This window comes from Gouania willdenowi, chromosome 9 (assembly GCF_900634775.1).
Source record: "Gouania willdenowi chromosome 9, fGouWil2.1, whole genome shotgun sequence".
NCBI lineage: Eukaryota > Metazoa > Chordata > Actinopteri > Blenniiformes > Gobiesocidae > Gouania > Gouania willdenowi.
Window position 1 is genome coordinate 34,132,789 of NC_041052.1, and position 144,179 is coordinate 34,276,967.

At 36.7% G+C, this 144,179-nt stretch overlaps 5 protein-coding genes across 16 annotated transcripts in view; 3 read left to right on the top strand and 2 right to left on the bottom strand.

The window, feature by feature from the left end:
- Nucleotides 1-6,007: 6,007 nt before the first annotated feature.
- LOC114470223 (rab5 GDP/GTP exchange factor-like) lies at nucleotides 6,008-23,386 on the bottom strand. The gene is made up of 9 exons (XM_028458281.1): nucleotides 23,273-23,386; nucleotides 21,754-21,955; nucleotides 21,525-21,652; nucleotides 15,363-15,514; nucleotides 15,195-15,264; nucleotides 11,161-11,296; nucleotides 10,963-11,057; nucleotides 8,075-8,331; nucleotides 6,008-7,004 (listed from the first exon to the last, which is right to left on the bottom strand). The coding sequence occupies exons 2-9, from the start codon at nucleotides 21,909-21,911 to the stop codon at nucleotides 6,588-6,590; spliced, it is 1,413 nt and encodes a 470-aa protein (XP_028314082.1). The 5' UTR covers nucleotides 21,912-21,955; nucleotides 23,273-23,386; the 3' UTR covers nucleotides 6,008-6,587.
- Nucleotides 23,387-26,607: 3,221 nt separating this feature from the next.
- Nucleotides 26,608-40,731, top strand: cfap251 (cilia and flagella associated protein 251). The gene is made up of 20 exons (XM_028457907.1): nucleotides 26,608-26,967; nucleotides 27,099-27,239; nucleotides 31,098-31,207; nucleotides 31,302-31,410; nucleotides 31,567-31,647; nucleotides 31,739-31,816; nucleotides 31,900-31,941; nucleotides 33,257-33,489; nucleotides 33,583-33,759; nucleotides 34,962-35,212; nucleotides 35,306-35,457; nucleotides 36,326-36,502; nucleotides 36,597-36,778; nucleotides 36,874-36,982; nucleotides 37,556-37,719; nucleotides 37,804-37,894; nucleotides 38,747-38,890; nucleotides 39,968-40,196; nucleotides 40,322-40,429; nucleotides 40,520-40,731. Exons 1-20 carry the CDS (start codon nucleotides 26,692-26,694, stop codon nucleotides 40,618-40,620), a joined length of 2,955 nt encoding a protein of 984 aa, XP_028313708.1. The 5' UTR covers nucleotides 26,608-26,691; the 3' UTR covers nucleotides 40,621-40,731.
- An 821-nt stretch (nucleotides 40,732-41,552) lies between these two features.
- On the top strand, nucleotides 41,553-66,129 carry mlxip (MLX interacting protein). Of its 4 annotated transcripts, none has more exons than XM_028457604.1 (17): nucleotides 41,553-42,158; nucleotides 47,158-47,264; nucleotides 47,390-47,475; nucleotides 47,560-47,649; nucleotides 47,730-47,771; nucleotides 50,852-51,092; nucleotides 52,359-52,451; nucleotides 52,640-52,734; nucleotides 59,202-59,736; nucleotides 59,839-59,927; nucleotides 61,355-61,457; nucleotides 62,212-62,324; nucleotides 62,493-62,597; nucleotides 62,672-62,799; nucleotides 63,474-63,597; nucleotides 63,797-63,926; nucleotides 65,771-66,129. In XM_028457604.1, the coding sequence occupies exons 1-17, from the start codon at nucleotides 41,851-41,853 to the stop codon at nucleotides 65,866-65,868; spliced, it is 2,487 nt and encodes an 828-aa protein (XP_028313405.1). In that variant the 5' UTR covers nucleotides 41,553-41,850; the 3' UTR covers nucleotides 65,869-66,129. The 4 variants fall into 4 exon arrangements, with proteins under 4 accessions (XP_028313405.1, XP_028313407.1, XP_028313406.1 ...); XM_028457606.1 differs by having other exon boundaries at nucleotides 62,212-62,303; XM_028457605.1 differs by having other exon boundaries at nucleotides 52,359-52,448.
- Nucleotides 66,130-81,078: 14,949 nt separating this feature from the next.
- Nucleotides 81,079-98,347, top strand: LOC114470291 (leucine-rich repeat-containing protein 43-like). Of its 3 annotated transcripts, none has more exons than XM_028458404.1 (12): nucleotides 81,079-81,378; nucleotides 82,512-82,736; nucleotides 84,182-84,292; nucleotides 85,496-85,635; nucleotides 88,596-88,834; nucleotides 89,915-90,078; nucleotides 92,467-92,578; nucleotides 94,792-94,931; nucleotides 95,467-95,535; nucleotides 96,743-96,949; nucleotides 97,843-97,915; nucleotides 98,075-98,347. In XM_028458404.1, exons 1-12 carry the CDS (start codon nucleotides 81,289-81,291, stop codon nucleotides 98,218-98,220), a joined length of 1,716 nt encoding a protein of 571 aa, XP_028314205.1. In that variant the 5' UTR covers nucleotides 81,079-81,288; the 3' UTR covers nucleotides 98,221-98,347. The 3 variants fall into 3 exon arrangements, with proteins under 3 accessions (XP_028314205.1, XP_028314206.1, XP_028314207.1); XM_028458405.1 differs by having other exon boundaries at nucleotides 98,080-98,219; XM_028458406.1 differs by lacking the exons at nucleotides 89,915-90,078; nucleotides 92,467-92,578.
- Nucleotides 98,348-99,364: 1,017 nt separating this feature from the next.
- clip1a (CAP-GLY domain containing linker protein 1a) overlaps nucleotides 99,365-144,179 on the bottom strand; it is a 52,082-nt gene continuing 7,267 nt past the window's right edge. For 3 of the 7 annotated variants that reach the window (XM_028458398.1, XM_028458399.1, XM_028458397.1), the window contains exons 2-27: nucleotides 139,070-139,350; nucleotides 136,933-137,453; nucleotides 134,157-134,281; nucleotides 132,574-132,790; nucleotides 132,281-132,478; nucleotides 132,103-132,194; nucleotides 131,507-131,567; nucleotides 128,161-128,265; nucleotides 124,458-125,360; nucleotides 121,689-121,805; nucleotides 120,803-120,860; nucleotides 120,637-120,720; nucleotides 120,384-120,540; nucleotides 118,915-119,080; nucleotides 118,627-118,842; nucleotides 114,143-115,450; nucleotides 112,871-112,978; nucleotides 111,533-111,639; nucleotides 111,321-111,441; nucleotides 111,188-111,240; nucleotides 109,558-109,675; nucleotides 109,262-109,406; nucleotides 107,507-107,556; nucleotides 105,755-105,760; nucleotides 104,465-104,592; nucleotides 99,365-100,321 (exon numbers count right to left, since the gene is read on the bottom strand). In XM_028458398.1, the coding sequence (XP_028314199.1) occupies nucleotides 100,099-100,321; nucleotides 104,465-104,592; nucleotides 105,755-105,760; nucleotides 107,507-107,556; nucleotides 109,262-109,406; nucleotides 109,558-109,675; nucleotides 111,188-111,240; nucleotides 111,321-111,441; nucleotides 111,533-111,639; nucleotides 112,871-112,978; nucleotides 114,143-115,450; nucleotides 118,627-118,842; nucleotides 118,915-119,080; nucleotides 120,384-120,540; nucleotides 120,637-120,720; nucleotides 120,803-120,860; nucleotides 121,689-121,805; nucleotides 124,458-125,360; nucleotides 128,161-128,265; nucleotides 131,507-131,567; nucleotides 132,103-132,194; nucleotides 132,281-132,478; nucleotides 132,574-132,790; nucleotides 134,157-134,281; nucleotides 136,933-137,453; nucleotides 139,070-139,157 (5,475 nt within the window). In that variant the 5' untranslated portion in view covers nucleotides 139,158-139,350 and the 3' untranslated portion in view covers nucleotides 99,365-100,098. Of the gene's footprint in view, nucleotides 100,322-104,464; nucleotides 104,593-105,754; nucleotides 105,761-107,506; nucleotides 107,557-109,261; nucleotides 109,407-109,557; nucleotides 109,676-111,187; nucleotides 111,241-111,320; nucleotides 111,442-111,532; nucleotides 111,640-112,870; nucleotides 112,979-114,142; nucleotides 115,451-118,626; nucleotides 118,843-118,914; nucleotides 119,081-120,383; nucleotides 120,541-120,636; nucleotides 120,721-120,802; nucleotides 120,861-121,688; nucleotides 121,806-124,457; nucleotides 125,361-128,160; nucleotides 128,266-130,956; nucleotides 131,005-131,506; nucleotides 131,568-132,102; nucleotides 132,195-132,280; nucleotides 132,479-132,573; nucleotides 132,791-134,156; nucleotides 134,282-136,932; nucleotides 137,454-139,069; nucleotides 139,351-144,179 lie in introns of all 7 variants that reach the window. The other 4 variants (XM_028458401.1, XM_028458402.1, XM_028458403.1 and 1 more) reach the window with 4 other exon arrangements.

The window sequence follows — 144,179 nt, forward strand, 5'->3', positions numbered from 1 at the left end:
GGGCGTGCGGGTTATCTTACGGACAGACGCTGTCTCTGTACGATGATGATGTGATAAAGAATGATCTTACGGTGTACGAATATGTCAGAAAATATCAGCGATGTGTTAAAAATGAATTCAATCGCAATCCAAAACAGGGGAATTGTTCTTTACAAATGCTTAAAGATTGTCATAAATAAAAAAAATTACTTTTTTTATGCTTTGCCATTACCCACGTGTATTTTGCTTTAAAAATGTACACTCACAAAATATGCTCAATAAACATTTTTATTGATGAAAGACAATAAAATGTGTCATGCCTCACAGTTATTTAAGATGAAATGTTAATCCAAGGCGATGATAAAGTATTTTGTTTTCCAACAGTCCGTTCGGCAGCTAATTCTCTCTCGGGAGTAATCCATTTTGGGGATAGTACACGGAACGCCTTTTTTCTTCTTTTTCCTTCAGGCGTTTCAAATTCTTTATCACGGAAACCACCGGCCTCCCTCTTGAGCAGACGGTATTGATCGCGAGCATGCGGGTTATTTATTGTGGATAAGGGGATGTTTAGTTCTGACAGAGTATTTAAAAACTCTGTCCACCCCGCAGGCGACGGCTCCCTGGTTTTTTTCTTAAAAGGGTGGGTGAGATACTTTAACAAATCAATCACGTGAGAACCTTGCACAGCGTCGCCCCTGAAAATGAATTCCCCCTTGGAATTCCAGCCTTCGTGATTCTCCGATATTTTTTTTAAGACGTACTCTGCGCTCTTGCGATCTCGCTGGGGGAGGTTTTTCAAAAGATCTTGGTCCGTACGGTCATCGCCGGATGTTTGTGGTTTGTGAGAAGACGTTTGAGCTTTGGCGTCATACGGAACATCCAACTGCTCCGGGTGCTGGGTCGTTGCCACTCTACGATCCTCTCTCTGACCCTGCTTCATAAAGGTAAGATATCTTTGCAGTAGCGCGCTATACTTTTTAATTTTCTCATGAGGACTCACACCCTGCTCGTTCAAGATTGTTCTCATACGGTCGTCCAAATCCAGCTCAGCGTTCTCTCTCATGGATGGCGAAGGCTGAGTTAGACTCTTTAACTGGTGAGGTGAAATAAGAAACATTTTTTGGGCCTTCTTTAAAGTCATTATCTCTGGATCAGTCCTCCGATGAGATTGCCGAGCAAAGGCACGACGGTCGAGAGCAGAGGTAGAATAAAACCACCAGTTTGCTTCTTTAGAGCCCGCTGCTTGTGTTTTATACTGGTTTTTTTATCGGCCAACAGCTTGATAATTTTTTTCTGCCTCTTCAGTTTTTTAAACTGAGAAGGATTCAACGGGATGTTTCCTTTCAGAAGATTTAAGGCGATCTCACACAATGCTTGGATAAAATCGGGGGAACTGTGAATAAGAATGTCCTTTCGTTTCTTGGGTGAAGCGTGATACAGAGCCGCCAACAAGGGGGCGTTTCTTTTTATACGTGCCGACATGACGTTTTGAGGGTGTAAACGACCAGACGTGCGTGAGACTCTACACGGGTCCTTAGTCTGTATAGCTCTGGGCATACGGGTGTGAGGTCTACTATTAAATACCCCGTGAACATCTTTGGCGTCGTCGTCAAAGCTCTCTAAAAAAAAGGCCTTTTGTGAAGGATAAATCTGATGATTTGGAGTTTATCCCTGGGATTTTATTTATCTTTCTGGTGGTAAGTAATTATCCTAATAAAAATGAATAACTGGACGTAGGGAAATCCTAAAGTTAACTACAGCAAAATGATTTGAACAACATAAACACCGTTTAGAAAAAGGAGGGTAACTTTTTATTGAATATGTAACTTACTCCTAATATTGATTGATTTGCTTTTGGCTGTCTTCCAACACAGACGATTCAATACAAAGAATAAACATTCATTTAAACAGCAAAAATGGAATGAGCTGAATCTGTATCGGAGCCCACCCCCAAACAGCACGATATAAAAACAATAACAGCACCATTCATCAACTTATAAACTTGTGATTCAAAGCCTTTTGTTTTTTAAAGACTTTTTTTAAACATTGACCACATAGAAACATACCTTTATCATTTGTTCTAATTTTACTTTAACCGATTGCTTTTGAATTTCTTCAAATTAAACATGCAAATAAAGACAAGTTACATGTAGCCAATACATTTTCAGGTTAACAGTTACGCTACATTAAAGGAAATGTTTTTAGTATATGACATAGACCACCAACCTTTCTAAAACAGGAGCTACTTCAAAGTGCTAATACACGCTGCTTCAATTTTCCAGTTTTACTTTAATTAGAGGGAAGACTTTGTTTTATTTTTGAAAATAAACAGGGAGTCATCGCGTTCCCACTATACCTGCCATCAACTGCTCTTTACCGTGTTTTTGGATTGTAACAATTATGTAAACTCCACCTTCTTATTTAATTTTATTGCCTTAAACACCAAATCTGCAACATCTTTAATGAAACACTGCTGGGACAGATGTCTCAGTGAAAATAAACCTGTATTGAATACACTTTAACTCTAACTTAAATGTAGATCAAATGCAATTATTGTGCATCATCTGGCTGAAATATTTATAATTTCACTAAACCATGATTTGTTTTTATCTAAGCGAGTTTTTACCAGAACAAGTGGATGTGTGCCGCTATTTCTGTTCAGGCAGTGTTGCGGGCGGCTAAAGGGTCTTGACGTTGGAGCAAAAGGGTAACGGAACATTTCGGTACACCCTGTAGTGTTTGGTGACTGATGTAAAGTTTAATAGGTAACGCGTTGATGAAGAAGAAGTGAGTTTGTCTCAATGTGAACGTGTTTAACTAATTGTTTGTCTGTAATAAACATCACGCTAGAGCATCATTCATCTGTTTAATAGATGTTGCGCGATTTGCCGGCTACGTCACACAGGTCCTGGTTTAGTAGCAGAATGATTTATTGAATAAATGGACGGAAATCTAAACACACGGACCTCTGCGCGGACACACGGCAATTATAAACAGAACAGACTTAACCGAAAGGCCATCATCAAACGGAGTAAATGTGTCCATACTGTTTGTGTAGAGTTTAATATCACCAAGTTTACCAAAGAGCAACTATTTATTCCTAGTTATTGTTTCTAGAGTTTTATTGCCTTTATTTGCCGGTTATTAGTTCCTATCTCCTCAACGCTCCGCTAATCAGACAGAAACAGAATAATTCAAACAACCCGTCGTTATAAAAATACAATCCAGTGCTCCATCATTTCAGAAACTATTTCTATTCAAACGGAGCAAAACTCTTGAACCAAAAAAAAAAAAAATCATGCAACCACACACACACACACACACGCACTGCCCCCTCCCTTTGGAACCACGGCTGCTGCAGAGGATCCAAGGGGGAAAAAAACAGCGGCTGCAGGCGGTAAAACTGTGGTCGGCGGTGCAAAACCGGGTCCGTCTTAAAAACATTGTTATTCGTGAATAAATCATGATATTATAATCAAAACATTTTTATCATCATATTAGGTACGTATTCTGCGTAAAAGTATATTCTAAAAAGCTCACAAAACCCTTGAATTTTGCTTTATTTGTATGAGGGTTTTGGAGATATCTTTATTTACTTTTTCAACTCCGTCAAAGTCCCATAGAGACTCATTTTCTTTATATCAGTAACCAGCAAATGCTCAGCGTCAATCACCCTTAAAGAGACAAACGTTGTCTCTCTCTCTCATTCAACTGTTTAAACAAATTAAAAACAAATTAAACAAAGTTACGTTGCCTTCAAGGCAATAAAAATGATGAATATAAGAAATAATATTATAGTAATTTTTTGTATTATGAATATATTAAAGAAAAATAATAAAGTTGAAATAAGAATAAATACAAATAACTAGTAATATAAGTACAAAACAAATAATTAACCCGCCGGTGTTATAAGTTTTATGACATTTACCTTCTTTGAATATGTCCCATTCAAAACAGATAATTAAACTTTAAAAACAAGTCATAGCTGGCGCACCAAGACTGCTTTTTTTTTTTTTTTTTTTGTTTTTTTTTTTGTTGGTGGGATGGTTGAAATTGTGTGTGTGTGTGTGTGTGTGTGTGTGTGTGTGTGTGTGTGTGTGTGTGTGTGTGTGTGTGTGTGGGTGTGGGTGTGGGTGTGGGTGTGGGTGTGGGTGTGGGTGTGGGTGTGGGTGGGTGTGGGTGGGTGTGTGTGTGGGTGGGTGTGTGTGTCGAGTTTAAAGTTCAGAGGTAAGTCTGATGTTCAAAGCATTCTTATGCATAGTGATGGTCAGACATGGTCATATTGCTGCTATGAATGGTAAGATTTGGAAAGCTTTTTGTAAGATATGCTTCAGCTTGTGCAGTCACTTGTTTTAACTAACTGTCACGTTATTATCTGTTAGATGCACACTAGAAGAATGTGTGTTTGCAAAACATGTCTGTTTCACCCCACCCAGGGTGCGGCTCAGTTTCTGCCCTTGACTCTTATCTCTTCAGAGCTTACAAACTTTCTTCGGTCATTGTGAACATCTAAGGTCATTCAAAAGATCACACACATTACACGACAGGAAAAAGAAAGAAAGAAAAAAAATATGTATACATTAAGAATGTCAACCTCTAAATGATGCCTGACCGAAAGGGGTTTAAGCTGAAGTCTAGACTTATTTTGCCTTTTACAACTGAAACACTACTGTCTGTCCAAAGATGACACAATTTCTCTCATACCAACGATGTAAGCACAAAACTTAAACAATCAAAATTATATTAAGCATCCTCGATCAACTTCTTTTCTAATGTTTCATTCAAGTGTTCTATAATATTTAACTTGTACATTTTCTTAAATGCATGAATAGTTTTGGAGCAGAAAGGTGATTGAAACCCTCTCTCTCTGTGTGCGTGCGTGTGTGTGTGTGTGTGTGCGTGTGGTTTTCTTTTATTTGGTGAGAAACATTGTGCATTTATACCTTTCTTTTTCTTTAAAACAGTTCAGTGAGGGGCTGGTGAATTATGTGTGTGTGTGTGTGTGTGTGTGCGTGCGTGTGCGTGCGTGTGTGTGTGTGTGCGTGTGGTTTTCTTTTATTTGGTGAGAAACATTGTGCATTTATACCTTTCTTTTTCTTTAAAACAGTTCAGTGAGGGGCTGGTGAATTATGTGTGTGTGTGTGTGTGCGTGCGTGTGCGTGCGTGTGTGTGTGTGTGTGCAAGATTTTTTTTTTTTTTTTTTTTTTTTTTTTTTGACTCTAAGGCGGAACTTCCGGTTTGGGAAGGCGGGACTTCCGGTTGGGGGCGGGACAAAGGTCGTGACGTCACACCTGTCAAAAGTTTGATTGAAAGTGGGTACTATCTCTCTCTCAGGTGATTCAGTGCTATTCAAGGAATATGTGGATATGAAGGTTTTAAATTTGCAACAAACGGTGTGGGAGTTATTGACCAAAACGCGTTGACCTTTGTTATAGCACCACCTGCTGGCGGATATTTGTGAATTTTTGCTTCCATGGTCCCCTGGGGGTTTTGGACCTAACCACCAAAGGGCATCGCCCTACCTTGCACGGTTTACTCTGCAGCACCACTTTTACCAACGGAACTATAAAAGGTAACAATAATAATAATAATCCTTACGATTACAATAGGGTTCCTAGCGCCGCTGGTCCTAGGAACCCCTGGCCCCACGGGCTTGGCCCCTAATGATAAATTACCATATAGGCTAAATATTTATTTTCACCCATGACATTTAGATTTAACATTTAAAATTTAGATTTACATTCAACATTGAGATGTAAAAAAAAAACAATAGAGATATAAAAAAAAAAAAGTATTCACACCCTTTTTTTTTTTTTTTAGAATAATGGTGTCTAATTACTTCCTCAATGCGTGAGTAGAATTCAAAAACCACAATTGGGCGAGGCTCTACTGCACATTTGAAACTTCTTAAATGGCCTTCATTTTCAATGTAATCAAAGTTCAATCATCATAACCAATTTTCACAAATGTCCTACAACCTCAAAGTGGAGAAGATAAAAAAAAATAAAATAAAAAAAAACACACAAAATACTCAGAACTTTTAATTTATTATAAACAATCATTAATCACAGAAAAATGCAATTTACTTCTGGAATTAACTGTAAACAACAGACATTAACAAAAGCATTTCTACCAAACTGTTTCACAGCTCTTAGGACATCATGGCTTCCATAAATATACACCCTGGTTTATATTGCTTCATGTCAGTAAATATATTTTCTATTTCCTTATAAATCTTTACAGCAGTCTTAATAAAGGCACGGTGGTATAGACTTCTGTTTTAAAATAAAAATAAAAATCAAAAATCAAAATTATCCTTCAAGTGCAGCTTCTTTTCACTGGATAGTAAATGTCTAAAGGTTTCTGTTATAATATATAAGTGGAATGTGAGTTTTATGTGCAAAACACAGAATTAGATATTAAACATTTGGAATAATACACATCGTAAAGTTTTCAGTATCTTTAGCTGGCCTGGATCATCAAGAAAATTATTTTTCTTTAAAAAAAAGGGGTAAACTTGTGCAAAACAGGCATCAGATGCGTTTGATCTGTTCCTAGATGATGATTACAAAGATTCAAGTATCAGATTTGGGGTTAGGCTCCTCCTCCTAACAGTCTGTATAAGTTGGACCTTCATGTTGACCTGTGAGCAGCAGCACAGATGGTTGTTCTTCTTCATTTTCTCTCAGAGATCCATCATGAGCAGATGAAGCTAATGAGGAGAGCTCAGTCTGAGTATTTATCTCCTCCTTTACGTGACCAAACTGAGCCGCAGCATCGTCCAACTGCGTGTTCACAGCTTGGATCCACTGGTGTAGCTGCACATTGAGAGCATCCACCCCCTGGTCCAGTCTCTCCTGTCTATCCTGGAGCTCAGTGAGTTGCTGCTGGGTGTCAGTGGAGACCTGGTGCCTTTTGGTTGAAGCAGAAGTAGTTCTCTGACCCAGCATGTAGCATTCAAATTCATCTGGACTGAGGTTGAGCTTTGGTCCGTCCAGCTTTTCAATGAATGCCACTGCACAAGACTGAAGGACATGGTCATAATTTACCAAAGGAAGGGCCTGTTAGAGCCTGATTAATAACGACGACTTGAATTGTTATTAAAAAAAAAAAAAGTAATAAAACCCAAAAGGTAATAACTGGTCAAAAGTGTAACAAAAGTGCTGAGCCCAAATGCAAAAAAAAAATTTTACAACTGTTCAATAACATAACAAGAAATATTTAAATATTTTTCTACAAATGGTGTAATAATTTTATTACATCATAGAGTGAGTCAATGATTTATGGATGGAAATATATACAGTATATATTTGGACATCCTATTTCTTGTGATGTGGTCAGTGCATTGGTATTATGGGTATACCAGGAACTCGTTCAATGAGAAAGGTTCCACGCTGTTTGGACTGCAAAAAAAGAAAGCTATTAACAGCGTTATTTTTTTAGTGCATTTTTTGGTCATCAATTAATCACAATTAACACGATAAAGTCCCAGCACTAATATACTAAATATATATCTCAGAGGTGAAAGTAATTGATTACAAGTACAAGTGAAAGTAATTGATTACAAGTACTTACATTACCGTAATTGAGTTGATTTTATGAATACTACGACTGTGTATATTTCTAAATCAGTAATTATACTTGTACTTAAAGATATTGTGGACAATGTTATTTTGGCTTCAACTTGCGGGTGGATCACCTTAACCCCAAAAATGTCAAGATTATGTATATGTAAGAATTCTCCAAAAGGCTTTAATTATATGTACACATATTTACACATATGCATTTGTGTTTAATACTACTCTACATTTAAGCAATAAGCCCTTTAATCCATAAATCACTCTATGATGCAATAAAATTATTACACTATTAGCGAAAAAATGATTTGCCTGCCCAAAAAACACAAAAAGTTTTTACATTTCAGGCTCAGCACTTTTGTTACATTATTGACCAGTTAATACATTTTGTGTTTTATCACTTTCTTTTTCAATAACAATTCGGGTCTTGCTACATTTGGGGTCGTTGTTATATCAGGCTCAAACAGGGCCTCGCAGGATAAAAATCACTATTTGTTGACGGGCAAATATAAACTTACCAGATTAGTAAAGTAGTAGCCACTTTCTCCTGCCATGAGGCTGTGAGGAAGTCCAAAGCGGATGACATACTGCATGTTAGAGTGTAGACGAGGAGGGTTGGCCTTCAGCACCACGTAAACCAGAGCTGATAGGAAGTCATCGGCATTAGCAGGTTCGTTGTTGGAAGTGGAAAGAGCCTCAAACACTTGTTGGCTGCATTTAGACACACAGGCCAGTTTATCCTGAGGAGCACGTTTTGCATCCATTTCAATTATAGCTGTTGGAAAAAAAAAGGACAGAGAGGCTTTTAGTATTTAAAGCTTAACGTTTTGCTTTTATGCTCAACAGTTCCCTTAAATCAGGGTTAGGGTCAATTACATTTTTCAATTATCCATGTTCAACTACAATTACTGGCAGTTTTTCCATTGAAGTGATTATTTTTCCCCTGAAAGTCAATTACAATTACAGTAGTCCCTCGTTTATCGCAGGGGTTACAATCTAAAAATAACCCGCAATAGGCAAAATCCGCAAAGTAGTCAGCTTTAATTTTTTTACAATTATTCACTCATCATTAACACTGACACCGGTCTGTTCACCTATTTAACCATGGAGTAGAAGGTGTGTGTGACCACCTGGAGCTGTAAGACACGGCCTTTATAACCAGGACCGGACTAGGAAGGATTAGGTGTGGAGGAGAATCAGCGAGGAGGTGATAGTAGCAGGTAAACGTTCTCTCTGTAGCACTGAACTAACATAGCATTAGCCGCTAATCACACCGGCTTTATTCACTGGTGTTTTATGTTTATGAGAGGAGAAAAAGGAGTGCAGCTCCTCGTTTCAGCAGGCAGTGAAACTCACCGTGTTGGATGTGTTGCTGGTGGGTGAACGCAGCATTAGCCAATCAGGACGCAAAACACAAAGCGCGTTCATACGCTGTAAAAAAAATGCATCCAAAATTGTACTGTAAAAAAATTCTGCGAAACACTGAGGCCGCGAAAGGTGAACCGCGATACAGCAAGGGACTACTGTACATTCTTAATGACTAAAGTTCCATTACAATTAATCACAATGAGCCTTTAATAAATAAGCCCTTAAAACGTACCCGTTCTCTTGTGTTAGCATCTCTTATAATAATGTGTGAGTTTAAATCAGCTGTAAAAATAATTAAAAAAATGTATCATCCAATTAGTTTTTCATCTCTTGATTACCTTAATAGGCTTGCTTTCCATGAAAATACTATTACTGTAATTTCCGGGCTATAAAGCACACTGTTTTATTGGCTGCATTACAATAATTTAGCAATTTTCTAAGAAAAATCCACACAAATGCCGCAGCCTAACATAGGCCACACCCTATTGGCTGATGAGGGTGCCCTTCAGACAATTCGGCCAATCAGAATGGGCAGGTAGGCGGGCTGCTGTGCTCCTGTTAGGTTGCAGCGCTTTGTCTGCTCTTCTTACTGTGAACTACTGCGGAGCAATCACAGCGAGTCGGACTTTGACTCAAAATACAGCTTCTGAACAAATCCAACGTGGTGATTTGGCAACTTCCTGCTGTTATGTTACTATTACAAACTGGCTGACTTTTACTGTAGACAGAGCAGAGATCAGAACAGCCTGGATACAGCCTGTATACAGGCTGTTCTGATCTCCGCTCCGTCTGTTCGTCCTCCTTACAGAAGCGTCTCCATCAGCCTCAGAATCTAGAGCACCAATCAATCCTGAACAAACCTAACGTGGTGATTTAACAACTTTTAGCTGTTTATTCTTCAATTACAAACTGGCTGACTTTTAATTCATCCATGTTGTTGTTGCTGCGGGCACTCGCTCGCTCTCTCTCTCGGACATTTCTCCGTGTTGTTGCTATGACAAGGCAGTGTGCATCATGACAAAATGAGTGATCAGAATGATTCAGTGCGAGCAAGAACAATTTAATGTTAACAAGTTCATTGTTCCACCTGGTCTAATGTGACGGAGCTAAATTTTGTGGCAGCATGAAGCTTATAAAACCTGGAAAAATCCACAATTTAGCTGCGTCATTGTTTAAGCCGCAGGGTTCAAAGCATGAGAAAAAAATAGCGGCTTATAGTCCGAAAATTAAGGTAATATATATGGTGTAGGCGTCAGTATACCCCTCGATTTACGGGGGCTTTCACATCTGCACCATCTGGTCCACTTGAAGTGGACTGGAGTTCAGCACATCTGCAAATTTGGTTCGTTTGGGCTGGTGTGAAAGTGGACCAATTTGATTTGGTCTAGACTAAAGAACCATACCAGAACCACCTCCAAAGGTTGGCTCCCTTAAGCCTACGTGATAAGTAAAATAGAAGCTTACTGGAGAGATTTCCGAAATACAAGTTGGTTCAGATTTAGGAGCTTAGCCCGTTTTCTGCGAAAGTGTCTTGCAATTCGTCGTCTTTGCGCCAAGAACAACCACAGAGTTTTCTTATGCCAAATGAGAGTTTCATGTTGGAACAACAGCAGTATTTGGGTTTGCTGCACAAAGTGACTTTAATAATATATTGCCACAAAAACGAGCAGAAGAGCACAGTTCATTGTGTAGGAATAAATTGGGGGCATATACTGTGTAACATTCATAGTGGTTGGTTTCTTTGCAAAAACAGTGGTCTGAATGCAAACCAAATTAGTTGAGAATTGAAACTATGCAACAACTTTTGGGCCCAATTTAGTAACTGTTAACTACGTATGTGTAAGCCATAAAACTGTAACATGGTTCCCCAGTTTTGCATTTTTTTATAGAATTTCCAGGCCAGTTACAATGTCAATTACAATTAAATTATGATTATAACAGATACAGATTCTTTCAATTAGATTTGCATCACAATTGTAATTCAATATAAATTGCACAATTACAAGTAAAATTGACCCCAACCCTGACTTAAACCCACCTGTTATAGCAGGTAGATATGGATCTCCAAGGACTGATGTCTCTGGATCAGGGAACGGAACACACAACATCTGTGGAGTGACCCAGTTTAAAGATCTGTAAAGAACAGAAACATTTAACAGATGAAACCTTGATGGATGCTTTATTTATCATATATTTTATCAGCAAGAAGAAAAGCTGTCTTGTTAAAAGGCTTTACCGGATTCTCCTTTGGAGAGACAAGTCTGTCTGTTCATCATCACAGCTGTCATGGCAGAAAACCCATTTGTGCAGCCGCGTCATTATCAATTTCTCTACGTGCTCCATGATCTGAGTCACCTGATTCTCAGGAAAACCTGAAAACAAAGCCAAACAACTAAGAAATCCCAGGTATTAAAGGGATCATCCACTGTTTTTACAATGTGGTCCTTATTAGATGATTTATGCCTAGCTAAACACATTATTTTGCACCTTATTTGTTTTAATAACTTTTAAAAATGGGACTATTTTACCATTTTAGAGCCTGTGTTCCTCCATCTTGAAATCAAATGATTGAATAAGTCACACAGCCCTATTTGCCTGTAAACTTCCCGTTGTTTTCTATTAGAATGAAGCATTCAGCCTGCTTTGTAGGTCATTTAGCAGGTTTTTTTTTAGATCATTTAGCAGCTTTTTAGGTCATTTAGCAGCTTTTTAGGTCAAAATGACAACTTGTGCTCCTTTTGTTGCTCTAAATCAGCAATTCTCAACTGGTGGGTCAGGACCCAAAAGTGGGTCGCGGACCTGTACTGGGTGGGTCTCAGACAGCTGGTCAAAAATAAATAAATACTTAATGTTGCATGTTGGACTTGTCTTATTTTGAGAGAAACTTTTCTTTTGACAGGCATGCTGTAAAATGCATGTTGCACAGTGTCACGGCAAATTTGCGGTTGACCTCATTTGGAGACATGATTTATTGCTCTGGTTGAATGATGGAGTCCAGGCGAGGCATTGATGATTTTATAAAAAAGATTTATTATTAAATTAAAGAAAAAAGAAGTAAAAAAGAAGCTTCCATCCTGAAAGAATGAAAGGCAAAAGGCTCGTGGCAGAGCAAAAAGGCAAGACCCACTCTAACTAACAGTTTCACAGCTTAAGCTTTTATACAGATAACAGAAAAAGTTCCACCCTTTTAATGAGTGTGGGTCCCAGGGTGAGACCAGTTGAGAACCCCTGCTCTAAATAATCAGGAAAAGTTAAAGATGCCGATGTAAACCTCTTTTGTTTATGGAAAGAGAATAAAAACAGTTGTGACAAAAAAAAATATATGAACGCAGGTTCCAACTCTGTGATTTGGTAGTAGATAATGAAGCAGAGATGAAGAGCTCTCCTAAGGGTCCTTTCGTCTCCCTCAAACAGTGCACAGTCGACGCTCTGATGGCTGAAGTTAGTGATCAGAGACTGTTGAAGACACACAAACCATGAGAATAGAAGTTCTTTTGGGTGGAAGTCCTTCCAACAGTCCGTGATTTACTCGCTAACTTCAGCCACCAGAGCATGTCAGAACACTGTTTAAGGGAGACTAAAGGTCCCTTTGGAGAGCTCTTTACTGATTCATTGTCTACTACCAAAACTCAGAATTGTAACTGTTGCCCCGTGCATTTATAGATTATTTTTTGGGTCACAACTAGGGCTGGGCAATATAGACCAAAACTCCTATTTTATATTTTTCTCAAAATGGCAATAGACGATTTACATTTTGATAATTTCAATTCAAATACACATAGGCACATTTATTAACAAACAGTTGCACAATATGAGCCACTTTTGGCTTTTTCTCCAATAAGGGACAGCACATGTGAGTGACTTCTTTAGTGCGGCTTGTTCAGATGAAAGTCTGGGTAGCTGCTGTGAAACCTCTGTTAAAAAAGAGAACACTGGATGTCTCTATACTGGCTAACTATAAACCAATCAGCAACCTTCCATTCATGGCCAAGATCATTGAGAAGGTGGTCTTCAACCAACTGAGTCAATTCTTAACAGTCAACAAAATATTTGATAAATTTCAGTCAGGTTTTCGTTCTCATTACAGCACTGAAACTGCTCTTATCAAAGTGATCAATGACATAAGGTTGAACACTGATTCAGGAAAAGTATCTGTTCTCATTCTATTGGATCTAAGTGCTGCATTTGACACTGTAGACCATAACATTTTGTTGCACAGATTGAAAACATGGGTTGGACTAAATGGAAAAGTAATGCAATGGTTTAAGTCATACTTGGAGGAGCGAAGCTATTTTGTAAGCATTGGAAACTTTGAATCTGACAGATTACCAATGTCCTGTGGGGTTCCTCAGGGATCTGTTCTTGGACCCCTTCTGTTTAGCCTTTATATGCTTCCTTTAGGACAAATTTTACAGAACTGTAAGGTCGATTATCAGAGTTACGCAGATGACACACAACTATATCTATCACTGAACCCTGATGACTATGGTCCCATTGAGGTGTTGTGTGACTGCTTAGAAAAAGTAAACTGCTGGATGAGTGAAAACTTCCTTCAACTAAACCATGACAAGATGGAGGTGATTGTCTTTGGTAACAAGGAAAAGAGGACAGCTGTCAGCAATTATCTTGAGTCTCAATCTTTAAAAGCTAAAGACCAAGTCAAAAACCTTGGTGTTCTGATTGACTCAGATCTTACATTCAGCAGTCAGATCAAATATATTACAAAAACAGCTTCTACCACCTAAAGAACATCTCCAGAGTGAAAGGTTTAATGACTCAGAAAGATCAGGAGAAACTGGTCCATGCTTTTATATCCAGTAGACTGGACTATTGTAATGGTCTTCTGACATTAATCCCCCAAAAGAGCATCAAACATATACAGCTGGTTCAGAACGCTACAGCTCAGGTCTTAATCAGAACAAAGATGTCAGAACACATTACTCTAGTTTTAAAGTCTTTACACTGGCTCCCAGTCAGCCTCAGAAAATACTTTAAAGTTCTGCTGCTGGTGTATAAATCTGTGAATGGGTTTGGTCCAGAATACATCAGTGACATGTTAGTCAGGTATGAACCCAGCAGGTCTCTCAGATCTATGAACACAGGTCATATAGTGGAGCCCAGAGCTCACAGTAGACATGGTGATGCTGCTTTTAGTTGTTATGCTGCAAAGAAGTGGAACAAACTGCCAGCAGAGCTGAAGTCAGGGCGACCGTGGCTCAGTTGGTGGGGGCGACCGTGGCTCAGGTGGTAGAGGGTCGTCTTTTGATCGAGAGGTTGGGGGTTCGATCCCAGTACCTGACTATGTGTCGAAGTGTCTTTGGGCAAGACACTGAACCCTAAGTTGCTCCCAGTGGTTGACTAGCGCCTTGCATGGCAGTCCTGTCCCACTGGTGTGTGAATGTGAGAGTGATTGGGTGTATGAGCTGATATGTAAAGCGCTTTGAGACTGCTTCAGTGTGGGGATAAAGCGCTATATAAATCAAGTCCATTTACCATCCAATGTGAACATTTTTAAATCAAAGTTAAAGGCACTTTTTTTCTCTACTGCATATGATTGAGAGAGAGATTTTTAGTCATGTTGATGTCATGATGATTTTACTGATGATTTTAATTGATTTTACTGATGATTTTAATTGATTTTACTGATGATTTTAAATTTTCTTATTGATTTTAAACAATTGAATGTTTTATCATGTAAAGCACATTGAGTTGCCTTGAGTATGAAATGCGCTATACAAATAAATTTGCCTTGCCTTGGGTTAGGATGCACTCAGAAATCCATCACACGGAGCTTTTTGTGCTGTTCTGAGAAGTAGCGAATGCAGTGACTCCTAAAACGAGTATTTTAATACAAGATAAGCTATAAAATATATAGCTACAGCATATATATATATATATATATATATATTTCTATAAAAGCAATAATTGTCATTTTCTATATCGCCAAAAAAGAAAACTCAATATATCTTAATTCCCTGGTCACAACTGTTTTGTTTTCCCCTTTCGGTAAACAAAAGGATGACCTCAGCATCTTGAACTTTTCCTGATTATTTAGAATAAGCAAAAGCAGACCACAAGCTCTAGAACAGTAAAGCAGTTCCATTTTTTAAAAGTGAATAAAACAAATTAGGTGCAAAATAATGTGTTTTGTTAGCCATAGATCTTCTAGTACATTTCAAAGATTTTCGGCCTAGTTTGTAAAAAAAACAAAAAAAAATTTAATTTAAAATGAGCCGTTTACAAAAGAACAGTGCGAGGATTTGCACTCACTGCTAAAATATCCAGCGAACGACTGGTAGAAATCCTGCACAAGGTCTGACTGTTTCCGTACCGGCAGATCCTGAAAGAAGGACTAACAGTAACTGCTTGATCTGAGCAACTAAAACACAGCTAAAGTGAATATGCAGTGTAATATTGTGCTTTCAAAGGCAACAATACATGGTACGCCTCCACTGTGTTGAGGAACGCTGTACAGCGGGACTGCAAACGCTGGGAGGGGGGGCTCCGAAGTATCTTCAGGAAACCAGTGAAGTCCCCGGGCTCGAGGCTCTGGTAGGCTTTCAGCATCTGTGAATGGCTTTCACTGGACTCTAGAGAAACAATGATGTCACGTTACATGATAAAATGCACAATGACTTCATCTGTAAAACAAAGCAAACTCCATCACTGAGTTAAGTAATATATTGGGGCAAATTTTGATGGAGAAAATAATTTTGACCTCTTTTAGAAACGTGCTGATCTATTAAAAATAGACGGTGTCCACCCTAAATTACATGGAGCACAAATGCTAAAATTAAATCTACAGTCTGTGATTCACAACTCCACAAGCGCATGACTAGCTGAGAATAAAACGGCAGTTACAACAAACACTTCCATAGATAAGTCCCTTACTCAAAACATTGAGAAATTATACCCCATGAACACTGTGCTGAGCAGTACAGAATAACATGCAATACAAATTAAAGCCCACAAAAGAGGAGTTAACCATAAAAATCTCATCAAAATTAAAACTACAAACAGAATACAAAACAATGAAAAAACCATTATTATTATTATAAATACCATTACTATTAAATATCAGATCACTTTCGTCTAAATCCCTCTTAGTGAGTGATCTTATAACTGACCATCAATTAGGTGTATTATGCCTCACAGAGACTTGGCTCAAAAATGAAGATTTTATTGCTCTTAATAAAGCCAGCCCTCCCAATTATGGTTATCACCATATTCCCCGTGAGAGTAGTCGGGAGAAGTGGCAGCAGTTTTTCACTAAAGCTTATCAAGTACCCCAAAAACCGAACTTAACCAAAATTAATTCGAAAGCCTCTCCCTTGAAATTTGTAATCCCAAAAACAAGATAGAAAAACCCACTTTATTGGTTATAGTTTACCGTCCGCCTGGTCCATATTTGGAGTTTCTCTCCAAATTCTCTGACTTTCTCACTGATCTGGTGCTGAGCACTGATAAAGCTATCATAGTAGGTGACTTTAACATTCATGCCGATGATGAAAACAGCCTAAATAAATTATTTATCTCACAATTAGATTAAATTGGCTTTACACAACATGTAAACAAACCAACTCATTATCTTAATCATGCCCTGGACCTCGAATAGAGTTTAAAATCCGCCTGTTAGCATACAAAGCTCTACACGATCAAGCTCCTTTGTATCTTAAAGACCTGTCAGTGCCCGATCGTCCAGGCAGAACAATCCGCTCTCAGTATGCTGGTCTCCTGGAAGTTCCTAAAGTATCTAGAAGTAGAACAGGAGGCAGAGCATTCAGCTACCAAGCGCCTCGCCTTTGGACCCAGCTCCCAGTTTTAGTACGGGAGGCTGCTACTCTCGCCACCTTTAAAAGGAAACTCAAAACCTACTTATTTGCTAAAGCTTACACCGTATAATAGCGTTAACCTAAACACTAGGAAAAAAGCTCTAAACCTAAAAATAGGAACTAAGATTATATAGTAGAACACCAACATTATATTCAAACGCAAACCACCATCTACACATAGCTCTAATGGACTACAATGGGATGATTGTCCAGGGACACAGTTGTGCTGGGTTGTAGACAACCCCCACTTCTGTCCCTCGTTGCATACCCATCATACTGCTCACACCATTTACACTAATATCCACCCCATATATATATATATTTTTATTATTTTATTTCTTGCAGTCTGTGCCTTCTCCTCGCCCTCCGCTCTCTTTTCTGTTTCAGGTGTCTTCATGCTGGAGCTGGCGGTTCCTGATCGATGGCTCACGGCTCAACTAGTCTGGGACACTTGGATGGCCCATCCTTCTATCCTATTCTGTTTGCCCTTCTGTTCACTAACCCCAGTCGAAGCGGATGGCTGCCACCTCTGAACCTTCTTCCTATAAAAAAGAGGGAGTTTTTTCTTCCCACTGTCGCTAAATGCTTGTTCATGTGGATCTTGTTGGGTTCTTTCTTCTTTTTTACTATGTACTTTATATTTTGTTCAGTGCTTTAAGATGACTTTGTTGTATTTTGTGCTATATAAATACAGTTGAATTGAATTGAAATGAAGAATAAAGTAAAATGTCGAGATTAAAGTTGAAATTTCAAAAATAAACTCAAAATACAATATCGTGATAAAAGTCGTGCTAATAAAGTTAAATCTACAGAAGCGCACCAGGGCCAACTCACCATATAAGACAACAGTCTCCATCAAAACTGGCCTCATTAAAGAAATGCCGTATTTATGAGCTAAAAGAGAAAGAATTTATTAAACCCAACTTTGAAGTAAAGTTTAACTCATTCACCGATACACAGTATTTTATAGACAACACGATCTGCTATTTGTTGTATAATGGTGACTTTCATCACGATACTGTATTTTGAGATTCGAAAGCCTGCTACCAACGTACTGAAATATTAGCCAGACAAAGTTTTTGTTTTTACATTATTCCAGTGCATTCCGTTGGGTAGATACCAACTTCCTGACTGACTGGTACAGCTATGGTCAACTGGCAACCCTTCGTCAAATTTTGGGCGGCTCCCAAGGTAGATGCAAAACACACAAAATTACAGAAAAATAAACAAAAAGGACAACAGAATTACTTAGTTGAAATGACTCCAAAACCATATAAATCAACTTATAACACACAGAACAACAAAAATACACAGAATGACAGAAAAAAAATCACAAAGTACAACAAAAATACACAAAATGACTCCAAAAATGAAACAAAAAGGATGCACAAAAATACAGAAAACGAAAACAAATCAATCTATAAATCAAACATCTGTGTGTGTGTTTGTTTGTGGAGCGAATTTCTCCCCGACGCGGTGTCTGTTCAAACTGAAAATTTTTAAACAGTTTCCTCATACACCAAGTGTGTGCATTATTTTGGAGTTAAATGGAGAGAGAGAGAGAGCGAGCGAGAGAGAGAGCGAGCGAGCGAGAGCGGCGCTACCGTCTTGCTGTTTTACTTCTGTTGTGGATGGACAGGGATATGAGGGCTGGGGGTGAGTATTGGCAAGTATACGTGGGTCACGTTATGATATTATCGTGATATATCACAATATTCTACCTAATTAATATCAAAATTAAACTTAGAGATGAAAAATCAAGTTGCTGTATATATTCATCAGAAGATATTGATCATTCAGAGGACAAATTGAGTCAAAACTCTTTGCTTCAAAACATCCTATTTATTATTAGTGTTTTTGTACATTTTCACTGAAAAAAAAGTGTTACACACTGCTATCATAAAATAAGTTCTTTTACTGAAACCACTGTGTAGAAGTGTCAAAGTAACCATTACAACATAATGACGACATTGTAACAACTGTAAGTGAGAACATTAAGGATAAAGCACCCCGAGTTACTGACAATGCACAAAAATAAGAAAAAATAATTTATCCTATTGTATCAGTTTAAGCACTGATCTGTACACATTGAAAGCATTGTAAACACCACTGAAATATTGCACAAATACACAAAAATATTGATTACATTTCAAAAAATAAATAAATAAATAAATAATAATAAAAAAAATCGGCATCCAAAAAATTGCGATATATCGTGAAATCAATTTTTTTCCCACACCCCTAATGAAGGCGGGTGGACAGTGGTCTTCTACTGACCATGATAACACCGCCACAATCCTCAGACCACTTTTATAACAGCCGCGAGCGGCGCACCTATATGCGCCCGTCACACGAACCGGGGGCCCCCCGCTACAGAGAGCCAGGCTTTCAGCCACAATTTCTTCTTTGTAGCCCCAAAATATCGCTCTATTGAGCGCACTGCCATTGCGCGAGCACGCCCAGCCACGGCACTGCTCTACAAGGCTCCAGAAGGCACCAGGCACCAAGCACCACACACACCCACCCCCACAACACCAGGGACTTTAGGGGAAAAGTGCATGTTATTTATAAAATAATAAAACTGGCCCGCCATCTAAAACACACACGAGTAACAAGGAGACAAATGCACGTGTGTGACACTACAGACAGACAGACACACACACAATCTATTTATAATAAAAATGTACTAAATGAGTAAAATAAAACTAAAAACTAAACAATATTTATACAAAAAGTACACAAAACAACTACAGAAACGCACACAAATATACAAAATGACTCCAGAAACACACAAAATTACAACAAAAACCAACAAAATAACTGTAAATATACACAAAAAGGCTCCAAAAACACACAAAATGACTCCAAAAAACATACATTACAGAAAAATACACCAAACAATAAAAACATGAAAATTTGTCAAAAAAACTAAACTAAATATTTATACAAAAAATACACAAAATGACTCCAGAATCACACCAAAATGGCAACAAAAAATGCACAAAATGACAAGATACAAAAAAAACATACAGTGGTTACAGAAAGTATTCAGGCCCCTTTAAATTTTTCACTCTGTTTCATTGCAACCATTTGCTAAAATAAAAAAAGTTCATTTTATTTCTCATTAATGTACACTCAGAACCCCATCATGACAGAAAAAAAAACAAAAATGTAGAAATTTTTGCAAATTTATTAAAAAAGAAAAACTGAAATATCAAATGATCATAAGTATTCAGACCCTTTGCTCAGTATTGAGTAGAAACAGCTAGTACAGCCATGAGTCTTCTTGGGAATGATGCAACAAGTTTTTCACACCTGATTGTGACGATATCGTGATACGATATCAATAATACAATCATTATCGATATCGATAAATATCAATTTTTTATATATTTTTTCAAAATCTTTTCTGCTTTTTCACTAAAATGTGCAGGTACGTCTTCACAGAACTGTTGTCACTGTTTGTTGAAGGAACCAATATATTGTTTACTGGAATATTGCACTATAATGGTGTCATTGGTAAGAAAGACCCTATTTTTTGTTTACAGTAAGCACTATTGGAGATACTTATTCATTTACATTGGTATGTCGACACTTATTTACAGAAATGTTGCACTAAAATAGTGTCACTGTTCATAGGACACTTTTTCAATTTATTGTCTTTCAGAGATCAAATAAAATTTGTATTTTTTCACATAATCTTTTTTTTTCTTGTTATGTCAGATTATCATAGATTGATTTCTGACCAATATAGTACTGTTTGGCTGGACGGCCAGGTCTAGGAAGAATTCTGGTCGTCTTAAACTTCTTCCATTTAAGGATTATGGAGGCCACTGTGCTCTTAGGAACCTTGAGTCCTGCAGAAATTATTTTGTAACCTTGTTTCTTAGCTCCTTGGGCAGTTCCTTCAACCTCATGATTCTCATTTGCTCTGAAATGCATTGTGAGCTGTAAGGTCTTATATAGACAGGTGTGTGCCTTTCCTAATCAGGTCAAATCAGTTTCATTAAACAGAGCTGGACTCCAATGAAAGAGCAGAACCAAAGAGGATCAGAAGAAATAAACAGCATGTGATTTAATGATGAGTGTCACAGCAGGGTCTGAATACTTATGACCATGTGATATTTCAGTTTTTCTTTTTAAATAAATTTGCAAAACTTTCAACATTTCTGTTTTTTTTCTGTCAAGATAGGGTGCTGAGTGTACATTAATGAGAAATAAAATGAACTTTTTTGATTTTAGCAAATGGCTGCAATGAAAAAGTAAACAATTCAAAGGGGTCTGAATACTTTCCGTACATTACAGAAAAATACACCAAACGACATAAAGCTTAAAGTCCAAATTACTTTCCTGAAAATAAAAACATCTCTTCTTGTCTTCGATTATTTTATTTTTTGTAACTATTTTGTTAATAGGGCTCTTTTTTGAAGTTAACAGGAAGTTTTGTCAGTAGCACAATGGATTGTCTCCCAAAATCTGAGAAATGTCAGCATGAAATGTGTTTCCATGAGTTTTATGGATCAAATGAGCACATGTTGATATTCTACTTGGTCACTTTCTCACTTAAAATGTTTCCAGAACTTTCAAAGGTGGAGAATCAACAGATATATTTAGCCTCAGAGTGCTTCAGGTTTTGTCGTAGGTTCCAAATGCAACATGGGAAACTTGGAAGTATACTTCAGTTGGAATGCTCACCATCCTAATCATACTAATTGTTGATACTCATTGAGTTTGTAGTGTATAGTTTCAAACAAAGCCATAGTCTAACCTTGAGGTTTAGGGGGTGACGCGGTGCCCCAGAATAGTCGCCTCATGGTGTTGATACGCCGACCTTTCTCCAGGTTCTTTTTCTCCTCAAATTTAGAAAAGGTCGGGGGCGTTCCATCAGTGCTCGGTCTACAATGAAAGAAAGTAAACGACTCACTAGGTTTCTGTCATGTGTTATGAACTGAAAATAAATTGATATGTAACTTCTATACACTTTAATTAAAATTCACCTTGTGTCATGTTTAGGGGCTCCGCCTTGATTCGCCTTTTCTCTCCAACACTTGGAGCAGAAGCCTTGCCACACCGGGTTTCCATAATAACCACATGCATTCTTGCAAAGCAGCTCCTCCCGAGTAACTCTGATCCCTCGTTGCTTTCCAGTCCACATCTTAGCGCTTTGTCTCACTTTTATACGTCCTGCTTGGTCTAAAGCTAAGGCAGAAAAAGGGGCAAATGTTTCAGGCAATTGTTACAGCTCGCCAAACTAAAAACGTTTCATGAATCTCGTCAAAAAAGCATCTGTAGCACAGCTTATGAGCTCCAAATAAACATAAAACTCAGGTTCCTTCCCATTTTGTTTTAATTTATATCTATAGACATTTGGTGAGCATACTATAAGCAGAAAATTGCCCCACAACAATAAGTACAACATTTACTTTACTTGGAATGCAACCTTAATGGACTAAACAAACTTCTTCTTTTAGGTCTTCTTTAAGGTTACATTTTTTTAAGTGGATTAAAATGTTCTAACATTGATCCTCACTTGATAATTTAAAAAAAAAAAAAAAGAATTCCTGTGTAGGTTCAACAAAATAAATCACACCCTGATTAAAACAAAATATGTAAGTCAATAATTATCCTGAACAGGAATAATAATGTGCAGTTGTGATTCATTAAATCTAAAAACAGGGCTTATTCTCTTTCCGAACACGTAATTTATTTTCCAGTTAAAATAAATGTTGTATAACTCAATCTATTTAATATGGATAGATTGATCTTTTGAATTGGCAACAACACAAAAGTAAATGCAAATATCTCGTGGGGGGAAAAAACAACACAAAGTGACAACAAAAAAAAGACAAAATTACTCCAAATAAACACAATCTAAAAATAAAAATACACAAATGTACTTCAAATAAACACACTGTAACTACAGAAACACACAAAATTATAGTAAAATAAACAAAACAAACACAAAATACATGACTCACAGCAATAAAATATTTTATCTAGATTCTGGCTTTATTTATTTATTTTTTAGAAGAAAAATAAAATGTAACGTGACATTTCCATAATTTATTTTTCAGAAATTCAAAAAGTTATTTTCCTTCTTTAAAAAAAAATAATGTAAACTAATTTAAATTAATTATATGAATGAAACTTTGTTTAATTTACTTTTCTTGGCGTAGGTCTCAAAGTAACCCAATGTGGGTTTACTATTACAGTAGAGTATAGACCAGAAATTTGAGAATTTTTTTTTTTTCACATTTTTGAAAACAATAAAAGTACACGGTAACGCGGTTTATGGTTGAATTTCGTCGTAGGCTATCGTGTAAAGACTGTCTTTAGCTTAGTTGTTAGCCTCGAAACACAGAGCTGCTGACTGTCAGCTGACGGGAATGAGCTAATGCTAGTTAGCCTATTAGGATCGACCGTTTTGCCTCATTCGTCAAATTATAGATAGTAGCACCATCCCAAACAATCATCGTAAATATGACACCCTGAATAATATAGAGACATAATCAATACCAAGGCTCCGAGGCTGAAGTCCAGTCCAAACTATCGCAGTAGTTCAAAACTCAACCAGAACAACAAACTTCTGGCTACGCGTGTCACGTGACCGGGATACGGAAGGAAGTATCTCCTTGATGATTTTTATTTAAAAAAAATAAAATATACAAAATATATTATTTTTTCTGAGGTTTTGATAAAGTAGAAAGTAAGTCGGGTCGAAATAACCTTTTTATTTTGCAATTATATTATATCACTTATTTGCTGATAGAAATCTTAAAAGAGTGAGTGAAAAGTGACGTGGAAAAATTTAATTGGAGGCTGGGTTCATTTGTATGGGGAGGCCGTTTAGGAGAAAACATTGAAAATGTAAAAAAAAAAAAAAAATTGAATTAAAAAAAAAACAAAAAAAAAACTATGAGACCATAGTAGGTAGTGCTTTAAAAAAAATCTTTCTTTTTTGTCATCTCACTCATTCATTCTTTCTACTTTCACTTTATCTTTCTTTCTTTCTCTGTTTCTTTCTTTCTTTTCCTCATGTTTAAACATCTGTCAGTTGTTAGATAAAAAACATTACAAATGCATTGTATTTATGCAAACCAGAAACACACCTCTATTCAATACTAGGTATTTACATTGATGAAAATTAACGCAGCGATGTAAACTTCAGGTTGAATATCTAATAGTAATTAGCATTGCTTCCACACCCTGTTTTACTCACACATTAATTTGCTTCTTATGTTAAAGAACAAAGTGAGTCCTCACAGCCACAAATATCATTGTTCAAAATCACATTTTAAAAATCACTTTAAGAAAACAACTTGACATGCTATTTTGTATATAAACATAAACACAAAAGATGGACACATCACTCCCCCCTCTTGGACGTCTCCTGTCACCTCAGAGGAGGTCGGCCTATGAAAATTTAGCCCATGGTTACGTCATGACGGGCTTTGAATCTGAACAGCCTGTTTCTGTGCCGTTTTACCAATAAGTGGGCTGCAGAGACCATCCAGAAATCACTTGTTTTCCTCCTTCTGGGAGTTGCAGGCTCAGGGAGGACCAGTTTATAGATGAAGAGACCAGAAAAGACTGGTTTTTCATAACATGGGACTATTAAATTATTTTTCTTTTTAAAGTAACCATCTGTAAAGTGTCCAGAATGTTTTATGAAATAAAGTGCAATCAACTTCCAAGCTAAAATGCATTGAGGAGTGTTAAAAACAATCAATTTGGACATTTTTTGGATCGATACAATAATCCCTCGGTGAAATATTGTGATATATTATATATATATAATATATCGCCAAATTGATTTTTTATTACACCCTTAATTTGTTGTCATTTCACTAAAATGAACAAAAATACAAACAAAATCCTGCAGGCTGAAGTGGAGGTCTGGTGAGCCAATTTTGGCCCACATCCTTGAGTTTTATATGCCTGCTCTCGAGTTTATACTCAAATAAAAATGTATCCACAGGCACTGATTTTTAAATAAATGCTAAACAAAACACATTGTGCCAATACAACATGAGTCTTTTAAGGCTAGATAAAGCAAACAATCAAATTAATAGATTTAAACCTAATTAAATAAATAAAAACCTTAGGCAGAAGGCATTAAAAACAATATATATCGCAAAAGTTTTTTTAGTAAAGGCTGTGACAGAATGAGATGCTCTGAAATGTCCTTTTCAGGGTGTGGGTCAATCATAATTGTAATTGCATAATTGCTTATACAATCATGATGTTACTGTATTTGGCAATTAAAAATTGCCAAATTGTAGGAGTTATTATTATTGTATTTGGAAATTGAAAAATAATGAAAATTAACTTGTAATTGAACATGGTTTATGAAATACATAATTGTAATTGACCCCAACCCTGGCCCTTGTGCTTTTTCTGTTCATTTTCCCTGGTTTTAGTCACTTCCTGTATCCCAGGATGAACTCCTATCTGTGACCAATAATGTCATCGCTGAAGAGATGAGAAACATCATGTTAAAGAGTGAGTACAGTCCACATGTTTTCATCTTCCACACATGTTGGAGAATACTGCTGCACATGTTGGTTACCCAGAATCCTTTGTGTTTGCAGCTGAAATGAAGGTAAACTCCACTGCTACGTTGTTGGCTGGATCTCTGGCCAAAGCTCTGTGCTGTATCCTTTATGCTTTAACACATACACATACATTGGTCTACGATGCACTGGCATGCCTTGGGCTGTGGGATAAAGCTCATACTGGGTTTAACTTTAGACACGTTGATCCAAATACCTGTTTGAGGGATTACCACTCACTCTCTCCCTCTGTCCACAGCAACCATTATACCTAAGCTTCACAATTGTCACCAGACTGGCTTGATTACATAACACAATAAGCACAACTACAATTTCACATCTTACTTTCGCTTCAAAATAATCAACTCTTCCCCATCCTTTCCATTTCCCACCTTGAGACTCTCCTCCCTTCCCCCTCCCCCCACCCCTTCACCTAGGTTTATCACTGCCCTCTCTTTTTATATCCTCCCTAAAATAAAATGCACAAAATGAAACACAGGACGAAAACGAAAATACACAAAATGACTCCACAAACAATAAAAACACTAAATTTGAGAAAAAATAAATTACAAAATAACTTCAAAAATGGGCAAAATGACAACAAAAATACACAAAATTACTCCAAGATACACAAAATTGCAGAAAAATACCCACATTTTCTCCAAAAACACATATACACTACAAATAAACAAAAAACACACAAAATGACACTAAAACAAAAATATGCAAAATGACTCCACAAACAATAAAAACACATAATTTGAGAACAAGATTGTAAAATATTTTTCAGAAACACGCAAAATGACTCTAAATTACACGAGATGACAACAAAAAACAAAGACACACAGAATTAGAGAAAAACATACAAAACAACAACAGAAACCCTTCTTTCGCCACATTGTTGTGCCATGGCCCCTGCTGTGATAAAAGTTGCTCATAGCGTCAGATCACTCATTCCTATACTATAATGCAAGAAAGGTGAGTGTGTGTGTGTGTGTGTGTGTGTGTGTGTGTGTGTGTGTGTGTGTGTGTGTGCGTGTGTGTGTGTGTGTGTGCGTGCGTCCGTGCGTGCGAGTGTGTGTGTATGTGTGTGTGTGTGTGTGAATAATAAAAATAAAATAAAAAAATAAAAAAGTTTCGTTTGATGCCAGTCTGAATTAGATAAAATCCGGAATAGATAAAACAAGACCAGTGAATTTATTCATCGATGCATTTAGAGGACTTTTACTTTGAAAAGGCTTGACAGGATCGACATTAAGCTCACAGGCTTGTTTCCGGTTCAGTGGTTACTAGGCAACGAAATGCTTTAACCACTTCCACCAGCCTCGAAGACTTCTCTTTTTGATATTTAATGTTTTATGAAGGATTAATTTATGAGACATCATGTCAGAACCAGAGGCAGAGGGGAGCACATTATTACCAGGTTACAAAACTGAAGACCAGTCACATTTAATCCAAGAAGCCGAAGAAAGAAGTGCTGGTGATGATGAAAACCAAGTGGAAAAAAGCTGTGATGATGAAGGACTGATGAAGAATAAGGAGATGAAACCACAGGAAACAATGTCTGACATGTCAAAGAGGGCTGGACAGTCTCAGATCCTCACTGCAACCAGAGACACACTTTCCCCAAAGGAAACACCTTCCAGATCACATGTACTGGTAAGAAACATCTGGTTTGAAATACCCTACAATACTAGGTGTGTGTGTGTGTGTGTGTGTGTGTGTGTGTGGGGGTGTGTGTGTGTGTGTGTGTCAATATTCCACTACTCACTACAGCTAATTTTTCTTAGTCCCTAGAGAGAGTCTATGGGAGGAATCCTCACCTTCCAGTCTTTAGTCTTCAAGACCTCCATCAGCAGGTGATCTTCTACGCTGGAGCTAACGTTGGGATCATTTATAATCACACCTCAAATACTCAACATTTACTCCAGGTAATGGTTTGTGCTCGAGATCTAATAGACACTGTTCTAAAGAAAAAAATTTAAAAAATGTTTTCACCTTGTTTGCACATGCTGCCAAAGGTCAAAACTATATGTTGCGCAATCTTTTTGTAACAGCAATGCTTGTTTTATTATTGCAATTAAAGGGCTGGTGATGATCACAACTATGCAATAAAATAAATATATTTTATTTTATTGCATAGTTGTGACCATCACCAGCCCTCCTCAAGGAAGGGTAAACAAAACTTTTTTAAAGGGAGGATATATAAAGAAAGGACAGTTTTACACCGAGGTGAGGGAGAAGGTAACAGGGAAGAGGGAGTCAGGGTAGGGCAATGTAAAGGGTGGGGAAGAGTTGACTATAGGGTGAGAGTGCAATGTGATGTTATAGTTGTGCATATTGTGCTTATTGTGTTGTGTAATCAGCCAGTCTGGTGACAAGTGTGAAGCTTAAGTATAATGGTGGTGGCCGTGAGCAGAGGGAAGAAGTGAGTGGTTATACCTAAAACTGGTATTTAGGATCAACGTGTCTAAGGTTAAAGCTTATATGCAGAGTTTCTGAAAAATGTATGTTTATTTATCATTCTTTTGAAATGCGAACAAATACCTAACTAATCTTTTACTATGGTTTACTGCCGGTGGTCATTCATATACATCAATGTATATACAGTAAATCCCTCCTTCGAGGGAACATGTGTTATCACTCATATCATGTACATTATCTGTAAATGTGCATAATAATTTACTAACTATACTACGCATGAAATATTTATTAACAGAATATTAAAAAAAAAAAAAAAAGGTATAGAGTTTGCCTCTGTATTACTGTATGAAATCAGTGCATACAAAGTAGTAAATTAAAAAAATATAATTTTTTGTGTAGTTGCATATTGCAATAATTAGGGCCCCATAAAATTCCTTTTATTTTTTTTCCAAATTCCATTTTATTATTTCCCAATTTCTGTTTTCCACATGAATTTTTTTTTATTTAGAAAATATAGAAAATATTCGTTTTTAATTCCTGTGAGGAAACAAAATAAATACTAATACATAAAAAACTCATAATTAAACAAAAACGTATGTCAAAAATAAAGTAAGATACAATTAAAAGGTAGCTATAAGTTGTACTGACATGGATTATTCTAACTGCTCCTTTTTAATTATTTATATGTCATATAAAGATGTATTACAGCATTAATGTCACCCAGTTGCAAATTCATCTCAAGGATCAATGGTTTACTGAATCTGATCAGGTGTATTGATTACATTTTAATCAACTTAATTTAAATTAACCTAATATAAATGATCTCGATGACATCATTCCAGACCGTAATGATTAAACAAGAATAAATGGACACAAAGATGGATCAGTTAATTCACCAATAGCGGCCAGAATATTTTACAGTATCAGAACATTAATCTACGATGTTTCAGACTCTACAATCCCTGGCATCGATGGTCTCGTTCACAACAACAGAACAACTTTATCCACAGATCTTCTGTAGCTCTGATGAGATGTTGTTCAAACGCTCTGAGCAGGTGAAGCTGATTAATGCTGATCATGTTTTCAAGAAGTGATGCAGCGCTTGACGAGTAACAGGCGGAGTTTCACAGACACAGTAAAGTTAAGCAGGCACTGGTGGCTCTGTATTTAGGAGTCAGTGATGATTTGCATAGTTTTTTGGCAGTTTAAAAGGTGTTTGGGGTGGTTTTGACGCTGTTTAATGCAGCCAGCACGGGAGGGGGGCGGGTGGTGCACCTAATAAACAGTCCCCGGAACATTTCCCCGCAAAAAAAACTTTCCTTGCGTCATGGTTCAACAGTGGATTCTGTTTTCATTGGTCGATTCCATGATTCCGTTTGTGATTCCGTTAACGTGGATTTTATAGGGCCCTAAATAATAATGTATGGTTTACACAAAATCCCACTGCACATCCGGACTTGCCTCACGGCACAACAGTGTGCCGCGGCACACCGTTTGGGAACCACTGCCCCATACAAATGGAAATGAGCGCCGTGATCACCCAGCCAATAGGCTTCGACTTCCTGTAGCGGAGTCTGTCAATCAAAGTGAATGCAGAACTGTGCATGGAAACAAGGCCCCGCGTCACAAGAGCAAACAGGTAAATATGATTTTGGCTCTTACCTGATCCATAGACCTAAATCAATGCAACCCGATGTGACCTTGTATGTTCTGCGATATGCGTGCAGAAAAGTAGAGGCGTGGCTTCTGGTAGATTGGGAGATGAAGTGGGAGGAAGTGACGCTGTTTAGGGCGGAACATCAAGACGCTTTTCAGAAACTCTGGATGTCAGTTTTAAGCCCAGTATGAGCTTATCCCACAGCCCAAGGCTATTGCATTCATGACCAATGTTTGTTCAAGAACCACTGTGAACCCAGGCACCGCCCCAGGCCCGAAGGTGCAGCCAGGCCGGCAGCAACAATGGGAACTAAAGAGCACTAGGTCAACAACCCATGACCTAATGGCCCCCCCCAGTTGCCCTAGAGATCCCAGGCCGAGAGACAGCCACCGCTCCCACATACACATCCGAGAAAGTTCCAAGGAGCCAAGAACCCAGCACACCTCGCTACTGCCCCAACCTCCCACCCCAAGGCTCCCTCTTTGGATAGCTGCTGTTTAAAGTCCAGGTGGCCTAAACTGAGTGCAGGGCCTATTCTGAGGAGAAATGTAACTGTCTTTTATCTCTACTATTCTTGAATATGAATGTAGGATAAAAGAGTTTTAAAAAAAGCCCTATCATAAACTATGGCTCATGTTTTGAATGCGCAATTATGTCAAAATAGTTGGACTTCAAAAATGATAGTAGTGAGTCCAGTTCTTGAGAAACATTTCTGCTGTACTTTAAAAAAAAGCTTTAAGAGAACTGAACCCTAAAGGCACGTTGACCCTGAATGCGACTACAGTGACTCTGGCGACTAGATTACATTCAAAATCAATGTAAATGACGCATTATCAAGCAAACGCCTTTTAAGCAACACAAATTGTGCAATTCTAGCCACCCAATTGCGCAACCTGAGTGGCTGGAAGTCGCTCAAAGTTAAATATTTTAAACTTTTCATGCCACTTTGAGTAACGCTGTGTCGCAACATCCAATGAGCAATGAGTTTTTTCCCACGTCACTACCATAGATGAAGCGACAAAAAGTGCGACTATGTTAAGCAACTCATCACGGGTGATTTAAGCAACTATAGTCACTGAATTTGTGTTTGGTGTGAACTCATCTTAACACTTAAATCTCCTTTGGTGGAATTACAATAATAATTCAATGTTCAAAAGTTCAAATGCTAAAATGACTTAAAGGCACAGTCCGCAATTTCGGAAAGCTAGTATGATTTGTGCTGGCAACACCTCCTCAGAGCTCCACCCCCTCATTCTATTCCTGTCAGCAATGCCCATACAAGCTAAAACATGCATCTAAAAACAACAAAACCCCCTGAAACAAAACAAATATTTACCTGTCCAACAGAAAGAAGCAACCTCTGCGTTCATTTTCAGGCCCTTCAGATACTCATTTGTGCTCCATATTTTGAAGATGAGGGACAGAGGGGGGCGTGGGCAGGATGAGACATGAAGACATCTGATTGGTTCTTTACATTCGGACCGAATGGCAGGAATTGGTCAGAGTTTTTCCAGGATTCCAGCTGCTTGAGTTGATTTATTTTGTTCTATTTTCTATGCACATAATGGACTTATACTCTCAGGATAGAAGAACCATTTCACCCAGAATAACAAAAAGTGTTTCTGAACAAGATTGCTGCTCCACCTTTAAGTTAAAATTTCAAATAATTCTCTCACAATGATTGAAGTGTCTTTTTTAATGTGTTCAGGGTCACTGCCACCTCATATCTGATATGTGTGTGAGTCAGGACCGACGTTGGATTGCTACAGCAGACCAGGGATCTCAAAGCACAGTTATTATATGGGACTCCTACTCTGGGTATTTATCTATTAATTGTGCAGAACTTTCCGCATGTGTGGTGCGGGCTTTTGCTCGTGAAGATACATTTCTGGTTAATGAACTTTTTTTTTAGTATTCCTGTGAATACCTTGTTTGACTGCCACACTGACGGGGGAGTGACTGCAATTGAGTTTTCAGAAAACAGTAAACTTCTTGTCACTCTCGGGGCTGAACAAATTCAGGTTAGAGTGAATTTCATGAATTTAAAATTTGCTTTTAAAAGGCTGTTTGTAAAATTTATGTTTTGAAAGTTACATTTAATTAATTAAATTAATTCATGAATAAAATGACCTTTTCATTAGTTTTACAGTGTATTAATCCCGTTTCCATTTTTACAGCGTGTGTGCGTCTGGGACTGGACCAATGAAACACAGCACCCTTTGTGGTCCACTGAGCTTAATCCTGCATTTGGAATTCAAGTAGGCTGTCTTTTTCCACCAACCTCTAACTATTTACAATAACACTAAGTTAAAACCCACACAATAATCTAATGTTTGTTTTTCATTTCAGCATTGTATAACTTTTAATCCAAGTGATAGTACTCACATACTCACCTGCGGTAAAAGTCATGGGTTATTCTACAACTGGGTAAGTTATTATCATAACAATACTGATGATGATTATTATTATATTTGTTTTTTTATGTGCTTAATTGCATTTTCTTCCTCAAGGTCAATGAAAATTTTCAACACTTTACCCTAAATCCCAGAAGAGTAAGTATATCAATTTGTAAATAGCCTTTTATTATGTTTTAATGTTTTTATTTTATATTATTTTTCTTTTCCTCTACTGTTCACCTTTAGAGCACATGTGTCAAACTCATTTTGATATCACAATCTTTTAGCGACCCCATAGACTCTTTTTATATATATGTATATTTATTTAATATATGTAATAAGGCCCGTCAGACTTTGCTTGTTTTGAGCAGCACATGAACATGCATCTCTATCTATCGATCAATCTGCCTTTTCGTTTTTCTCTCCCTCCCAAAACCTCAAAAAGATGTCGTCAACAGTAGCTACAACCATGATCTCTACGAATATTTATCGTTCAAGTTTGATGCTTACCATTATGAAAAGTTAATCTCAAGTGTGAGTGAGTATTTTATTTCATTGGACCAAAGCTGTACCACCTACCAGTAAAAAGAATGGTAGGAGTCAAAGTTCATGACGTCACAAAAAGAAAAAGAAAAACACTTTTTTCCCTATAACTTGGCCACTGGTACCATTGAGCAACATTTCCTTTCAATGTGTTACCTTGACCTTCGCTCTGGGTCATATTGAAGGTCAAGAACTCCTCAGAAAAGTGAACAAAGTGAGACCTCAATGCTATCAGATGACGAAGATCAGCCAAAATTGAGATACAGTGCTCAGACTGGTACCATTGAACAACATTTCCTAACCCGAATCCTGACCCTTCTGTCAGTCTTCTGCTTTCCCTGCATTATTACTGTTAATTTATTTAGTAAAAAGAACAAACTTGTCAGCAAATCCAGATACAGGTTGTCATTTTTGCCAATTTTTCCATTTTCATTTGCCAAATATTTATATTTGGCCTCTGTACTAAAATGAGTTTGACACCCCTGCTCTATATTACTTAACTTAAATTGGGGCTTTAAGCCTTTATTGGTCATGTATATGTTGTTACACATATATTGAAATTTGTCCTCTGCAATTCAACCCATCCCTGGGGAGCAGTCGGCAGCCATTTTGTGGCGCCTGGGGAGCAGTTCAGTGATGTGAGAACAAACTTTGAACTAATTCACCTAAAATAAGTTTTACTTCATGGCAAAATTTGAATATGAGAAAATAGCAAATCTATAGGTAAACATATCCAAAAGATGTCAGCCACTGTTACTTCTTTAATATTTTGAATCACGGAAACAAGTTTATTTTGTCAGTGAAAGACAAGAAATATCTCTCTATGGACAAGTAACACCTTCCTTCTTCAGACTACTTCTTCTGATTTATATATTTCTGTTTATTTCATTATTAGTTCTTTGTGAAACTTGATCATTTTTCTTCGCAGTTCAGAAAAAGAAACCCCATGGGATTGTCTCAACCCTCTGAATCTGGTGTTTTGTCCGTCAGTCGTTGCGTATTTCACTGGAGTAAACCTCAGATTCTGGCAACTTCTGGTGGAAACCTTGTACTATGTGACATTATGGATGGTTCCATCCCAAACCAAAGCATATCCAATGAAAATGTCAAAGTTATCCAACTTCAGCAAAACCAAATCACTGCTCTCACCGTAACTGACCGGTAACAAAAGTCTCGAATAATGACAATTTTGCCTCATGAATATCACATTTTTTATTGATGTGTTTTCTTTCTATTTCTATCTTTTCACGACAGATTTCTTGTAATTGGCAATAGTCAAGGCCAAGTCCTGTTTTATGATGAAAACATCCGTCTTCTGACCATCTACGATGAGCTTAATCTTGATGCTATTGTTTCTATTTCCTTCTTTAAAGAAGGTACAGAAGGCTTTGTGGATGACTGCACTTCCAAGGCCAAACCAGTAATTATAAGGTACACAAAATACATTTAATGTCAATAATCTGATTGGAAAATTATTAAGAACAAATCAGAATGCTTTGTGAACTTAAAGAAAAACTAAAACACTTTTTTTCTGCTGAAAACAAATTGATTCTTGTCCAACTCTTGATATTTTGGTCAACTGGACATATTTTGTTGTAAAAATGTATGAGTGACTGCCCTTTATGGGTTGAATCCAGTTTTTCTATTGGGTGAAAATGGTGGTTAATGATGTTTTGGTGGCTTTTACCAAAGTTGGGGTCAATTACAATTTTCAATTACAATTACATCTTCAATTATCCATGTTTATTTATGATTACGGTGACCAGCATTTTTTCCAATTACAATTAAAATTACAATTGTTTCCCCCCTGAAAGTCAATTACAATTTCATTCTTAATTAAAGTTCAATTAAAACTAATCATAATTACTAAACCTTTAATAAATAACCCCATAAAATCTACTCTTCCTCTTGTGTTAGCATCTCTCATGAAAACAGGTCAGTTTTGACCCATGTCTTAAATCAGCTGTAAAATACACTTAGAAAATATGATTTATTATGGAATTTGTTTTTCATCTCTTGGTTTCTTTGTGACGCTTCCTATCCTTGACAAAAAACGGTATCAGTGTTTTTGGTGTGGACATCTGAGCCTTTTCTGGGTTAGTATACCCCTAGATTTATTTAGTTGGTTTTATTTAAATGATCCTGAAGAGAAGTGACAGTTAGTGGGACAAATTGATATGAAACATATTTTAATAATTATTAACTATATATGTGTAAACCATAGATCTGTAACATGGTTCTCCAGGTTTGAGTTTAAATAGAATTTCCATAACAATTACAAAGTCAATTGTGTTTTTTACAATTACTATTACAATTATGATTAAGTTATAATTGTAATTAATTATAAATTGCGTACTTACTATTCACCTCAATCCTGCTTCTTATGCCATGAACCACCATTGTGGTAGCCTGGTGATAAGCCACACCCACTTCCTTAGTTTTTGTAAAACATTGAAAAATACAAGATTAGGATGTAGGCAGCATTGATTGTTCTTTCCAGATTTTTTAGTATAGACTGGGCATGTCTTCTCTGCTCCAAGAGCCCCACCCATATGGAAGACATTTTTTTTTTTTTTTTCTGATCTAAACCTTGTGTTTATTTACTCTTTCAAGTGTTGTTTCTGTTTGTGCAGGAATTTTGTGGTTTCCACCATCAGCTCCACTGTGGTGCATGTAAACGCACAGAAGCGTCTCCCTCAAACCCTGCTTCAAGAAGAATACGAGCCTATCCATGCTGTTGCGTGCCATCCCAATCAGCCACTTGTTGTCATCGGCAATCAAATAGGAATCCTCAAGGTGTGGAACTATGATGAAAAAGTGCTTATTGGCCAGAGAGTTTTTAAGAATAAGAAGCAGATCCAGTGTCTAGCCTTTGACCCTCAAGGTGAGTCAGAGTATGGGCTGGGTTTGGAACCAAACTGAGTTTTTTTTTTCAAATCAACTGATTTCTCTTTGTTTGTTATCTTTCTTGGAGCAGGGCTATACCTGGGACTGGGCTTTGGCAGTGGAGCCGTTGACGTACTGGACCCCAAAACTTTACAAAGCAATCTGGGAGAATGTTTTCAGTGTACTGAGGACAGTATCCATATCATCACCTTCTCCTTAGATTCAAACTATCTCGCAACTGCGGTGAGCAAGTTTATTGTTGATGCAGTATTTGATATGTCTACAATAGACCTTATACAGTATGTCCTGTCCTGGCTTAGCTGGAAAGTGGGTGAACGTACAGTATAACCTGAGGACGTTAGACATACTATGCCAAAGGGAGTTGCTATTGCATCTAGGGCTGGACGATATGGACCAAAACCAATATCTTGGTATTTTTTCTTAAAATTGCGATATACGATATAAATCTCGATATTTTAAACTCAATAAAGTCTTACCAGAAAGACAATTCTGGGGTTAAATTTGCTAATGAAAAATGCCACACAGGAACATTTATTAACAAACAGCTGCACAATATGAGCTACTTTTGGCTTTTTCTCCTATAAAGCACAACACGAGTGAGTTGTGCAGTGTGGCTTGTTTAGGGTAAGGTCTGGATTAAGACGCACTCAGTAATCCATCTAACTAGGTTTTTTTATGCTGTTCTGAGAAGTAGCAAAAGAAGTGACTCCTAAAACAAGTATTTTAGCACAAATTAAGCTATAAAATAAAAATGTATCAATATAGACAATATTTAAATTTTCTATATCGGAAAAATAGAAAACTCGATATATCTTGAATCTCAAAAAAAGTGAATGTAACCATGTCGGAAATAAACTGAATAAATAAATAAAATAAAATATTGCCCTGGCTTAATTGCGTTCAATATAAGCAGGATTTAATAGTGTGTGGATTTGGCCTCCAGGCCTTGAGTTTGACATGTATTCAAGAGCTATAGGTCATTACATGAGGGCAGAAGATGGAAAGTTTTGTTTGCCAATGACATTTTCAATCTATGTTTGCGACATAAAATGTGATATGGTCATGTATATATGTGTTTATTTACTATTAGGATGCTGGAATGGCCGTCACAGTGTTTCGTTTTTGGTCAAATGAAGGTTCTTTACCTCGCTGGACTTGTCTGGGCAGGTACTGCTCTCATTACGAACCAATCAAAGACCTTCTTTTTGGGGTTCACCTCGATAGCACTCAACCACGACTACTCTCTCTGGGAATGGATCGTCGACTGGTTTGTAGAAATTGTGGCTCTGCTTTCTGTTGTTACATTATACACAATATTTGTATACTAACTTCTCTGTGAATATATGGAAACGTAAAAACAGGTGGACTACGACTTGGAAAACAGTGACGTGAACCAGCTGGTCATCAGCTCAGGGCGGATTGAGCAAAGTGCAGTGCCCATGTGCATGGCATGGTACCCCCCACTCACCACAGAGCATTTTCTTCTGACTGTTTCAGATCAATACAAGATGAAGCTGTTCAATAGCACAACAAACATGTGCAGGTTGGTCAAATGGCTGCAACAATCCTAGATTGTGTTTACCTGTTTCCTAGGAAACATTATGGAATTTGTGTTTTATTCTTCACAAAAAAAAACAGAAAGACTCTCCTTGGCCCAACATATGACTCTCCTATTGAACAAATATTGGTCCTGCCCAAGTCCACAGAAACCGACTCATATTATCTGGCATTCCGCACAGAAGACAAGGTGTGTATTGAAATTTGTTTGTGATCCTGTCATTGTATTCTGAGTTAAATCTTAAGGAAATCATTATTTCAGATTTGACCAAACCTTTATTAATAATAATAATAATAATAATAATAATAATAACAATAATAATGCATCAATTTTATATAGCGCTTTACACTTTAAGCATGAAATGCAAGTGCTTATTGTTTGTATTTGCCAGTTCTGCCAAGAGCACTTTTCTTAGTTGCTATTTCCTTTGCTTTGTTATCCATCTGATCATTGTTTTTTGATGACTGTAGATTAAGGTTCTCCATACACAATTTTTTAAATTAAGGATCGTTGCGTTAAATCTGATTGGTCGGCTATGATGTGATGCATTTGATTGTTGTCTGGTCAATTCATTTTTTGTAGTTTCACAATGTCTGTTGATCATTTTAAAATAAAAAATAATAATTTACTCAGTAACGGTTGGGTGTAGAAATGTAACAAATTAGTTCTTTTAAAAGTAATCACAAGTAAAGTACCAATAAAAGCAACTCAATTACAGTAGCGTGAGTAGTTGTAATCTGTTACTTTCACCTCTGCTTGTAGGTTGGCCTCCAGATTTTGCCTGTGGATGGAAACCCTTACAAGTCCAACGCCGTGATCTGCCATCCAACCGGAGCATCAGCTTTCACCTGCTCCCATGATGGGCGATTTATTTTTACAACCGGACGATCTGATTGCACACTCATGTCATGGGAGTTTAACGCAAAGTAAGGTTTATCAGTGCACACTCAGTGTTTGATACATATATGTGGTTCTTTTTTCACCAGTGGTTTATTTTGTGAACAATGCAGTGTGCTGGAGGCAGCTGCTGCTTTAGGTGGTGACAATCTGGAGCCATTTCTTTCTTTAATAGATGGAGGAAAGAATGGAAAATTCTATCAGGTGGGTAAAACTATGTTTATATAGTGTTGTACTCTAGAAAAGCGGTTCTGAACTGGTCTTACTCTGGGACACACATTTTGCTACAATCATTCAATCGCGACACACTTCTTTTTAGAATTCAACCAACCAAATATAGTTTTTCAAAAATAGTTGTTGAAAACACGCACATATATAATTTTTTTTTAAAAAAAACATTAATCTATATATTTTCACAGCATGCCTCTCAAAAGAAAAGTTTCTTTCCAAAAGAAAGACAAGTCCAACATGAGAAACATTAAGTATTTGCTTATTTTTGACCAGCTGTCTGTGACCCACCCAGTACAGGTCCACGACCCACTTTTGGGTCCTGACCCACCAGTTGAGAATCACTGCTCTCGGCCACACTATCTGAGACCAAGACCATAAAAATATATTTAAAAATGAATATTCTCTCTTTAGTTTTAGCTTATTTTCAATGCATTTGACAGAAAAAGAAAAAAACAAGGTGTCTGCAACTACTTCAAAGCAAATCTAAGAATCTCAAATCTTGAGAAATTTGTTCAACTCATTTTTAAAAGCCATCGATAAGTCCGGAATTATATTAAATATCTGATAATAAGTTGTTTATTTGTCCAGTGGATAGGGTCTAAAATAAGTATTCAGAGGAACTTCAAACTAGAAAAAGATGGACTGATGTCTAAGTTTTTGCATGTGTGTATAAGGCACTGGAAAAGATATATACTACTTTGGATAGTAAGTTCTCCAAAACCTGATGGTTTTTTGGTAAAGTTACAGTTCTGTTTTAAATATGAAACATTTTCAATGCAATTTTGAAAGAAAACAGTTTCAATGCTCTGAACATTTTGCCATTAGGAGATGGAGGACTTTTTCTTCTATTGCCAAATTCGACATCAGGGTACGGACTCAATGGAAGAACACAAGCCATCGGACAAAATTCCTTTGTCGGAGGTTCCTGCGTTAATGAGAGCTTTGGCTTTTTTTCCTACAGAACAAGAGGTACTATAACACAGTTTAAAACCTCAAAAAGAATTCCCTCCAAACCAGGGGTTCTCAACCTTGGGGTCACCAGATGCATTCAAGAAACTAATAATATTTTTTGAACAATTTTAACCAATTTTTGCACTTTTTTACCCTTTTTCTGCAACTACATAAATTTTGTCAAATTTTAACCTATTTTTGTTACTTTTTCTTGCCATGTTTTTTGCTCCTTTTAATGCATTTTTGCTACATCACTCCCATTTCTGCCACTTCTCCATCAAATGTCAAAGCCTTTTCTGCATTTGTTTTTCCACTTACAAGACATTTTCAGCATTTTTAAACTGTTTCACCAGTTTTCTGATGAATGTTGCATATGTTGGCCCATTACTGTCACCTTTACCCACTTTTCACCATATTTCATGCTTATTTTTGCTAATTTAACCACATTCATGATTTGTTGTAACCATTATTTGCTAGGTTAAACTAATTGTTTCTAGTTTTTTCTGTCACTTTTAAGCCAATATTGACACTTTGAACCTTTTTTTTAACCACTTTATCTGTCCATTTTAGACCACTCTAATTTGCAACTTTTAACCAATGTTTATGTTTTTTTAAAACCCTATTCCACCACCATTTCCACAATTTTGAGTCACTTTTAACCCATTTTATTTTGGATTAAAACAATGATGATTCACATCTTTAAGATGACTATCTACTGTGACACAAATAATAATAATAAACTTCCTGGATAACAGTGAATATTATTCAGATTAATAAATAAATGTGGTTATCACAGATTCATAGAACAATGGACCATCATTTTGCTGAGTTTATGGATGGGCCCCAAAAAGCTCTCCCCTTTATTCCCCCTTATAGATGGCCCTGTCTCTACATGACTGTTCTTCAATTTTCATGTCTGTGTTCAACCACCTTCAGGTACCGTGGGGGTCCCCGATCTCTGGAACCTTTATTTTGGGGGTCGTGGGCTGAATAGGTTGAGAACCACTGCCCTAAAGGAATTTGTGAAAAATAAATATCAAAAAGTGTGGCAAATAATTGAATGACAACTATTATTTATTTATTTATTTTTACTAGATTGAGGACATGCAAAATGAAGTAAAGTTCAGCAAGTATGCAGAAATGGGGAACTATGTGACCGACATTGACCTGGGGGAGTTCATCAAACTTTATGTCAACCACCGTCCAGCCTTCGGCATCTATAAAAAAGACCTCGCTCGAGCTTTTCAGGTCCTTGGCAGCTGTGACATCATGGGAACTCCTGTGTTAAACAGACAAGAGCTGATGGAACTTCTACAAGTTCGAGGTCTCTGATTGGTTCTTAAATCACAACAATATTTGTCTGCCTATAGATAGGTTTCTTATTAAATTAATGTAATAGTCCTAATCATTATAAGTTGAGGTCAAATGTTATCTTAATTTTTCTTACAGGAGAAGGTATGACAGAGGAAGAGGTTTCTGAGTGTTTTACCACACTCTTAGGTCTCAATGATACCAGTGATGAAGAAGGATGCTCTGAGCATGAAAAATCATCTGGCAGTATGTGAAGCAAATCCTACACTTAATATTAAAGCTCATTTTCACTACTGACTAGAAATTAAACATTTTTTCCTGTATGTTTATGTGCAGGTAGCGTTTCAAAATACTCAATGGCGTGTGCGATTCCAAATGAGATCTCAATGGAAACGTTTGTGGGTCACATCCTAAAGTTACCCTCTCCACCAGAGTGATGAAATCAGTCAAGATGATGCTGATTCAAAGTCCAAGTGATCTTCCCTGCAGTTTATTTTTTTGTTTTTGTTTGCCTGTTCACCAACAACAATCTCTCAGGCACAACAAATGGTGGAAACTTGGCATGCCTTTTGAAAATATGATGTTGCATGGCTATTATACCACAATCTGAAGCTGAGCAAGGAAACACTGAAGATCCATCCGTCAGGGCATCCGACAGGGCGCCAGTCTATTGCAGGGCAAACACTGAAGATGCTAAAGCTAAATAAGCTCTTGTTACAGTTAATCTGAAGAACAGTGTCTCCAAGTTGTTGTTGTTTTTTTGTCTTAATATAATTTCATGATTTTCAAATAGAAATCCAGTTCATAACAGGCATGAAAAACCAAGTATGTACCGTAATTTAAAAAAAAAAAAAAAACACACACACACACTTCCCCCCAAAAAACAGAAAATAGGGTTTTTCAAGAATTAGTGTTTAAATTAAGCTTACTTAAATTGAAGTTTGTGCTTTGTGAACAATGCAATCACAATATTCTTTATTCATCTTGCACATTATGTTAGTGCTCAGTGATGAAAATAAATAAAACATATTTTTGTTGTTTAAGCTCATTTATTGTTTTCATTTATTCACCAAAATCTTTTCAAATTGGTAAAACTTATTTTGCAAAAAAAATGTTGTGGAAACCCTGCTAGACTAAGTATGTAAGCATGTGCAGGGTTAAAGTAAAATGGAGCATGTTTATTTTTCCAACTGAAATTATTGTAATTTTTTCCTTTACAAAAATATTGTTCATTGCCCATTATCGGCTATCATATCGTATTGTGAATTCAGTGTATCGTCTCTTTGATTTTCGTCTTTCGTCAGAGTCCTGGTGCTGGGTGGGTGGGGCTCTGACTCTGACCAATCAGAGCTGCACTTGTACAGGCACTTCCGGCCTCGCACTGAGCAGTAGCAGCAGCTTTTGTCAGCTGGTTGCTGAAGCCAAACCTCTGTTTATCTTTCAACGTCCAGATACACGAACAACCAGCACCGACTCCTTGCGATTTTTAGTCCCGTGGTGCTCCTCATAACATGGGCCAACGGAGGACTACAACTCCTCCACACCGAACTGGACAACTTTAATGCGAACTCAGCTGTTCTGCGTCGACAGCGGGCCCCCCTCATGAAAAGCAAAGAGTTGTTTTGTCCTAGCTTGTAGGCTAATATTAGCCATTTGTTCGGTGAGTTATGGCTTATAGGGAGCTACGGCAGAAACACCGCCGGGCTCCAGCAGCCAGCGTGAAGCAGGAGGCGGATGAAGACTCGGACGTTGAGGAGACGCAGCTGTGTTTACGACCCGGCTCTCAGATCATCCACAGCGGACACTTCATGGTGTCCTCCCCGCACATTGAGCACCCTCCGAAGAAAGGCTACGACTTCGACACTGTCAACAAACAGACCTGTCACACATACCACTTCGGAAAGGCCAGCATGTCTCACCTCTCCATAGACGCTTCCCTCACCAAACTGTTTGAGTGCATGACGCTGGCCTACAGGTGAGCCATAGATTGAAAACCATGGACTCACTGTGTTTCACACCAGGGCTGGGACACACTGTACACTGTTATTCACATTGCTTCCTGCACTACACACATGTTTACATTAAATTATATTAAATTAAAAATCACTGAGAGTTTCCCCCCCCCTAACACTTTGACTTCACGGAATTACCAGTTTAGTTACAAAGCCAAACAGCAAATAAAGCCTTGTTTTTGTTCTTGTAATGCATTAATGATTGCTAGGTAATACAAAGACACAAGTGTTACATTATCCTTAAAACTTGACCTAGTTTTTGGACAGGGCTGTATCGTGTCAACGTAGATGTTTGAATGACCTGGACTTAAGTCAATTTCTTTCTTTCATCACCTCAAACAGATTAGAGCTGGGTGATATATCGATATTCAAGATATAACGAGCTTTATTTTTTGACGATATAGAAAATTATAGGAAGTGTCTTCATGAACGTAATACGTATCCATATACCAGCATTCTATCCGTACGAAAGGTGGCGTTATCGTGCGGTTAGGGTTAGTTAGTTTGTAACGTAGTTTAGGATTAGGGTTACCGTTAGTGTTAGGGTTTCAATACAAACAGAAGTACGTGCATAGGGTTAGGGTTATTGGCCAGTTTAGGTCACGTGATAGGTACATGTGACCTATCACGTGACCTAAACAGGCCAATGATTGCGTACAGATAAAGTGCTGGTATATGGATACGTATTATGTATTGACAGCCACTGCCAAAATTATAATAATGTCTATATTGAGATATATTTTTTTATTGATTATTTTGTATTAATTAAAATACATATTTTAGGAGTTACTGCCTTCATTACTTCCCTGAACAGCATGAAAAGCACAGTTAGATGGATTTCTGAGTACGTCCTACTCACTCACACGTGCTGTCCCTTAAATGAGAAAAAGCCAAAAATGTCACATATTGTACAGCTGTTTGTTAATAAATGTGCCTGTGATTAATTTTTCATCAGAAAATTTAACTCAGAATTGTCTTTTCATGTCACATTTAATTTGAATTAAAATTATCGAGATTTATATCGTATATCGCCATTTTGAGAAAAATTATCGAGATACGAGTTTTGGTCCATATCGCTCAGCTCTAACACTGATGTCTAGATTTATTAACGTAATCAATGACCCTGATACATGTAACGCTATAAGCTCGATCGGGGTTCTCAGTTTCCTTCACAGCCGACTTCAACATCGTCCACTCTGACTCCGTCTTCTTTTATAGTGTTTCACTCCACAGTTTAGAGTCCATGGGGTGGGGTTTATGAGTGATGTATTGTGTTGACACCAAATTGCCCAAGTCACTTTTGAAATGGTAAAATAAATTACCTCAAATGATGAGGACGATTAAGAAAAACAGGAGGAAGATGATATAGCAAATTGGTAAAGAGCTCAACACAAAGTGTATGAAAGAATTGAGAGACAAATGCTTGCAACGTGAAATTCATCCCAGTGATATAAAACAAACCACTTCTTCTACATATCACTCACAGTGTTGTACCACAAAACAATTGCAAAGATTTCCAAAATAATCCATGTGAGGGAGAAAAATAAAATTGTGGCCAAACAACAAAATGGACTACTAAACAGTAAACACGGCACAGACTGCACCCTAAGATAAAGACCAACAACAATAACAGCTGTGTTTTATCATTTGTGTTCCTTCTGTTTGGTGAGTCTCTTACATGTGTGAACCTTTACCTACTTTAATGTTTGTGTGTTTCATTCAACCTCTATTGTTAGTTCTACTGTACAATTAAAACAAACCCAGTTGTGAATCTGATAATACCACAATATAATCAGAGCATCAAGAAATATTTTGTATGTGCTTATTCATCTTAAAAATATAATTAAAGATACCCAAAGAAAATGTTTTTTTAGTAATAATGTCATAACAGTGACAGGACAAGTAATAGACACAAGGATTTATTCATGAATGTTGACTAAAACCAGGCAATTTAAAGTTGTTTTTCTTCCATGGCATAAGCTCTGTTTGGTTGAAATTGTGTATAAATGTTTTAAGTACTTAAGGTGTAATCCTGCTAACAGACAAAGTATTACCTCCATGACAATGATTAAACAGTGTATTTAATAGCTTTAAGTTTCTTTCAGAAAGTTCCTTGAAGTTGTTGAGTCTCTTTCTCATATATGCTCTTAAAACAAAACTTTTTCTAATAAAGAGTATTTTTATTTTCATAGACCGTACACACAAACCATAATAACTGAAACAAAACCAAGCAGTGAGTGCTGCTCGCGTTACTTAAAGTTCTGTGTTTTTTAGGGACAGTGCCAGCTGCCGAGAGGATTCCCTCTCACTTTACAAATGGTATTAATTCTGGACAGACTATTTTTAGAGCCGTTTCTGTTTTGTCGTTGTCATTCATCGTGTAAAAAGAGGTGTGGAGCATTCCTGCTGCACTCCTGAAATGGCCGACACTGATGATTATGTGAGGTTTAGTTGTGTTTCATGAATAGATGCTGAACCTTTTCTTACTAAATAACTTTAAAAGTAGCAATTATCTCACTTAATTTAAGTCAAACCAGTTTTATACATGTGTATCACCATAATGCTCAGTTTTCCACCTGATGGGTTGGAACTTACATTTAACGACATAGATGATCTATGTACGACAGCGTATTAGGGCCACATGAAATAAAAAGAAATCTGAGCACTACGAGATTAAAGTCGTGATTATTTGAGGATAAAGTCAAAATTTTATCATTTGTGTCTCATTTTATGAGAATAAAGCTGTATCTTAAACACATAAGGTATAGTGTAGGACTGGGCGATACGCCTGAAAAATGTATCATGATATATGTGTTTCTTATTAGTCAATATAGATAGTTATAGATTTTTTTTTTTTCTTTCAACTTATTCAAAATAAAAAAAAAAGAGTCCGAATTGTTGAATTCTGACTCAATTTTTTTTCATCTTTCAAATTTGGCTCAGTGGTAAATGACACATGTTTCTGTGGTGTGACAAATTCATAACACAAATGTATTTCTTCTTTACACAGACTTTAAACTCATAATGTTATGATTTTATTAAAATATGACTTTATTCTCATAAAAATACAACCGTATTCTCAAAATATTATGACTTAAATGTTGTAGTGAACACATTTTTGTTTTGTTTTAATGTGGCCCTAATACACTGTTGTAATGTGTCATTAGCTAAATCTTGTAATTCAAGTCAACGCATTTAGAGACTGAACCACATTACCTGCAATTTGATAAGAAATGTGTTATTTATGCAATTGTAAGAAACATTAAAGAGGAACTTTCAACAGTAAAGCTTAAATAAGTGGTGATCATATTCTACCGTAACACCTGTGGATTTTCTCCTGGTATTCTGGTTTTCTCCTATAGTTGAATTTGAAAGCTCTAAATTGCTTGAGGGAATGTGTCTTTTAGTACCTCTGTGATTTATACCCGATTTGTTCATTGTGTACCCCACCTTGTCGTTTAAACTGTGACTACATTTACACAAAGGATTTATTGTACACTGAACAAAAATATAAACGCAACATTTTCTATCAACACAAAATGCCTATTTCTCTCAAATATTGTTCACACATCTGTGTGTTGCCCGTGAACTGAATTTCTCTACCATAAGCCGTCTCCAAAGACATTTCAGAGAATTCGGCAGTACATCGAACCGGCCTCACAACCGCAGACCACGTGCAATCACACCAGCCCAGGACCTTCACATCCAGCATGTTCACCTCCATGATTGTCTGAGACCAGCCACCCGGACAGCTGCTGCAACAATCGGTTTGCATAACCAAAGAACTTTTGCACAAACTGTCAGAAACTGTCTCAGGGAAGCTCATTTGCATGCTCGTCGTCCTCATCAGGGTCTTGACCTGACTGCAGTTTGTCTTCGTAACCGATTTGAGTGGGCAATTGCTCACATTCGATGGCCTCTGGCACGTTGGAGAGGTGTTCTCCTCACGGATGAATCACGGTTTTCACAGTTCATGGCAGATGGCAGACAGCATGTGTGGGTGAGCAGTTTGCTGATGTGAACGTTGTGGATGGAGTGGCACATGATGGCGGTGGAGTTATGGTATGGGCAGGCGTATGTTATGGACAACGAACACAGGTGCATTTTATTGATGGCATTTTGAATACACAGAGATACCTTGACAAGATCCTGAGGCCCATTGTTGTGCCATGCATCCGTGACCATCACCTCATATTGCAGCAGGATAATACACAGTCCCATGTTGCAAGGATCTGTACACATGTTCCTGGAAGCTGAAAAAATCCCGGTTCTTGAATGGCCAGCATACTCACCGGACATGTCACCCAATGAGCGTGTTTGGGATGCTCTGGATCAGCGTATACGACTGTGTTCCACTTCCTGGCAATATTCAGTAACTTGGCACAGCCATCGAAGATGAGTGGACCAACATTCCACGGGCCACAATCAACAACCTGATCAACTCTATGCCAGGAAATGTGTTGCAATGCGTGAGGCAAATGGTGGTCACACCAAATAGTGACTGGTTTTCTGACTCTCCCCCAGACCCCCCCCCTCAATAAAGCAAGACGGCACATTTCAGAGTGGCCTTTTATTGTGGCCAGCCTAAGGCACACCTTTGCAATAATCATGCCGTCTAATCATTATCTTGATATGCCACACCTGCGAGGTCGGATTAATTATCTCTGCAAAGGAGAAGTGCACACTAACACAGATTTAGACAGATTTGTCCAGTTCATGAAAAATTGGAGAAAAAACCAAGTTCTTGCATTTACATTTTTGTTCAGTATAGAAGCTGTGAACCTTTCTCAGAAACACTTAACATATTGCATGTGTATTGCGTAATATAAATACATTGCAGAGGGAGGGTTATCAAAGAGAACCCTGGACTGTGACTGCACTAATTTAGGAACACAAATGTAAAGGACTGAGAAGAAAAGTTACGTTTTTTGCTGAGACTCAATGACACTATTGTCATTTTAGTGGAAAATTGGTGTCTCCCAAATGGAAGAACTTCAAGGGTCTAAAGTTGCTTTGGAGGGACAAGATCCGGCTTAACAACGCCATATGGAGAGCCTGGTACATGCAGTGTAAGTCTAATATTTTGTGTACTGTTCATAATTTAACAACGCTGCAATAAACAGGAAGATATCGGATTAAAATGACAATTTTTCCACAGCTTATTTACAGTACGTTTAAAATTTCTTCCTTCCAGATGTGGAGAGAAGAGAGAATCCAGTTTGTCATTTTGTGACGCCACTGGATGGACATATGGACTTAGATGTACATCGTCCTGCAGAGGTAGGGAAACACAACTTTACTCTTTGTCACACTTCTTCTGCCTTTTACTCATTTCTGTTTTCCTTTGTGTTCTTTTTACTGCAGGCTGTCGCCTCAGATGGGAAAAACTGGAAAAGAAGAATTGAAATAGTCATTAGGGAATACCACAAATGGAGGACGTACTTTAAAAAAAGAGTAATAGATTTAGTTTGTCTAGTGAAAATATAGTTTTGCAATGAGAAAAACAATTCCTAATCTTTTCAAACTTTTTGTAGTTACAGAAGCACAAGGATGACGACTTGTCAAGCTTACTGAAGGTAAACAACCAGCAACTGTTAATGCTCATTACCATATTCATGCTAACCCAGTCATTCTTTCACTATTGATGTTTTCGCTGACTGCTCTACACTCAGCACCGTCACCCAGTACAATATCTATCACTCATACAAACACTGAGCCATGTGGAGAACTTTAAACCTTTAAAGCACTCACTGGCCTCTTTTACATGGGAGCTTTAATTCCCCTTTAATCCAGAATAAAAATTAAATCCTCTTTAAATTTACCTTGTAAACACAATTCTGAATTTAAATTTAATTCCGAATTAAAATGAAATCCGAATTAGGTGGCTGGTTTTTTCCAATTTTAATTCCAAATTAAAAAAAATGCTTGGTTTGTAAATGCTTCTTTAAGTTGAAATAATTTAAAAATTAAATTTTAAAAAGCATTTCAGGTGGCCCCATTTTAATTAAAGGCGACCCCACTTGGGGTCACAACCCCAAGATTGAAAATTAGATGCTCAAGTTCAATAATGTAATGCTGAGTTTTACAAAAACATGTTACAAAAGGGGTTTGTGAAAAAAAGATTGTTGGCAGTTTAAAATTAAATAACACACTTTCCCACCAATGTCTTTATTGCACTATATTTCTTTTCTTGTATGCTGCTGGTCCCGACAAACAATTTTAGTTTTTATGCTAACATGAAAAAAACTTGAACCTTGAACCAAGACACTTAACTCTATAATAAATGCCATGGAGGTTGCTAGGGCTGTAAGACCAAAACATCACACTAGGCGTTATTGAAGGATAAAATTATTTGTGATTCATAGGGATACGAAAACCTTAAAATCAGGGTTGGGGTCAATTACATTTTTCAGTTACAATTACGTTTTCAATTACCCATGTTCACAGTATAATTACAACTATGAACTATAAATTGCTTTTGTCCCCTGAAATTCAATTACCAAAATTCAATTAGAATTAATCTCAATTACTGAGCCTGAAATAAATAACCTAATAAAACTTAACCTTCCTCTTGTGTTAGCTTTCATTTAGCATCTATTATTATAACGAGTGCTAAAACAGTTGTAAAACACACAAAAAAATATTATCTATCATCTCATTTCTTTCCTATCTATTATTTACCTTGCGAGGCTTCCTAATCAATTAAATATATAGTTATTAATATTTTTGGTGTGTGCATTTGAACCTTTTTTGTGTCAGTATACCCCTTAATTTATAATATTTTAAATGGTAAAATATGGGAAAGCTTGATATGGAACATATTTTAATAATTAGCTACTAGAACTGTAACATGGTTACATGCGTTAATTATAATTTTTATGGAATTCTCATGACAATTGCAATTACAAAGATAATTATCTGAACTCAATTACAATTTAATTACGATTACGACAGCAACAGATCTTTTTATTACAATTTCAGTGGGGCAAAAAAGTATTTAGTCAGCCACCAATTGTGCAAGTACTCCCACTTAAAAAGATGAGAGGCCTGTAATTTTCATCATAGGTATACCTCAACAATGAGAGACAAAATGAGAAAAAAACTCCAGAAAATCACAGAGATTTTTAATGAATTTATTTGCAAATTATGTTGGAAAATAAGTATTTGGTCAACAAAAGTTAATCTCATTACTTTTTAACAGAGGTCAAATGTTTTCTGTAAGTCTTTGCAAGGTTTTCACACACTGTTACTGGTATTTTGGCCCATTCTTCCATGCAGATCTCCTCTAGAGCTGTGATATTTTGGGGCTGGGAAAAACTGACTTTCAACTCCTTCCAAAGATTTTCTATGGGGTTGAGATCTGGAGACTGGCTAGGCCACTCCAGGACCTTGAAATGCTTCTTACGAAGCCACACCTTTGTTGCTCCGGGCGGTGTGTTTGGGATCATTGTCGTGCTGAAAGACTCAGAAAGTTTCATCTTCAATGCCCTTGCTGATGGAGGGAGGTTTTCACTCAAAATCTCACGATACATGGCCCCATCCATTCTTTCCTTTACACGAATCAGTCGTCCTGGTCTCTTTGCAGAGAAACATCCCTAAAGCATGATCTTACCACCCCCATGCTTTACAGTAGGTATGGTGTTATTTGGATGCAACTCAGCATTCTTTCTGCTCCAAATATGAGTTGAGTTTTTACCAAAAAGTTCTATTTTGGTTTTATCTGACCATATGACATTCACCCATTCCTCTTCTGGATCATCCAAATGCTCTCTAGCAAACTTCAGATGGGTCCGGACATGTACTGGCTTAAGCAGGGGGACATGTCTGGCACTGCAGGATTTGAGTCCCTGGCAGCGTAGTGTGTTTCCAATGGTAGCCTTTGTTACTTTGGTGTCAGCTCTCTGCAGGTCATTGAGCCCCAGATCGAGGGAGATTATCAGTGGTGTTGTACGTCTTCCATTTTCTAATCATTGCTCCCATAGTTGATTTCTTCACACCAAGCTGCTTACCTATTGCACATTCAGTCTTCCCAGCCTGGTACAGGTCTACAATTTTGTTTCTGGTGTCCTTTGACAGCTCTTTGGTCTTGGCCATAGTGGAGTGTGACTGTTTGAGGTTGTGGACAGGTGTCTTTTATACTGATAATGAGTTCAAAAAGGTACCATTAATACAGGTAACGAGTGGAGGACAGAGGAGCCTCTTAAAGACAAAGTTACAGGTCTGTGAGAGCCAGAAATCTTGCTTGTTTGTAGGTGATCAAATAATTATTTTACCGAGGGATTTACCAATTAATTAATTAAAAATCCTACAATGTGATGTTCTGGGGTTTTTTTTCTCATTTTGTTTCTCATAGTTGAGGTATAACTATGATGGAAATTACAGGCCTCTTTCACCGTTTTAAGTGGGAGTACTTGCACAATTGGCGGCTGACTACTACTGACTACTTTTTTGCCCTATTGTATAGTTATGCCATAGTTGTAATTAATTATCAATTACGCAATTACAATTATAAAATATCTGCCATAAACTGCTCTTCAAAAGCTTTATGTCCAAAAGTAATGCATGCTTTTCTGTCATTCAGGCTGTAACGCAACAATGCATGCTCATGCTTGTGTGTCACTAACTTGCTCGCTGGGTGCATTTTAAACCCTCAAAGGGGCCGGAGGAGCAGTTTTCGCTGTTTGGAGAAGTCTCTCCAGACATCCTTCGTGTCTCCTTTTATCAGGATGAAGAGACGGCGGCACGTCGCGTACCTCGTAAGCTCAACGACCTGCCGGCCCCCATGGAGATGGACCCCCTCTTTGACATGGACGTTCTGATGTCTGAGTTTTCTGACACATTATTCTCCACTTTAGCCTCACACCAGCCCATCAGCTGGCCCAATCCCAGGGAGATAGGTGAGAAACACATGTCTCCATTGAACTCTTCATCAGTTTTTCTGCTTCCAAAATATTGATTTAAATATTCATTGATTTAAATGAATATTCTATAGATGCTGGCAGGGTGGGGTCAATTATAATTGTAATCGCGTAATTGATAATGAATTACAATTATGACATAATTATGATTGTAAATAAAAAACATCTGTTGCTTTTGTAATTGTAATTGAGTTCATATAATTCACTTTGTAATTGTAATTGGCAAGGAATATATATGCAATTTGTCAATTACAATTTAAATGCAAAACTGTGGAACCATGTCAAAGTTCTATGGCTTAAACATACCTAGTTAGTTATGTTTCAGATTGTTTGCCACTTCCTGTCAGTTATTTTGAGGATCATTTTACTATTAAAAAAAAAAATCGAGGCGTATAATTAAACAAAAAAGACTCAGATGCCCACACCAGAGAATGTAAGAACTTAATTTTAATTGATTTTGGAAAATAAAAATTGTAATCGTAGTTGTAGTTAGTGCTTTTCCAATGCCCTTTTTTGTCCCTGATACTGATACACATTTACATAGTATAGGCCGATATCGATAAATGCCGATACCGCAGTGTTTAACAAAAAAGATATGACCTGTTTTTCTCTCAATTCTTAAGAGCTGCATACTCACTTGGATCTAAAAATCATAGCTATCATAGCTTGGTCTGGCACTGCTTAAACCTTTGTGAAAAATGGAAAAAAAATACCAACACAGAGTAAATGCAGGATAACTTTTGTTATTGTCTACCTGGTATGGGTGACAAATGTATAAACTCCTTTCTGAAACCTGAATTTTGGCTCTCAAATGCCAACCGGTAACCATACGTGTTTCTGTAATCAGGATTCAGGGCAGCAGTGAGAGTCGGAGGAGGGTTGGACATCATCTGAATTTGAACCATACCCGATTCTTATAAGAGTCATGGTCAAATAAGCTGAGCTAACTATGAACCTAATTATGAATTTTAATCCTATGAACTATGAGGTTATTTATTAAAGGCTCAGTATTTGTGATTCATTGTAATTGGACTTAAGTTATTGATAATGTAATTGTAATTTACTTTCAGGGGGAAAATAATAATGTAATTTTAGTTGTAATTGTAACAAATGCCTGTTACTGTAATCGTAATTAACATGGATAATTGAAGATGTAATTGACCCCAACCCTTGATGCTGGTTCTCTACATGTCCTGCATCTGTTAAATTGCTGGTTTGGTCTCTTTCTTCCTGTGACCTTCACAGCTCATGCTGGTAATGCAGACATGATCCAACCAGGGCTGATATCCTTACAACCAAACCTGGACTTCATGGACTCCTTTGATCCCCTGCAAGGTAGCAGTAAGAAACCACCTGTCACCTGTCGCTGTAGTGGCACATTAGACCAACTAATAGAGCACACTGTACAGAAATCAAGTGCACATGTTCTGGTATCTCTGCTGCTTCTGCAGTTGGCCTAGCATAACAAACCCAACAAGTAGTGTGATTGTACTAACCTCTAGCTAACATAGAGACTCTTGTTCCAGACTTATTTCACAGCCTCCGTCAGCCCGTCTTCCCCTCTGTTTCCCCCACTGCATCATCTGTTACCCCCCTGCCCAGCAGCAGCTCTCAGTCACAGGTAAACACTCACTCAAGGCTTAGGAGATAATAACACCAAACACCACCATTACCAATTGTTTGTCATTGACTTTTAGATCAAATTAGACCCACCATCCCTCTTTTTCTTTTGCATAACCTCATAATTGTACTACATATAATTTTTGGCACTGGCCTTTAAATATCTCACTGCTGAAACTCATTAACCTGACTGTTTATTGTTCATTGGACTCTTAGGGCTGTATTCTGCCAGGCGCGTAAGTCAGAAAAGCCGCACTGAGGCGCTGTTTTTGGTTGCGTGCTATTCTGCCCCTGTACTTCAGTCAGTTAATGTGTTGCATTTCATTATATTTTATACCTGCTGTCCACTCCTTGTCCTGGGAGGATGGTGCACCTGAGGTGAGCACGTCGGCTGCTGCTCGTTAAATTCAATTAAATTGAACTTTATTTGTATAGCATAAATTCATCATCTCATCTCATCAAAATATAAAATTCATAATGAGAAGGAAAAAACTCAACAAGATCCACATGAACAAGCATTTAGCGACAGTGGGAAGAAACAACTCCATTTTAACAGGAAGAAATCTCCAGCAGAACCAGGTTCAGAGGTGGCAGCCATCTGCTTCGACTGGTTGGGTTAGTGGACAGAAGGACCAACATAACAGGATAGAGAGATAGAACATCAGAGTGTCTCAGACTAGTTGAGCCGTGAACCACAGATCAGGAACTGCCATCATCACCTTCACGACACCTGAAATAGAGCAGAGAGAGAAGGGCGAGGAGAAGGCACTGACTGCAGAAAAACATGATACAGTATTATCAAGTCAGCCTGCCTTGGCCTTGGGCCTCACTTCCAGTGGCCTGGTCAATACTTATTGTAAAGGTGACAAATCTCTTCCCATTTATTGGTAAGCTAACAGCAACTCCAAGGTCTGTAATTGCGACCGTTCACAGACGAGTCCATGTCCGCTCTAGCGGTTAGGTTATGTTATGATTCAGTCCTGTTTATGCGGGCTGTAAATCATATCTAGCTACATCAGAATTTGAATCTCTTCTTGTTTATTGAACCAGCAAATGCAACCGTTCACAGAAGAGCCCATGTCCGCTCTAGCGGTTAGGTTAGGTTAGGTTATGATTCAGTAGAGACTCAGTTAAACTGAGCAGCGTGGACAGAGGTCTGACGTCTGTCAGAGTTTCAGACTGTTGTCTAACTATTTTCACACAATGTACAACTTAAAGCCACAGTTTGATCACAAGACTACAAGACGAAACAACAAGCAAAACAAGCTGTCATATGCAGACGATGGTGAAATGCGCCTGAGGGGATAAATAGCTGTAATGATTCCCACATATATTTAAAAATGATGCTCTGCTTCAAGTCAGGCTCGCTCACATCAGCTCCATAAGGCTTTGAACATTTTAAATGTATAACTTCTTATTATATAGGAAGCCAATGGTTCTGTTTCACTGCAAACATCTGTTTCCTCTGTATTGTAGCAAGATGCTCTGCAGGATCACAGACGATATACTTCACATTATTTCCTCAAACCTCCAGCGCATCGCACACTCAGTCATGCTTTGAAGGGGACATATCATGCTAAATCCACTTTTTTAACCCTTAAATGCATTTTGTTGTATATTTAGAATGTTTAGAAGTACAGAAAAGTTCAAATTAGTCTCTTCAGGTGCTCCGTTGATATCTTTATATTCTGTTTTGGTCATATTTTTCAATCTGTTTCGATTTTTCGATTCTCTATTACGTTTTTTGAACAATAACGTCACAGTATTTGCAGCAGAACTGCCAAATTAGGACATCGACTCCAGGCCCAACTCTTCGAGCAATCCGCCATTTTTATTTCTCACTTTTATTTTGTAGTCCAAGCTCAAGGATGCCGAAGTTACGAGAGGATAAGTCAAAATGTTCGGTTGTTGGATGTAGTAACCCACACGCTTCATTAAACCGTCTCCCAGCATCAGAACCTTTTTGAAGTGCCTGGTTGAGTTGTATTTTTCACGGAAATGTACCCACATCTGTGGGTAAGGTCATTTTTGTGTGCACGAAGCACTGGATGACTGCTTCGCCAGTATAAAGAAGGATTTGCCGAAAGACTTCGTCTAATTGAGGGGTCAATTCCTTCTATCTTTGGAGACGACGAACAGAGCACTTCGGTAAGCTGTAAATAACGCTAAAAAGTGTGATAAGACGTCCCTGTCATTGTTTTTGTTTGCATTAGCATTAGCAGTTGCACCGTCTTCATATGTTAGCGCTGTGTGCTCGTTTTAGATCCTTGATGATATGGCCGGGTCCGACTCTGGCTCGAACATGTAAGGGTGGATGGACAAGTCTTCCGTTGTTGACATTTTGTAAATAACGTGTGAATAAAAAGTTTCTGCGCTGCGAGATAATCGTATCTCTTCTATCAAACTACAAAATGGCCGAACAGGGTCGAGTTGAACCGAGTGACACCTCTGCAACCTGGAGAGGGGGCGGGGTATTAAGTGTCTCATTTGCATTTAAAGAGATCGCACCAAAACGAGTTGCTCTTAGAAGCACATTAGAAAAGGGGTAGAAAAGGGGCCTGTGGAGCGATAATAATGAGGAATTCACACCCAAGCATTGCAGTTCCGCTTTATATAGACCACAACTGTATGATTTATATGTAAAAAAGGAAGGATTTAAAGGCATGATATGTCTCCTTTAATGATTTTCATGTGCGAGAAAGCAGACTCGCACAAATAAGTTGATGTCAGGTTCTAGACACATTTTCTGAGATTAGGATATTTTTCCCCCAACAGCAGTTTCCAAAACACATGTTCTCCAGGTTGAGTGGACGTAGTTCGGCTTGCATGTGAGGGAAGTTGCGGAGGTTACCACTCTGCAGTCTGCTTGACGTTAACTGTAGCTTGCTTTTAAATGCTCCATAAATCTGGCCAAAAATTTTCTTCTGCTTAACCACCTGACATCCGTGTGAAGCAGCAGGTCTGTGCGCTCAGCATCAATCTCCACCAAGTGAGCACAAAAAGCTTTCTCTGCAGGCAATCCGCTGCAGCGAGAAAGGCTTCCTTCATGACTTCACCATCATGAACGGCTTCTTATATTGAGCAAGAACTTGACTGACGCAATAGGCAGTAGTGTTGCAATTGATCATCATTGATCCCTGCACGGATCTCTCTCCACGGTTCGGCACACACATGGTCCGCGGATTGGTTGATGAAAATAATAAACTTTTTATAATGATCCGCGCAACATTAGTAATGCCTCGACGAAGCCTGTTCCGTTTGCGACGTCCGTGTGTATATAACTCCACGTGTGTGTACGTGCGTGCGCGTGACTGAGAGCAAGCGTACCCGCGCACGTGTGGTTCGCTCTCCTTGTTGTGTATCTGTGTGTGTGATTGCGTGAGAGTTGAATAGAGACACACACACACAGGGAAGGACAGAGAGAGAAAGGAACAGCTCTCTGTGCGTGCGTAGAAAAGTCAGTGTGAATGTCGTCTTTTAAAGCTTACTAAATAAATGTCGGCTCTATTTCGGATGGCCATCCTTGACAACAGAATTTGAAATTATAAACTCAGATCTGCTTTAGTTTCTTTCTTTCATTCTTTTTGGATGATGGCATAGGCTAGTTTTTAATTCACTCTCCATGTTTAAAAAAAGGTGTCATGCCTTAATTTTTTTTTCCCATACACTTACCTTTTAAAGGATGAAGGTGTCATGCCTTATAATGCACTTTAATTTGTTTTTATACGATTAAAAATTTTATTAAAGCACTGGATTGACACCTCAAGTTAAATGTTGTTTGTATTTAATGAGCAGAAAAATGTTGCACCAAGTGTTATATATAGTAAAGCTATTTGTCTTGACTTTTTTTTTTTTTTTATGCTGATGCGAAAAATGTTCCAATCCGTGACTGAAAACCGTGATACGATCCGAACCGTGAGTTTTTTTTATCCTTTGGACCACTAATAGGAAGCAATAGTTGCGGCCTTACCCTGGGTCTTCAGTTTAGTCAAAATTGACTGCTGTGCGGCAAGCTGTGCTTTCAGTTCACACACTTTTGTAGTGCGTAAAGGTGTTTTTGCAGGGAAATCCTTCTCGTACCTTCCGTGCAGTTTTAAAATGTCGCTCCAGATTCCCTTTCTTTGCCAACGCCACCGTTGCTCAGATTAAACAAACCAGTTTTAAGTGAGAATACACAATTTTTTTTGTTTTTTTTCTCCCATTCAGGGTGAAATTGTAGGTTTCTGAGTGCGCTCTGATGAGACTGATCGCTAGCTGCATGCTACGGCTAACAGTCAACGATCAACTTCCTGTTGGGTTGAACATGACCTTTTATTTATATATATATATATATATATACTTTATTTTTATTTTTTTTTCCAATACCCCTCACGGTCTACTTGGGATCAGTCCGCGGTCTACCAGTGGATTGCATTCGACTGGTTGGCCACTCCTGCTTTAGAGCAACAGGTACCGTATTGATGACAGATGATGATGACTAATGTGCTGATCATTTCTCAATGTAGGAATGTAAAAAGTTAATAAAATCATGCTTTCCACACAAAATCCGTCATTAGTATTTGAGGGAATAAAAGAGATTTAACTGTGTCTCGGACAGAAAAATGCGGCCTATCCTCACACTGCAATAATCTGATCAGTAATCTGATTAAGTCTTCAACAAAGGCGTTTCAAATTAAAAGTCTGCTTTATCATTTTCATGGATTTCAAAGACATTTACAAGCGTTAGGAAAACTCCATGTTCTGTGATTTCTGAGATGGGGTTTTCTGGTACTGTTCTCCAGTGGTTTACCTCTTACATTAATGGAAGAACCTTTAATGTTGCTATTAACGATGTTATGTCCAATATGTCCAACCTGTCATGTGGAGTAGCCCAGGGCTCTGTTCTGGTGCCTGTTTTGTTTTTATTGTATCTGATGCCTCTTGGTCGGTTGATCCGTGGTTTTAAAAATGTGTCTTATCATTTTTATGCTGACGACATCCAGTTGTACTGCTCCTTTAATGACTCAGAGTTTCACTTTTTATCCGAGATCTTAGATTGTATATCCTGTATCAAAAACTGGCTGTCATCAAATTATCTCCAGATAAATTCAAACAAAACAGAAACTCCGATCATTGCTCCTGATAAAAACATCCCTCTAATTAAAAACTCTCTTGGTGATCTGGGCTCATCTGTTAAAACCAGCCTCAGAAACCTTGGGGTTGTTTTTGATCAGTCCATGTCTTTGGATGGACATTGTCGTCAATTGACTAAAAACTGTTTTTACCACCTGAGAAATATCTCTAAAGTGAGGCATCTTTTATCAAAATCAGATCTGGAACTGGTCATACACGCATTTATATCATCTCGTATTGACTACTGTAATTCTGTTTTTACTTGTTTTAATAAGTCGACCCTAAATAGACTCCAGATCGTTCAGAACGCTGCTGCCAGACTTTTAACTGGTGCTTCTAGAACATCCCACATCACCCCCGTTCTTGCTACTCTGCACTGGCTTCCAGTTAAGTTTCGCATAGAATATAAAATATTAGTTCTCACGTTCCGAGCATTACATGGTCAGGCCCCTAAATATATCTCAGACTTGTTGTGCCCCTACTCATCAGGGCGATGCCTTCGGTCTTCAGGTCAGGGTCTCCTAAAGACCCCAAAAACTAAATTTAAAACCAGAGGAGACCTGGCGTTCCAGGCCGTAGTGCCCAGACTCTGGAATAACCTGCACCAGTCTCTCAGGGAGCTCAACTGTGTGGACACTTTTAAAAAACTGCTGAAGACTACACTTTACAGAAAAGCTTTTAGTTAACTGGATTTTAATTTTTATTTATCCTTTAATGTTGCTGTTCTTATGATATTTATGCACTCTTGTTTTATTATTCTATTGTGTTGCACTTGTACTTTTACCACAACTCTGTACAGCACTTTGTGATTTTATCTGCAAAAAGCGCTTTATAAATAAACTACTTACTTACTTACTAGAGAGCCCCAGAAAAATGACCTCATGGCCCAGTCCGCCTCCTTGACTTCAGACCGCCTTTATTCACATACTACGCGCTTTTGGTTGATTTTACGCGCGGTGGGCGTGCCAGGAGTTTGGACCGGAGAATACGCACAGGAGTTAGGAGCATAAAAAACGTTTAAGTCCTGACCGGAAAATAAATGTAAAATGAAGTTCCAATTGTGCATGATTTGGTCTCTTCCTTTTTAAGTTTATACATGAGATGATTACTATATTGAAGGAAACCGTGGAAAGATTTATTACCAAAAATAAACAAGTTTGTAAAAATAACTTTTAATTTGAGTACTATTTAATTGAGCTCCTTTTTACTTGACTTGATTATTTTATGTATGATTTACTTGTACTTGAGTACAATTTCAGTAGAATATATCAGTACACTATTACTTTCCCGTCCCTCATGTTTAGCGGCTAACAATAGAAACACTGCTGACATTTTTTGTTTGTCATCCTCTGGCAGGTCCAGTTATTGTCCTCCATGCAGCTAACCAATCACATCACCACCTCCCCCCCCATGGTCAGTCAAACCTGTGAGACCAGTGACAGGACTTACGTGCAGAACTACATGCCCCTCTATCCTGACCCAGCAGTGGTCTCTGTTCCTCAGACGCTATCCCATGATCCTCTTGGGCAGTGCCTCACGGGGCAGGAGCTGTCCTCAGCATCATCCATTGCCCCCCCCCCAATAAATGACTCATCAGCTCTGGATGAATCTGGGCCATCTGTAATCACACACACAGCCTCCTCCAGTGTCACACCCAGCGACACAGCCACCACGTATGGCCACTGCTCAGAGTACAGCCCCGTGTCCTCCCAGCCTCCACCCACTCCGTCCCAGCTGCAGCCTCTGGCTCCTGCACCCTCAGCTCTACCTCAGCAGACTCAGAGCTTTGCCATGCCGTGCCTTTTTCAGTCGCCCAGTGCCAACAAAAGCCGTCCTGTGCAAAGAATCGCTCCCGCCAACTCCCACCCCTCCTCCCAGCTCATCCTCACAGGTGTGGTTTTCATTGGATTTAGTGGTTAAAAACTGTGGAAATGGGTCTCTGTGTAATTCACTTTGCAAATGTGTAATTGACAATTATCTTCTCATTCAATAGCCCTGTTTCCTGGTCATACCAATGCTATGATTGTCACACCCACTCCTCTGAAAGCTGACGTGGCCATCACACCCTCTCATCTTGTAGCCGTAAGTTTACATCTGGTTTTCTTTTACTTTGGATTTTTTTTTATTCATTTAACCTTGCTATTATTCTCAAATATTACGAACACATTTTACCTGACTGCTTCTTTATTCTTGTATAAATCTGTATTATATTTGTACATTTGTATATTTGTATTGTTATATTATTATTTTTGTCTTTTTTTTCTACTGAAATGTGTGCACTTGTATTTAATTAACAGTCTTTTACTTGATTATGTATGTTTTCTTTTTCTTTATTTCTTTGTTTAGTGTTAATTTCTTTCATTTGTAATATTTTTCGAGCACCTTTGACATAGGTAATTTCCCCCTGGGATTAATAAAATACTTCGGAGACTGTTTTTGATTACCTTTGGGGTCAATCTGACTTCAGTGATTTTTGCCTCCAGAAAATGATTTTCAGAAAATTGTTGACCAAGTTTTTTGTGTCAGGCACTGTCAGGACAAACTTTTAAATTTGATAGTTTTCATTCAAATCTTCTCAAATTTACTGGCAGCTAGAGATTCAAGATAGATTGAGTTTTTCATTTTAAGAAATCTATATTGATTTTTTTTTTTTTATAGCTTATAAATTAAATGACTTGTTTTAGGAGAACAGCATAAAAAGCACAGTTAGGAAAAAAGACTAAAGTGGCACATATTGTGTAGCTGTTTGTTAATTAATCTTTCTGTGTGGCATTTGGATCATCAAATTTATCCCAGAATTGTCTTCCTGGTCAGACTTCATTTGTAATAAAATTATTGAGATTTATATCATATATTGCTATTTTGAGGAAAAATATTGAGATATGAGTTTTGGTCCATATCGCCCAGCCTTTCTGACAACATTAATGACCATTAGAGTAGGAACCCTATTGGTTGTGGTGATGATTTGACCTTTGACCTTTCATGCAGCACCACCATCAGGTCAAACTTTCGTTTTAGAGTTTGTATCTTGAAAATCTTTCATCTAAATCTTTTCTAATTTAGGGTGAACATTCATTACTCTAACAGCATTAATCATATTGATTTATTTTGGTGAACCCCCCTCCTTTACTTTTATAAACATATTTATTTACTTATTTTTATTTATCAACTCAAAAGTATCAACTCTGCACTTGCAGGTGGTGGGATGTAAGGTCACACACAGACAAGTTTAACTCAGCTAAAACAGCCTTGGGTCTAATTGACCCCGGAGGACCACAAATGAGTGCAATATGTGTTCACCACTCGAAAAAATATATCATTACAATGTTATGCTTAATCAATTGTATTCATCATATTAGGGAAAGTCATAAAAAATGGAGCCAAAAAACACTAGTCAGCTATTTTTTTTGAATATAGACTGAATGAAAAATTGACCCCCAAGGATAATAGGAGGGTTAAAATGAACAGATTACAGTTTGTTTGATCTTTTTTTTTTTTTTACGTTACAGGCTCCAGGATTTCACGTTATGCCTCGAGCTCAGAAGTCCCCTCAGCCCATCGTCCCCAAAGAAAAGTCTCCCCCCAGCAGGAAAAATCAGAAATCATCCCCAGGTACTCGTGGATGATCACTCGCAATCAACTCATCATACACTGCACTTTAACTAAAATACAATAATAATAATAATACATCAATTTTATATAGCGCTTTATAATAGACACTCAAAGTCGCTTTACAGAATTAAGGCATTATTCTTTCACTCCACACTTAGTGGTGGTAAGCTACTATTGTAGCCACAGCTGCCGGGGGAAGTCTGACAGAAGCAAGGCAGCCATAGTGCGCCATCGGGATTTCTGACCACCACCAACACTCACTTACACACTACATTCATACTAGACAATGTGGGTGAAGTGCCTTGCCCAAGGACACAATGACAGATACCACCGGGATGACTGCCACCCCACTGTGGCACCTGGAATTCTCAGTGGTCTCCCAATATCTGTATCATATTTGTATATAACTTGTATTATTAGTATTAGTATTAGTATTATCTATCCTACTTTATTTTCTACTACTGTAATGTGTGTGTATCTGATCCCTATTTTTAACAGTCTTTTACTTAATTATACACTTATTTAACGTTTGTTAAATGTTTTATTCTTTTATTTGTGATTTTTCTTTTTTTCTGTGGCTGTAAGATAAGCAATTTCCCCTTGGGATTAATAAAGGAATTCTGATTCCAACTACTAACTATGCCCAGACCTGCTTAGCTTCCAAGATCTAACGAGATCAGGCAATGACATGCTGGTATGGCCACACGACCTTAAAAATGTGTTTTTTCTTTTGTGTTTTTGTTCCTTATTTCAGGTCACAGTCAGCCAGGGTCCGGTACTGGATCTCCCTGTAGGTTAGACCAGGTTCCAAGCCCTCAGTCACTGATCAGCAGCAGCACATCTCTGGTAAAGCTTGAACAAAATCAGGTTTGTGTTTGTGCGGATGTTGATATTTTTTGTGTATTTAGTGGAAACATTATGCATGAATGAGATGTTTTGGTTGACTTTTTAAATTCCACTTTATAAGTAATTTCACATTTTTCAGTTAAGATTTATGTCTGAATATTTGTCTTTCTTTGTGTTGGGCTTTGACAGAGCCGGAGAACGCACATTTCTGCTGAGCAAAAAAGACGATCAAACATAAACATTGGCTTTAAGACTCTGTGCAACATTGTTCCTGCTCTGAAATCTCAACCAAATGTGAGTCAGTGTTTGTGTGCAATGTAGTTCCCCCTGATATTACTAATATATTGAAAACTACTTTGCACATGTAGATCAGTAACGCAGTCACACTGCAGAAGTCAGTGGACTACATCGGGAAGCTCCAGCTGGAGAGGCAGCAGATGCAGGAGGAGGTCAGGAGACTAAGAGAGGAGATCGAGGAGCTCAATACCTCCATTAGGTATGTCCTACTTCAGACGTGGGCAACATGCGGCCTGCAGTCTAATATTATGTGGCCCTGAAAATGTAGAAAATAATTCTAAAAAACATGAGAAATGCACAAAAAACATGAAAAATACACAATGAATATTTAAAAAAACATACAAAAGGACAAAATACACCAAAACAGCAAAATATATAAGAATATTCCAAAAACACAAGAGGACAGAAAAATCAGCAAAAATATGCAAGAAATATCAAAAGTACACAAAAACAGCAAAAATAAATTAAAAAAAATCTCCAAAAACTTACAAAAGGACAGAAAAAAACTGCAAAAATACACAGAAACATTGAAATAACACAAAGAGCAAAATGAAATAAAAGTATCTCCTAAAACATACAAAAGTACAGGAAAAACGAGCAAAGAAAATGCGAAAGTGCAAAAATACACAAAAGAAATCTCCATAAACACACTAAAGGATAGAAATGTACAAAAACAACAGCAAATATGCACAAAAACGCCATTCCTCACCTATTGTCTCATTGAACTGTGTATGTACTGCATTATCTCGTTATATACTATAAATATTGTTAGAAAGAAAAAAAGAAAAATGATCTGTCTTCTACTTGACTCATCCATCTGTTTCACAGTTGTTACGCAAACACTAATAGTTATGTGTGTTTCGTCCTGTGCAGCTTGTGTCAGGAACAACTTCCTGCGACGGGGGCTCCTGTGAGGCGCCATCGCCTCGACCACATGCAGGAGAAGTTTGACGAGTACGTGAAGAGCCGCACTCTGCAGAACTGGAAGTTCTGGATTGTATCCTCTGATGCTGAACTCTGTAAGTGGCTTCCTTTGGTAGAATTAGAGCTTTGCAGGGCAGCTCTGTCTCATTCATGTGTGAAAGTGAGCGTGAGTGGGTAAAAGAAAATAGTTTGAAAAATGGCAAGTTGTATAATTTAAACTTGTGAAACTTGGATTTGTCTCTGCGTTATGACCTTTGACCTTTAGCATTCAGTTCAGCGTTATCATCAAGCCACTGTTTGAGTCCTTCAACGGCATGGTGTCGACCACCAGCCGAGAGGAGCTGTGTGAATCCACAATGCAATGGCTCGACCGCCACTGCTCACTCCCAGTGCTCAGACCCAGTGAGTGGAAGACAACATTCCTTCTTTTTATCTATATGCATGTTTTAGTATCCACTATAGAGTCCATAAGTGCTTTTGTTATTAAAAAAAATGTTTAACATCTATTTATTTATTTCTAAAACTTTTTTTTTTACAGCAGTCTGATCCATTTTCTACTGATTAGGTTTATATTTATGACATCTTAAAGCTGCTGTAAATAATATTTTTTTGTTTAATAAAGACATATTGTAGGCCTCATAGATACATAACTTAAGGATAATTTGTTTGAAAAAAAGAGTAAAAGGTTGAAAGTGCCACTCATTCCTTTTATTAAAGGAACATAGGGCAGGATTTGTGTAGAAATAAACATTCATTTTTTGATGAAGTGTTCAAAACCAGACAGAATGAGCACGTACACATTTTTACCTATTGCCTTGAACAGAAAGTGTGATGAATTTCCCGCGTAGTTCTGCAGACGTGGCGTTAAATGACGCTGATGCACGTTTTCGACGGCTTAGAGAGCCATCCACTCTGCTGGAAATAAAGAAGAAGAAGGCTTGGAGACTGGAAGAAGACAAGCACAGTGGACCAAACTGTTTGCTTCCGCAGAGGCATTTTTTCGTCCGAGTCCAACCTGAACCCGACAGGCATTCAGATATCGTAATTTCCGGGCTATGAAGCGCATCGTTTTATTGGCCGCATTCTAATAATTTAGTAATTTTCTCAGAAAAATCCAACCAAAGGCCTTAGCAAAACATAAGCCACACCCTATTGGCTGATGAGGGTGTTTTTCAGACGACTCGGCCAATCAGAACGGACATGTTGGCGGACTGCTGTACTCAAGTTAGGTTTAACAGAGATTTCTGTGTTTCAACTGATATGTTTCCTTCTCCACATAAACTGACCGCATCACTGCTTCGTATCTGCATATCAGTCCACTTACAGCTTTTTATGGTCACTTTTTACTGGAACCAGACTGATGCACAGTGTCGTCTCCTGAACTACCGCAGAGCGATCACACGGAGTCCAGACTCTGTGTCAGAATACAGACACTATCGCTTCTAAACAAACTAAACGTGATGATTTAGCAACTTTATTGTTTCCTTTTTTCCTAACAATAAAGAGGCTTTTACTGTAGACGGAGCGGAGATCAGAACAGCCTGGATACAGACTGTATCACTGCTCCGTCTGTCTGTCCGTCTTCCTTACGTAAGCTTCTCTATCAGTCGGACACCGCCCTGCGCACACCAGGTCCCCCGTCCGCCACGCCCACCGGCTCACAACGGCTCTCTCTCTGACAACATTTCTCTGTGTCTTTGCCATGATGGAGTGTACATCATGACAAAATGACTAATCAGAATTATTCAGTGGGAACGCGAACAATTTAATGTAAACAGTTTCATTGCTCCACCTGGTCTAATGTGACCGAGCTCAATTTTTTGGCGGCATGAAGTATGAAAACCGGAAAAATCCACAAATTTGACGCATAATTGTTTAAGTTGCAGGGTTCAAAGCATGGGGAAGAAGTTTGTAAAAACATCAGAAATGTGTTGGGAAGTCACTTTGGCAAAGTTTTTTTGGACAAACACAAGAAATCAGGGAAAGAATGAAGTAAAAACTCTTCTATGCATCTGTCTACACGGCTCCACATCCCACATTGCCGTGCATGAAACTTTACCGACAATAGCAATATGAGTCTTTACAGTTGAGATGAAAACAAACTTTTGAGTGTGAATTTCAACCTTTTACATCTTTTTGCCTTCATCTTATGTCTTTATCTGAAGCTTTTAATTATTAATTGAAACCTGAACAAATTGTATAAAAAGTACTACTATTACTACTAATTATACTTTGTTATTTTTCAGTGGTCCTGAGTTCTCTGCGACAGTTGAGCACGACCACGTCTATTCTCAGCAACCCGTCTGTGCTGCCTGATGAAGCGCTGCAGGCCGTCACTCACTGAGACGTGTCATCTCACATGACTTTAACTTTTACACATCAATGATATGAAACCATTTCACTACATCTCCTTAAATCCATCAGCAAGTTCACAGTCTTCCACATATTCAGGAATCACAAGTAAAATCACGGGATGAGTGTAGACCTTTGCTCTCTAAGTTACGTCACGCTCGGGTCGATCTGCAGCAGTTTTTAACTCTTTGAAGCCGATGCATACGACATGTATTACAGCACGTTTTATAAAGGGACAGTCGCTGTAATTTAAGTTTGTTTTGTTTCCTGTTCTTCATCAGTGTAAATAATATATTTTAAACCCTGACAGAGTATCCTGTCAGAAAAGCTTTTTTGTTTAGAGCAGGGGTTCTCAACCTTGGGGTCGTGAGACACTGGGAAGGGGTCGCCAGATGCCTTCAAGAAATGTAAGAATATTTTTTGAACAATTTGAGCCCATTTTTTTTTTTTGTCATATTTTTGCTCCTTTTAATGCGTTTTTGCTACATTACTCCCGTTTCTGCCACTTTATCAAATTACAATTCCTTTTCTGCACATTTTTCCACTTTCAAGACATTTTCAGCACTATAAAACTCTTTCCACCACTTTTCCCAGCTATTGTCACATATGTTGACACATTATTGTCACTTTTAACCTCTTTTCACCATAATTCATGCTTATTTTGCCAGTTGAACCAAATTCATGATTATTCATGCCCATTATTTAAACCAATTGTTTAAACTAATTGTTTCTATATTTTTAATTACTTTACCCTCCCTTCCACCCTTTTTGCTATTTTTAAGCCAATATTGACACTTTGAACACTTTTTACCCCTTTTTCTGTTCGTTTTTGGCCACTTTCTATTTTGCAATTTTTAACCATTTTTTGTGGTTTTTAAAATCCCATTTCACCACCTTTTCCACAATTTTTTATCACTTTTAACCCATTTTAAAACAAGGATTTACATCTTTAAGATGGCCATATACGATGGACAAATAATAATAATTCTGGATAACGGTGGATATTATTCAGATGAATAAATAAATGTGGTTCTCACAGATACATAGAACAATGGATCATCATTTTTCTGACTTTATGGATGGACCCCAAAAATCTCTCCCCTTTATTCTCCCTTATAGATGGTCCTGTCTCCACATGACTGTTCTTCAATGTTCATGTCTGTGTTCAACCACCTTCAGTGGAGGTCCCCGGTCTCTGGAACCTTTTATTTTGGCGGGTCGTGGTCTGAAAAGGTTAAGAACCACTGCTTTAGAATGAAGGCTTTGTTTTCTATCCAACCTTTACTCAGGTGACTGTTTTGCTCGATCAAATCACTGGTTTCCTGGTGGTTCTCCATCCATGCTAATTGTCTGAGTTGATGCTTTTACTCATTCTGCACATTTGTGCGTAGTTTATTCTCTTTTTTTTTTTTACCTGCAGAGTTTGATGTAAAGCGTAACTGATGATCAATAGAAATGTGCTTTTTTTTTGTTTGTTTTTCAACTTGCTGTCAGTTTCTCCTGTGTTTGTCGGTGGCTCTCAGGGCTGCGCTAATGTGCGTAATCACTCTACAGTCGCTTATGAACAAACAATCAGGATCATCATCAGCAGCAGGAAGATGAAGAGAAACGGGTTTGATCAATAAATGTGTTATTCTTTTTTTTTATGGTGACAATATTTTAATAACGACATCACGCACAGAAACGCCTCAAAGCCATAGAAGCTATCCTCGCTGTTCAGTTATTTCTGATGATTAAGGTCCAAGTGTCCTTATTATCTACGCTGTGTTGCTTTGTTGTTATTTGTCTTGTTTTGAATTGGCTGGACTGACTGAAAATAATGCTTCCCCCACTGGTCAATCAAATTTAAAAGCTTTTTTAACGTTTTTAATGTTTTTGCTGCTTGGTGGACATATTTGTAGGTTCCGCTTACTGTCATCATCTTATTCATCTGTTTTATTGTTGAGCTGAGAAACGGAACCACTGTTCTTCACCTCAGGCTGACGGAGACTTACTCTTAGTCTTTTTTGCTTAATTTTTGTTCCGTTGTTTACGGTAGTTAAGGGCACTGCTTCCATTTATGAATGTATGGATTTATTAGTGAGGGGTATTAGATTGAATCCTATTAGTACAAATTGTGCTTCCTGATAGTAAAATATTCTTCGCTGTGCCCTAAAATAATTTATTATTGTAAAGTGTGCCTCTTGATGCAGCTACGGTGGTCATGATTGTGAATTCTGACATTTGTGCTTTGACACATGCACCGACTATTGCTTTAAATGTTAAGTCTGTCATTTTGTTACATCTTTCACTCGTTATTTTACAAGTTTGTTAAACCAGTTTGGACAAACTGGTAAAATGTTGCTTGCAGTTGTTGGTTTTGGAGTGGGAGAGGAAGGATTCCTGAAGATTTAGAACAGTCATACGTTTGATTCAAGATGGAAATCTATTTTCTTAATGCTGAATAAGTGCGTTTTGTTCCTGTTTATCACTTTGTGTTTTTTTTTTTTTTTTTTTTTTTGAAACACCTAAAAAAGGTTTTGGATCACAGTAAAACAGAAATGTAAACTTTCACTTCTGGTCTCCCTTGTTTTGTTGTTGATATGATTAGAAAACCTTTGCAGAATGTTTCTTCTAATCCCTAGGTTCCCGAAGTTGGGTATGTGTACCCCTAGGGTTCAAGGAGCACATTGCAGGGGGTACACGGAAAATCTTAATTAATTTTAATATCTAAATCAGGAAGCGTTCCTAGTTCCTTTTTAGGCTTTTTTTTAATTTTTATTTTTTTTAGGACAATTTCCCCACAAGCTGACAGTGCTATTGTTCAATAAAATGCTTTATTTTCTTATAATTTATTGAAACAGGATTATTTGATTATGCTGTTGAGGCCATTTTATCACATTTTTGACAATAGGAAACAATTGGGTACATTTTACATAGGAGACCATATTACTATTGAAGTAATCACATAAAAGTTGCATTTTTATATATATATATATATATAAATTATTTCCACTTCAAATGACTCATTTTAAATTTGTAGATTAAGCCTTGGGGTAATCAGGGAACCAATGTTCGAGAGACAGTTTAGGAGAGCCTGCTGTAACTCAAATGAAAAGCATATGAAATTAAAGCTGCAAGCGACGTTCTAGGGTCCGGTAAACCATGTGTATCAAATATGAGACTATTTAAATGTATATGTATATGAGAGTTATCGCGTTTTTTTATTTGGCGTGCACCATCTGAGAATGGATAATTTTCACGTTGATTCTTGTTTAGGGCTGGAGCGTCAGGATCAAATATGAAGCAGTTTGAACTTTGGCTTTGAGAGTTACATCGAAACGCCATCAACTCAAGATGGCCGACTTCCTGTTTGGTTGTGGGCGCGGTCATAATGTAACGTTTTGCTCATCTTAGGGTCAAGAATACATGTGGCAAATTTCATATGAATCCGGCAAACCTGCCGGTCGTGCGGTTCCATCGCATTTTTTGCGTATATAATGCTCGCCATGCGCGCATTTTTTTAGAGAATTATTTTATTTATTTTTTTTCATTGTGCAAAATTATCTTGCTATCTACCAGACCTGAGGTGCGTGCAAATTGTGGTGGGACTTTGGGCATCCTAAGGGGGTAAACAGGTGTGGAATAATAACAAAAGCAAGAACAATAGGTTCCTACGGCCTTTAGGCCTTCAAATCCTAATTATGGCGAGGGTACTTAAGAGGGGTACACATGATTTGACAAAAATGCAAAGAGGGTACATGGGTTAAAAAAATTGGGAACCACTGGAATAGGTCAAATTCAGAGACAAATTTCACTGTAGGGCTACATTGTTTATGACGTTACATTATTATGTTTTTAACTGTGCAGTAGTAGTGGGTACATGGTTCAGGTTAACTGTCTGAAGGTGTACGAGATAGTGAAAAGTTTGGGAACCACTGTTCTAAGGCAATTTGGGAAAAAAAATCCAGAACAACAAAAAAAATCCTTAGTGTTTTTAAAACTTGTAAAAAACGTTTGTAACCAATTTGAATTATTAGATGAATCAATGGGTCTACTAGAAGCTCACAGTTAAGCATGTATAAACTTTTACAAAAAATGGTTCATCCACAAAAGCAACAGTTCTCGAAATAAAAAAAACCTGCCAATATAATTCACTGATAAAATAACAGGGTTTGCTTGCTTTAACCCATACTAGTGCAGTGCCCATAGGAAGTATGTACAGTATATATTTAGCACTATTGATTCTTGTTTTGATCTTTCTTTGTATAGTGACAATTCACGACACGTGTTATCGCAAGGCGCTTCACAGAAAGCAGGTAAAAGACCTTACTGTTTGTTATCTAATTACTTCATGACTTTGATGCTTTAGACCCACATTACATAAAATTAAATTTAATTAAAAGACTGTTATGTGGGGTGGAATTCCTAGCTAAAACGTCCAACCCTCCTCATTTATCTGGCAAAGTGACCCAAAAGAGACACTCTGGCAGAGTTACTGTAGGTTTTTGTTTTTTAAGTTTTTTTTTTTTTTTTTTTGGGGGGGGGGGGTTTGTTGTTGTTTTTGTTTAGTTTTCTTCTTTTGGTTTACCTCTAACCTTGAGTGGGTTTTCCAAGTGGTTCTTCAGGATTGAAGACCAGGAACTAAAGTAGAAACGGGACAGTCAACCATTCAATTCTCAAATTTTCCAAATTGAGATACAAATACGGAGCATTTTTAATGTTTTTGCTGCTTGGTGGACATATTTTTAAATTCCTCTTACTGTCTTCTTCTTAATCTTTATCTGTTTTGTTGTTGAGCTGAGAAAGGGAACCACTTTTTTGCTTCATTTTTGTTCCATTGTTTACAGTAGTTAAGGGCACTGCTTCCATTAATAAATGTATGGATTTATTAGTGAGGGGTATTAGATTGAATCTTATTAGTTCAAATTATGCTTCCTGATAGTAAAAGATTATTTGTTGTGCCCTTAATAATCATTGTAAAATGTGCCTCTTGATGCAGCTGCGGTGGTCATGATTGTGATTTTTGACATTTGTGCTTCGACACATGCACCGACTCTCTTTATCTCGAGTGATTTGGAACGGGGGAGGGGCTCATGGCAACACCCGCTGCTCGTTGAGGACAGTAACTGCAGAGCGATACGTGCTTTCACGTCACGTCATGAGTCTCAAAAACTGTTGCCAGATTTAACAAGAAAGTCGCCAAGTTGGCAAGCTGGGCGTGGGCTCTCCAGTGATATTAGACCCAGTTTTGTTGTTTTTAAAAGCCCTTTGTGCAGTCACTCCTGTAGATTCTATGCAGCTTTCCACTTATCTTGAGTTACCATGACTACCTGTCAACATTGAGCGGTTCTGCAAAGCTCCCGGTGGACAATTTTATCAAATAGATTATGAATGTTATCATTGCAGTCCAATCAAATCCAACGTTGCACACCTCTGAACCAAGCAGCAGCCTTGTTGAAAGTCTCAGGTCAATCTGCGCCTGATTCGTTGAGATATTTGAGGAACAGACACACAGACAAATATATATCTATAGACATATATATATATTTATATAAACGATACATATACAGTACATAATTAATCACAAAATTTACCCATTTCCTGGATTTCCTTTTGTGAGTTTGTCCTCTGACAAGAAAGAAAACAATTTTTCAAGCCTCAAGGAACTATAATCTCTGTTCAGTTCTATTTAAAGCACTCATGATGATGCACACTCATCATTTTTAATACGCACTGGCACAACACACTTCCACAAAAGCGTGATGAGATAAGATGAAATGACGTACAGTATGTGTGAGAGAGAGTTCATGGGAATGTAATTCATCATTCTAGCTTTGATGAACTCAGCTCTGATGCAACATCACAGCCAGGAGATACACAGTACATTCACAGTAAATTCACAGTACGCTTCTAAAATCACTTAAAAACAATGTTTGGATGGAAGTCCTTAAAGCTCAGATTTAACATCAGAGGATGCTCACTGTAGCACAGAGAAGATGGAAAACATCAACATTAGCGTGAAGTAATAAATAAGGAAGAGGATTAGGATCACTGGAGAAAAACAAAAACAAAACACAGATCCAGTTGCGAGTAGTAGAAAAAAAATCACAATTGTTGAACACTTTTTAAAATCATATGTTAGCTTTTTTTCTGTTTTTTTCTTTTTTTCTAAGATTTTTCTTTTAATCCATTTTCATCTGTTACTATTTCGAGACGCCTGCAAGCTCCTCCCACCAGGGTTGGGGTCAATTACATAACATTTTTCAGTTACAATAACAATTACGGTTACCAGCATTTTTTCCAATTACAATTAAATTATAATTATTTTTTGTCCTCAAACGTAATTACAATTATGTTCTCAATTACTAAAGTTCAATTACAATTTATCAGAATTACTGAGCCTGAAATAAATAACCTAATAAGAGTTAAGCTTCCTTTTGTGTTAGCTTTCTGTTAGCATCACTAATGATAACGGGTCCTAAATCAGCTGCAAAATACACTAAAAACAAATATGTATCATCTCATATCTTTCCTATTTATTGGTTACATTATTAAGCTTCCTAATCAATGAAAATGGTAAATGGTGGGAAAGCTTGATATGAAACATATTTTAATAATTGTTACATATGTACCATTATAGTAAATCAATTACGCAATTACAATTAGAATTGACCCCAACCCTGCGTCCCACGCACACAACAGCTGGAGAAAAAGAAAAAAAACAGGACTGGAAAATAAAGTTGAGACCAAAATAAATAAATGAATAAATAAAAAGATTAAAACATAAAAACAAAAACAAAAAAGATAACCATATGATTGTTTTCTACAATTGTGATTATTCCACTACTGGCTCTGATTTTGTTTAGTTTTTTTTTTTTTTTCACTGGCCTTAATCCTCTTCCGTAATAATAACACCTCTAAATGATGATCAAATAAATTAATAAATACATTAATAAATAAAGATGTTCCAGATAAAGTGAGGCTATAACCTTATTTTCCTCCTAAAAGTAACAGTAGCAGCTCCTTCAATCCTGAAGATGAATTCGTCCAACATTAGTGGTAAAATGTTCCTTTTCAAACTATATCAAGGAGCACGTTGAGAAAGTTGATGGTCAGTGAACTCTATCAGCCAACGTTTGGTGAAATAAATAATCTTGAGTCCGTCCTCTTTCATCAGGTACGTGTCTGAGGTGTCTGAGGTGTCTGAGGTGTCTGAGATGTTCTTGTGACATCTGCTGATGGCCATTTTTGAGGCATGTTCAAACTGACCAGTGAACGCTGTTAAGTTACTGAGCAGCCACTCCCTTAGTGGGGACACTGCAATGTTCCTGGTGATGTTTGGTAGCTTTTCCAGGTACTTCCTGATGGCACAGATGGAATCTTGGATCTCTTTTGTAGAGTTTCCCACTGGTAAAGTTATTCCATCCAGAAGCTTCCAGCTCTGTGTGAGGAATTGCTGTGGTGGGTCCGCTTCAAACACGTGTTGGACCTTCAGATGGACAAAGAACAACTTATGTGATCGAGGAGTAAGGAGGAGTCAAGTAATTCAAATTGTAAACCTGTTTCATAGTTGAATTTTAATTGAGTTCAGATTAATTGACTTGGTAATTGTAATTGTCATGGAAATTCTTTAAAAACTGTCAATTACTATTTAATTAAATGCAAACCTGTGGAACATGTAACAGTTCTATTACTTACACATACAGTACGTATACATATATATATATATATATATATATATATATATATATATATATATAAATCTAGGGGTATACTGACAGAAAAACGGCTCAAACGCCCAGATAAAAAATATTAATACCATTATTTTTATTGATTAAGAAGCCTAATAAGTGAACCAAGAGATGAAAAACAAATTAGATGTATTTTGAAGCTGATTTAAGACTTGGATCAAAACTGACTCCTTATGATAAGAGATGCTAACAGAACGCTAACACAACAGGAAGGTTACGTTTAATGGGCTTATTTATTAAAAGCACATTAATTGTGATTAATTGAGTTTAAACTTCAGTAATTGAGGACGTAATTGTAATTGACTTACAGGGGAAAAATAAAAATTGTCATTTTAGTTGTAATTGGAGAAAATGCCGGTCACCGTAATCATAATAGAGTTGTAATTGAACAATGATAATTGAAAAAATGTAATTGACCTCAACCCGGTTCAAAGCAGTTACTAAACCCCCAAAACAAGGCAAGGCAAGGCAAGGCAAATTTATTTATATAGCGCATTTCATACTCAAGGCAACTCAATGTGCTTTACATGATAAAACATTCAATTGTTTAAAATCAATAAGAACATTTAAATCAATAAGAACATTTAAAATCATCAGTAAAATCAATTAAAATCATCAGTAAAATCATCATTACATCAACAACATGACAAAAAATCTCTCTCTCAATCATATGCAGTAGAGAAAAAAAGTGCCTTTAACTTTGATTTAAAAATGTTCACATTGGATGCTGACTTCAGCTCCGCTGGCAGTTTGTTCCACTTCTTTGCAGCATAACAACTAAAAGCAGCATCACCATGTTTACTGTGAACTCTGGGCTCCACTATCTGATCTGTGTCCATAGATCTGAGAGACCTGCTGGGTTCATACCTGACTAACATGTCACTGATGTATTCTGGACCAAACCCATTCACAGATTTATACACCAGCAGCAGAACTTTAAAGTCTATTCTGAGGCTGACTGGGAGCCAGTGTAAAGACTTTAAAACTGGAGTAATGTGCTCTGACCTCTTTGTTCTGGTTAAGACCCGAGCTGCAGCGTTCTGAACCAGCTGTAGCTGTTTGATGCTCTTTTGGGGGATTCCTGTCAGAAGACCATTACAATAGTCCAGTCTGCTGGAGATAAAAGCATGGACCAGTTTCACCTGGTCTTTCTGAGCCATTAAACCTTTCACTCTGGAGATGTTCTTTAGGTGGTAGAAGGCTGTTTTTGTGATTGATTTGATCTGACTGCTGAATGTAAGATCTGAGTCAATCAGAACACCAAGGTTTTTGACTTGGTCTTTAGCTTTTAAAGATCGAGACTCAAGATAATTGCTGACAGCAGTCCTCTTTTCCTTGTTACCAAAGACAATCACCTCCGTCTTGTCATGGTTTAGTTGAAGGAAGTTTTCACTCATCCAGCAGTTTACTTTTTCTAAACAGTCACACAACACCTCAATGGGACCATGGTCATCTGGGTTCAGTGATAGATATAGTTGTGTGTCATCTGCATAGCTCTGATAATCAACCTTACAGTTCTGTAAAATTTGTCCTAAAGGAAGCATGTAAAGGTTAAACAGAAGGGGTCCAAGAACAGAGCCCTGAGGAACCCCACAGGACATTGGTAATCTGTCAGATTCAAAGTTTCCAATGCTTACAAAATAGCTTCGCTCCTCCAAGTATGACTTAAACCATTGCATTACTTTTCCATTTAGTCCAACCCATGTTTGCAATCTGTGCAACAAAATTGTATGATCTACAGTGTCAAATGCAGCACTTAGATCCAACAGAATGAGAACAGATACTTTTCCTGAATCAGTGTTCAACCTTATGTCATTGATCACTTTGATAAGAGCAGTTTCAGTGCTGTGATGAGAACGAAAACCTGACTGAAATTTATCAAATATTTTGTTGAATGTTAAGAATTGACTCAGTTGGTTGAAGACCACCTTCTCAATGATCTTGGCCATGAAAACACTTAATTTCTGATGAAGTTGTTGATTGGTTCTGGACCTAGTCCTGACAATTTAGACTTTTAGTACAAGTATTAAATCAAAATGTATGAGTAACTGCCCTCTATAGGTTAAAACCCAGCTATTGCAATAGAATTTTACTATTGGCTGATAATGGCAATGTTTTGGTGGCTTTTTACATGATGGACCAATACTGTTGGCTCCGCCCCTTGTATAAAAACTAACAACCGTGGACTTTAACATTTAACATTTAGATTTAGATTTAACATTTACATTTACATTTAATGTTTAAATTTAGATTTCGATTTAACATTTAAGATTTACATTTACATTTAGATTTAACTTTTAACATTTTGATTTAGATTTAAAATTCAACATTTAACATTTAGATTAAACATTTAATATTTAGATTTCACATTTAGCATTTAGATTTAACTTTTAACATTTAGAGTTAAATGTAATATTCAACATTTAACATTTAACATTTAGATTTAACATTTAACATTTAGATTTAACATTTAACATTTAGATTTAACATTTAATGCTTAGATTTCACATTTAATGCTTAGATTTCACATTTAGCATTTAGATTTAACTGTTAACATTTAGAGTTAAATGTAATATTCAACATTTACATTTAGATTTAACATTCAGATTTAACATTGACATTACATTTTTATGAGAGATATCACAAATATTGCTGGAAATCTGGTCAAAAGTAACATTTAAAAAATTCACATGTATTTTTAAACGTGGTTTGTTGCAAAATTTTGCAAAAAGTTGCTGTTTATTTTAGCATGCACACCTTTAAAATCGGTTCCCCTTAAATAGAGAGGTATAGTGAATAATGAGTAGGTAGTTTGCATAGCATAGATTGTTATTTGGAGATTTTATAGTATAAACTAGACGTGTCTTAACAGCTCCAGGAGCCCCGCCCATAATCAAGGCCTCTTATAAATGTTCCCTTCTTGCGGCACATCTTATCAGTTACACTTTAAAATCAGTAACCGCTGCAGTCATTTCTTATTGGGTTTATCCCCATACAACTTTTTCCATTTCTGATACAATACTGATATCGCTGCGTTGAGAAATGGCTGATGCTGACATCAAAGTATGTATGAATCATTCATACTTTGATGTGTGTAATGTTAGAAAGGGGTTGATCAAGTAATATTACGCAAACAAAGAGCAACAGTCATCAAGAGTAGGTATGAGGAAAAACTTTCATCATTAATCAATGGGTTACAGAGATTTTAGCCTTAAGCATAAGAATATTCTACAATTGAATGAAATGAATAATAAAAAAAAACCTTAAAGAATAACCTCAATAAATCTAATATTAAAAAAAATCAAATAAATGGATTAAAGAGCTTGACGGGAGTCTGGAATGGACTAAAGTTTTTAGATGCAGGTCGATTTTATCACTTTTATATATATCTTTGGTAACACTTAACTTGAAGTTTTACAAATAAAGCTGACAATACGCTGTCTATATTATGATATGACACCTGTCTTTAGCATGAATGAAGTGTCATGAAGGCTGTCATTAAGTGTCGTTTGTTAAACTAACTCGGAGGTCAATGGTCTTTTCCAACCGAAAAGAAAGCATTCGGAGCCACAAACCCATGTCACATTTAAATTGAAGATAAAACTGCATATTTATGCTGTATATAAACAAACCATAGTGTGTTGCATTTATGAAATCAGTTAACTGCGAGAGAGAAAATATATATATTTAAAAAGATTCTTTAAACTTTATCTTTAAATAAAATACTAAATGTCCACTTCGCTAAAAATTGTGGGTTCGAACCCTGCGAGGGACTTGTTCTTGAAAATGTGATGACACCTACTCAATTTGAGTATAAAAAAGTAGTCATAGCTCCTTCATGGGGTATGGCCAAGGTAATCCTCAAAAGGTGATTCAGTGAGATTTAGGTTAAATAGACAGTGTTCGAGTCCTACCCGATATAGATTCCTCTCCAAGTTAAAGTCTGAATCCCCCTTGATGAATAATTACACACAACTGATTTTTATCCACAAAGCCACAAAGTGATACTTTCTCCAGGTCACATGACCTGGCCAAAGACAGTCCGTCTCTACAAACTTACAATACTTTTGCTTTTCCAGAGTCATTTTTTATTCAAGTATCTTTCTATACTTTTACTTGAGTACTGAAGACTAGTACTTTTGCATCTCTGCCTAACCCTAAGCCTAACCTTAACGTTAACCCTAACCCTAACCCTAACCTTAACCCCACTAGATCCCCCCACCTAACCAAGAAATTGCCAACATAGCTGCAAAGGTGTCATAATTTAGTGAGCAACACTTAATTACAGCCCTCATGAAACCTTATTCATGTTACTGACAGATAATGACAGCGTAACGTCAGCCTTATGTATAATACTTCAAGTAAAGTGTGATCATATATATATTTTTTTTTTCTTCTGATATCGGACCGATAACTAATATCAATATCGGATGGGGATACCTTTACTTCCCGTTTTCAAGTGTTTTTATAAAACAGCAAAGTCTGGACTCACATAATCTTCTTCTGCTTTGTTTAGGTTCTCCATGGGCAGCCACATCAAGCGCTTCATTTTCTCTTGAAGCTGAACTAGATTCACTGGTTTGGAGACGATGGAGGAGCAGTGCATCATCACGATTAGGAACAGTAGAAGCTCTGCAAGCAGTCAAATGTGTAAAGAGTACTGATGTATATCCTACTCAAGTAGAAGTACTGTTAACTTTGTACGTAAGTCATACATAAAATACTCAAGTACAAGTAAAAAGTAGCTCAATTAAATAGTTTCATCTGATCGGTCGACTATGATGTGATGCATTTGACTGTTTTAATTTTTAGTAGTTTCCTAAATGTCCGTTGGTCATTTTAAAACAAAAAAATAATAATTTACTCAGTAATGGTTGGTTGTAGGAATGGAAAAATATACTCGAGTAGAAATAAAATGACTGGTTTTTTAAATATTCTCCAAAAAATACCCATAAAAGCAACTCAATTACAGTAGCATGAGTACTTTAATATGTTAAGCTGTTTTTTTCAGTCAAGGTTTTTCAGGAAATTTTTATCTCGGGAGATCTCAGTCAAATCCATCACATCGTAGTCGACCAATCAGATTAAATGTAATTTTCATCTCGGGAGATAAAAATTTTTCTACATAAACAAAACCTCAACTTTCAATGCTATTCAAAACGAAGACAGAATTAATCTCTCTGGAACTATAATGTGAGTACTTGTAATCCATTACTTTCACCTCTGCAAGCAGTCATGCATAACACGCATACAATGCTGTCATCTGCATAGCAAATCACTTTCGAAAACATGAAATTAAACCAAAACGTTGACTGTCACACACATAACACAGATCTGTCAAATCAAAACAAATACAAAGTCAACTTTCCTTGTCTTACATCACTGATGTAATCCATTGGAAACCAGCTTACCTTTCCCCTGACCCATGCTGCTCCTATTAGCTGTTAAGATTAATGCCTCCAAACAATCTGTGCTTAAATATCCAACAAAGGGAGTTTTTACTGCATTATATTAGTCAGCAGATGACTAGTAAATGTCGGGCACCGTTTACCACAAAAGTGTAGTTTTGATGATGAAACACACACACACACACACACACACACACACACACACACACACACACGCACACACACATACACTGAGGAATTCTAAATTGAATTCACTATATTGTGTAAAACTGAAAACTTCCTGGGATGTTTATTTGTTTAGATGTCGTCACATTAGAGTTACGGGTAATCTAAGAGATCTTCACTTGTTCAGCTTTTCCTTCTTCCTCGTTCAAATACTTCAGAGAAATGCCGATGCGAGAATGTAAATGATAGAGTTGAAGGCAAACAGAACCGGCCTGATTGGTCTCTTACTGGAATGACTGAAGAGAATGAGATGATTCTGAGGAGCAGGGGTGTAATACCACATTTTGGGCCCTGGGTACAAACCACCTTGTTGGGCCTCGACTGTAAGTTATGTACAGTTTTTTTTGTTTGTTTTTTTTTTTTTTTTGCCCGGAAATTATACTAGTATTTTTGCATTATTATATAATCTTTCTTTTTTTTCACAATAACCCAGAGGTTCCGACCTTTTTCGGGTCACGACCCCATTTTGATATAAAAAATGTCCAGTGACCCCAGAGACATTTTTTTTTCTAGAATTAGTTTTTTTGATGATGTTTATTAAAGTGTGTTACAAATTCAGAGTAGCTGGGATTTATGCAAATAAATATATTTTTATACTGCATTTTATTTGAATTACAAATATATTTGAGAAAGTATAGGATACAGTTATTTGATATTTTTTCTGTGTGATATGTATTTGAAAAATAATAATAATTAAAAAAAATTCAAAATAAAAATTTTAATCAGTCTTTACCTCTTTTTTTTTTTTTTTACCAATTACTAGACATTTTAGGTGACCCCATATGGGGTCCTGACCCCAAGGTTGAAAAACACTGCAAAAACCTGATGACACCATATTAATTGCTTGTATTTAAGGAATCTGTTCTACTATATTTTAGTGGTTTATTGAATATTGTGTTTGTGACACTATTTTGCTACAATTTAGGGGCGGCTGGTAATTTTTTTTTTTGGGGGGGGAGTATATATATATATATATATATATATATATATATATATATATATACGTCTAGAGCTCAATTAATTGACGGGCCTGGGTGCCTTACACCATCTTTTCTTTACTAATTAATAGTTTATTATAAAGTAATTAAAAGAGAAAAACCCATCCTGCCACATATATAATATAAAATGTATTACCAATAAACAAAATATGTGCACATGTACCTTTATTTGAAAAGAAAAATTGAAGTATAGTTTAAGAACGCTGAACATCAAGCATTAGAGTTAGAGTTGAGTTTATTTGTCATTGCACATGTTACAGAGCAACAAAATTACATTTCAGTTTCATCCCGTCCAAAAAAACATGAAAATACAATCATAACATGGAAGCACAGGAGCGTGAGAACTGCGGTTCGCCACAAGGGCGGCGCCCCTTATTCAGATGAGAAATGGGATAAGAACAATGGGGAGGAAGAAGAGATAAAAAATGAAAATTAGAGGAAAATGTATTTTATTTTCACTCAAATATTTTCATTCCAAAATATAAAATCCTCTTTATTTTTAAATAGTCACAGTTTTCACCTTTTTCAACAAAGATTACATTTTCTAGATGTTTATTGTTTTGTTTATTGGACCTCTTTATTTATTGTTTTATTAAAATAGGATCATAAGAGATGCTAACAGAAAGTGAACTTTGATGTATTTCAGGCTCAGTAATTGTGATTAATTGTAATTAAACTTTAATAATAGAGAACGTAATTGTAATTGTCTTTCTGAGGGTAAAAAAATAACTGTAAATTAATTGTAATTGGAAAAATTGCTGGTCATTGTAATCGTAATTCAATTGTAATTGAACATGGGTAACTGAAAACGTAATTGTAACAGAAAAATGTAACTGACCCCAACCCTGGCTGCATTGTCCAACTGCTGCTCGTCAGTTCCTGGACAGAAGTCTCAGCTGTTGCCAGGCAACCTGGTTGTAAACAAACTGATTTGACATTTCTGCTGTTGGACAGTTTGAAGAAAAGCTGATGGTTAATTTACTGACATATTAAGTAGTTTCTGTTGATGTATTTAGTGTAAGTCAGTCAGTAGCAGCTGATCATTAACATGAGCTCCATAATAACACTGTCTAATGTTCTGGAGAAACTGATCCACCGCCTTTGTCTGAGAGACTTCCCCTGTGGAGAAGGAACATGGGTGAGTGTGTGTGTGTGTGTTCCTAATGCAGCGTTTTTTCATCCTTGGGGATGTGACCCCATATGGGATTTCCCAGAATTCAAATGGGGTCGCCTAAAATGTCTAGTAAAGGATTCTGATGAAAATTATATTTTTGTATTTTTTTAAAAAATTATTATTCTTTTTCAAACTAAAACACCACATGCTGTATTATATACATTCACTTCCTCAAATATAAATCTATTCAAAGAAAATACAGTCTAAAAATTAAATAGTTAATCAAATAAAAAAAATAAATACAAATTAAAATGATCATTTTGTAATTTTTTGGGATTCTTCTTCTTTTTGAAATTAAAACACCTGCATATACTTTCACTTCCTCTAATATAAATCTAGTTAATAAAAATACAATATATATAAAAAATAAAATAGTCATTAAATATTTAAATAAAGATAAAAATTTAAATTTTTGTAATTTTTTAGATTATTCTTTTTTTTCTTTTAACCAAATTGAAACGAACATCACACAGTCTGAAACAACTGTATTCCATACTTTCACTTCCTCTAATATAAATCTAGTTAATAAAAATACAATATATATAAAAAATAAAATAGTCATTAAATATTTAAATAAAGATAAAAATTGAAATTTTTGTAATTTTTTAGATTATTCTTTTTTTTCTTTTAACCAAATTGAAACGAACATCACACAGTCTGAAACAACTGTATTCCATACTTTCACTTCCTCTAATATAAATCTAGTTAATAAAAATACAATATATATAAAAAATAAAATAGTCATTAAATATTTAAATAAAGATAAAAATTTAAATTTTTGTAATTTTTTAGATTATTCTTTTTTTTTTTTTAACCAAATTGAAACAAACATCACACAGTCTGAAACAACTGTATTCCATACTTTCACTTCCTCTAATATAAATCTAGTTGACAAAAAAAATACAGTATAAAGATATCTGAGCTGGCACATCTTGTCACTATGGTGCTACTTGTAACACTATATCACAAACATGGTCTAAAAGTAAATTAAAAAAAAAAAGTCTCTGGGATCGTCAGAAATGTGTGATATTAAAATGGGGTCACGACCCTAAAAAGGTCGGGAACCACTGCTTTAATGTCTGTCCTTTGTTCCTCAGAGACAGAGCACTGACAGGTGTGACGTGGACACAGAGTCCACTGACGTCCTCCTGGATCTACTGAGCTGTCCTCACTCTCCATGGTGCTGTGATGATGATGATGATGAAGAGTGGAGTCCTCAGGCTTCAGCACTGAGACGACTGGCTGTGCTCACGCCTGAACGTCTTCTTCACTCAGACTTCATCTACAAATATTTCACCAGCCTCTCCATCGTGGGCAGAGACGTGAGAGTGGATTTATTTCCTTCATTGTGCAAATAATCTGGAAATTATAAACCAAAGCACGATAACTAACATTTTTAAACTTGTAACTTAACTTTTGGATGAAACACAGGCTGTATTATTGCCATTTCTTGTTGCATAATAAATTGTCCTAGACTATTATATAAACTCATGGTTAAATTTTGACTAAAACTAATTTGCATTTTTGTCTGAAAGTAAATCCAAATTTGCTGTCTAAACCAGGGGTTCTCAACCTTGGGTTCAGGACCACATTTAGGATCACTAAATACTGGGAGAGAGTCGCCAGATGCCTTCAAGAAACTAAGAATATTTTTTTGAACAATTTGAGCCCATTTTTGCCTATTTTTACCCTTTTTCTGCAACTGCACCAAACTTGCCATATTTTAACCTATTTTCATCACTTTTTCTTGCCATATTTTTGCTTCTTTTAATGCATTTTTGCTACATTACTCCCATTTCTGCCACTTCTCCATCAAATTCCAATGCCTTTTCTGCACATTTTTTCCACTTTCAAGACATTTTTGGCATTTATAAACCCTTTCCACCACTTTTCACAAAATTTCACATATGTTGAATCATTATTGTCACTTTTAACCACTTTTCACCATATTTAATGCTTATTTTTGCCATTATATTTGTCATGCCCATTATTTGCCAGTTTAAACTTACTGTTCCAATATTGACACTTTGAACCCTTTTTTTACCACTTTTTCTGTCCGTTTTTGGCCACTCTAATTTCCAACTTTTAACCTTAATTCTGTGGGTTTTAAAATTCTATTTCACCACCTCTTTCACAATTTTTTGTCAATTTTAACCCATTTTATTTAAGATTAAAACAAAGATTTTTTTTTTTAGTCTTTAAGATGACTATATACTATGGTACAAATAATAATACACTTCCTGTCTAACAGTGGATATCATTCAGATTAATAAATAAATGTGGTTATCACAGATTCATAGAACAATGGACCATCATTTTGCTGACTTTATGGATGGACCCCAAAAATCTCTCCCCTTTATTCCCCCTTATAGATGACCCTGTCTCTACATGACTGTTCTTCAATGTTCATGTTTGTGTTCAACCACCTTCAGGTACAGTGGGGGTCCCCGCTCTCTGTAACCTTTATTTTGGGGGTTACGGACTGAAAAGGTTGAGAACCACTGTTCTAAACTAACACTGGTTAGTTTAGAAAATATCTTAACCTACACATGTATTCTTTCCATAAAGGATAGAATGAATCTTCGTCAAACTGATATTGATTTTCATATATTGGATTTGATAAAAACACTGCTATTTGATTTTTGCCATAGGTTTAAACCATTAGCTCAAACCCAAACATTGATACAGGAAAATACCAAACATCTCACATGAGCATTTGTTTCTGTATTCTTCAGTCGTTAAAGTGTTCTCTGTGTTTCTGGATCAGGTATCAGTTATTGATGATGGCCTGTTGAAGTTCTCTAAGCTGGAAAAACTAGTGCTGAGCGCCAACAATGTCTCTGAAGTCTCTGCAGAGAACCTGCCTGCATCACTGCAGGTCAATCTCACTCTGAATGGTGTTTCCTAATAGAAACCTCATCTTCTGCAACACATCAAAGCTCACAGGGCTACCCGGCAGGATGACATACAACGCACACAAATCAAAGTGTTGCTGATATTTCATTGCATGTTAAGATGAGATTACATCATTTGGGGTTTCCTCTAAAGCACTTGCGTCAAACTCTTGGCCCAATTCAGCCCACAGGAGAAAGTAAAAATTACAGAAAAAACAAGGATCACTGTGTAAATGAAACTCAACAATGTTTGCAGGGGCTTACAGTTTCCCCCATGCTTATATCACATGATGTCACTTATTTTCAGCTCTTCATTTTTTTTATAAAATCCTGCAATTTGTTTAAAATTATCCCAAATTTTGTGACGATACAAATTTGTCACAAAATCACTTCAGTTTAAAAGACAACATCCTGCAGGGACTGATATCTGACACTTATAATTTATTATTGGTTGCCCACATACTTTATTATTTAAATGTCATATGTAGAAGTGCAAACTAGGAATTGCAGTCATTTTTAATGTTAAACTATTGAAAAAAAAAAACTCAAACTACTTAGAATTTTTTTTAAATTTTCCTCAACTTATTACATAATATTTTCCTTATTTAATTAGAAATTGGTCACAAAATCTAGTGGAGACCCTGTTGGGACTGATATACAGTATGTCACTTATTGCTTGGATATGGTCGGTTTCTTACATATTTTGTATTTTATGTATACGTAGAAGTGCAAACTTGGGAACAATAATGTTGAAATTGCTCTTTTTACCACATGAAACATTGTGTAAATGAAACTCAACGATATTTGCAGGGGTGCTCAGTTTCTCCGGTGCTTATATTGCATGATTGCAGTCATCTTTAATGTTAAACTGTTGAAAAAACTCCAAATTCTTACAAAATACTTTAGTTTTCCTCAAATTGAAACATAATATTTTCCTTAATTAAATAGAAATTGGTCAAAAAAATTAGGAAATTTAAAGTAAAGATCCTGTTGAGACTGATATCCATCACCTATTGCTTGGATATTGTCAGTTTCTACATGTTTTGTATTTTAGTTTTTTGTACAAGTGTAAACTAGGGCACAATAATGTTGAAATGACTCGTTTTCTTACATAAAATCTGTGGCCCACTTGAGATCAAACTACTCCGTATTTGAACTAAAATGAGCATGACACCCCTGATCTAAAGGTTTTAGAGTTATGTTCCAACCGTCTGGGGTCTCTGAGCGGTCTCACCAGCAGAGGTTCTCTACAGCTGCAGCACCTCGGCCTCAGCTGCACCAGCCTGAGCTCCATGGAGGACACGACCTGTCTCACAGGAACACACTGGTTAGTACACGCACGCACACACACACACACACACACTGGTGTGCCGTAGGATTTTGTGACAACCATACATATTGCAATATACCGTGAAACTACACAAAAATAAATATTTTTTTTAATTTACTACTTTGTATTGTTATGGCAATTATTATATCAATCATCATATTATCAAATGTGTGTTCATGTGTACAATTTGTCATGTGTTTATGCATTATGACTGCATCATATCGTTGTACTTTTGAACAGAGACGTTGCTCCTTTGCTGAGTCATGTTACCCGCAGTACAGACAGATTGTGCTGTATTCACAGTGCCAGCAACAAACAGTCTCTGCTCAAAGCCTCATAACAAAACTCTGATAAGAAGAGCTCTGTAACAGTGATTTTCCACTCCTTCCTCCCTACATACACCCTCCTTCCCTCGCATCTTAGGGTGGGGCTCTTCCTCTCTGTAAAAGTTGGTGCTCAGAAAACTTTCCGTTAGTTTATGCCACCGTACCCTCCTGCAGGATGGAAGACCTTTTTTTTTTCTCCTTTTCAATTAGTTTCAATCAAATCCTTTTTTATAAAATCATCATGCTTTGACTGGACTTCATCATCATTCAACCAGAGCACAAATCATGTTTCCAAACGAGGACAACCGTAAATTTGCCGTGACAGTATACACTCATTTCATAATAGAGAGGCAAACTCTATACCTAATTTTTTTTTTTAAATATCTCGGTAATAAATATTTCATGAGTAATATAGTTGTCTTTGTCCCATTTTGTTTGGAATTAGTAAATAATTATGCACATTTACAGATATTGCACATGATATGAGTGATAACACGTGTTATGAAGGCTATTTTGCACAATAGGTGTGCCTTCAGATTTGTACTGCATTAGACAGTGTTATTATGGAGCTCATGTTAATGATCAGCTGCTACTGACTGACTTACACTAAATACATCAACAGAAACTACTTAATATGTCAGTAAATTAACCATCAGCTTTGCTTCAAACTGTCGAACAGCAGAAATGTCATATCAGTTTGTTTACAACTAGGTACTGGTTGCCTGGCAACAGCTGAGACTTCAACGAACTATGTGCAAAAATGCATTTAAAATTTTTTTTTTTCGATTATTTATATTGGATGAAAAGGGCCCTGAGTGAAAATAAAATGGTTGTTAAGCACAGTTTAGCCCTAAAACATTTATTCATGCTTGCATCAGGGCCCTAACTATCACCCCATTTAAAACAGTGCAAATGGTACGACCCACACGTGCTGCTGCTGCTGCTGCTGTAACACGTAGTCTGAACTGTGGATGTGACAAGGAGCGGGTGATAGACAGCAGCAGGAAACCATGTCTTCTCTCAACAAAGGAAAAACACAAAGAAAGAAAGGAGAGGGAGGGAAAATGAAACGAGGGAAAGGGGCTGCTGTGCTTTCTCAATTCTTCAGAGGTGAACTTTAAAACACACATTTTTTTGTGCACTCTCACGCATTTAAATGCTGGAACATTCCTTTTGCACGTCAAATCTTAATTGGAGATCAAATAATTAGATTTAAATGATGTTGAAGACTACATTTTGCTGCCACCAAATCTTAAGGTGGCCAGAGTGTCCTCCATGATTCTAATCATTCTATATTTTCCTTTTATTAAACTTTGTACAAGTTTGCTTTGTATATATACCCCCCCCCCCCCCCACCCCAAAAAAAAAAAAACAGCCACCCCTAAATTGTATAGAGTCAATCTCTGCTTAAATAGCCAACACAGTGATTTTTAGTGCTTTACCATTAGTCAGCAGATGAGTAGTTTACCACAAAGATGTAGCTTTGATGATGAAACACACACACACACACACAAAGCGTTTTTAATGTCATAAACCAAAACCAGGTCAAACCAGAGCTCCATTTTATTATGACAGTTGACGTGGGTCAGTTTCCTGTTTTTGTCAGAGATAAAAGTACTCACGTTACTGTAATTGAGTTGCTTTTATGGGCACTAAAAGAAGTATAGTAATTTGTTACATTTCTACACCAAACCATTACTAAATATTATTGTTTTAAAATGATCAACGAACATTGTAAAACTACAAAAATGAAAAGAACAATTAAATGCATCACATCATAGCCGACCAATCAGATTAAACGTAACGTATGGAACCAAAACAGCATTGAATGGAGGTTAGTTTTCTCAGTTTTAGAGTTCATAAATGTATCTATACTTAAAACCTGAGAATTACTTTTATTTTGAATTGAATTTATTGGTGTTATTTTATTTTTAAAAATGATTGTACATTTTGACAAACCTTTTATTTTATACAGATGCCTTTGTGGAAAATTTATTAAGTTCTGATTGTGCAAAATTTCGTCAAAATGTAATACCAAAAATAAACGTGGGGGGCATAGGCAGAGTTTGAGATAATAAAAAATAGAATTAAATACATAGACCGTCTCGAGATTCATGTCAACCACAATGTGTGTAACATAGTCAATAATGCAAAATGTATTAATAACATAATTGATAATGTTGATGACAAAAACATTTTTGTTTATTTTTTTTAATTAATGATAAAATTAGCTAAAATCTGCTTCACTTTTTGCTACAGTAACATAACATGAACTGCTGGGTGCAGCCTGTGTCGCATCACTATTTACATTGTGAAGAAGAATCGCACAACAGAAGAAGAACCAACCTAAAGTTTCAAATTTGGGACCATTTCACTGAAAACATATACTTACACACCTGAAGTGGAACTAACATCTGTGACATGAAACTAACAGTAATACATTATATTTAAAATTGTATTTTATAATATATTAAGAATTGCATTTTTTTCAAATGAATTTGTGAAAACTGTAATGAAAACTTTAGACCATCGGTTTAGCTCCCTCTGAAACACTACTTCTACTTAAGTAGGATACACAGTATCAGTAGGATATATCAACACTCTTTACACCTCTGGTTCCTGGTCCTTTAGGCCTCAGCTCGTCTCCCTGGACCTCAGTGACTGTGAGTTCCAGAGCCAGCGAGTTCTCCTCAGAGCTCTGAGCACCCTGCCTCAGCTCAGGACTCTGATGTTAGAGGGGAACCCCTTCACCCTGACCCCCTCCTACCCTGGGCTCACTGTGGACAGCCTCCCACAGCTCACCTATCTGGACCAGTCCAGGATCTCCCATCATCAAAGGCATCTTTTCAGAGGCTTGGCAACGATGAATGGTATAGAACATATAGTGGTGTTCTATAAATCTGTGTTAACCACATTTATTTATTTATCTGAATAATATCCACTGTTATCCAGGACGTTCATTATTATTTGCACCATAATATATAGTCATGTTATAGATGTAAATCATTGTTTTAATAAGAAATAAAATAAGTTAAAACTGACCAAAAACGGTGCAAAAGGTGGTAAAATGGGATTTTAAAAACCACAGAAATTGGTTAAAAGTTGCAAATTAAAGTGGTCAAAAATGGCAGAAAATGTGGTAAAAAGGGTTCCTAGTGTCATTATTGGAACAATTAGTTTAAACCGACAAATAACGGCATGGCAAATCGTAAATGTGGTTAAATTGGCAAAAAAATAAGCATGAAATATTATGAGAATAGGTTAAAAGTGATAAATAAATGGTAAATAAATGAATAAAATAAATAAATAATAATACCAATGATATACTAATGAGAAATAGATAATAAAATGGTGGAAAAGGTGCTGAAATAGGATTTTTAAAAACTTGTTAAAAGTTGCAAATTAGAGTGGCCAAAAATGGAGAGAAAAAATTGGTAAAAAGGGTTGAATGTGTCAATAAGTGCCCAAAAAAAAAGGGACAATTAGTTTAAACTGGCAAATAATGGGCATGACAAATCATAAATGTGGTTAAATTGGCAAAAATAAGCATGAAATATGGTGAACATAGGTTAAAGGTAACAATAATGGGTCAACATATGCAACATTAGGTGGAAAAGTTGTGGAAAGGGTTTAAAAGTGCTGAAAATGTCTTGAAAGTTGAAAAAATGTGCAGAAAAGACATTGGAATTTAATGTAGAAGTGGCAGAAATGGGAGTAATTTAGCAAAAACGCATTAAAAGGAGCAAAACTATGGCAAGAAAAAGTGATGAAAAAGGTTAGAATATGGAAAGTTTGGTGCAGTTGCACAAAAAGTGTAAAAAATAAACCAAAATGGGCACAAATTGTTCTAGAAGTATTCTTAGTTTGTTGAAGGCATCAAGCCATAGGTTGAGAACCACTGCTCTAAAGGAGGACACTCACACGTCTTCATTGTCTGCTATGTTTATCAGAGCTGGTGATTGATGTGGCCCTGGCTACAGTGAGTGTAGGTCTGATGAGGGGACTCCCACAGCGGGTGATGAGGTCAGATGAGAGGTTGTCGGACTTCCCCGTCACCACATTCACTTATTCTATCACATACCAGTTCCTCCATGATCAAATACCTGCTGGAGAGGTGACGTATGCTCCTCCTTATCACTCTCTCACATCTCACTCAAAGCGTGTGAGTTTCTGACACTATTTCCAGAGGATACACATTTTCCATTTAGTAATTCTAACTATGGTTGGGGTCAATTACATTTTTCAATTATAATTCCATCGTCAATTACCCATGTTCAATTACAACTCAATTCTGATTACCGTGACCGTAACTTTTTCAATTACAATTCAAATTGCAATTATTATTTTCCCTCTATAGAGTCAATTACAATTACTTTCTTAACTACTAAAGTTCAAATTCAACAAATCGCAATTATTGAACCTTTAATAAATATTAATTTTCTGCACATTTTTTCCACTTTCAAAGACATTTTCAGCACTTATAAACCCTTTCCACCACTTTTTCACCTAATGTCACATATGTTGACCCATTATTGTCACTTTTAACCTCTTTTCACCATAGTTCATGTTTATTTTTATTTTTTTTGCCAATTTAACCACATTCATGATTTTAATAAATATTAACCCTCGTAAAATGTAGCCTTACTCTTGTGTTAGCATCTCTTATGATAACGGATCAGTTTGGCTCATGTCTTAAATCAGCTGTAAAATACACTAAAAATATTATCCTAATCAATTAAAATATTGGTATTAATATTTTTGGTCTGAGCATTTTTTCTGTCTGTACACCCCTTGATTTAAATGCTTTTTTAAAATAGTAAAATGGACAAATCATGCTAAATCCACTTTTTTAGCCCTTAAATGCATTTTGATGTATATTTAGCTTGTTTAGAAGCAGAGAAAAGTTCAAATTAATCTCTTCAGGTGCTCCGTAGATATCTTTATATTCTGTTTTGGTCATATTTTTCAATCTGTTTTCGATTTTTCGATTCTTTATTACGTTTTTTTGAACAATTACGTCAGAGGAACTGCCAAATTAGTACATCGACTCCAGGTCCAACACTTCGAGCAATCCGCCATTTTTATTTCTCGCTTTTATTTTGTAGTCCAAGCTCCAGGATGCAGAAGTTACGAGAGGAGAAATCAAAATGTTCGGTTGTTGGATGTAGTAACCCACACGCTTCATTACAACGTCTCCCAGCATCAGAACCTTTTCAAAGTGCCTGGTTGAGTTTTATGTTTCATGGAAATGTACCCACATCTGTGGGTAAGGTCATTTTTGTGTGCGTGAAACACTTCAAGGATGACTGCTTCAGCAACCTCCGCCAGTATAAAGAAGGATTTGCCGACTTTGAACCCTCAATCAGACTTTGTCTGAACCCTCAATTCAATTCCTTCTATCTTTGGAGACGATGAACAGAACACTTCAGTAAGCTGTAAATAACGCTAAAAATTGTGATGATAAGACGTCCCTGTCATTGTTTTGTTAGCATTAGCAGTTGCACCGTCTTCATATGTTAGCGCTGTGTGCTTGTTTTAGATCCTTGATGATATGGCCTACGTGATTTAATTTAAGTCTAAAGTTTTCATTAGTCATTTCATTGTGCCGTTTTTGTCTTTGAAAAGACTGTATTAAAATGCATTTCGTGACGTTAGCTTGGCGCTAGCGTTAGCTCGGTGCTTGTGTTAGCTCACTTGTTAGGGTTCTGCAGGTTCATCATCTTCATTTTCATCTCGCTCCACTGGGTCAGACTCTGGCTCAAACATGTAAGGCTGGATGGACAAGTCTTCTGTTGTTGACATTTTGTAAATAACCTCTGAATAAAAAGTTTATGCGCCGCTACATAGCCGTATCTCTTCTATCAAACTACAAAAATGGCCGAGCAGGGTGGAGTTGAACCTGGAGAGGGGGCGGGGTATGAAGTGTCTCATTTGCATTTAAAGAGACCGCACCTAACCCTAACCCATCAGAAAAGGGGTAGAAAAGGGGTGGAGCTATAATAATGAGGAATTCAGACCCAAGCATTGCAGTTCCGCTTTATATAGACCACAACTGTATGATTTATATGTAAAAAGGAAGGATTTAAAACCATGATATGTCCCCTTTAAGAGAAGTGACAGGGAGTGGAAGACTTTATATAAAACATATTTAATAATAATTGTTAACTATACGTATGTGTAATTAGAACTGTAGGTTTGCGTTGAATTAAATTGTAAATTACATTTTTTATAGAATTTCCATGGCAATTACAATTACAGTCAATTATCTGAACTCAATTACAATTCAATAACGATTACCACAGAAACAGATTTTTTCAATCACAATTACAATTATGATTACATCATAATTGTAATTAAATAACAATTACAATTATAATCGACCCCAACCCTGATGATAACCATTGTAGATATAGTCACACAATTAAAATGGACAGCGTTTCTACACATTCAGCTGTAAGAAGTAAAGTAATGATGATATTGTTAAATGTGTTCTGTGTTCTAGAACCTGGACAGTGAGCCTGCGTTTTCTTGTAGTGAAACATATCAAGAACCACATCAGAACTGTGAACCACTCAGTGGAACATTGTTTGTAACACCAGAGAAAACCTGCTGTGGTACGACCCACGATGTCATCAGTGCACACGTTAGAACTCACTCACTTTACTCACATTAAGCACATTTTTCTTTCATTTGAGACAAATTAATGTAAAACAGCATGTTTTATATTATTGTTAAAATGTGTCCACATGAAAAAAGAATTTAAATGTAAATATTATATCTAAATGTAAATGTTGAATCTAAATGTAAAGGTTAAATGTAAATGTTATATCTAAATGTAAGTGTTAAATCTAAATGTAAAGGTTTAATCTAAATGTAAAGGTTAAATCTAAATGTAAATGTTAAATCTAAATGTAAAGGTTAAATCTAAATGTAAATGTTAAATCTAAATGTAAATGTTAAATTTAAATGTTAAATCTAAATGTAAAAGTTAAATCTAAATGTAAATGTTAAATCTAAATGTAAAGGTTAAATCTAAATGTAAAGGTTAAATCTAAATGTAAATGTTAAATCTAAATAGGGATGTAACGATTCACTCAACTCCCGATACGATTCGATTCACGATACTGGGTTCACGATACGATTCTCTCACGATTTATTTTACAAAATGGGACTGTAGACAAATTTTTTTTTTTTGGGAAAAAACTAGAAAATACGGTACTATTTTCCTTTTATTTTTCATTGTCAAAAGAATTCCTTGATAAACTGTTCAAAACAATGCAATTTAACTAAAAATAAATCTTAAATGAAATAAATAAAGGAATAATACAAATGAAAATGAAGCCTATTAATTTAAATTCTGGTTCTATAATAAACAATGCAAAACTGCATAATAGTTATTTTTCTTTTTAAAAGTGCAACTGAAAATGTATTTTGTGCCTTAACAATTGGACTTTAAAATAAAAAAAAACACCGTGATTGCAATGATTTACGTCATATTTGTTTGGACCAGCAGAGGGCGCGGGTAATACAGTGGTCGGTTGGCATGCAGATATCTTTCAGTGAAGAAGAGAAGCTATGCTAGCAGACAGAGCTAATAGAAAAACGTGACTTTTACAGATATTCTTTCGGTGCTAAGGGGGTAATGAATCATTTATTAACATATTTAAGAGTAGAAGGCAGCCAGAAAGAAAGTATTAGCAGACTCCGCCCGCCGCCTACACTTGTGGATAGCGCCCTCTGCTGGTTAAAAAAAGTACTACGATTCAATTTTCAGAAAATTGATATCAACCGTGATACCTATGAATCGATTTTTAACTGCCTTACGATTAATCGTTACATCCCTAAATATAAATGTAAATGTTGAATCTAAACGTAAAGGTTAAATCTAAATGTAACTGTTAAATCTAAATGTAACTGTTAAATCTAAATGTAAAGGTTAAATCGATCCCCAAGTGTAAAGCTCAATGTTTAGAAATTATACAAAGTGGGCAGGTCAGCGTCTGTCAATGACATCATCAAATTAAAGTTGAAAAAATATCAGAATTCTATCAAACTGAATTTCGTTCTTATGCAAACAATATGAGTTAATGCAAAACTGGGATTTCTTAACATTAGTTTTTCAAATATGGAGCCAATAAATCATTGTTTAAAACAAATGATCAACATCCTTCTGCTGTCTAGGTGCAGATGTTTATTTTCAGATTTTTGTTTTCAATCTGCCTTTAAACGCTAACAGCTGCTGTCTTGCACACAGGTGACTGGCTTAGTTCATTAGTGAAGCTACAGGTGACATTTCCATTTGATAATTAACTCATTGACCGAAAGCAGGGGTTCTCGACCTTGGAGTCAGGACCCCATTTGGGTTCGTGAGTCACTGTGGGAGGGGGTCGCCAGATGCCTTCAATAAACAAGGAATATTTTTTTCAACAATATTTTTGCTTATTTTTACACTTTTTCTACAACAACACCAACCTTGCCATATTTTTAACCTATTTTCATCACTTGTTTTGCCATATTTTTGCTCCTTTTAATGCATTTCTGCCACTTCTCCATCAAATTTAAATGCCTTTTCTACACTTTTTTCCACTTTCAAAGACATTTTCAGCACTTTTAAACCCTTTCCATCCCTTTTTCACCTCATGTCACATATAGTGACCCATTATTGTCACTTTTAACCTCTTTTCACCATATTTCAAGTTTATTTTTTGCCAATGTAACCACATTCATGATTTGTCATGCCCATTATTTGCCAGTTTAACCCCGCCCCCTCTCATTTTCTGAACATGTGGCAAGGCTGATCTTGATGATGATTATTTTTTCTCTGCAGTTTCCAAACACAAAACAACCAAACTGCCGTGGTCAGAGTGTTTGGACTTCAGCGACACACAAAAGTTTTCCGTCACTTCTCTGGGAGAATTCAAAACATTTCTGAATCAAGGACTTTGTCTCACTCTGGAGGAGGAAAAGGTAGATAGATATGTTCTCATGGAAGAGACACATTTTAAATCCAGATTGATCGTGGTATTTGTTTTGATAAATACAGTTCATTTATTCCTTTATTCATCTTTTAATTAAAGCATACGTGTCAAACTCCAAGCCAGGGGGCTAAATCCGGCCCTTTGGAGATTCCAATGTGGTCGATAGGAGAAAAGAAAAATAACAGAAAAACCATTAATCATTGTGTACATTACCAAATCATTCAGTTCTAGGTCTCAGCCCATCCAAATATACACAAATTCAATGAAACTCCACAATATTTCAGGGCTCACAGTTTTCCAAATGCTTATGTCATATGTTGGCATAATTTTTCATCTCAAAATGTAAAAAAAAAAAAAAAAAAAAAAATGCAAAATTTTCTTAAATCCAGAAAAAAAATTCTCTTAAATAACACAAAAATTGGTCATAAAATCAAAGAAATATTAAACAAAAATTAGTCTGACACCCCTGATTTATTGTTTCAGCTGTTGTGTATGATTGTACGTGTTTATGGGATTGTTTTAAGGTTCTGTGGTGGCCTGCAGCCTCTGAGGAGGTCCAACCAGTGAAGGAGAAGAAGGCTGGGAAAGAGGAGGTAAATGACTGCATCATTTATCTCACAATTACTACTTAGAGATCAAACATTTAACTCATTTTTCTTTCATTTGAGACAAATTCATGTAAAACAGCATGTTATATATCATTGTTCAAAATGTGTACCCATGAAAAACAAATCTAAATGTAAATGTTGATTTTAAACCTAAATCAAAAATGTAAATGTTAAATCTAAATCTAAATGTTAAATCGGTTACCAAGTATAAAGCTAAATGTTTAGAAATTATGTAAAGTGGGCAGGTCACGGGGCGGTGTGTAGCTCAGTGGGTAGAGCGCCCGCTCCATCTACGGAGGCTGTAGTTCCTCACCTGCAGCGGGTCCAGGTTCGATTCCCGGCCTGGGACCCTTTCCTGCATGTCATTCCCTGCTCTCTCTGACCCCCTTCCTGTCTAGCAACTGTCATATAAAGGCCACTAGAGCCAAAAAAAAAAAAAGTGGGCAGGTCAGCACTTGTCAATCACGAGGCCCCGCCCACACCACTGACTGGCTCAGTGAGTGAGGAGAGGGGAAGAGAAAGACATGGCAGGATCGCTCCAAACTGACAAACTCGAAAGAGGTGACTAGTGTACGGGCTGCACGTCAGCGGAGGACAACTGCCCTCAGACAGTTTAACATATGTAGATTCACTGAGAGCACCAGTATGATGGATGTCAACTCACTTTTGTCAGTGATGAAGAGTATGAGGATGCAGAAGTCCTTTGAGGGTGGGGTGTGGGCGGGGTCTCGTGATCAACAGGTGCTGACCTGCCCACTTTTTATAATTTAATCTAATTTAGTTTTACACTTGACGACCGATTTAACATTTAGATTTAACATTTTGATCTACATTTGATATTTAGATTTAATATTTTGATTTACATTAAACATTTAGATTTAACTTTCACATTTAGATTTAACATTTAGATTTAGATTTGATATTTAGATTTACATTTAACCTTTATGTTTAAGTTTTACATTTGCATTTACATTGAAGATTTAGATTTATTTTGTTCTTTTGTTATGTGTACACATTTTAACACTGATATAGAAGACGCTGTTTTACATGAATTTGTCTCAAATGAAAGAAAAATGAGCTAAATGTTCAAAATATGTCGGCTATGAAACAGTGACTGAGTTTTTACATTTGGCAACAAAAAGTTTAAGTAAAATATTAACCCAATTTTTTTTGTCCTGCTGCATTTTCAAAGATTCCAGTTAAACCAGGTTCAACCAAAGGTAAAAAGAAGAAACCTACACAGGAGCTGGTACAGGACGCCCCCATCAGGAGGCTCCTGGGTACTGCACATGTCCCCCTGCAAAGCCTGGTTAGAGGAGGGAAAAGGGTCCACATGGTCTGTGACTTTGGTCTCCTATCTAGTGACTCCGAGGAGGAACATACAACACAGAATGGGAAGGCAAGTTTACGGTTGCAAATTATTCTGCTGTAATAGACTCCATCATCCTCCAATGGATGGATGAATGGATGGATGAAAACCAGGGGTGTAAAGAGTTCCAATATATCCTTCTCAAGTAGTTGTTGCTTAATTGTCTTGTAAAATGTATTAAATTGTACTCAAGTATAAGTACAAGTAAATCATACATAAAATACTCAAGTACAAGTAAAAAGTAGCTCAATTAAATACTCACAATAAAAGTTACTATTGTTACTTTCACCCCTCAAGTTTATTTTTGTTCCCTTACATACAGTAAACATCTCATGTATAAACTTAAAAAGGAACAGACCAAATCTTGCACAATTGGAATGATAATATTTTATTTTCCACAACGTGTATAAAGGTATAAAACAAAAAAAGTTTGTCAAAATGTACAGTTCTTTTTTAAATAAAATAACACCAATGAATTAAATTCCAAACAATAAAATCCTTGGCTCTGAGTATAGTTACATTCATGAACTCTAAAATTGAGAAAATAACCTCCATTCAATGTTGTTTTGATGCCGTACATTACATTTAATCTGATTGGTCGCCAGTGATGTGATGCATTTGATTGTTGTCTGGTCATTTCATTTTTTGTAGTTTCACAATGTCTGTTGATCACTTAAAAATAATAATTTATTTAGCAATGGTTGGGTGTCGAAATGTAACAAATTACTTATTTTAAAACATACTCAAGTACAAGTGAAATTACTCATTTAGAAATATACTCAAAAAAGTACCCATGAAGGCCAACTCAATACTTTAACCTCTTATGAAAACACACACGAACAAAAAGTAGGAACATGAAGAACACTCAGTTGGATTATGAGCCGGAGAAGTGATGATGGGGCGTATTTTTCATTTGTCTGTAGGATGAGGAAAGAAAGGAAAAAAAAAAGGAGATGCCAAAACAGAGAAGAGGAAAGAAAGCAGCCTCATCAAAAGGTGATCCTACAGACATTTGGATTAAAGCCTGCATATTGATTATTGTAATACAAATCCTAAATGTTCAGGATCCGAGCATTTAGGTTTGGACTGAATGTGTGCTTTAATTCATTAAAATCTCGTCCCACTCTTGAGTTTAAGCTGGATGTTTGTGTGCAGTCCAGAAGGAGCAGGATGAGGCTGTTAAACCAGAAAGGCCAGTGTGTGTCCATCAGGAGCCTGTCACTGTGGAGCTGAGTGTGGAGCTGAGCAGATGGAGCTCAGTGTCTGAAGCTCATCAGATGTTCTCAACATGTTCTCCTTAAACCCGTAGAGCTGCTGCTAAGCTGAGGACACCATAGTGCTCTTTACCTTTAACCAATCATCATAAAATCATGTGCTGTGGCAGCTTTTTCTTCCCTTAGGATCATTGAGGATTTTTGTACCAGGTGTGTTATGTATGTGATTATAATATGTATGGGGTGACAATTGTAAAGTTGTGCATGCTAAAATAAACAGCAACTTTTTGCATCAAACCACTTTAAAAAAAATGTATGTGATCTTTTTAAATGTTATTTTTGACCATATTTACAGCAATATTCATGAATTTTTTCCCTTGTAAAAATATAATCTAAATCAGCAATTCTCAACTGTTGGGTCAGGACCCAAAAGTGGGCCGCGGAAAGCTTGCCAAAAATAATTAAATACTTAATGTCTGTCATGTTGGACTTGTCTTTTATTTTGAAAGGAACTTTTCTTTTAACAGGCATGCTGTGAAAAGCATGTTGCACAACAAAATATATAGATTTATGTTTTAAAAAGACTATATATATATATATGAGTGTTTAACAGCTATCTTTGAAAAAAACTAAATTTTGTTGGTTGAATTCTTTGATGACCGAGGCAAAATGTGGGTCCCAGGGTGAGATGAGTTGAGAACCCCTGATCTAAATGTTAAAGACTAAATCTAAATCTAATTGTTAATCTAAATATTAAATGATTTAGATTCAATATTCAGCATTTAGATTTATTTTTAACATTGACATTTTTACAAGAGAAAAAATATCACAAAATTACTACAATTTTTGTACAATTTCAATCAAGTAACAATACTTCTACTCCAGTAGGATATTCTAGAACTCTTTACACCTGTGTTCATCAGTAGACCATTTTATTAAAACAGGTGCAGAAGCAGTAGAACTGAGGCCACGTGGCCAGGTGCAGACCAACGTGCAGCGATTACTTTTTCCCACAAATTTATATATAAAAATTTTTTTAACAAGAATATAGGCAAAGGAGGAAATAAAAATGGGTCTAAAGGCAGCACTATGTCAACAACAGAGGGTAGAGAGTGTCAGCATGTCACTGAATCTAAAGGGATTCTAACATCTTGTGACATTTTAATATGGCAAGAGTTTGTCGTTATGTGCAAAATGTGTTACTTGGATACAGACAAAAACGCTACGCTTCCACATTTCAAATCCATAATCTTTATTTATTCATTTCTTATACATTTCAAAACATGTTTTAAAGAATGACTGTATTTTAAACACATTTAAATGCCTTGAAACTTTTTGGAAAGGCCATTTAAACCTCACTGATACCCCCCCCATCATTCTGTCCATAAAGATGATTAAAAAATGTCTCTTAAAGCCAAGCAGCACCACACCAGAATGGGTAAACACCTCCCCATTAGAACCCCCACACACACTATCAAACGTTAAAGAGCACACAGTATTTTCAGGCATAAAAAAATAAAACTATGGCTCACCAACTTTTTTGCTCAGACTGAGTTTTCTTCTCTTTTTAAATGTACAGTCTCAAATAAACACCTTGTACATATTAGCATATTACCTTTGTAAGCCCTCGGCATACTGTGCAAACACTAGAGATAAATTATCTGTAGAGGATTTCTCTCACAATCAATCACTGATAAATCTCTCACGCACACACATGCGCGCGCGCGCGCACACACACACACACAGAAATACTAAGCACTTTCCTTCCAAAGTCCGTTTATTTATTAAAAAACTTTTATTTAATTGGGAAAAATATTGAGGACACTGATGTCCTGTAAGAGCGCTTAAGGGCGGAGGAAGTCATCAGCATCAGAGGAAGATGCTTGGTAAAAACACACACACACACACCTCAGAAACCCAACAGCATACATGGTAGTGATTGTGCGAGCAGGGGTAACGAAGGCTTCAGAAGGTCTGGTCGTCGTTACAGGTGTCCGACCAGTGACCAAACATCTCACAGACCTCGCAGTACGGCCGCTGCTCACCCTTAATACCATGGTAGGCCGTGTGGGGGGGTGAGTCGGCCTCCTGCTCCTGCGTGGGACAGTCCTCTGTGTCGTGGAGGTCAAAGCAGTCGCAGATGTCGCAGAACAGGCGTGGTGGAAGTTTCTTTTTACCGTTTTGCTTTCTAGGAAAGAGAAACAGTGCAGAGAAAACAGCATCAGGCTGCTGTTTCAAATGCAGTTGTTCAAATTGAGCCGTTTCTCAATAGATACGAGTGTATGGGTGCGTCCGAATAGTCCCTCCTATCTCCTTTCCTATCCACTTTTGAAAATCCTGAAAATCCCTGAAAGTAGTTGCTGTGAAACCTCTGTTAAAAAAGAGAACACTGGATGCCTCTATACTGGCTAACTATAGACCAATCAGCAACCTTCCATTAATGGCCAAGATCATTGAGAAGGTGGTCTTCAACCAAATGAGTCAATTCTTAACATTCAACAAAATATTTGATACCTTTTAGTCAGGTTTCCGTTCTCATCACAGCACTGAAACTGCTCTTATCAAAGTGATCAATGACATAAGGTTGAACACTGATTCAGGAAGAGTATCTGTTCTCATTCTATTGGATCTAAGTGCTGCATTTGACACTGTAAACCATACAACATTGTTGCACAGATTGCAAACATGGGTTGGACTAAATGGAAAAGCAATGCAATGGTTTAAGTCCTACTTGGAGGAGCGAAGATATTTTGTAAGCATTGGAAACTTTGAATCTGACAGATTACCAATGTCCTATGGGGTTCCTCAGGGATCAGTTCTTGGACCTCTTCTGTTTAGCCTTTATATGCTTCCTTTAGGACAAATTTTACAGAACTGTAAGTTTGATTATCAGAGCTACTCAGATGACACAACTATATCTATCACTGAACCCAGATGACTATGGTCCCATTGAGGTTTTTGTGTGACTGCTTAGAATAAGTGCTGGCAACTGCTGGATAAATGAAAACTTCCTTCAACTCAACCATGACAAGATGGAGGTGATTGTCTTTGGTAACAAGGAAAAGAGGACTGCCATCAGCAAATATCTTGAGTCTCGATCTTTAAAAATCTAAAGATCAAGTCAAAAAAGTTGGTGTTCTGATTGACTCAGAACATCTCCAGAGTGAAAGGTTTAATGACTCAAAAGCATGGACCAGTTTCTCCTGATCTTTCTATCTCCAGCAGACTGGACTATTGTAATGGTCTTCTGACAGGAATCCCCCAAAAGAGCATCAAACATCTACAGCTGGTTCAGAATGCTGGAGCTCGGGTCTTAACCAGAACAAAGAGGACAGAACACATTACTCTAGTTTTAAAGTCTTTACACTGGCTCCCAGTCAGCCTCAGAATAGACTTTAAAGTTCTGCTGCTGATGGTGTATAAATGTGTGAATGGGTTTGGTTCAGAATACATCAGTGAGATGTTAGTCAGGTATGAACCCAGCAGGTCTCTCAGATCTATGAACACAGGTCAGATAGTGGAGACCAGAGCTCACAGTAAACATGGTGATGCTGCTTTTAGTTGTTATGCTGCAAAGAAGTGGAACAAACTACCAGCAGAGCTGAAGTCAGCATCACATGTGAACATTTTTAAATCAAAGTTAAAGGCACTTTTTTTCTCTACTGCATATGATTGAGAGAGAGATTTTTGGTCATGTTGTTGATGTAATGTGTTTGTTGATGATTTTAAATGTTCTTATTGATTTTTAAACAGTTGAATGTTTTATCACAGAAAGCACAATGAGTTGCCTTGTGTATGAAATGGGCTATACAAATAAATTTGCCTTGCCTTGCTTTTTCCTGAACCTTCGGAAGTGTTTAAGTGGCAGAAACACTGATGCATCTTTCTAAAGGAAACCAGATAATGCTGACCCACAATTCCTTGCGGCGACAACATTTAAAAGGAGCCGCACAGTCTGAAAAAGGACGCAGATGATGTAAGTTACCAATGCAATACTATGCCTACATATGCAGTAGGGTTGAACGATGAATTGCATTTGCGATATTATCGCAATTTTTTTTTCTCTTGTTCATGAAAGTGAAGTTAGTTAGATATGTTGAAGAGTTAAAGCCACACATTTCTTTGGCTTATTGTTGTAATCTGTGCTTTAAAATGTATGTTTTATATTTATTTAAAGTTTAAATAAATCTGAAATTGTTTATTATGAAACAGATTAATTTATTGCTTGTGTTCATTGAAAAATACATGACAAGAGGCCCTTGAAAAAATAATTGCATATTAAATCGCAATCACAATGTTGAGGGAAAAAAAAAAAAAAAAAAAAAAAAATCACACGAATAATTTTCCAAAAACGTTCAGCCCTAACATGCAGTCATTATCAGATTATAACTGACATAAAACGGACATTTTTAGCCACATTATGTTTTATTCAACATTTCATTCACCTAGAAATGCTTTGTGCGGCTGTATGTATACAACGTTATGTAGGCCTATATCTTGTATAAATGTTTTCCTTTGATTTACATTCAAACTGTGTGATTTTTGAGATTATATCAGTGGTTGGAGGCACAGGGGAAAGTGTTATAATTGTGCTTTTAGTCCATTTTAGGAAATGTGTAGTTTTTTCACCACGTCAGACGTGACTAACCGTAGCCGCCGTTGCCTAGTGGAAGTGTGTCTGATTGTCAAAACAACGCAGTGACATCATCCACGGGGTTAAGGAAAAGTGGATAGGAAAGGAGATAGGAGGGATTATTTGGATGCAGCCTATGTATATACTATTAATTGATGTGTTTAATGATGAAAATGTCAGGAACATAAGTTTTGAAAACTGAATGAAAAAAGGGTGTGGGAGATATTAAGTGCTACTTCAAAGGAGTGCCCTTTCGAGCAGTGTATTTATATTTATCATATGTATTTATGTTAAAACATATCATGTATATTAGCAACGTAGGCTACGAATAGAAAAATGTATGTACACATGCTACGAAAGCTTTTCTGTTTGTATAAAATTTCTTTAAAAAAAAAAAACACTAATCTTAAATGTAAACTGTGACTCCTGAACCTCTGTTAAAAAAAAATTCCTCTTATAATATTCATTTTAGGATGGAATGAAAACCAACTAATTTTAGGTAAAAAATAGAATTTTTTTTTTTCTCAAAAAGGTGATATATGATATAAATCTCAAATGAAGTGTGACCAAAAAGACAATTCAGGGTTAAATTTGCGAATGCAAAATGCCACACAGGCACAGTTATTAACAAACAGTTGCACAATGTGTCATTTTTGGCTTTTTCTCCTCTAAGGGACAGCACGTGTGAGTGAGTTCTGTAGTGTGATTTGTTTAGGGGATGGTCTGGATTAGGACGCACTCAGAAATCCATCTAACTGGGCTATACATGCTGTTCTAAGAAGAAGCTAAAGCAGCAACTCCTAAAACAAGCATTTTAAAACAAAATGAGCTGTAAAAAATGTAAATATAGATATAGGCAATATTGTAATTTTCTATAATGCCAAAATAGAAAACTCAAAATATGTTGAATCTCGATATATCGCCCAGCCCTACTCTACCCTTGACAGGTGCAAATAGGGTTGGGACAACATCACGTCACGAAAACAATACAATAGTTTTGGAAAAGAAAAAACGGCCAAAAAAATTGCAGTTGGAAAAAAATAAAAGAGCATAACAATCTGGTGTTGTAAAAAATAAACTGAAAAATTATATGACCACCAATCCACCCCCCTTGCAATACCACTCTGACCCTGAACGAAACGTCTTGTTGCACGATATATTGTCCCACCCTGAGCAAATAATAATCATATTTTCAATATTTAACTGCTACTGTTTAAGGAGAACGCTACTGTTTTGAAGCACATTGTGTTGCAATTGTTTGCATTTTGATTAAAATGACACTGACTCAAGGCTCAAACATACTCGGGCGGACACCCGCAAAACAGAGTTCGCGAGCAGTCCGCCAAGCAAATTAAATGCAAAGCTCAGATTTTACTATTGTGAGGACTTCTCCTCGGCATTGCATCGACCAACATTAAATGTAACACCAACCTGCATTTCACCGCCTGGTGAAACAGAGGAGGAGAGGTGAACATGAGCATAGAGGAGAGACTAACAGATGAGCTACGACAGTCGCGACACTTTTAAAGCACGTCTCCAGGAGTACAAGGACTACACAGAACCGCTGAGAATCATGGAACATGTAGGATTTTGTTGGAAACTACTACGCCGCGAGAGTCCATTGTGTGCGTAGTCTGCCCGAGTATGTTTGAGCTTTAATGACGTGTGGGATGTTGTGCTGCTGACACCAGATCTCACCTGTCATAGTTATCCAGCTCACTGGGACTGTTGCCATTGAGAGATGCAGCTGCCATCTTCTCCAGCTTGTCCTTGAGGTCCTCGTTTTTCCTCTGGAGATCAACGATGACCGAGTTCAGGAACTCGATCTGTAAAAGAGAAACATGACGGTTAAAGCTGCTCCTGGAAATACTTCATCTCACATCCATAGCCGAGAATAATACTCGCTGACAGACGTACTGTATTCTGAAGTTAAAGACATGTTCAACTTCTAATAAAGTTGTTTAATCTCTAACATTTAACCCAGTGGTTCTCAACCTGGCATCTTGCCAGATGCCTTTAAGAAACAATTTGAGCCCATTTTTGCTTATTTTTTACATTTTTTAGCAACTACACCAAACTTATCATATTTCAACCTATTCATCACTTTTTCTTGGTATATTTTTGTTCCTTTTAATGCATTTTTGCTCCGTTAAGCCCATTTCTTCCACTTCATCACATTTCAATACCTTTTCTGCATTTTTTTCCACTTTCAAGACATTTTCGGCACTTTTAAAACCTTTCCACCACTTTTCCCACCTAATGTCACAGAAGTTGACCCATTATTGTCACTTTTAACCTCTTTTCACCATATTTCATGCTTATTTTTGCCAATTTAACCACATTCACAATTTTTCATGCATATTTTTTGTCAGTTTAAACTAATTGTTCCTACATTTTAAATTACAATACCCCAACCCCCCTCCCCTATTTCTGCCACTTTTAAAACAGAATTGACACTTTAAACCATTTTTACCACTTTTTCTATTTTTGGCCATGTAATTAGATACAAGCAATTTATGTGATTCATAGAACAATGGACCATCATTTTGAAGACTTTATGGATGCGCCCCAAAAATCTCCCCCCTTTATTCTCCCTCATAGATGGCCCTGTCTGCAAATGACTTTTCTTCAATGTTCAAAAGGTTGACAACCACTGATTTAACTAACAGAACTCCATATCCACACCCTCCCCTTATAAGGTGATGGGAAACCACAGTCAGTTATCAGCCAAAAAGAAATCCAAGCTTCAGATTCAAGGGAAATCTGTTATTGAAGATGCTGAATAAAAGGTGATATCTGGTATCAGAGCTAAATCTTCAAATTCAATTCATTGAATTGCCTCGTGTATGAAATGCTCTACACAAATAAATTTACCTCGCCTTGAACATGAAGCTTGATTTCCTCTTTAAGGGCAGTTTGTGGGAATTTAAAAACACACTGTGTGGAACAAACATGCAAAAGTGAAGCAGATGAAAAACATCAACAAACCGCTGCCTGATGGTGGAACAGCGATGCCGACATTAGAGACAGCGCAGAGCGAGAGGAGAGAAAAATAAGAAAAAAAAGTCAAATTAGGGGCCATCATCACAGAAACCCAAAATAAAGCACTACATCTGAAAGGTCACAGAGGAGCAATGACTCCAGTGTGCGGCAGGGTTGGGGTCAAATCGCATAATTGATCATTCATTCAAATTATGGCGCAATTGTTGTTTTCAGAAGATCTGAAGCGCACTTGATAAAAAGCCTTTATTCAATCAGGGCTACAGAATTATAAAAAACATGCCAACATGTTTCAGCCTAACAGGCCTTCATCAGGGCAGTAACAAAATGGCTGCCAAGCTGCTTCCTTTAAAGGTTTTCAACAGGTCACATGATTAGTAGTCACATGATAAAATGAAAGGTTACACAATTAAAAACTGTAGAGCAGTCCATTCAATGATTTTCATGCCTTTTAGCATAATTATAATTGTAATAACTGTTTCAATTATATGTTGTAATTATAATTAATTGTAATTGAGTTCAGATAAATGACTTTCTAATTGTAATCGGCACAGAAATTCTACAAAAACTGTCAATTACAATTTAATCAAACGCAAAACTGGGGAACCACATTACAATTCTATGGTTTACACATATGTAGTTAATAATTAAAATGTGTTTTTTTTATAAACTTCTCTCACTACCCGTCAGTGAATCTTGAGGATCATTTTTACCATTTAAAAAAAATTAAATCTAGGTGTATACTGACAGCAAAATGGTTCACATGCCCACACCAAAAATATTAATCCAAATATTGTTATTGATTAGGAAGCCTAACAAGTTAACCTAGAGATGAGAAACAAATTAGATATATAATATTTTTTAGTGTAGTTTACAGCTAATTTAAGATTAGGGTTGGGTATCGGTTGGGTTTTATCCGATACCGACTCGATATTTTTTTTAAACGTTCCGGTGCTTAAAGCAGTACATAAAAAAAATTAAACCGCATACATTTTGTCAAAATACAATACCTTTTTATTTTCAGGGCCAAATTGAACACAATATTACCTTAAAAATATATATTCGGGGGGGGGGGGGACCGAAATGTGCGTTCTTATTCGGTCTGGTTACTACCGTTTACGTCGAAACTGGTGCCATATTAGTACCGCATTTTGGTACCCAACCCTATTTAAGACATGGGTCAAAACTAACCCGTTATCATAAAAACTGCCAACAGAAAGACAACTTAAGAGGAAGGATATTTGTTTATTTCGGGCTCAGTAATTGTGATTAATTGAATTTGAACTTTAGTAATTGAGAACGTAATTGCAATTGACTTTCAAGGAGAAAGTAATGGATGGTAGTTTTATTTGTAATTGGAAAAAATGATGGGCAATTAAAGATGTAATTGTAATCAAAAAATGTAATTGACCACCACCCTGGTCTGCGGCTCACTCTGGCTCAGGTCTGCCTTTCTAACAGTCCACTGATATAAACACAACAGGCCCTCAGGATACCAAGTCATGCAGTCACATCTTTGTTGTAAACATCTAGTGAAAGACAACATTCAGCCTTTCCACAGCTGCCCTAAAAATACCCAACATGTTGGATCCAAAGCAGACATTTTTAAAGGCAGCTAAAGGAAAGTGTCTTTACACTGAATGTGAAAATGGTGACAACAAAACAAGAGGAACGAAAATAACCTCAGTTAATGCATGTCAAGAATATGATAGGATTTAGGATAGGTGCAGCTGTACACACCTGACTCTCCATCTCCTTGTCTTCCCTCCTTTGTTCCAATGCAGCATCACCTGAAAAACAGGACTACATGTGATTGTTTTGTTTCAACCCCCTCACTGGCTACGTTTACATGAGAGCTTTAATGTCCCTCAATCAGAATAAAAAATAAATTCTCTTTAAAGCTGATATCCGGAGTTTTGGAGAAATATATGTTTATGAATTATTTTTTTGAAATGCAAAAAAATACCCAACTAGTCATTTACTATGGTCTGCCGGTGGTCATTCATATACATTAATATGTATAAGTCCCTATAGGCTTTGACTTCTTGTTTTTGAGTCGGTCAATCAAAGTGAATGCAAAACTGTGTACGGAAACAAGGCCGTGAGTCACAACGGCAAACAGGCAAACATGATTTGGGCTCTTACCTGACCCACAGACCTACAGACCCTTTCCAAAAAATTAGAATATCATGGAAAAGTTGTTTAATTTCCATAATTCCATTCAAAAAGTTAAACGTTCATTGATTATAGATTTAGGGCCCACAATTTAAACGATTTCAAGTATGAATCATGACTGACTGTGGATATTTCACACTGAACCTCAAGCAGCTTGGGTTCTGTTCCTCACCCGTATTCCTCTAAACCCTTGGACCTTAATTCCCGAATGAAAGGCACACTATAATTTGGAAGCCAAATTATGTAAAAAACAAATACTTGAAATCTTAAATTGTGGGCCCTGACTCTAATCTATGAAAGAGTAACTTTTTGAATGGAATTATGGAAATTAAACAACTTTTCTATTATATTCTAATTTTTTGATAAGGGTCTGTATATCAACGTGACCTTGTTATGTTCCGCGATGCGCATGCAGAACAGTAGAGGCGTGGCTTCTGGTAGATTGGGAGAGGCAGGGGAGGAAGTGGAGCTGTTGAGGGCGGGACATCAAGACGTTTCTCAGAAACTCTGGATAGCAGCTTAAAACTGACCTTGTAAACACTTAATTCCAAATGAAAATGGTAATTCCGAATTAAACTTAAATCCGAAGTGGCTGATTTATTCTGATTTTAATTCCACTTTAAAATAATGCCAGCCGTTCTGCACATGTTCATCCTGTAGCGATGACACGCTGGTGGCAAAATAATCCAAGATGGCCGCCCAAAGCAAGCGAGACTGGAGCAGACACTATTCATTTAATAAGAGCCTTAGAAGATATTATGGACATAATGAGAAGAGTGGATGGACAAAAGCATAAACATGTAGACATTCCCATGGACTTATTACAAACACACACCGGCAAACGAAAACAGGTGTCATCGGGGGACATGACGCCCTACACCAGGACACAGAGCTTTACTAATGACGCACGCGTCATCCTAAAGTTCTCCTGTAGATTAAGGTAGAGCAGCTGCCGCATTAAGCGCTGGCTTCGATTGACCAAAGTACGGCCTGCTGCCTCCCTTCTCCGCTACCATATCTCCCTTCTCTTCCTCAGCTGACGAAAGTGACAAGTGAAAAGTATGTTATCGTTCAGCTACTGCTTCAAAACTACAATCAGATATAAAGTGAAAACAGTTCTTATTTTGACTTCAATGTTGGAGTCAAAAAATAAATGTTTGTTGTGTGTTTTTTTCCCCGATAAACATGAATACGTCAAGTTCGCCATGTTGGTTCCATGTTAACACAAAGCAGAACACTTTAATTCCAAATTATTTAATTTGGAATTAAAAAAAATGTAAACGTGGCCACTGCAGAGCTGCTGAGGAGATCGAGTCTCACCTGTGACGTTGTTGACGGGACTTACAGTCGCATCCTTTCCTGGTCTCTGAATCCGATCTTGGAGTTCTGCTTTTTCTCGCTCCAAGGCCTGAATCTTATCTTGTAGCTCCTTCACTGAAGCTTTTTCTCCACGCAGCGCTGACAGCTACAACGGTAACACGACTACTATTAAAGGCTGCTTTCTTACACAACACTGTTATTTTAAAGAGTATATAATGCCACAAGTATTGAAAGGTTTGTTTACTGATTAGGTAAAATATCTGATGCACAGAAAAATGAAAGTGTTGCTTTCTTACCTCACTTTTCAGTTTCTCCACCTGCTTGTCTTTCTCTGAGATTAAGGCACTGTGGTTTAGTGTCGACTGTTGGAAGGAAACTTTCTCCTTGTCCAAATGATCCTTCAAAGTGCTCTCGCTATCAAACAGAAAAGATGGCCCCACAATCTTAAAACAATTCACTTAAAGAAACATTCACATTTTTCTGTCACAATCTGAACGTGGATGAATCCAAATGGTCTTAATTGGGTCAGTGTGTATGTTTAATATAATAATTTTAATTTATTATTATTTAATAATAATTTTAAAGTTAAAATAAAGCAATAGTGTTTTCATATTGTGCGACCGGAAGTTGGAGCATGTTAGGACGCTGCTGTGTAACAAGTTTTTTTTTAACATGGATCACTATGTTGTTTTACTGTGTCTCAGAGGATATGACTGCAGCAATTAAAAAAAAAAAAAAAAAAAAAAAAACTCTTTCATCCACACTCTTTGGTGGTACAGTATATGTGTGCAGAGAATCACATTTTTGGTGCTCTTGCCACAAACTCAGCACCGTCCTCACACACGTTATTACTTTGAAAATGGGCAACTTCCAGTCGGTCTATATAATAATAAAAAAATAAAAAAACAGCCATTTGTTTTAGTCTTAACATTTATTTTTTGTTAAGACAGGAAAAGAAAATCAACTGGTTTTTAAAGTTTTGTTTATCACTTCTCGACCCTTATGAAGAAAAATGCCTTGAATTTCATTTTAATTTAATTATCCTTTTCTGAACGCAAAACATACACTGACCTAATTGACTGCAAACAGATCACAGTTGAGACATTTAACAGATTTATAATAATGAGCATCACATGATGTATGGTTCACATCACAACAATAAACCATAACAGCTGAGTATAGTGAATATTATTAATCATTAAGAACAGGAATTGAATGTATTGACACGACACCAAGTGACTGATTACAACGGCATATTTGGGCCACATTAAAATAAAGAAACCTAATGAAGTTGTAATTTTATTAAAGTCGTAATATATCAAGATTAGAGTCATAATGGCATAGCGGTCAGAATTCCCTGTTGAAGTGAACGCAACTAACACCAATAGCCCTTAAATCGATCACTTCCGGCCAGTTCCTCCTCCACTAAAGAGGCTATTAGCTCCAAGTCAGTCTGGTTCTTTCGTCAGAAGAAACACAAACGTCTGCAAAGTGTCTTAAAAAATCCTTAAACGGATAATAGTGTGGTAATGCTGGGCCAAAAGGCTTAATATTTCACCATGTGTGAAACCCAAAGAGAAATATAATCTCACTCAACGCACTGTATTTCAATTTTATTCCCATGAAATTACAACTTTAATCTTGAAATATTACAAATTCAATCTCAAGATTATGATTTTTTTTAAAATACAACTTTATTCTCATGAAATTACAACTTTATTCTCAAAATATTACGACTTTAATCTCGTAGTGCCCAAATTTTTTAAATTTTATTTTAATGTGTTTCCCTAATACACGGTCGTAACTGTTAGAAATGATGCTGTACCTTAAGGCATTACTTGGCACGCTTTAAAGACAAGGAACAATTTATCACAAACACACAGTAATCAGTGTGTATCGTTTGATTTAAATTACTAAAACACAAACCTTTTCTTGAGCGCCATTATCTGTTTCTTCAGCTTTGAGTGATCGTCCTTTAGCTAGGAAAACAATGGCAACAAAACAATGACTCAACATGTCGTTAATGGATTAAATGCTAGCTTTTTTTGTAGTTTCGCACCGTTCCAAGATCGCCCTTATCTTTGTTGCCGTTGTCAAGCTCCTGAGTCAGCCTCTTGTTCTCCTCCTGGATGCTCAGCAGTAACTGCGACTTGGTGGAAACGGCTTCTTTCAGATCCTCACTAAAATGATGCAAACAGCATAACCGTTATATTCTCTAAATGGACATATTTTTCTTCATGAAGATTCACTTGTGTCCTTTTCATAACTCACATCTCCTGGCAAAGACTCTTGGTCTTTTGAGCTTCTGTGCTAATCTGCTCCTTGTATATCTTCAGCTCTTCCTCATACTTTGACGCTTTCTGGTTTAATTTCTCCAACTGAAACCAAAATAGATATTACAACGCCTAACAGGATTCAAGCAAGGTGTGAATCCTTTGAATCCGTCTCTACGGAAGTGTATTGCATTTACTTTGAAAATAAAAATAAATCTTATTTCTGAATCATTTATTTATTTCTCCTGTATTTCAGACTAATTTTTTTCCTGTTTTTCATGCAAATTTTTCAGCAGCAGTATTTTCATCAGTCTCCTGATCATATCTTGAGTGACCACGTATCCAGCCTGAATGCACATGATGTGCATCATTTTATATTCATGGAACGTGCCACATCTGTCCAACTGATCCTGGAGAAACATTGCTATGTCCCGCAGATCTGAATGGGCTTTCGTTCTGAACAACCGCAAAGTCTGTGTAAAGTTGATAGACTTAGTAATTCCATCAATATGGCTTAAATCATAACAAATCTAATTGCTAGAGCGGACAAGGGCTCGTCTGTGAACGGTCACATTTACAGACCTTGGAGTCGCTGTCACCTTTACAATAAGTATTGACTAGGCCACTGGGAGTGAGGCCCAAGGCCAAGGCAGGCTGACTTGATAATAATGTATCATGTTATTCTGCAGTCAGTGCCTTCTCCTCGTTCTTCGCTCTCTGCTCTGTTTCAGGTGTCGTGAAGCTGATGATGGCAGTTCCTGATCTGTGGTTCACAGCTCAACTACTCTGAGACACTCTGATGTTCTCTCTCTTTATCCTGTTCTGTTGGTCCTTCTGTCCACTAACCCCAACCAGTCGACGCAGATGGCTGCCACCTCTGAACCTGGTTCTAACGAAGAATTTTTCCTGTTTCCAGTTGTTTCTTCCCACTGTCGCTAAATGCTTGTTCATGTGGATCTTGTTGAGTTTTCTCTTTCTTATGAATTTTATATTTTGATAAGCACATTGAGATGACTGTTGTAAATTGTGCTATACAAATAAAGTTGAATTGAATTAAAGATAGAACTACCTCCCAGTGTCTTAAACCAAGTTGAAAGTACATTTTATCAAATTAAAAAAGACAGACGAGTTAATAAAGAAATGCATCTGTTGTTTCAAATGCAAAATTAGTCAGAAAAACATGGGGAAAATTTTTGTTCAAAAAACAGAAAAAAAAAAAAAATAAAAAATAAATTCCAATTTTTTTTTTTTGTTCTTCAAGTGAATGCAATACGCTTCCGTACTTCTCAGGTACATCATGCATATTTTTGTTATAGTTAAAGAGTTTAATTTTTACCTGGGTCTGTAGTTGCTTTTTGGAGGTCTGGAGCTCATTGAGCAAAGCAGCCTTCTCCTTGCTCAGGGCTTCCAAAGCCTCTACGCTCTTTCCAGAGGCATCTGAGGCCTGAACAGTGACAAAGTATTAATAAAAGAAAATAAAAACTCACCAAAAAACAAACAACCGCACCCAGTTACATTTAGAAATTAGTAGTTTAAAATAAGATTTGACATTGAAATTATTAAATGTTCCCATTTTGTTTTGATAAAGGTAATTAACCAAACCTTAATTAACAGTAATTTTTTTTAGATGGCTGTGATTGTCAATTGGTATTAAACACATTCACCTAAAAAAGAAAAAAAGAAAACAGTATATAGGCTTGATAAGTGACTTTAAAACCTGTGGCCTCAGAACGGATAGTGAAACCCAATCCATTTCAGAATATAGCACGTGTCCAACTCAAGGCCCGGGGGCCAATTCTCACCCTTAGAGAGTGTCCAAATCAAATGGTATACAGCAGACATAGGCAACTGACGGCCCGTGGGCCACATGTGGTCCGTGGTTTAATTTTGTGCAGCCCCCAAAACAAATCCCCACAAATTCTATTTCAAGAAGTTGGAAGGAATCATAAGCCCAATATAATACACAAAATAACTCCCAAAAAACACAAATTGCACAAAAACACAAAAAATTCTTAAAATATACAAAACGACAACAAAGACAGACACACAACCACTTACACAAACAAAATGACTACGGACACACAAAAAACAATACATTACAGAATAGCTCTAAAAACACACAAACTGTCAACCACAAATCGACAACATAAAGGCAGAAAATAACAGAACACAACAAAGACAAAAAAAAAAAAAAAAAAAACTGTATTAATGCTCAGATCAATCATTATTATAATGCTGACAAATGTTAATGTGGACCCCTGGATCAGATACAATCACATTTTTGTGGCCCGCGCTGTGAGTTGCCAATTACTGGTATACAGGTTTTAAACTTTGCATGTGATAGACTAATTGCTGTAAAGATCACCAATAACAAACGTAACCATGGAAACCGGGGGAGTTTCACCTAGCCTAAGATCTCGTTCTAAGCCCACAGGTGGAGGCTGGGAGCCCAGGGTGAGAACCAGCGGTTAGCGAAGGAAAGATGAATGTTAGACCCCAAAACAAAAGTGAAGATAAAGCATTGGGTATGCAGTGAGAGGGTGAGGGTGACGAAGCCCCAGCCGGTCTAAGGTGTGTGAGTCAGTGATTACTACGTGAAGAGAAATACCTCCAGCTGCTTATTAATGGCATCAACTAGCTGCAACTCCAGCTGGCTGACTCGCTCCGTTGCTTCATCTCTTTGTGTCTGGAGAATGATGTTCACAGAGGCTAGATGTGAGATCCTTTCTTCTTTAGCTGCAGCAGAGCTCGATACTTCAGCAAAAGTCTTCTCGTATTGTTTGTCTATGGTTTCCTTTTCAGTCTGAAGAGCCTTTTTTTCTGCTTCTAGCTTTTGCTCGCTAGCCTGCAAACACTCCAGCTTTCCCAGGAGCTCTGATCGCTCTGCAAGCCATTTTTCCTGCGCGGTATGAAGGGATAAAGAGTCCTGCTCCAGTTTGCTCCTGATGTCCACAAGCTCCTCCCTCTCGGTAGTCAGGGTGCTCACCTGTTTGCTAGAGTCTTCGAGCTTGGACAGCAGTTGGTTTTTCTCCTTAGACAGCTCGCTGTTATCATCCTCTTGCTGCTGGGAAAAACTTTTCAAAACATTTAACTTATTCTCAAGTTCTTCTTTTAACTTTTCAAGGTTCTTTTTATCTAACTCGAAACAACTTATTTGAGAAGACAACTCCACTTTCTCTTTGTTCAGAGTCTCTGTGAGGGCCTGGAGTTGGCTGTTCTTCATTGTAAGACCTTCCTTCACCAAGTTCAAAGTATTGAGTTCTGCCTGTAACTCAGCATTCTTGGCATCAACAAAAATTCTAGCATTTTCCGCTGCATTCCTCTCCGACATCAGATTGTCCCGCTCACTGCTGATGATGGATTTATTTTCATTGATGTCACCTTCGAGCCGCGTTTTCTCTCCGCAAACAGTTTCATATTTTTCGAGTAGTTTCTTCCTCATGTCGTCCATTTGCTCCATTTCCTGCTGATGCTTAAGGATGAGATTTTGTTTCTCCACATTTTCACATTGAAGTGCTTCAATTTGTTCTTGCTGTTTATTTTTCAACTCTTCCAGATCTTTGCTATGAGCCTGCGCTGCTTCTACAGAGTGTCTGAGCGTCTCCACCTCCTTCTTCAAAGCGTTCCTCGTTTCATTCGATTGCTTTTGGTTCGTCAGTAGATCTTCTTCATGCTTTGAAAGTTTTTCTCTGCTCATTTGCAGTTCCTCATTCTGGATTGAAAGTTCCTGGTGGCTAACCTGGAGAGCAGAGAGCTTCGTCTGCGCATCTAAGAGCTTCTGCTCCAGCTCGCCTTTCTCAGCCTTAACATCCTCCTTTTCCTTATACACCTTTGTCAAATCTAGACTCTGTTCTTCCAGTTTTGAAGACAGATTTTCCACATCAAGCTTGCAGGAGTCAAGCTCAGTGGTAAGACACTGGGGAAAACAAATATGAAAGAAGAAAAAAAGGAGGGGAATATACATACAGGGAGAGGAATGAATGATTTTTTTGTAGAAAAAAAAAATCAAGCAGATATGAACATGAGTGATATGCAAATGAAAGGTTAGGCTGCAGAAGCATCAAAAAAGCTCACACCAGCGTTTACACCAAAAAAAAAATGAGGAGCAAGTTTCCTTGACTCTGGGTTAACAAGTCCTCTTTATTATTACACAGTAAAGAAAAATGTAAAATGTAGAGCAGCAAACAAACATCAGTGAAAAAGAAAAAATGCTCCAATGCAAATCCGGCCAATGGAAGATGCTGGGGCGCACATGGTTACTGCACACATCTAATTTATCTCCAAAGATCTAAATCCATGTTGATCAGTGTGCAGCGACATGTGGCTCAAAAAGAAAACATTCTGATTAGGCCTGGGCGATATATGGAAATTCAAGATATATCAGGATTCCTATTTTGGCGTGACAGAAAATTACAATGTCTCCTATGAAGATATATTTTATTTCATAGCTTATTTTGTATTAAAATTTTAGGAGTTACTGCTTTTCATGCTGTTCTGAGAAGTAGTGAAAGCACAGTTAGATGGATCAATAAGTGTGTCCTAACCCAGACCTTCCCCTAAACAAGCCACACTATAGAACTCACTCACATGTGTTGTCCCTTATAAAAGAAAAAGCCTAAAGTGGCACATATTAATGTTAATAAATGTGCCTGTGTGTTATTTTTCATCAGCCATTTTAACCCAGAATTGTCTTTCTGGCAAGACTTTGAGTTAAAAATATTGAGATTTATATCGTATATCACCATTTTGAGATAAAAGCATTGAGATCTGAATTTTGGTCCATATCGCCCAGCCCTAACTGTCATTGTAAAGCAGATGTTGGTAAGCGTTGCATGCATCTCCGTCTGGTTCATTGAATTATTCATTTTACTGGTAGTGCAAGTCAAGTGTCCTAAACTCTTGAATTAAAGCTGCTGTAGACAATCATTGTTTTTAAATCAGATAGACAGTGTAGGCCTGATCAATAAAACGAAGATCATTTGCACAAAAAAAAAAAAAAGTTTGAAATTGCGGCTTGAAAGTTTGTTTTGATCGCCACTATAAAGATTGTTTATTGATCTCTGAGGCCGACACTATGGCTGTGTTGTAAATGTCATACTATTGTACAACTCCTACCAAGAATGACATCCAAATGAATATGTAGTGCATTCACATTAGATGGTATGAAAAGAGTACTCGAGAAATACCCCTTTTTATACTATATTGGGACATTTTTAAAGTATGCACGGTGGGCACAGTAGTCATACTCCACCATCCCAGATTCATTGCTAGCATAATGTAAAATCAAACATTCCCTTTTCAAAACAAAAAAAGCATCTCTTCTTGTCTTCCATTAGTTTAACCCTTTTGTAAATAGGGCTCTTGTTTTGAAATTAATCAGAAGTTTTTTGTCAGTAGTGAAATGGAGGGTCTCTGAAATGTGGGCATGAAATTTGTCTACGTGAGTTTTATGGATCAAATGAGCACCTGTTGATATTCTACTTGGTCACTTTCTCACTTCAATGTTTTCATAACTTTCAAAGATAGAAACTCATATTTTGCCTCAGTGGGCTTCAGGTTTTTCTCTTTGAAAGTTCCAAATGCATCTTGGGAAACTTGGAAGTATACTTTTGTGGGAACGCTCATATCGGTCATGATCCTAATCATACTTATTAAGGGTGTGCCAAAATATCAATACAATATATCGCAAGGTTTCATCTAGCGGTACATTATCGATTCACTGGCGCCAAATATCAATATTTATATTTTCCCCCCTTATTACGCAAGTTAACTATAGGGCCCTATAAAATCCACATTAACGGAATCGCAGATGGAATCAAATTGACAGAATCGGCATGAAATGCATCACCGTGAGGCAAGGAACGTTTTTCTTTTATTGAAAAGTGTTTCTGGGGAGCGCTTTCCGGGGTCCACCACCCTCTCTATCCCGTCTTGGCTGCATTAAACTCTGCCTAAAGCATTAATTAACATTAATTATATCGCTATATTGTATTGCGAGGTACCTGGCAATACCCAGCCTTAATACTTATAGTATATTGTACACAGTATATACTCGTTGAGTTTGTAGTGTATAGTACAGAGTATGCCATTTTGCACACAATGTCTTTATCTGATAAAAAAAAAAAAAAAAGAGTCTCCAACAGGTTTTATATAAATCTGACTTACATTAAACTCTTTCTAAAGAATCTATGTTTCTTTTGGCATATGATATAGGAAATTACAGCTGTTCACCTCTGATCAAAAACACTGTACTATCTTGATTGTCTAAATTATTTTCCAAAGAAAGACTGGGCATTTTAGATTAGACAGACTTTTATGCTGCGTTCACTCCAGACGTGGCACGAAATGTTTGAGCAGCCATATTACATACAAAGTCAATGGGATAAACAAGGTAAGAGGCAAATTCTTCCCCTGTTGGACGGCACGGGATTGATCCACTCGGCAAGAGCGTTGGCCGCGGTATGAGTGTTCCCAATTTTTCCGTGACAATCGTCATTTGCTTGAGTTGAAAATATTGAACTCCAGCGAATGTTTCTCGTGACGGGCAGGCACGAAAGCCAATCAGTCCTTGTTGCTCATCAGCCGTTAAACCGGTCTTTTCACCCATTTTATCATGGAGGAAAAATAAATGGTGGCGGTGTGTGACCACAGCTCTATGACACGTCCAGTATTTGCGCCGCGTCCGGTGTGAACGCATCATTAGACTTCATATTTTTAATAAGTGCAAGAAGGGAATTAATTCTGGTCCACAACACTTATAGTTTAATGCAAGTTTGAAGCTCTACTTCTATTAAATCTACCCCTCTCAGCATCATCATCCAATATGGGTTACATTAATGTGAAGTCTCAATTTTAAGGATAATAGAGAATATCACATATTAGAATTTAAATGTATTATTGCATTATTGATATAGTTTTTTCTATGTTTTACATTTTTAAATTTAGGGCCTGGAACCATTGTTGATTTCAACTGAACAGGTTCATAACTTAGAATTAAAAAAATTGAAATGGTAGTTTATGTCAAACTAATTCACCCAGTGTAAACTGAAGTAATTATGCATTTATTAAAGTGACTTGGAATGTGCGTTTTACCTGAAATTGTTCTTTATACGTCTGCAGCTCGTTTACCATGTTCTCCAGTTCCTGAGTTTTTTCCTTTGAGGAGGTGAGATCTTTAGTCAAGCTGTCAACATCACTCTTCAATGCCTCGCAGTCCTTCACATGGAGCTCAGAGGCCTCAGAGAGGGCCTTGTTATGCGACACCTTCAGCTCCTCCATCATAGCTTCCCTCTGTTTAACAGCATTCTCCTATAAAGAACACTCAGAGTCAAAGCAAAGAAGCTGTTAAATAACTGGCAGGTTTTTATTGACTGTACTTACCAAAGTGGAAATCTTCTCCTGAATGCAGTTTATTTGAGTCTGATGTGCATCATTGGTCTCTGTGATCTCCTGCTTTCTGCTCGACTGTTCCTGCTGGAGTTGTTCAAGAAGATTTGCTCCTTTTTCTTTCTCCTCTGCCAGATGATTCTGTAACTCCTCAAGTCTCCTGTAAAAAAAAATACAAAAAAAAACATTTACCTGATTCCAATATTATGTAATTTGAAGAACTTAAGAAGATAAGAAATATCAAAATAACTACTACTCTACAACATATGCAGAAAGGGAAAAAAATACATGTTTAAGAAAGTTTTGTTTGTGAAAGATCTGGATTTAATGAAAAAGTACCAATTGATGTAAACCTCTCACGGTGGCTAATATGATTCTACAATACAGAACAATGAAGACCTTAAACCTTTCTGTTTTTTTGCTTTTATTTGAGAGTTTGTGTCCATTTCATTTGTCATTTTTCTTAGCACTTTTTTTTTTCCTTCTGTGTATTTATTTATACATTTACCAATCCTCTAACGTGCCTTAATGCAGCACTGGACTTTTGCACTGATGTAATACTTTTGGACTTGTAATGTAGCACTGAATGTACCGATGTAATGTGGCGATGAATCTGTGGAAAATTTCAATTAAACAGTTTTCAGCGTGTGTGTGTGTATGTATATATATATATATAAATAAAATAGGCAACTGCCGATGTAATGTGGCGATGAATCTGTGGAAAATTTCAATTAAACAGTTTTCAGCGTGTGTGTGTATGTATATATATATAAAAAAAATACACACACACACTTTCAAAGAAGGAATTAAGAAACTGAGGAGAAAAAAGTTATAAAATAATCCAACAGACAGGCAACTGCCCAAAAAAAAAATATATAAAAAATACACACACACACACACACTCAAAGAAGGAATTAAGAAACTGAGGAGAAAAAAGTTATAAAATAATCCAACAGACAGGCAACTGCCCAAAAAAACAAAACAAAAAAAACCCACAAAAACATTAAAAAATAAAATAAAAAATGACTCCACAAAATTGCGGAATAATACGCGAAATAGACAACAAAAAACAAGACAAGATGACTACAAATGAATTAATGAAAAATATACATAACTACAAAAATGACTCCAAAACATACAAAATAACTCATAACACACCAAACAACGGAACTACAAATGTATGACAGACAATTAAGCAAAATGACAACAGAAATGCACAAAATGACTCCAAAAACACACAAAAGGACAATACATGAAACAAAAATATACAAAAATGGCCAAAAAGCACACAAAACTAAATTAAAGAAAAACAACAAGACACTCAAATCGTTTGTTTTCTGTATTAATGCTAAGATTGGTCTTCATTCTAAACGATGACATGAAAATTGATCATTTGGCCCTCGGATCAGGAAAATCACATTGCTGTGGCCCCGCTGTGATGAAAGTTGCTCATCTTCATCTACCTTTCTTTCTGCATGAGGTCTTCATTCATTTTCGTCAGCTGTACAGAGCTATCACCGGATGTCTTCATTATCTCTGAAATATCGTTTTCCAGCTTGTTTTTGTCCTTTGACAGTTGATCAAGCTTTGCGTCGGCAGCACTTAGCTTCCTCTCAGAGCCTGGTTGGAAAAAGCAGCAGGTGGATCAGTGCAACATGTTAGAATAATGGTGTAAAATGCTTACTAATCATTTTTGAAAGCTTTTAATGTTCTCACCTGCAAGCTGACTTTTTAGAGACTCTAAATCTGTGGTCAAAGACATGCACTGCTCTTCCTTTTTGCTGAGTTTACCAAGTGTTTCTGTGAAATTAGAATACATTTAAAATACCAAAATAATTAACAAGGAACATCTATCCACTCTTTAACTGATTGCATATTTTACCTTGCATAGCTTCTGTTGATTTTGTCTTCTCCTCTGTGCTTTCAGACAACTTTAGTTTCTGAGGAATATTTATAATTCACTTTTGCAGCAATTACAGTATTTTCATAATATTCCATAGACCCATTTCGTGTGACATATGCATACTAAATTAGGTGCATGCGCACGCAGGCTTGGTGCAAAACCACCAGAGAATGCGATTGAAACACTTTTGTTTTTGTATAAAAACAATGCCATTGGAGCGCTATTTCAGACTGGATCCAGTAAAAAGTGACCAGAAAAAAACTGTAAATGGACTGATATGCAGATGTGGGACAGTGAGGAGGGGACTTAATGTAGAGACGGAAACTCATCCGTTCAAACTGATCAGAATACGTGGAAATACACAAAAACCTTCTATAACAGGAGTACAGCAGCCCACCTACCTGCCTGTTCATAACAAGTAGTTATGCTTTTAGTTTTCCTTTCGTTTATACACTGGCTTTTTCCATCATATATGTATAAATGTCTGGTCATTGAACATCGGGCCAGGAGCACACATCGGATGACCACTTGTTTTCAGGAATGCTGCATGGGTCCCGCAACCGTTCACCTGTACTTTAAGTGAGTTTCCTTAAATAAGCGGCCGCGTCCTCAGGTGACAAGCTTTCTACATACTAGGACTAATTTCGAGCCTCAACAGCGGTTCATTTATTTTTCAGTTTTTGAAGCACATATGTAAACAGTATGGTTTCTGCACAGCGTATGCGCGCACGCCAGTCACGTCTCATGTTTGTCCACATTGAAATGGGTCTATAGATTAAATAATAATACATTTATTTATTATTCAACAACAAACATTTTAATCATTTATTACTACAATTATAATATAAACAGATGTAATGATCACCAATTCTTCCAGCTGTTGTTCCAGGTGTTCCTTCTCCTGCTTCACAGTGACCAGGTTCAGCTGTAATGAACCAGCTTCCTGCTGATGTCCCTCCAGCTGAGAGCTCAGTTCACTCACCTTAAACACCAACAAGACAAACACCAACATAAATGATAATGGCCAACATGGGATTAAATAAACTTCAGAAATAAAAAAACTAAATTTACACTAAAACAGAAGTTCTCAACTGGTGGATTAGGACAAAAAGTGAATCATGGACATGTTTTCATTGGGTCATGTGAATTTGTGAAGAAAAGGAAGAGTTTTAAAATTCTATGCTTTTACTTATGTAGCAAAGTACCATCTATTCTAACTAGGTGGTAATTTTACTCGAGTCTTCTTAAAAAAAATTTACATATCTAAATATGGATTACATATATATTTAATACACTTCAATTTGAAAACATTTTAAAAGGCAAGGCAAATTTAATTTGTAATCGCACATTTCATACACAAGGAAATTTGTTGCTCTATACATGATTAAAAGTGCAACTAAAGAAATGTCGATTTTTAAACTGATTTAAATCAGCAATACAATTATCAAAAATTCTAGGCTCCACTATCTGACCTGTGTCCATAGATCTGTGAGACCTAGCTCACAGCACAGAACTTTTGTGCAACAGTTAAAACCAGGATTGAAGTCAATTATAATTGTAAAATGAATTACAATTATGAAGTAATCATAATTGAACTTAATTACATCAACATATTTTTTCAGATAATTTACTTCGTTTTTGTAGAATTTCCATGCCAATTACAGTCAATTAATATTTCATTAAATGCAAACCTGTGGAACCTTGTTGCAATTCTTTGACTTAGACATATGTAGTTGATAATTATAAAAATATGTTTCATATCAACTTTTCCTACTACCTGTCAGTTCTCTTGAGGATCATTTTACCATTTAAAAAAAAAAGGTAAATCTATGGGTATACTAAGAGAGAAAAGGCTCAGATACCCACACTAAAAATATTAACACCAATATTTTCATGGATAAGAAGCTTAAAAAGGTAATCGAGATAAAAAAAAATAAAAAAAGACAAATCAGATGATATTTTATTTTACAGCTGATTTAAGACATGGGTCAAAACTGACCCGTTTTAAGTTTTATGGGCTTATTTATTAAAGGCTCAGTAATTGTGATTAATTGTAATATGAATGGTAGTAATTGAAAAGGTAATTGTAATTGACAGTCAGGGGAAAATAGTGTAAAAAAGTGAACCCTGGTGGTGGACGTGGTTCTTGCATGCAGCAGGTGAACCTGATCAAGCTCCTGATTTAAGGAGAGCAGAACTCCATGTGTGGAGGAAAACTGAGCACAGCTTTGTTTAAGACTGATCAGAGCTAATGTGAGTGGATTCAAAGCCTGGATTGGTATGTGCCTGACTGATGTATTTTCCTGTGTCACTGATTGAGGTCTAAAGTGTGTATTTATGTATATTTATGCTCTTTCAAATGACTGAGCCAAGATACAGTAGAGTGTGTCACCGTTTCTTCTGTTGCACGGCTGTAATTCGGTCTCATCCGTGTGTTTACTGGATGTGAATAAAGAACACTGAACCGATGCTTAGCTGCTGTGGGCTCCGTTATTGTGGAGGAAGAACCGACGGCTTCATTACAATAGGAATTGTAATTTTAATTGCAATTGGGAAAAATGCCAGTCAATGTAATAATAGTCGAGTTGTAATTGAACATGGATAATTGAAGACGTAAATTATACAGTGGTATGCAAAAGTTTGGGCACCCTTGTAAATGTTCATGATTTTTTTGGAGCTGGTCTGCGGGTTGACTGCGGGTTGACTGTGACTGTTCTCACCATCCTGCGCCGCTGCCTTTCGGAGATCTTTCTTGGTCTTCCACTTCGGGCCTTAACTAGAACTGTGCCTGTGGTCTTCCAATTCCTCACAATGTTCCTCACAGTTGAAACTGAAAGCTTAAATCGCTGGGATAGCTTTTTGTATCCCTCCCCTAAACCATGATGTTGAATAATCTTTGTTTTCAGGTCATTTGAGAGGTGTTTTGAGGCTCCCATGTTGCCACTAATCAGAGAAGATGCAAAGAGGAAACACCTAGAATTTTCCTACTTAAATACCCTGACTCATGATTGGATTCACCTGTGTATGGAGATCAAGGATCACTGAGGTTACCAAAACAATTTTGAGTTCCAATAATTAGTGCTAAGAGTATTAAAATCAATAAGATGCAAGGGTGCCTAAACTTATGCACATGCCTAATTCTGTTTAAATAATTCTAGCACACTTTCTGTAAATCGAATAAACTTTATTTCACTTCTCAAATATCACTGTGTTTGTCTCCTATATGATAAATTTAACTGGAATTTGTTATCCAAACAACCAATTATTTATTAAGGAAAATCATGAACATTTACAAGGGTGCCCAAACTTTTGCATACCACTGTAATTTTAAAATGTAATGGACCCCAACACTGTATGCAGCCGTTTGTTAATAAAATGGGCCTGTGTGACATCTTGCATCAGCAAATTGTCTTTTTGGTCAGAACACTTGAGTTAAGAATTCAAAAATATTCAGACATGAGTTTTGGTCCATATCTTCCAGCCCTAGGCTCCACTGTCTGACCAGTGTCTATAGATCTGAGAGACATCTCACAGCACTGTATTTTTATGTAACAGTTAAAACCCAAAATGTCTAATGTAGGTGAAATCAGCCAAATCACATAAGAACAAAGCTACATGCTGAACGAATCCTCACCTTGACATCCTGATCTCTTCCTCGACTCTGAGCCTCCTCTAACTGACCCCTCAGGGACACCAGCTCCCGCTCACTTTGTGTAACTTTGCTTTGCAGAGCCGCCATGTCTGCCTCCTGCTCTTTGGTTTCTCTCTCCTTATCCACAGACTGCTGTGCCAGGATTGTCTCCTTCTCCTCAAGCTCCTTCACCCTAACTTCAGCAGCATGAAGCTTCCCCAGAACATCCTCCATCTCCACCAGGTGCTGCTCCTCAGCTTTCTCCACACTGGACCTCAGCGAGTCCTCCAGACGCTCCTTGTCGTCTGTCAGGGAGCTGAGCTGAGATTTCAGGGCCAGCACCTCCTGAGTCCATGCTGAGGCCTCAGCTTCATGTTTAGAACCAGCCTCCTCTAAAGCTAGCTTGTGCTCTGCCTTTAGCCTCTCTAATGCACTTTTGGTTTCTTGTAGCTCTTCGGTTTGGAGATCTGCACCTTGACTTAACGATGCCTTCAGCTCCTCCATAGCTTGCTGGTGAGAGGCCATGGCAGACTCTAGTTTACAACACCACAGCTCATTAGTCTCAGCTTTCTCCTTCTCAGCCTGGCCTAAACGCATCGTCAACTGCTCTTTGTCACTAGAGAGTATTACGGAGGAGGCTTGAAGCTGGGCGACAGCTTCACTGTGGCTTTTCTCCTTGGCTTCCAGTGTCTCCTTGTATCTACTCAGCTCTTCTTGTTGTTTAGCCTCTTGTGAGATTAACTGATCCCTCAGAGACTTGATCTCGTCCAGCAGAGGGGAAGAGTTGGAGCCCTCGGAGCCTTCTTGCGTCCCGAGGCGTAGCTGCAGGTCAGCTACCTCTCTTGTTCGCAGAGAAAGGTCCCGTTCGAGCTCCATAATACGAGATCTTTCTGACACAGTGGCAACCTTTAGAAACAGAAATCTTGCATTTAAATTTTTGTTATAAATGTATATCAAAGGGAATCATTGTGAGAAGGGGAAAAAAGTTAAGTTAAATGACAATCATATTAGTATATTCTATCTCAGGCAAGGCACTTAGTCCAAACAGGAGTGAACACACGCAGTATTAATTCAATCTCAGCAGTCTGTAATATCTTTCCCCTGCTCGGATAAATGAGCCGATTACTGTTATATAAAAGGAAATCCCCTTAAATCACAACATTCAAATAATTCCATTGAACAAGGGGTCACCAACCTTTCTGAAATTGTGAGCTAAGGCTGCACAATTAATCAAATTTTAACCGTGATCACGATTCTGGTTGCCACAATTAAATTAACCTGATTGCCAGCAATATCTACATTTTAAATACGGACTCTGCTCTCTGTAATAGTGCATTTATTCAGTTATCCTTTGGTATATTTGAAATTCTTGGGTTAAGAATTTTTTTTTTATTATAATTCAATTTTAAAGCTTAGTTTTGCACTGTAAACTGTACACATAGTTTGATTAAAAGTAGTGTAATAAAAACTGTTTTTTTTCCCTGATATGATAAATAATTCTGATTATAATCATGATTACAATATTGATCAAAATCAGCCCTACTGTGAGCTACTTAATAGGTACTGTATAGTCCATAGGGCTACCAGTTAAAGCACTTCTTAAAAACAATATTTTCATGGTTTTACTATAATTAGAGGGTAAGGAAGGCTAGAAGTAACTAAAAAGGTAGGAGGTTTCAGCATGAAACACAATTTCTGTTATGCAATGGTTTGTGATTAAATTTGATAGAAAATCCACCCTTTGTTTTAAAAAATATATTTCATCTATATTTAACATAAACACCAAATCTACAACACGTTCGAACATTTGTCAATGTTTCAGTGAAAATAACCATTTAAAGATGATTAATTTAATAATATAACTTAATCAGGTACATCAGTAATTTACATAGTTCTAACTACGTCTCATGTGTTTATCTTTTTGAGTTTGAATCCTGGAAAGTAAATCAGATTTTAAATGGCTACCTGGTGCCCGTGGGCACCGTGTTGGTGACCCCTGAATTAAACACTTTACAATAAGGGTCCAAAAAGCACTAACTAATGAATAATTGGTCAGGTAATGCTTATGAGGCAGTTACGCATATTTTAATGTGTTAACTGAGGTAAACGTGTTACAGGTTGCTAATAACACCTTACTTAATAAACACTAAGTAAATTATTACTAGAGATCTTATTACATTCTATCAATATATTAATTAATAAGTAATGCATACATAAAGATAACCAGTTACATTATGTAACATTTATTCATGCTCAATAATGTTTTAATTAACTCTGTGCAGTAGAAATTAATTGCCTATTAATTCATTAACTGATATGCTAATTAATGTTAAGTAATACATTATAATGATCAATACCATACTATTAAACTGTTAATTAATGGACCCTTATTGTAAAGTGTTACTGTTTCTTGTAAAAAAAACTGAAGGATGTTTGAAATATTGCTCTTTCCACATAAACATAAGGGCATAAACGGATGAATAGTGGGATGCAGGGCAGGCTTTAGGCTGGCCTACTATGAAGACATCAAATAAGCAGGACAAACAGATCCCAGGAAGCACTAGGAAATTGGAATAGCTGGGGGAACAATGAGCTGGGGATGAGGGGCTAAAAACGTGTCTGTCCGGAGAAAGAAAAGCAGTAACATCTGGAAGGCACAAGAGTTCAGTTTCCAACTGATTGAAATAAGTCAAATTTTTCATATATATATAGAACTAAGCACGTTCTTTCATGTTTTAAAAATGAAGCTTTGTTCATATATGTATTTTTAACAAGGTTAAAATTGCTGGAGATGATAATTTTTTTTATCATTGTATTCGTGTAGACCTTATGGATCAATAAATCAAAAATCATTTGCTATAAAAAAAAAAAAGCTGTGGTTGAAATTGCTGCTCGAAAATTTGCTTTCATCTCCACCGTAAACAGCTGACTTTTTCGGAATTATTATTGTAGTGTTGTAGGGAAAGGAGTCCCTTAATTGGATTCAAGAAAGTGTTTATTGCATTCTTACTGTAATTATTAAAGCTTGTAAAGAGCAGGGGTTCTCAACCTTTTCATCAGGACCCCATTTGGGGTCTTGAGGCATTGGGAGGGGGACGCCAGGTGCCCAAATGAAACTAAGAATATGAGCCCATTTTTGCCCTTTTTCTGCAACTACACCAAACTTGCCATATTAACATATTTTAATCACTTTTTCTTGCCATATTTTTGCTCCTTTTAATGCATTTTTACCACTTCATCAAATTTAAATGTCTTTTCCGCACATTTTTTCGACTTTCAAGACATTTCCACCACTTTTCCACCTAATATCGCGTAAGTTAACCCATTATTGTCACTTGTAATGTCTTTTCACCATATCTCGTGCTTATTTTTGCCAATTTAACTCCATTGATGATTTGTCATGCCCATTTTTTGCCCGTTTAAACTAATTGTTCCTACTTTTTAAATTAAACTACACGCAAGCTGAAAAGGTTGAGAACCACTGGTGTAGCGCACTGAATAGACAGACATCTTGTCCCATAATCACCTTTTTAGGACTGTTAATAAGCTTTGTGCGTCTTTGAATTTGAATATTTTATAAAGAAGTGAGACTGTGATAATGGTCGATATCATCTATCCTCTGCAGTGTTTCCAACCATCGCACCATGGCTCGGCCCATTTCTCCTAAGGCAGTAGCAGCAGCGTACTGCAGAGCAGGAGTCATTACCCTAGTGTCTTCTAACTCTCTTTGGAGTTTCTCAGCTTTGGTCTTTTCAAAGAGCAGGCTCTGTTCAAGCTCCTTAATGTGGACATGCTCCAGTCTGGTCTGCGTCTGTTAGTAAACAAGGGGGAGAGGAAGAAAACACACCAGTGCCACCATCACATGCCAGCCCAACACAGACAGGACAGAAAGGGACAAGGATAGGAGAAAGCAGAGAGGACAGGGTGGGGGGGTTTGGACAATCATCAGCTCATGCATGTGAGCATCTTTTCTCTGCAAAAATGTCTGGTAGCGAGGAAAGATAAGAGGTGGGTGAGATCAAAGGAGACGTCCTGATATAGAACTTTCTGGCAGCCACAAGTGGCTGCAAAGAGAGAACACTTTGTGAGTGAATCGTGTGAAATGTAGGAGACGCACGGCAAAAGGGGCAAGTGTGAATGTGCAAAGTGATCCCGTTCATATATGCAGTTAAAAGAAACCATGCACAATAATTCAAACCTGGTGAACAAACCACATCAAATATTAGAAAAACAGCATGAAAAAAGAAAAAAATAGAGAAAAAAAAACAGGTCATGTGTGTCAAGCCAGTGTTTCAACTGAGCACCAATCAGGATTGGGGTCAATAATAATTGTAAGTGCGTAATTGGTAATTAAGTACAATTATGGCGTAATAATAATTGTATTTGTAATTGAAAAAAGTGTTGTCGTAATCGTAGTTGAGTTTAGATATTTGACTTTGTAATCGGCATGAACAGTTTTTTCAAAACTGTCATTTACAATTTAATTAAACATAAAATTGGGGAACCAAGTCATAATTTTGTGACATGGTTCCCCAATTTTTATTATTAAAAATACATTTTATATCAAGTTTACCTGTTGGTTCTCTTGAGGATCATTTTATTATTTAAAAAAAAATTTGAAATCGAGGGGTATACTGACAGAAAAAAGGCTCAGACGCCCACAACAAAAACATTAATGCCAATATTTTCATTGATTAGGAAGCCTAAATTTTAGTGTATTTTGCAGCTGATTTAAGACATGGGTCAAAACTGACCCGTTATCATAAGAGATGCTAACAGAAAGCTAACAAGAGGAAGGATACATTTTATGGGCTTATTTATTAAATGCTCGGTAATTGTGATTAATTGTAATTCATGAATGTAATTGTAATTTACTTTCAGGGGAAAAATAATAATAGTAACTTGACTGTAATTGGGAAAAACGGAGGTCAACGTAATCATAACTGAGCTGTAATTGAAGATGGATAATTGAAGATGTAATTGTAATTTTAGAATGTAATTGACCCCAACCCTGGCACCAATTATATCAGCAAACCAAAGAGAGAATGCTGAACGAGTAGTTTCCTAAACTTCATAACCATCACATTCTATTGGTTTATTGGCCTAAGATAAAAAAAAAAAAGTGCTAAAAGGGAAGAAAAGCTGTGTATATTATATAAATATCTGTTTCCTTTCTGTTAAGTTTATTGACAAGTTCAGACTTGTGTGTTTTCTGTGTTATGTACAATATTGAAATGTTTAAACTAAAGCCCTTTCTGTATCTGCTTGTTGTTGCAGTCTAGTTTAATTTATTTACAGCATTAATGGCTTGGTTAGTTGTAAGCAATATATTTTATACAGTTATTTTTGCAAAGTGACTTAAGAATTTTCTCAGGATTGTTGAGATTTGAGTGCATGCTAAAATGGCAGAGTTAATAAACATAAAAAAGCAGATTTTTTTTAGGACAAAGTGGTATCAGCTGTATTTTATTTTGTACATTAACAGCAACTGTTGCCATGCTTTCAGTATTTGTAGCTTTATCAGCTGTGATCACATACTGCGATAGATTCTTATTGCTAAAATCACTGTGGGGGAGTTAAATTAAGACCCACTAAAAAAAAAAAAAACAATCACGTTTGTATAATTGCCAATATTGATGGTATTGATTGGCGTTGTTGACACCAGAGATTTGAATTTATCCTCCATGTGAAAGGAAGGACGGTCAGATAAAAAAAATATATATCTTGCTGGAGTTCTGGGTAAACAGGGCTGTGAAAATGATTTTCGAAAAAGAAAAAAAAAAATCTCACTCACTTTACAATAATCAACTGTTCCCCACCCATTCCATTTCCTAACTTGAGTCTCTCCTCCTGTTCCCTTCCCCCTTCCCCCACACCCAGGTGGAACACTGCCCTCTCTGTTTATATCCTCTTTTAATAAAGTAGTTCTTATCCTTCCTTAGGCAGGGCTGGTGATGGTCACAATTGTGCAATAAAATTAATTCAATTATTTAATTGCAATAACAAAAACATACATTGCTGTCTTAAAAAGATTGCACTTCTTGTAGTGTTGACCCTTGACAGAATTTGCAGACAAAGGAAAAAAAAAGAAAAAAAAGTGCAACCATCCTAATGTGCCTTTTATATCACATTATTTCTCATAAAACAGTGTATTAGAAAAGCTGGAATAGCTCATTTTCTCCCAAATTTCTAAAACTGAGCTAAAGTTCAAGGACAAATGTTATTCCCCTTTGGCTTATACTGGGATCTGTGACTGGGAGGTGAGATGACAACAGAGCATCCTCAGTGGTACCATGCTGAGCACTGGACCAACATGAACAGAGAGGATGAGAGGAAAGAAGAAGTCATCAGAAATCATCATTAAACAAAGACAAACAGAGTCACAGCACAGCATCAGAACACCAGTTTGGTTGTTCATGTTAAGCTTCATGCATTTCAATAAAACTGTGAGTAAAATGTTAGTCCACAGAGTGAAAAGAAAGGAGTTTTCTAACCCTACTGCCCTCATTTTGCCTATTTTGCCTTCAGGGGTGAGGTCCGCTGCACAGCTCTGTGGAATAGATTATGGATTCCTTCATCAGATCTGAACACATAACTCATGACTAACTGGTTATATTGGCCCCAATTATAGAGAAAATGAGCTCATTGAATTCAACCGAGGTTAGGAAATGTGTGTTCAAAAAAGGAACATTTTTGACATTGACATTATAGCTTATTCACCAAAAAGTAGACTCAACCCTACTGTCTGTTAATACAACCAAATATTTATATTAGAATGCCAATGGCAGAGCTGCCACAATACTGTATATTTAACTATATTTACTGTACATTTATTTGTAATGAAATTATATGATCCCCTCCCACCTAAGTCTTAATTTATATGCTTAAAGTAATTTGTTTGTGGCTATAACTCTACTAAACCTTGAAGAAAGGTGTCTTTCTCAGAAAGATATTCCAAAATATCTATCTTGTGAATTTTATTGTTCATTTAGAAAAACAAATTTAAATTTTTTTTACATATGAATCAGTTCTGTGTTTATTATGTTTTTTACCTCCAGATCTCCTTTGGTAATACAAGCCTCCTCCACACGGAATTGGAGGTCCTCCACTCTCCTATGTAAGAGGAAGAAACAATGGTTAATGTCACCCAACTGAGATTAATACCTTTGATGTCATTGAATTTGCACCAAAAATAACACTATAAACCCAAATCAAAGAAAAAAGAGATTATAATAAAATCACGGGTGTACATTTTAAGAAAGACTGACTCAATGACCATAGGCCGAAAAACACAACATGGTGTTTTATTTTGAAAAAAACGGAAGTACACATGACGATGTTGTTTGATTAATAAATACAGAGTTAAATGAAATGTTGACATGTTACCCTTTAAAAATAAATAAAAAATCAACAGCTTTCAACTTAGTCTTGTATCTGAAGCAGCACATATTGCTGACGTCGTGTATTTCTGGTTGCTTTAAAATACGTCATTTTACAGCCTGATGACTTATTTTAAAGCCTGAGGCCGTGTCATTTGACGGCATTTGGTTTGACAAGTGACAGAGGTTTTCCTGATCCATGATACCTCAGTGTGAGACCATAGAATGTCCTAAAATGTACATGAGGTAATGATGTCTTCAATCTTTACCTTCGCTCCTCCTCCAACTGATTCAGCAGCTCCACTTTCTCTTTGTCTGCAGCTTCGACCAAGACACGCAACTGGTCCATTTTTGTCTCCATCTACCAAAAACAAAACAAAAAAGGTTGTGTATAGTGGATAAAAACATTAGCATAGAAGAAGATGATGAATGACACACACTGCGTACCTGTTCGTGATCATCCCGTAGAATAGTAATTTCTTGCTCCATCTCTCCAACGTGGCTGTTAGCCTTGGCGACCTCAGCTCGTTCCATGTCACGCTCAGCCATGAGCTGCTCGATATGTTGCTGCTTCTCCTTCAGCGCCTCCTGAAGGGCCGTGGTGCTTGAAATCTTTCGATTGTATCTTGATGATGTCTCTGTAAGCTGCAGAAAGAAATGCCAATTGTCACACATCCTTTAATTGATGTTAGTCTCGGACCCATAAACTATTGCAGCAACTGAGCATGTGTAAACCTCACCAGTCCTGTGCGACTCGGCTTCGCACTAACAGATGATGCCACAGAGCTCATGGTGCTGATGGATGAGGCACTAGGGCTTCTCTTCAGCCCGGATGGTGTGGTAACAACTTTCCGAGCTGTAGTTTTTGCTTTGGCTGGTGTAGTGGACGGGAAGCCAATGCGTGTGACTTTGAGCACCGGTGCAAATAAGCCATATTTGGGTTGGCACTGAAAATATCTGAGGAAATAAATACAATCACAACAACATGCCATGAGCATAGTCAGGGGTCTCCGATTTTCCGTGTTTGCAGAAAATGAACGTTAAAAACGGAATTCACGTTCTGAAACAGAAAAACCAACCGTCACATGGTTTCTTTAACTCTCTCTTTACTTAAAATCTAGACCCAACATGACACTGAAGTGCTTCAAATCCATGTTTTGGATAATATCACTATTTTACATGTATTTCATTATGTCTGAAAGTGTGACAAACAAACAAATATGTTGGTTCCTCCTATAATCCTGTTCAAAATCTTGCGATACATGAAACAATTTCTTGTCTAGTGATCATTTATTTTCAGTCACAGAATAACATGAAGAGCTACATCTGAAATGTGTGTTTAATGTGTTGGGATGTACAAGTGGTTCAGATTATTTCGACTGCATTCAAATCTGAAAAGATGCTGGTACAAAGACAAGTTTAGCGATTAGTGCACGTGTGTCAAACTCATGGCTCGGAGAGAAAACATGAATCATTATGCAAATGAAACTTAACATTTGCAGGCGCTCACAGTTTTACCACTGCTTATATTGCATGATTGCAGTGATTTTTTAATGTTAAACTGTTAAAAACACTCAAAATTATAACAAAATCCTTTTTTCAAATGACATAATATTTCCCTTAATTAAATGAAAATCGGTAAAAAAAAAAATCTAGGAAATTTTCATTGAAAATCCTGTTGGGACTGAAATCTATCAATTATTGCTTGGATATTGTCTGTTTCTTACATATTTTGTATTTTATGTATACGTAGAAGTGCAAACTAAGGCACAACAATGTTGACAGTACTTAAACAGTAAAATCTGTGGCCCACTGGAGATCAAACTGCTCCTTATATGGCCACTGAAGTAAAATGAGTTTGACACCCCTGAATTAGAGTATTAGTCCAACTGGTGATCATTTTACCTGGTGACATGTCACAGCAGAAGCATGACACATCCATGCACAGAGTTGCACAGGAATTTGTGCATTTGCCAGTTGGAGATAATTAAAGATTAAAAAAATAAAGTTTTTGCACTGTATCACATTTCCGTGGTATGTTTCCCAGAAATCAGGTGACCGAGGGTGTAGTAGTGTGGCTACAAACATTTTAAGGTCCATTTTCTAAAATTCTCTGAATCATATACAATGTATAATTAATAACTGTAATTTGGTACAATTTAGGAAAGTTTAATAGCCAGTAAAGTGGAAAGACGATGACACAAAAAAGTGTAAAGTGACATAGAAATGGGTAAACCCTGAAATGGAAAATAAAAAATCTGAGTCCCTCCATGGGTCTGAGAACTTTAGCTGCATTAGGACATTTATATAAAAGCTTGTGTACCTCGTGCCTGCCACTGCCCCATCATTCTTCCCCAGGGGCTCGTCCAGCTCCACACCGCACCATTCACCTTTAGCAAAATCTGTTTCCCCAAGAAAACGTACCACTCCTGCCTTTGTACCCCCAACCTAGAGAGAAAACACCACACATTAGCCAGCCATGTAATCCTCTCAAAAGATAAGAGGGAGCTACAGAGTAATCAGCTTTTTCTGCTGATAAACTGATTGGGATAATTCCGTAAAAGTACCAGAATCAGAATGAGGTCAAGTCATCTAAATGTAAAAAAAACAAAACTTATTTCTCCCATGATATTTAAAAAAATAAAACAAAGGTACCGGCAGATATTAAGAGGTTTAAAAACCTACATCGTTCAATTTAGTTCACACAACCTTAATCAACCCTGTTGTTATCACTGTGGATTACTCAGTAGGGTCTGGTTTGCTCACATAATACACGACTGACTTTCTTTATTTAAAAACAAACAAACAAAACAGTTTAGATTAGGGGAAATATTAATAAATATTTGTGCAATATTTTATTGGCTGTTGCAAAGACATTGATGACTAGAAAATGGCTTTGTGACAACATTCCCACTATTGATGACTGGATTTGTATTGTTCAAGATATATACTGTACGTAATGGAAAAACTTACATATGCTGTAAGATTAGAACATGACCAATTTGAAATGTTTTGGAGACCATGGAGAAGGTTTAATTCAGCACCATAGTCCGTTTTAAGATGTGACTGCAATGTGGTTTATTTCTTGTTTGTTTATTTATTTTATTAATATAAGACAGCTATGTATGCATATTATATATGTTGTTTAGTTGATACTGTATTCATATTTAAAAACTTGAGACTGAAAGTAGTTTGTTCCAATAAATACTTAAATAACAAAAGAGCTCCATGGACTGCCACAAAGGTTAATCACACTAAATGACCTAATAAACACATTGCTTTACAGGACAATAAGCAAAGGGAAACACTTCCTCATATGTGCTGTGTTGCAGAGCCTGAGGAAACAAAGTGTAAAAGAGGGGAAGTAGGAGGGCAGTTGTCGGTTTTCACCATTGAGTCAGTGCTAAAAAATTTTACAACGTGGGGTTGTTGACATGCTTTGCTTGTTCAGAGTTAAACGTGAGAAAAACCAAGTTTGATTTGGCTGCTCTGCTTTTTACAATTTAAAGTGAAACTAAAGTAAATTAGGCTGCAAATATTCAACACTTTTCAAGAAAATATCTTGCTTTTTAGATAAAAATGATAACACCAGTTGAAAAATCTTTTTAAGTCAGACATCAATTTTACCTCGGACAGCAATGATATATAATGGAATGAAATATATACATAAAAGGTATATATTGTGATCGAGAGGATTACTAATTGAAATATTGCCACACTATTTTGTTTTTACATTTTAATTGATGAAATTTTTGTAGTAAATATTTAGTATATTATGTACATATCATGTACAGTATATGCATATGTATGTATGTAAATATATGTTAAGGCTGGGCAAAATATCGAGTTTCTAATAAAAATCAATGTATTTCTTAAAAAGATATGGCATAGGACTATATCTTAATATCGATATAATTCACGTAACATTAAAAGTTTCTTCTGAATAGCCGCCAATATGCCTTTTGGTCCTCTGTCTATTTTAACCCCGCCCCCGCCTCTCTTTGTCCCTCTGAGTGAAACTCAACACACACACGCTGACGAAACATCCCCTCCTTCTCTCACTCACCTCAGCAGCTACAGAGACAACATTATGAGACAGAGTCGAGTAAAAAAAGTCAGTAAAAAAAAGAATAATGGTTAAATAAATTGGAAATGGTTGAGCTTCACAATGTCACTGTGTGCGAGTGAGTGCTTGCGTGCGGGAGTGAGTGTGTGCACGCTATAGAGATCTGGAGGTCTCTGCGGGTCGATATCGTCGTAAACGGGAGTAAAAACAACTCGTTACGTCACACTGCACGTTTATTGTATGCAGAGGAAGCTCAAACACTGCTTATATGAAGTTTCAGACGACACGGTAACAGAAAAGTAACATAATGCTCCGTCCACGCACTCAGGACAAATCAGGAAGTAGGCAGGTCTGACTCAACTCTGACCTTACGTTACCATGGGGCCCTTAAAGGGACAGGCCTCAAAAGGCCATCATTACAGCACGTGCGCGCCCGCAAAAAAAAAACAAAACAAAACTGTACAGCACTTTGGTCAGCTGAACTTGTTTTTAAAATGTAAAATAATTTGTTTTATAAATTATATTGTTCTCTACACCTTTGTTAATAGAGGTCCCTGTGTGACATTTGGCATATGGCTTTAACTGACTTACCTGAAATATTGTACAATAATGGTTTCATGGTTAATTAAATTAATGGTTTTTAAGATTTACTATGGGGGGTTGCCTCTGAAAAAAGAAACTAACAGGTACACTATGCATTATCTCAAGGTGAGGGCAAAATATCAAGATATATATCGTATAATATGATATAGCTTGAAAATATCGAGATATTAAAAAAAAAAAAAAAAAGGCCATATCGCCCAGCCCTAATATATGTGTAAGTATATGTATAAACTGTATATATAAAACTATGTTTAGAATATATATTTAATGTGAATTGTAAAAACAGTAATATTGGTTTCCTAATTATTTGTGATTGCCTAGAAAGCCTTGTTTTGTTTTTTGTGTTGTTTTTTGGCTGATTACTTAGACAACTGAGTGTTTGTTTTGTTTTTCTGAAGACTGCCAAAATAAAAATTGCAATATACATTACCAGCACACGGTCACACAACTTCAGTTCCCTTTCCCCTTTCTTGACGGAGCCACTGTCTGAGAGGTTGGACACAGATTCACTGTTTGTCCGTTGGAGATTGGAGGATTGTGCAGCAGCTGGTGTAGTAGGGGAGGCCTTTTTGGCTTGTGTTGTAGAGGTGGGTATCGCTGATTTAGCGGCGGCTGCTTTTGAAGCCACGCTTCCGACAGAAGGAGTGGGTGAAGGGGCACGGGACGTGGGCGCAGTCTCTGTTCCGTTGGCCTCGCCTTCGGTGCGAGACAACTTGGAGGGACGAGTGAAAATCCCTCGCAGGGCATCGCACTGGAAGTAGCGCACACCAGCCACGGACCCATCGTTCTTACCGATTGGCTCATCGAGAACGATGCCTGCCCACTGGCCTGGGGCGAACTGCGTTTCTCCCAAAAACTGAACATAGCCAGGTTTATTTCCGTTCACCCAGACTCGATCCCCCAGCGTGAAGCTCTCCTCAGAGTCTCTGTCATCAGCTGAGGCAGCTTTAGCTGGGATCATATGGAGGACACGAGCATTAAAATCAGTCAATTTACTTGTATCAGACAGATTATATCAAATAGTTCTACAAACAATCCTCTAATGCAGGGGTGTCAAACTCATTTTAGTTCTGGTGCTAAATACAGATCAGTTTGACCTCAAGTGGGCCACAGATTTTATGTTTCAACATTATCGTGCTCTAGTTTACGCTTCTACGCACACACAAAAAACAAAATATGTAAGAAACCAACCCTATCCAAGCAATAAGTGACAAATATCAGTCCCAACAGGGTCGTCTCTATACATTTCCTAGATTTTGTGACCAATTTCTATTTAATTAAGGAAAATATGTCATAGTTTGAGGAAAATTTAACGATTTTGTAAGAATTTTGAGTTTTAATTGTTTTAATTTAAAAATGACTGCAATTGTGCGATATAAGCACCGGGAAAACTGTGAGCACCTGCAAATATTTTTGATTTTCATTTACACAATTATTCATGTTTTCTTGGTCATTTTTACTTTCTCCTGGGGGCCAAATTGGATGCTCCGAAGGGCAAAATTTGGCCCCCGGGCCATCATTTTGACACGTGCGTACGAAACTGCATTGTTTTTTCTGCTGGCTAAAAAAAGTCAGTTATTACAATTTTGACCATCAGACATTTATAAAATAATAATCCATTCCTCCACTAAACAAATCCTCACTTACCAATACCAATATCAGCATGAATCATAAGTTTTTTGTTTTTTTTTTTCTTTAATATAAAAATAATAATTACTTCCTTTGTAGTGCGGAAAGGCTTGATCAAGTGATGTCACTCAAACAGAAAACAATAGTGAGCAACAGTAGATATGAGAAAAACTGACCCATTCATTATTCAACCAGTTGGTTACATAACTTTTAACATAATATCTACAGTATTCTACAATTGAATAAAATAAAAAAATAAAAATAAATAAAAAAAAAAAAAATGAAAAACAAAACCAAAAAAATAAATCTGAAAATTTGAATCCGATATCCATTTCAGGCTAATATTGGACCAATTTTCGATATCAATATTGGATCGGGACACCCCTACAATAAACCTAAAATCTATAAAACAAAAGTACTAGCAAGCGAGTTTCGGCTTTACTTCTTCATATTTAGACAAATGTCATTTTCTATGGATAAAACAATATATTGTACAACAACATATTACATGCAAAACAAGTCCATATCTTAAATCTGGGCTGTGTAGCTTGTTCAGGTTGGACGTTTAAAAATAACTTGATGCACAGATAGGAATATTTTTTTGAAGAATGTTATGATGACATGATTTGGCTATAATATTAGAGTGGCAGTTTTTGCACTTTAAAATGGGGATAATTTATTTTATTTGCTATTATTTATTTTCATATTCACTTGAGCTGAAAATGTTATATCCAGAGTGAATGTATGTATTCCCAGAGTTGGTCAAATAAAAGCATGTGTTATTCTTTCCTTTTCAAAAAATATGTTCACATAAACTTTAGATGTCATCCATTACCTTTGTTTCATTTTTTTAATAAAGCTCTAAAGCAAAACCTACTGAATTTTAAACAATGATGAATAAGTATCAACCTGGCACCACATAATCACCTGACACCTACCTGGATTGACGTTGGTCTTGGGGGCCCCTGGTCCAGGTCGAGCAATCTTACTGGGTGCTTTGATCCCACTTGACTTTGTCGAGCTCATGGTTCCTCTTGGTGTGTGGCCCACAAAGTTTGTGTCTGTCAGTGGGGAGAGAGTGATCCCAGACCATCAAAACAACTGGCTTTAGGCAGCTCAATAAAGGGAAAACTCCACACAAAGATGAATGGAATAGAGGGAGGGGAAAAAGAAAGTAATAGGAAAGGGGAAAGGGAGAAAAATGTTAACAAAGAGGACCCTGTAAGAAAAAAAATGAAGAGAAAACACAATTTAGTTATGGTAAAAATAACTCCAGTATAGAATAGACACGAGGCCACCAAATGTGGTCTAATTTGGTAAATACACAAAAGGAAAACAAAAAATACACAAAAAGAACACAAATACAGTAAAATAAAAAATGCAGAATATACACAAAAAGAAATATTAATGGGAAACATAAAATGGGACCAAAATACACAAAAATTATAGAAAAATATACAAAATGTGTCCCTCATATAAGAAAATCACATTTTGTGGCACTCACTTTGTCAAAAGTTGCCCATGTCTGGTTTAGAATACGGAAATTCAAACTACTGACTGGTAAACAAATAAAATAAACACACTTTCCCAACTTTAGCAACAATTAGCATTGATCATGGAATGCTAACATGGTTTAAAATTATAGTCTAACAAAAAGACAGTCATCAACATTCCCCACCAAACTGGTTGTCATAACTCACAATGTTTTCCTAAATGTCCTAAATTTAAGAACCTTGATGTATACATAAGAAATCATCACATCAGAATATAAAACTACTAACTATCTTAAACAGTTTCTAAGAAAAGCTGTCCCCTTTGAAGATACCTCGAACAGAGTCTAAAAAATGAAATAAGGGCAATAACTCCGGGAAAAATTATTACTCGCTTCTCATTTTCAAACTCCATCAAGGTATTGATATCCTGAAGCCACACAGTGAATTTGGTTAACGTGTTTTTAACAGTTTCTGAAAAAAGCTGTCCCCTTATACTCGGATGGACGTACGGAGCTCAAACTTTTATTACTCTTTCACACTTTGTGCACCGAGGTATTTATTATTCCCACAAACACTCTTAAAGCCACATATTGACTTTGTTTTCAGTGCTCTGGCATCAGAGGCATAAGGTTACCGTTTCTATTATGACAACACTCTCCCAAGCACACACCATCAGAGTGAGACCTAAAAATAAAGTCCAGCGAATAATCAGCAGTCTGTGGTTCAGCAATGACGAACCTCTGACTGTGTAAACATCTGAGACTTTCACAGGCATTGGTGCCACAGAACACATTTTGGTTAGTTCACAACTTTAGGCGTACAAATTGTGCAAAGCAGGCTTACATAGTAAAACAGCATTAGTGGAGAAAAAACAACCCCCAGCAGCAGAAGATTATCCTGTTGATTACATTTTAACTGAAGAGCTAAGTGAAGTCTGGTTTAAACGGTGCATGTTTTACATACAAAATTTTCCATCTTTGAATGACACAATCTCAGTGGAACAGGTGCAAACAAAGCCAAATAACTGCCTATATAACCAGATCAGGGTCACAAAGTGTTGGAAATATTATAAATTAATAAGTTAAAATAAACCTCAGAGTTCAACACCTTAGGCCAAACCAAGCACACACAGAATGAACACACTAACTCAACTTTTCAGTTTAAAAGCAAACTACCTCTTTTCCTAAAAAAGGATAAAAGACAAAGTAAACATACATTTTCACTTTAATAAACAATATAACAAGTTTAAAAACTGGAACCATTGATCAATAGGGTGGCTGTAAACACAGGCACAGCCAGGACGCCTATCAAATACAGGGGTCCTTCCGACAGAAGGAAGTATAGCTTGTTGCTAAGCAATTAGAGCAACATAAATAAAATAATAAACATTTGTTTAACACTTGATAAGTAATGGAAATAATTTATCTGATCAGGTCATTGTCTTTGCTTTTAACATTTTTTTAAAGGAATATATGAGCCTTTTAAAGTCCTTAATTCTAAATAGCACAATACTCTGATTAGAAATAGAAATTATTTTCCAGATTTGGGCAAAAACAATATTTTTTACTTTTTAGTCTGTTTAGATTTTAATGATTTTTAACAGGCAAGGTTACAAATGCAATGTATGTTTAGAAACATGCACTCATCCCTGGCCAAAAAACAAAATAAAAAACTGCTTTACATGCCATAGTAAAGGAAACAAATGGGCAAAAAAAATCATTATTTGATTATAACAGGGTTTTCATGTATTTGGCTGCATAGATGAATGGAGATGGCACATAGGGAACAGAAATTCTACACACAGAAAAACGAAGAATTTTTGGTGGAAAAAAACAACTTACTTTTTGGACAGCTCAAAAATGTTAATGTATTTTATTATAATAAAAAATAGAATAAAACAACATCATCCTAAGATTAAATCCCACAAAAATTCTATGTAAAGTCAAAAATATCAAGTAATCCGAGACTGAAATAAGTTCACAAGGTGTCGAATATCGGACTGTCCTACAGGGTCAAAAACATACCTTTCATTCCTTTACAAACCTATAAAAAACAACACTCGTCATCAGTCACCACACCCGGACAGACTCACACTTCCTCTGAGATATTTCACAAGAGAGATTGAAGAGTGGCTGTCAGAAAGCACGACCTAGTTCCAAACCAGCGTTCCACTTTTCTCCTACTGTGCCTTTGAATGGTAGTGATTAGTGCCTCAGGTCAAACAGAGGCCAGGAAAAGAAACTCAGTTGCTGAAGAAGAGCTCAACGCATAAGCGGTCACGCAAACGTAGTTGCTTGTGTATAAAAGTCTGTCAAAGTCAGTGTTGATTTTTTTTCATAAACCAGACAAATTCTATTTAAATGGTACATTTTGAGTGCATTTTTACATTTATCTGTTTACACAGCATAATGTGGTTTAAAAATATACATATATAACATTTTCCAACAACCGATCAGTAAATATTAACCGACTGGTTGGTGAGCTGATGCTGGCAGATTGGGGTAATCCACTTTCACCTAAGTATTTATGCAGCAGTAATGTTAAGCCTCTCCCAATGACTCCAATAATGCTAATCTATACAAAGAGAAAGAAACTAAAATAGCACAGCTTCGTTTGAGGAAATTCATACGAGCGACTGAAAAAGTTCAAAACCTGGTAAGAGTATCAGGTCCAATTAAAAGGTAGTGGAATCAGTTTTCATTTTCATGTAAACACAAATAGAAACTGATAAACGCTGGAGACTAGAAAAATCACTGTCACTGTTCATAGGACACTTTTTTAATTTATTGTCTTTCAGAGATGTAAAATAAAAAAATAATTTTTTCACTTAATCTTTTTTTATGTCATGGATTATCGTAGATTGATTTCTAATCAATATATCGATAATCGCAGTATCGTCATATCGTGAGATAATCATTATCGTGAGCTTTGTATTGCATATCGTATCGTGAGGTACCCAGAAGTTCCCACCCCGAGTCCTAATCCAGACCTTCCCCTTAACAATCCACACTACAGAAGTCACTCACACATGCTGTCTCATAGGAGAAACAGCCAAAAGTGGCACATTTTGGGCAACCGTTTGTTAATAAAAGTGCCTGTTTGGTACTTTGTCAGCAAATTCAACCCTGAATTGTCTTTCTGGTAAGACTTTATTTGAATTAATATAATTGAAATGTATATCGTATATCACCATTCTGAGAAAAAAATATTGGGATATTAGTTTTTGTCCATATCGGCCAGCCCTAGTGTCATGATGATTGGAAAACCATTTTTGTCTCAATAATCTTTGTGATACCCAACTGTCAAATAAGGGCTGCAAGTTTATGGCCAAAATGATAATCACGATTATTTAGATCAATATTGTAATCACGATTATAATCACAATTATTTATCATGTTAGGGGGAAAAAAATCTGTGTATTTAAACAAACAATATGTGTACAGTTTACAGTGCAAAATGAGGCTTTAAATGAGATTTATACTAAAAATTAATTTTAAAAAAATTAACCCAAAAATGTGAAATGTACCAAAGGATAATTTAATCGTGGCAACTAAAATCATTATCACGATTAAAATTTGATTAGGTGTGCAGCTCTATGTCAAATAAATAAAGTTTGACAACAATTGACTGTTGATTTGTTTTTAATAGTTGTTTAATATCAAATTCTTCAGTAATACTGCTCAGTTATATTTTCAAACATAAGCACACAGAGAGCGTAAACCTATGCCAAGCACCAAATATCCTCTTTGCCAGATATTGGCAGTTATATGGATCATTGATAATCATTGTATCTTGATGATTATTAACAATTTAAAGGTTTGGAACTAGGGATGGGCGATATTGAAGAAAAAATAAATATACCAATAATTTCTGGTATTTATCACGATAAATAAAAACTATGGTAACACTTTAGTTTAGGGAACACCTATTAACCATTAAGTCGTTGCTTATTAACATGCAAATTAGTAACATATTGTTTCTTAATTAGTCATCATTAAGTACTTATTAATGCCTTATTCTGCATGGCTTTATTATACAACCAGTAAGCCATTAACTAAGAGTTTTTCCTCAATAACCTCAATTATTACTTATTATAGGTAAGTTAGGAAGTTGTTGTATATGAATTACGATCTCAACATGCTAGGGTTAGGGTTAACGTTACCCTAACCCTAATTTTAATCCTAACCCTAACTCTGTTTGGACTGTGAGACTGCCATTAGGTGTATAATTAGGCATAAAAAATAAGGCATTAATAAGTACTTAATGATGGCTAATTAAGAGCCAATATGTTACTAATGCTAATAAGCAACTAATTAATGGTTAATAGGTGTTCCCTAAACTAAAGTGTTACCAAAACGATAAATAAAAAATAATAAACAGGTTCTTTACAAACACAAATAAATGTGAATGCATCAACATTGGACACATTTAAAAAGGCTACAATATCTGCTGACTCAAAGAGTTCATGAGCTGATATTTTATGGAATATATTTGTGCATGTGGGTCACTATTAGTGTTATGGTATGTATTTCATTTATTTCCTCATTTGAAATAA

Coding starts and splice junctions, on each gene's coding strand:
- LOC114470223 (XM_028458281.1), bottom strand. CDS start 21,911: ATGTGGACTGGAAAGCAACGAGGGATCAGAGTTACTCGGGAGGAGCTG. Junction 21,653..21,753: donor GCCCCTAAACATGACACAAG/GTGAATTTTAAT, acceptor CTTTCATTGTAG/ACCGAGCACTGATGGAACGC. Junction 11,058..11,160: donor TCTCTCCAAAGGAGAATCCG/GTAAAGCCTTTT, acceptor TGTTCTTTACAG/ATCTTTAAACTGGGTCACTC.
- cfap251 (XM_028457907.1), top strand. CDS start 26,692: ATGTCAGAACCAGAGGCAGAGGGGAGCACATTATTACCAGGTTACAAA. Junction 27,240..31,097: donor ATACTCAACATTTACTCCAG/GTAATGGTTTGT, acceptor TAATGTGTTCAG/GGTCACTGCCACCTCATATC. Junction 40,197..40,321: donor GGAACTTCTACAAGTTCGAG/GTCTCTGATTGG, acceptor TTTTTCTTACAG/GAGAAGGTATGACAGAGGAA.
- mlxip (XM_028457604.1), top strand. CDS start 41,851: ATGGCTTATAGGGAGCTACGGCAGAAACACCGCCGGGCTCCAGCAGCC. Junction 47,265..47,389: donor GAGAGCCTGGTACATGCAGT/GTAAGTCTAATA, acceptor TCTTCCTTCCAG/ATGTGGAGAGAAGAGAGAAT. Junction 62,598..62,671: donor CTCTGAAATCTCAACCAAAT/GTGAGTCAGTGT, acceptor TTGCACATGTAG/ATCAGTAACGCAGTCACACT.
- LOC114470291 (XM_028458404.1), top strand. CDS start 81,289: ATGAGCTCCATAATAACACTGTCTAATGTTCTGGAGAAACTGATCCAC. Junction 84,293..85,495: donor ACCTGCCTGCATCACTGCAG/GTCAATCTCACT, acceptor CCTGATCTAAAG/GTTTTAGAGTTATGTTCCAA. Junction 88,835..89,914: donor AGGCTTGGCAACGATGAATG/GTATAGAACATA, acceptor TATGTTTATCAG/AGCTGGTGATTGATGTGGCC.